Raw genomic sequence first — 120,359 nt, forward strand, 5'->3', positions numbered from 1 at the left:
CCATGCAACGCTGCAGGCTTGGGGAGGAGTGGCTGGAGAGCTGCCCAGCAGAAAAGGACCTGGGGGTGCTGGCTGACAGCCGGCTGAACATGAGCCGGCAGTGTGCCCAGGTGGCCAAGAAGGCCAACAGCGTCCTGGCCTGTATCAGCAATAGTGTGGCCAGCAGGAATAGGGGAGTGATTGTGCCCCTGTACTCGGCACTGGTGAGGCCGCACCTCGAATCCTGTGTTCAGTTTTGGGCCCCTCACTACAAGAAGGATGTTGAAGTGCTGGAGCGTGTCCAGAGAAGGGCAACGAAGCTGGTGAGGGGTCTGGAGCACAAGTCTTATGAGAAGCAGCTGAGGGAACTGGGATTGTTCATTCTGGAGAAGAGCAGGCTGAGGGGAGACCTTATCGCTCTCTACAACTACCTGAAAGGGGGTTGTGGTGAGGTGGGTGTTGGTCTCTTCTCCCAAGTAACTAGCGATAGGACGAGAGGAAATGGCCTCAAATTGTACCAGGGGAGGTTTAGATTGGATATTAGGAAAAATTTCTTTACTGAAAGAGGACAGGCTGCCCAGGGAAGTGGTGGAGTCACCATCACTGAAGGTGTTCAAAAAACGTGTAGACATGGCACTTCAGGTTATGGTTTAGTGGGCATGGTGGTGTTGGGTTGACGGTTGGACTTGATGATCTTAGAGGTCTTTTCCAACCTTAACGATTATGACTCTATGATTCTATATCCTACAGATACCCCCTTTAGAATCACTTTTAATGGGAGCAATTTAATGAGTGTTTCCTAGGTAAATGTCTGAAATAGCCATGCAAAAATAAACAAATGTTAATAGTTTAATTAAAATGTTAGAATTTTGTGTGACTCGGCTCCCTTAAAGACCACATTTTCTAGCTAGCCTAAGTAAAAACAGTTCCCAGACTTGTCTGTACACAGTCCATTTCCAGGCTTGGGCTACCTTGTCTTCCATTCCCTTGTCCAGGCTTGCAACTATGAGTTGGGAACCCTTGCTGTGTGGTGTCCAGCCGTAAAACCCTTCCAAATATGGTTGGCCTCTTCCTAGGACTCCCAAGGGTACGTCAAAACTGACTGGAGTTACTGTTTTATTCCACCGCTTCTTGATCCTGCTTACCTTTTTGCTATCAAGGCAGAAGTATTTGACTTGCCTTCCTTTCCTGATGAAAAAAACCACACAAAACCAAACAAAACGCCTGCACCTCACCTTTTCTTTCACCAGCGCTGAAACTCCATAAGCAATCACTGTTATTAAAAACCCAGCTACTTGGCTGAGCCTGCCAGGCCATCCTGGTGATAAACCTCTCTCAAGATGTGTGACTAGCACTAAACAAACCAGTCTAAGTCTGTCTAGACCGTCACTACGTTCTTGGGTGTGTGCCTGACCTTAAATCTAAATTCCTCAACACAGCAAGTCTGTGTTGCAACATCGAGTGGATTTGTTTGGAAGACGAAGCAATGTTCTTCGATGAAGGTAGGCTTCTTCCCCTTGTATGTAGAGACCTGCCGGTCCCGATTCACTGGGCGAGGAGCACTGGTCTGCCAGAAGCCCTGGGGGCTCTGTGAAGACCTCTTGAGGCACGTGGTATTCTTTCTCAGCACCCTTGACTGTCCATTTCTAGTTGCTTTGGGCTGCAATTCCCCAAGCGGCTGAACCACTGGTTTCTTAGCACCAAAGGTCCTGTTCCACTGGAGATGACTCCTAAGGACACAGATTCTGGCCTTTTGGGAATTGTTGTGAAGCCCCCCTGAGATCCTCTATTATTTCTATCTCTGAATACATTACTATAGCTCAAGCCAAAAATATGTAATTGCTATGAGAAAATATGGAGCATCATGAAAAGTGTAATTTTGCTGGAAATATTTCAGTCTTGCTCTTTCTTTTTTTAAATTAAGAAAATCAGGCACAATTTTATGATGGATTTAAATCAGAAAAATTCTGCTATTATTCCATTTTTGGCTTTGGATTTTTTTAAACAAAACACCTCGCTCTTCCTTCTTGCTTTTCAATTCTCTTCTTTTCCCCACAAAACCCCCAATAATTTTAAATAAGGAAAATGTTGTCTCATTTAGTTGGAACCTCCCCCCTCCCTACCGCCCCAAATATGTAATAGAGCAAAAGTTTGTCACAAATTATCCAATTTTCATAATGAAAATAGACTTTTAAACCCCAGCCTGTTCTGCTTTACAGTTAGAAATACAGGGAGCAAGTCAGGTACCTAAAGAAAGGTGCCCAGTGCCATGTTAAACATCTCAGGGTATTGGAGACATCTGCACAGAGTTGACAGATGAGAGCAGGAGCCATGGGACCTGCATCCTTCTGAAGCTGCTAGGAGCTGGAGGCCAGGCAGGATGCCTTTCCCCATCTAAATCGGCGATAGAGACCTGAATTGCATCCATAGAAAGTAACGGTGGGATTCACCTCTCTGCCCCATAGATGTCTATGCTGAGCTTGTGCTTTGTGTTTCATGGGGAGACGGAGGCTTAGACTCATCTCTCAGGCATGAGTTATCTCAGCTTAAAGCGTCTGGTATAAGGCAGAGGAGGAATATGACCCTGCTAATGCCATTTTTCTGCATTCACCACAATGGTCTGATTTAAACAGCTAAGGTTAGATGAGATGAATCCTATGCCAGGTGACATATTTTTGCCTTTTTAGATGATACCAGTGTATAAAGACAGCACAGGGTTGACACTATGCAGAACAGGAAATATGCACAGAAAATTGTTTTGCTGAATAGCATGGAAGATACTTTTATTTTCCTGCATCCCTTCTGCTTTTGCTGTCAGGAGAGGCTGAGCCCCCCCTGATTCAAATACAAATAAGGTCGTCCCGTAGCTTTTTATTAGCTAAATCTCACAGTAAGCACAGTGGTCATCTGTCTTTTTCACATAGCTGGAGAGATGGTCTCCTGGGAAGGCTGGAGGAGACATTTCTTATTTCTGTTGACCTTGCCACCGTCACCAGTACATGAACAACTTGCAGGGGCCAGAGTACCATAACCAAATATATTTCCCCACCCTGGTATGGTACCACCCTGAAAACAGCAGCAACACATTAGCCTAACAGTACCGGTGAAACTCCCAGCGGAGTGGGAGCATTGCTTCTGAGTTACAAATCACCACTTTTTGTGCAGGAACATTGTTTTCAGGTGAGCTACAAATGGCTGGTTTTTGAGCAAGAATGCTTTCAGTTGAGTTACAAGTAGTCATTTTTTTGGCTTGGGAAACAGAAATATTGGCCATTTTCATAACTTTTAAGTTAGTGAATTGGTCTGCGCTGCAGATACCTAAACAGCCAATTGTTTTTTTCTTCCCTTAACTCTCCTTCTTCAGTAGTCATTTATCTTTTACATTACTAGGAGAGTGTGAGGAATTGAGCTCAGTGGAGCCCTCCATATTGTGGATCTTGCTCTTTTCCAGTACCATAACCTCAGGCTTTTGGTCAGTTATGCTGTCTGAAGCGTGGCACGTGCAGGCAGCCCTCCTGCCCATCTCTGGCTCTTCACACAGTATTCCAGCAGTTGTCTTCTGCTGTCGTCTCTGAATCCCTGAAAGGAACATGCTCGGATCAGGTGTCCCTGTGTTAGGGCTTGCAGTGCTCCAGCATGTGCTTTGATTTCTGTTAACAGGCTAAGAGCAGAAGTCCTCTTCTGGACCTGAAGTCCTTTCCTGCATCCCGCTTTGTGGGCTGGAGGCTCCGGCTTTTCTCCACCGTGCACCAGCAAGGCTGGGACGAGCCCTACTGCCTTGCTGGCAGAGGGGATCGCGCATGAGCTTTGGGTTGAGCTGGCTGCGTCCGCGAGTTAGCTCGCCCACGCCTGCCCAGGGTCTGTGCAAGCTCAGCATGTCTGCATTGCTCCCAGGATCCTTGCCAGCAGCCTGGGCCAAGGCAGTGTGGGGTTAAATGAGCGTTTTGGAGGGTAGGTGTAGGAGGTAGTGGAAAACTGCTCAATCAGCAAAGTTGCTTGCAAGTGGAGGGTCTGACCAGATTTACTAGGAGCATTAGCAAATGTCCGGCGTTGTTAAGTTTTCCTTTTTTCTGTTTGTTTGCGTAAGGTGAGCGACTGCCATGGCTTCAGCCTGTGTTTTAATTCGGAGAACAGAGAGGAAGCCATGCCCCAATGTAGTTTCCCAGGTCTCCTAAGCATGCTGTTTGGTGCCTGGCCAAAAACCTCCGGTACTGCCCAACTCCTGTTGCTTCGGTGGGAAAAAGCTCGAGCATCCAATATCGCGTTCATATTGGAAGAGGCAAATAATTATTAAAATGAAATGTATGGTCATTATTAAAACCAAATATTTAAAATCAGGTATGAAAGGGTAGCTGAGTGTGTTTTTCTGTGTGGTGTAGCTGTAATTAGTTTTTTGTACCGGGAGAGGGAGGTATTTGCCCGGAAAAGGAAGGGCAGGGTGAGGGGCAGCTTGGCCTGCGCTTGGGGGCGTTGGGGTGCATGCCGCCAGCCCGGGGTTTGTCGCTTCATCTCGGATTGAAACCATTGTTTGACACAGCCTAAAAAATGCGGGATGTGTCAGAGCCATGCCAGTTCATTTAAAAACACCGGGAAAGGGGCTTCAAGACGTTTAAAATAGGCTCCACTTGATTTATTATTTTGAGTGAGTCACCTGCATATGCTATGAAACATGCTGAATAGTATTCATTCGGGCTTGGAAGAAAGTTTACTTGGTTTTTTACAGGGCTTTTTCATTAGTTCTTATCTCTTATTTTGAGAAATTAAACCATATTATCAGCTGAATAAAGGGCCATTCTAAATAAAGCATTTGGGATTATTCTAGCCCCCACCCCTTGCTGTATGGAAGAAAAACAGACAAAAGCTCTCTGAACACGCAAAAAAAAAGAAAACTTTTACAAAGGTAGTAGAAAGCCAATTATGAGTGTTCTAAGGAGATACTGACGAAGTAAATGGAGTCTTTTTTAGAATACAAACATTCCTTAAGCCAAGACTGATATTGTACCCGAACAGAGACAAGGACTGTCGGCATGCTGAAAAGCAGTACAACATATTTGTTAGTGAGTACAGCATAAATGAACACTTTTTTTCTCTTGGGGTAGAAAAAGATAAAGAAGAAGGAACATGTTACAGCTGTGATTTAATAGCATTTTATAGCCACCTCTTGCTTGATAATGATTTTTTCCTCTCTGTTTAAAACAGTGTTTGTTACTTTCTCATAGATCTCATGCAGAGGGAGGATCAACGCTGAGCTGTTAGTGCCCATGTTGGGTTATCGACAAATGAGCCTAGCAAGCTCGCTGCAGTGACTGAAGATGTTAGCACCCCGGCACTTGCTGTGCACCCGGGCAGAGATTACTATTCCCACAGCAATGTCAGCAGCATGTCACTTCTGCTTGCCACTTGGTGTTGCCACACTGCAAAATTTGACAACGTTGCTTAAAGCCATCTTCGTCAGCTATTTAACAGAGATGCCAAACCGTGCACTGGACTGGCAGACAAAATGGCTTTCTGTTCTGCGGATCAGAAACTCAGTCAGAGGTGTAGTGCTGCATATCTGTAAGATGGCAATAAATTAAAATGCCACAGCTGTTCTGGATGTGAAGAGGAGTCAGTGTCCTAAATTAGCTAGCAATATGTTAGAAAAGTACAGCATCAATTAGGCTATGCCTTCTAGTATGTGCTAGGTGGGAAGCTAAGGGGGGAACAAATGCATTAATATTACTTTCTTTAAAACTATTGTAAGCAAAATAAATTTTCAGCCCAGATTTAAATGCTATCACGAGCTGAAGGCCCAGATGGATGAAAGCAATTAACAACAACAATGTCTCAGAACGCCTCTGTACTCAGAGGTCAGTTGATAGAACAGAGATTGTATTACTTTATGTCAGGAGGTTGTGTAGTTTGAATTACAAAAAACTTCACCTAAACCAGATGCTATCTTTTGGAATAAAATTCTGTTCCAAGACCAAATTGAGTTTCCATTTTAACTTCTGCTATCATTCCTACAGAAGGATATACCTGGAGTCTCCGAAGCCTCCCATCTCTGGTGGCATGAGTGCTTGGTGCTTCATTGCCCTCCCTTGTGCGCAAGAGCTCTTCTTTTGAACCCATGTCCTCCCTGGACAATGTTGCACAACATTCACTGTAGGAGGACTGGCATGAAAGGTGGATAAATTGCCTTATTAGCCTAGTTTAAGTAGCTTACCTGTTATTTCCAAATCAGTCATGGGAAGTTGCACAAGATACTTTCATCTTTTAAACAATTATGAATACAAGCTGTACTACCTTTGGTACTTAATTTTTAGATGGCATCCAGCCAGCCACTTTAGTTTGTTACTGACTGTGAGATACAATTAATAATGTGTGGACTGATGAAGGAGAAACTAGATTAACACAAAAAATAGCCCCTCAGGAAAATTTAAATTACATTTTTAAAAAGTGTGTAACAGAGCTACCTTTTATTAATATATTACAGTTTTCACCAGAGCATACATGTAACTTTTATGTTTGTTAAATCTCATTATGATGTTCCGCTGCATTTAATACTTTCTGGGTTTCTTCTCAACTTCCTGCATAAATCGCTGGGGAATATATACCATATCACCCCATTCTGTCATGCTAGTTACCGCAGAAATATTTCACCAATATATTTTGGTGGCATTTGTCAAATAATTTGGTAAGGGTACCTAGAAAGGCTTCATTTACCTGGATTCACCTAGAAGACTATTTCACATGTGAATCAGAGAATGATTGATTTTTCTACTTCTCATCTTTCGTCTGGGACATGGGACTTACTAGCACAGTTGTCCTAGAGTACTGCCACTCTGCATATAGATGGAAATACGGTCACAAATGGCAATGGGTCTCACTCACTGATGACTTTAATGATCAGGACCAGGGTTTTGAGCTTAGAGTAGAATAAAAATGGAAGTCAGTGGAAGCTAGGGTCATGGAGTATGCTCTTGCAGCATGCTAAAGACACTTAGGGGCTCATTCTGCCCAAACTAGAATCCATTGTCTCCATCTACACTGAGACAAACAAACTGTCCTGTCTAACAGCTAGATACCAGCAATGGCCCAAAACCCAGGAGCTGAATGACTCCCTTTTGCGTCATTGATTCTACGTGGTGAGCTGGGAAAAAGGACTATGTTTTTGGCCCATGTCTAGGACTATTTCTATATGTTTTACTGTTGTCATCATAATTATCAACATACACAATTTTTGTACATAAATATTCCACAGAAATAAAAGTCCTTGAAATGTTTTCAAGAAGTATTATTTGCTACTCTTAAATGTATTTGTATTTGGCTAATTCGTCATCAAGATCTGGGTGTCTTGAGTATCAGTTTGTGAATATGGTTATCGTATATTGTTTGTTTTATCCCAATACAGAGAACATGCATCATTTTTGTTGCCAAAAAGAATTTACTAAAATTCATATCTCTGTGCCACTAATACTACAGAAATCTGGCTTTTTTCAAAAGCAAGGTGCCACACATCTGGCTGCTATTCACAGTAATCGTGCTATCAACAGCTCCTTCCCTCAGTCAGTAATATTTTTTGGATTATAACCTAATAACACTACTGTGAGTTCAGCAGAGAACTTGGATTAGTTAGCTAGAATTTCCTTGCAACATACCTCTCATTTTGAGCATACTCTGATATGGAACCCCTTTAATTTTATTCATGAATGCTTTATAATGTCAGGCTTAGTTATTAAAGAATGCAGGAAGGCATTTTCTGGACCTCATACCTATGTTTCTATACCACAAGTGCCTGGGGTTACTTCTTCACTTTCACGTCTGCCATTGGTATGAATTCTGAAGTATGCTGTTATTTGGTGATTATGCCGCTGAAAAATTATACCATTTTTGCAGGTTCAGTTCCTGTAGATTGCACTACTGAAGCTCATTCCTTCTTCCTTGTCATCCTCTTTTTGACATTCCTTGTCAATATTCAGGTAAAATACAGCTCTGCCCCAAAGAACTTGAAGTCTAGTTCAAACATACACATTAAAAAAATAAAAAAGCCAGTGGCAGAGGTAGGCAAGTAATGCCAATTGTAAGCTTTTGCAAATGAGCTTTTCTTTGAGGATGAATTCGAAGTGAGAGAACAAAGCTGCAAAGCACTCCAGGCTTGGGGTAGGATGAAAGATGACAGGAGAATGAGAATCCCAGGCAGAGACTGGCGAAGAGAGTGGGAGTTAGGAAGAGGTAAGAAGGAGGCACAGTTAGAGTCATGAACACCTGGAGGATGAGCTTGGCCTCAGTGGAGAGGGAGAGAAGAACCCTTGGAGGAATAAAAGAGAAGCTAAAGGCAGAGCGAGCCCATCTTAGCTCAAACATTCAGCCTGCTTTGTCCTGAAATGGAAGAAATCCACCATGCTGCAAATGTTTATCCTTTGGCTGCCCAATAGCTGGGCATGGCTTGGTGAATGAGGGAATGATCCCTAACCGGTGTTCAGTCCAGCTGAAATAACCTCTCACTGTCACACACATAGGCAAGAGGAAAAGAAGGAATCGACTCTTGTAGTTCAAGCTACAGAAATACAGTCTGGAAAAGCCCTGCTGAGGATGTGTAGCAGGAATGAATCCAAAAATCTCCCCAAAACAAGGCAAGTTTTATCTTGGGCACAGTCTTTAGATCATAAGTTACTGATCTGTCAGCTGCTGCTTCCCTCCTGTGCTTCAACACAGGACACAGGAGAGGGGACCCTCTAGCTTAGGTGCTGCATCATCATTATGTGCTGCTCTCGTGTTGGTTTTCCCCAGCAAAGAATGAAGAGAAGAAAGAATGGAAAAACATGATTTTAAAAACTGTAGTGGAATTCAGTTAAATATGTTACAATAGGTAAGGTCTACAGCCAACAATTTTATTAAGATACACAAAAAAACCCCTCACAGGGAGGGCCAGAAGGGGAATTAGCAAACCGTGTGTGACATCTCCTGGCTTACTTCACTAGGATGTCCCTTTTTACTTTATCTTTTTTTTTATATTGTAAAAAACATAAGGTTTCCATGCCCAAATGGAGGTTTGTAAAGTACCTTGCACTTTGTGGACCTGTGTTTCACCTCAGCCTGCTGCTTTCCAAATGCCATTTTAGATCGTCTGTGTGGGGAGATCTTGTGTCACCATCTCAGATGGATTGTGGCTGGAAACTGCCAGCTGATGGCAACTGATGACATTCTTTAAGAGCCAACTGAAGACAAAGTGGAAAAGCCAGCTGTGTCCATGTGTAAATTCTAACTAAGGCATGTGTCATTGATAAACTTTGCTATCGGGGCTCTCTCTTATACTTTATTTATATCAACTTAAAGCCTGAAAGAATGTCACTTTGGCTGCCTTTCAAAACATGAAAGCTGAGCATATGTGGAGTCATTGAAAGGGAAATTAGTCACTCCTATTTCTTTAGAGAATCCAATCACTTTAAAATTCCTGCAACGTCACTGTGCCTTCCCATGAAATAAATGCCCCAGAGGATTTCTTGTTTGGAACATTGTCTTAACGCAACTGTCTGTCTGAACTACTAAAGCACAGCTCACCTACTGAAGTATGGAAAAGTGTCTGGAAGTATAGCTTGTTCAATCAAAACATCTGAACAGACTTGGAATCAGCACTGTGTTTACATTTTTGTCAGTTATCTCCAAGTGCTCACTGCTAGTAGAACCGTCTTTTTCCAGGCAGCCTCACATGTCATACAGTATTGGAAAAAGCTGTGAAGAGACCCAGTGTCCTTCAACACTGCAATTAGCACCAAACCTAAAGCTGTTTACTCTCACTCTCACATGCACTGCATTCACACATCATTTCCTTAGCTTTGCCAAGGTGAGCTGTTTCTTTAGGTGTAAGAAGACAGTACAGGCCCAGAAGATCAAGTGTTATTGCCATGGTGCAACCCACTATGGTGATGCAACCCAACTCCTTTCCAAGGACTCCTCATATTCCATATGACCATGACACGTGGCGAGCCGGTTGTTGGGACTCTGTTATGCAAGGTCTTTCCCAGTTTCCCAGCAGGTGAATCAGGCTAAGTGACAACCAAAGACAATGCTAACACCCGCAATGGCAAAGTGGCTTTGGCTGATAGCAGAGCTCTCCCTGGCTCCGAGAATGCTCGAAAGATGTCCCTAGTTATCACTGTGGAGAGTGGCAAACAGGCTCTTTTCCTCTGGGGTCCCTCCTAGGTGAAGAGCCTTGAAGCTAACCTTGAGCATCACTCCTACAAAAGATGTGGCAATGGCAAGCTCAGACGCATTGAGAGAAGCGAAGGTGAGGGCTAAATGACCTACTAATTTGTATTCACTTGTTTGTTTCGTAGCTAGCTCTGTTCCTTCAGTAAGGCCCGGATCCCAGCCATCTCTAGAGCCGAGGTGAGAAGCAACAGCCTTCCTGAGCACCTCTTCTGATAAAACCAGGTGTGATTTGGGTTTTAGGTGGGATGAGTGATGCCGTGGTGGTGTGTTGTCCTTACAAAGAGCCTAGGGCAAGTAGGCTTCTCTCTTAGATACTCAGTTAAGTACCATAAATTAGGTGGGAATGATCTGCATGACAGAAATAACTATATATAATAGCGCTTATATAGGTTTTTATAGAGAGAGAGAGATATATGTATAATAATAATGATCTCCCCTAGCTAGCGGAGCACACCAGCATACTGGCAGGACAATTTTCATTCATTATGCACACCCACCCTTCCTTCAGGCTGCAGCCTAGGAATAACAGCTAAATTGACTTGCTGAAGATAATCACAGATCTGCTGCTTTTCCAGACAGTTGCTTGCTTTAGATGCTTCTTACAAAATGAAAGAAAAATCTGATCAGCCTATTCACTTTTTCTGGGACTTGGTCATGGTATTGAGAGAGAGAATTTCTCATGAAAACTGATAGCAACCTGCATGTGTCGAGAGATATATCTAGCATATATATATATAGCTAGATATATATAACACTAGATATATACTAGTAGTAGTACCTGGAGTGTCACCGTGATTCCTCTGCTTGGTTGGGTGGTTTCTCTCGCAAGTCTAGATTCTTTGTGTATTCATGATCATATTGTTCACAATTTCAGTTTCTTCACAACACTTGGTATTGGCTTCTTACTTTTCCTCATAATGAGACTTAAATTCTCTAGCTATTCTAGTATTTCGGCATAATTACTGGCTACTGGATTTTATTATCGTTCAGGAATTTCACAATCATGTAATTAAAATGAGAGTGTTTGTATGGCAGCATAAGAAGCTCTGAGCCACTAAGCTATGGTTTTGGATTTTAAACCAGTCATTTGAGCTTGTGCTCAGGGCTGTGATAGCAACAGATTTGTAAAAGCAATTCAGGAACAAGGTTTCCCTATGTCACTGTTAATAATACGGTCTGCTAAGGTTTTTGCCTTGCTCAGAAATAGGTTGAGGAAGCTGAAAAGTTAAAGCCTACAACTAAGAGTCAGAAAAAAACCAGCAAACATTTAAGTACCAAGAAATTATTTCTTCATTAAGAAAAATTCCAGTGCTTTGGTGGACCTGGTAGTTGGTAAGTAGCCGAAGGAGATCTTTCGCTACCACATGAAAGAGTTCCACTGGCTCCTGGGGGAAGAACAAGTTTGGGGGGGACTGGAAGTAGTTTCACTTTCCTTACTTGCCCTTGACTTCAACTGCCAATTTAAATGACTTTGTGGCACATTGTCTCCATGTTTTCAAGGTGTTTTTCTCCCACTTCAGAGGAGGTAGAAGAAAATGGGGAACTCATTACATGGAGAAATACATGGCAAAGGGCTGTCAAACACACCAAGTCAGTCCACTGAAAAAAAAGTGTGAAAAATATGTTTCCCCCTAATTTCTTTAAAATAGGATCAGTAATCTGAGGTGCCCCTGTGCTTCACAGCAGCAGGGATGCTCAGATAACTGTGGCTTCTAATATCCAAATGACAAGAATCAAAATCTCACTACAGCTTTCTATCAATCACATCTTTTCTTGTTATATACAACTTACCTACTTGAATTTCACATGCAAATCACTTCTCTAGGGTACCCAAGGGAACAGTAATAACTTGTCAAAGTCCTCATCTGAAAGTTCCTAAGATTATTCAGCTATCTATTAGACTCTAGATAGACTAAATATAGCCACAGGGAGCCTTTCTTTAAAATCCAGGGCTGGCAGAGTAATTTCTGTTTCAGCAGCAGCCAGCAGGGCCACCCTCTTTGCTACAGTTCTGGATCTAAAAATGTTTTAAAACCTCTGTGTTTCCTCCACATGAGAAAAGTGTAAGTCAGGGAGAGAGGCATTGCAGGAAAGGCCGCCTGAAGCAGAGCAAACAGCACGCACAAATCCTACCCCAGCTTTTTGAGCAGGGAGCATTTGGCACAGGGGAACTCAAGAGGTGCTGATGAGGAGATCATCCTTCCTGGAGCAGCAGTGATGCTGTTTGCAGCGAGTCAATGTTGTCATATCCCACTACTCGGTGCCCCTGTTTTCACAGGTAGAGGCTGGTAAACCCTGCCTTTGTTCTACAGTATACATGGCAAATAGCAAAGGTTCATTGTTTTCTCTATAGGTAGCATAACGTTTTTGCTGCTGTTGGAAAAGGGGGGATAGGGTCTATCTCAAATAGTCCTTCTCTTAAATTCAGCCCCATAACATCTGCCTACCTGCTGAGGATAGGCTCTTCATTCATTGCCTTATTTAAGGAGAAGCTGTGATTGATTTAATCAGCTGCTGTCTGTTTGGTAAGTGAGGCAAAAGGTAGTCGAGTTAGTTGATTACAGATATCTGCTGAACTAGTGGAATTTTCTGAGTGTTTATATTTCTAGTCCATTTTCCAGCCACCTTTCTCAAAGTATTTTGCAGGTGTTCCTGTGGGAATACTCACAAAACCTTTCTTTGGCTGGGAGATTTCATCAGCATCTATAGTGAATAGTGAGAGAAACTGGGGTGAAGAGTCATTTAGACATTGATCAATGGGACCACGGATCTGTTTAAAGCTAAGGACAAATTAAGAGATTTACTACATTGGGCCTTCAAATCTTTGCCAAATGTCATCCAGAAAATTGATGGTAATACCCATATCTCCTACAGGTCTGCCAGGCTTTAATTATTATAGCAAACCTCTGTTCAAGTTAGTAAAAAAAAAATCTGATAAGCTGGGAAGAAAATTGAACTGTTTTTGTGATAGGCTGCTGCACATGTCAGTCTTGTGTGGCAGTGGTCCAAGATGGGACTCAATCTGGTTGACTCCTCTGGAGAAAGGACCCTAGAGACGGAGTGTGTTTGCAGAGAACCTGTTAAGTAGAGGGATGGATGTCTTCTGGATAAATCCTCTGTTGTCAGGCTATAGAGTTTTTAAAACAGGCAAATTTCACCTAATTTCCTGAAAGGTGAAAAACATTAAGATGCCTCCAGCTTCTGTTGCGTAAACCACAATGGCATTCAGTAATTCCCCATTAGGCATGGTACAGCTTATTTTAAAATCAATACTTTGTTTCATTAAAGCATATGTTTTAATGGAAGGTTATTCTATACTAGTTTGGAAGAAAGTAAAAGGTAGATGTCAATGAGCAGGACAAAAGAAGCCAATATTCTGGCAAGTTTTGTTTCCTGTGGCAGCCAGGGCTGTCTGCCCTACAAAGTGCAAGGCAAACCTCTGAGTGACCATGCTGCCTTCAGCTAGCTCAACCTGAATTAACCCTAATGATGCCTTTAAATACCACAGTGCCTTTAGCTTTTTGATGTGACTCTTGCCTGTTCAGGAATAGCAGTCCTTGCTCTTAGGTTGGTTCATCAAGAAACGATGGCCTAGGGGTCGGTCTGTTGGGTGTAAGTCTGGGTGCCTTTCCTTCCACGTACGTCCCTCTAGTTACAAGGGTAACCCCATCTCTCAATTTGCTAGTGAAATTAATGTAAATCTGAACTGCACCCCTTTTCTCCATCCCAAAATGAAGAAAAGAGCTTTCCTTCCTCACCCCGTAGCATCTTTTAAGAGTCCTGGAGCACATTTTACGACTGTAGTTTTTCCTGCACTGCTGCATGGTGACACTCAGGAGTTGCTCACAGCCATGGTATGAGCACTGCTAAAAACAACTGCTGCTCCAGCAAATGTGCTGAAGTTAAGTGTTAGACTCATCACAATACTCTTCTCTGTTTAAGTTTTTTCTTCCCTCTCTGGTTAGCATGTAAATGACATAATTTGGGCTGCTATATTAATTGCAGGATTAGAAGCCAACTTGAAAATCCTTTAGCTGCTGTTTTAATTAATATTTTTTCAAGTGCACACTCTCCATGCTCTAGAATTTAATCTATTTATGCCATTATAATCTCATTATTGTATGAACAATGCTAAACCAGCCCAAGGTTGTCTATGGTGCTGCGTGTGTTTGCCGGGCACTCCCTGATGCCACCTAACCACAGGTACTGGATGCTGTGGGGTAGCTGAGATGTTCACACAAGGGTGGCACATATGATACTGCCTGAGACCATACCTTTGGTGGCAGGAGAAGGTGACTCTGAGCGCTACGCACCTATGAGTAAGTGCCTGAATAAATCCCTTGCTTTCTGGGTTTGTTTTCTCAGGCAGCTATCTCTTTTGAACAGAAGCAGTGGGTCTGATTCTGCCCTCCTACCGGTGTTACACTGTTGTGACCCCTCGGATGTCTCATCTCACGTGGAGGAGAGGCACATGGTGTGTGCTCCTTTCCAGTGCCTGCACAGCCCTGATCACACTGACCATAAATAAAAACAAATAATACATTTTCCTTAAGTTCTACTTGTCACGTATTTTGCCTAATGATCAAAGAAATAACCTGTTCCAGGGTTTGTTTTTCCAGCAGAAGTTCAGACTCTTCACCTGGTTTCTTCATCTTCCTTTTAATATGTTCAAAAATTAGGGCTGAACCTTACAAGCTGCCACATGCGCATTGGGAATTAGCTGACCCAGTGCTCGCTGGGGTCCATGGGCACGGAAACTCCTCTGGCTGCAGCGTCAGCCGTGGTGGGGGAACTCCCCACAACAGCTATGGTGCAAGACCCATGCACCACTTAGCCAGCAGTTAAACTGTCAAAGCAAGACTTGCTTGGGCTCCGGGAAGCTTGTTCTTGGCTCTCCATGTGGAAGGATTGTCATCCCTCATCCCTTACCCATGGCATGAGGAGCATGGGGCCCAGAGCGTGGCCAGAGTGCTGTGGGAGACGGCAGCCTGTTACATGATGTACGCTCTTTTTTGCTCACTCTCTGTGCTTCGAAAGAGAGCAATATTCCTGGCTTTTTTCCCTGGTTTCACAGCCATATATTCGTACGGAGTTTTTACCCTGGCTAGTGTGATTACAAAGGAAATGGTGCAGTAGCCCCTCAAACTGGGGGAAAAGAGCAAATCAAAGCACACCTCAGTCTCCTTACCCAGAGTGCCAACTACCACAGAGTTGGAGAAAATGCTGTGCACATGATTTTGCCGCATGTGAAAATGAAGGGAAGGGAAATGAAAAAGTATACCACCATGTCATTTTAAAATGTGTACCTACAGAGTTGAAGCAACCACGAGTGATGCTGTGCAGATGGTTTTTCTCTTGCCAGGGAGAAGTGTAGTGGGGCCAGAGTCTTTTAATCTGTCATATATATAATCTAAGATTTACAGTTGGAATCAGACTTGAAAATGTAAATGGATTTTCAATTGCAGAGTCTGCGCCATCATAATGGCTTTCATTCAGAGCTTTGTCTGGGTAGAACAACAGCTGTTCTGCCTGCGTTTTTTCTTGGTTTATTTCATTTTTAGACTTTTCTCATATGTTAAATGCCAGGAGATGGACGCAGACTGGGAGGCCTTGTGATGATGTCTGCTAAATAAATAAAGTGCTCTCAGTGATAGTTGAGTGAAACTTGTGTTTAAAATGTTTTCTTCCTTATCTAACATTGCGAAACACACAGAAGGAGAGAGTTGGTTTCAGCTAGTGAAGAGCCCTGACCCAGTCTTTTGACCACCTTCCCACTCCTAACATGGCTAACCTGGATAAAATGGGATGCAGACATCTGATCTGACTTTGAAATTAGCTTTATGCTTGAAATCACTAGCTGGTGACTGTTGAGAGTCTCCTGGAGGCTCCAGGTTTTGCCCCTTAAAGTTAAAAATTGGAGAAGGCTGGTGGTCATTCATTTTAAAATGCCACCTTTGAAATCCCTGTTCAAGAAAATCACTTGGGTATCTGAAGTTGAACTTACCCTGTTCAAATTCAACAATTGTCTATCTGTTTTTTAAAACCAAACTACCTCCTTTTCATTTCAATAATTCCTCTTTTTCAACAGCTGTACATTTCTGCTGCGGTTTATTGCTATTATTAAAGATGCATGTTTGACTGTTCATAAAGTGCACCTGTTCCAAGGCAGATACCAATGAGAGTTTAGTACGGAAATAGGAGTTACACATCCAAATACCACCGTGGACCTATTTCCCACTACACACATTGTTTTGCTGCTTGGAGACCTTCTGTATGTTCTTGCTTTAATCTTTTCCACAGTCAAGCTCTGTGCTTCTAATACAGCTGGAAAACTAGAAAATATTCTGTGTTTCAAAAGTTGTGTAGGAGGAAAAGGACGTGTAGGAAAAAACAACCAACCACCAAAACAAAAGCCCCAAACCAGCTCCCTAGAGACCTGGAGCCACCAGGAATTTTTGTTTGTGCTGGGAAAGTGGTACATGACTTCAGGCACCAACTGAATGACATGCTACTCTCGCAAGGCAAGGATGTATTCTTTTCACAACTGAGAATGGGAATTACAAGAACCACAGCATTGTTTCTGAGAAGAGAGGTCCTCTGTGGTTGATCTTACTAGAAACCACGATGAGAACATCAGGGTTCCTTTTCCTCCTCAATCATTCTCCATGTATTTCTCTTCTCCTCTATCTATCCCTTTCTCTTTTTCTCTGTTCCCTTTTTGTCCTCAACTCTCCTTTCTTTCCCTTTTTTCTCTCTTATTGCCCACAGTTTCTCCCAAATGCTGCAGGCATGCAGGGTTGCCCCGTCCATCAGATGGACCAGCGACAAGGTCGTACCTGCAGTTTGGTTTGCTTCCACAAGCAGATAGCACTAAGCTGTCTGCTGTTCAAACAGCAGTTCATGCTGTTCTCACAGGCATTAATCCAGGAACATTATTTGCCTGGTACAGTGGGATACTGCAATACCGAGGGATATGTTGTCTGATTTCCACCTCCAGGCTTTTATTTTGACATTAAAAAAAAGTGGACAAAAATACATCGTTACCATTCAGAAAAATAGTTCATCATCTGTTTTATATGAGTGTGGGTAATAGAGCTGGAATTAAGGAAATGTCATCTTTGCAATGTGCCCAGACTTCTGAATGAGAGGGATTCCCGAACAAACTTCTTCCAAAGTCACATTTCAGACTTGCAGCTTCCACCAGCAGGACCTCTGGCAGGGCTGGCAGGAGCACGACTGTGAACGCGGGGAGTTTGGAAGCAATTCTCAGAGCCTGGAACCACACTGGTGCCTGAGCGGCGTATTTGTGCCTTGGCAGGACAGATAGATCCAAAAAAGCAGACGTCACATGCTAATCTCTGAATTGGAGATTTTAATCTCTTGAAGATCAAGGGCCTGAGTCCAACCTGCAGTTGGATTCTGCCCTGGTGTAAAACCAGAATAAGTGTGCTTAAGCTCAGACCTACAGACTAATTTTTCAAATGCCTTATAAAACGTGGCACTACCTTATAAAAAGCCAAGCACTTGTAACCCACTCTAATTCAGCAAGAAACCGTCCTCTATACATACCCATTTTGTTGCTCCCTGTCCTCTAGCAGTACTAACAAAGGAAAGAGTATGGAAAATTCCACCATTCAGCCAGGAGCCCGGCGTGTCCTCAAATAATCCCTGGTGGGGCTGGACGGTGGGACCAGAGCCAGGCTCTGTCGTCAGGGCTCTGCGGCTGGTCAGAGGGATGTGTTTGTTCCCAGCCATCCCTTACTGCGTCCCAAGATGAATGGCTCCACACTGACCACTACAATTGCTTGACAGTCCCGGGAGAGATGCTATTTAAGCTAAAGGATGGCACTGGAACGAGAACAAATGTGTCTAAACTGGACATAATTGCATTCATGCTGGTTATTAAAAGAAGGTCCCTAATAAAGTTTTTGAAGAGCAGCCAAAATTACTAAAGGGGCAAAGAAACCTCTAATTATTTTTAAAGTAGAACTTGGTATGTTTTTTGGAAGATTTATTGAAGTTGGGCTGCCGAGGAGTCAATAGTCTCAGCAGTCCTTTAGCCTTCTTCCCTCTGATCAAGGCGTCTCTCGGTAATTTAGTGTCATTTAACTCTTATCCACACAAGACATTGCTCTCTGTCGGGCTGATGTTGCTGTGCTGTGATCACACTGAGCTCTGCTCTCCAAAACAGCAGCAGAAACGGCCACCTCCCATAGGCATGGTGATGTGAGAGACACCATTCTGGTTAATTTAGCATTGAAAAGTCCACTCCCTTCACTGAGGTGCATGAAAACTAATTAGTTCTATGACAATGTTGGTTTAAGTGGAAGAAATCACTTCTAAAAATTACCTCCCCAACATACAAAAACAAAATGCCCAAAACTGAGACATTAAAATGAATCATATTCTTGAAAATCTCCTTTTTCCTCCAGTCACAAAATGGGGCTGGCAATACTTATGTGCCTCTGGGAAGCCCTTTGAGTAAGAAAATCCTCATGGCATGCAAGATCTTCACTAAAAAGAGCATTATTTGCCTAGTGATTTGCTTTTATTGTTCTGGTATTAAAAAAACCCAAAACCTCTACACAAATTTTTGAGCATTACACTGAGTTTATTTTGAAATAGAAATCAAAGAATGTTTTTTATCTCTGAGCCAGATGGAAAGAAAAAACAAACGTATTCCATCCTAAGAAAGAAAACACATGAGAACTTTCAAAAATTTTTAGCCAAGTTTTTCTTTTTCTCCTTTTCCTTTTTCCTTTTTCCTTTTTCCTTTTTCTTTTCACTAAACAGCATGGAAGAAGTGAGGTGGTGGAGATGGTGAATGAACAAATAGGCTCTGGCTTTAGGAAGGCCTGGTTTCTGGGGAGCAAGGATTTTGTCCGTAAGGCACAGCCCTGTCCCATCCACAGATAACCGAACTACCCCTGAGTGAGCGTGGGTAAGCACCGGGAGCCCTCCAGCCGCCTCCTCCTCCCGCTCCTGCCCGGGCCTGGCAGCCGCGGCGTGTCCCCGCGGGGGCCGTGCCGGGCGCGGGCCGCTGTCCCACTGGGGCAGCCCCGACGCCCGCCCGCGGCAGCGCAGAGCCTGCTCCGGCGGCAGCTGGGCGGTCACGGAGGAGCAAACCTCTCCGGGGCGCACGGAGACGCCCGCGGAAGCGAGGGGGAAAAAAACGAAGCGAGTCTGGAGGCATTTTGTTCCCTTTGGATGCTGCGTCTGCGCGAGCTGCGGTGCTTTTAGCCGAGGGAGCTGCGCTGGGGAAAGGCGGTTTTGTTTTCTCACACAGGAGCCGACGCGGCCGCCTTTCCCCTACGTGCTGCGGGGCGGTTTCCTCCGGCAGCCAGCGGCCGCCCTCCGACCGGCTCCTCGCCTTGCCAGTGATCGGAGACCAGTTCCTGCTACTTGCTAAAAACAGAGGAGCCACTTGCCAGGAACAGAAAATTGGAAGAGGAGGTCAGCCATGTGAGAGAGAGAGAAACGGCAAGATCAGATTAGCCGTTATAAACAGCCGATTTAAGCTAGATGCAGCAATGGCTAACCTAAGGGACTGACCCTGCTCTACTCCAGTCAAGACATCCTTCACTCGGGAGCCCATCTGAGGTGCTTTCCATGCTAGGACAGTGAACTGCAAGAGGGAGTTCTTGCTTCTTCTTAAGACCTTCCTAAAGGTCTTGTTCAGCTCGGACCTTTAAAACCAAGTTTCTAGCACCCACGTGCTGCAAGAACAATGCACTAGAACTGCAATTAAGGGATAAAATAGCCACAGTCGTGCTTAGAACTAGGACGGTGTAAGTGAGAAGGAAGGCTTTAATGAAAATCGTTTTCATCAGTTTCATTTTTAATACCTACGAAAGCTTCTGGCTCCACATCTCTCTTGGTCTCCACATCTCTCTTGGTTACACAAGCACACACAAACAACATTCACTTCCATGTCTCCGCTTAGTGCTTCCTTTATTGGAACATTTGCAGGTATTATTGGTAGACATCAAAGGGGATGAGAGTTTGAGATTTATAAGGTCTAATCAGCTGAAAGTGTGTCCAAATAAATTAATGAAATTAGTCAGAAATGACGTTAAGAAATCCAGCAGTGGATGTAAATCACAATGACTTTGCACCCTCTCTGCCTTCCCCTCCCTGTTTTGCAACAGTCCCAGCGCTTGCCAGGGTATATGAACTCGCATTTAGTTTGATGTAAAACCAGAAAAAGGACAATGGAAATGTGTACTCAGGATGCCAAGTTACAGTATTTGTGCATAAGAAGGAAAGCCAGAACTCGAGCTGTGGCAAAATAATTCCCTATCACGGAAGACTTTCCATACAACCTGCGTTATCACTCAAAACATAGAGAAAGCAGATTTAATGGGGATGTTTTCCAGACCCTGTGTGGCAGCTCTGACTTTCATGACAATTCTCAGCCCTTTCCGGTGTCCTGCTTGCATCCCTGCCAATCTCTCCTATCTGTGACGGGTTCCTGAGCTGTCTTAACGCTCTCCCAGTCCTCCCAGTGATTTCAATCTCTGTTGCCTTTTGACACCTCTCCCTCCAGCAGGAATACTGTGTCAGAAGGATAGCCTGTCTCAGCCCACCTGGCTGCTCGGGCCGGATTTTAAGGGTGACTGAGCACACCAGGCACGCACCTGCAGCATCCCTCCCCAGCCAGTTTTGCCTAACAAACAGCTACACTCTTTGCTTCAAACGTGTGAACAGAGAGCTTGAGCCCCGGCACCTTTTGTTTCGCAGTTAAAGGTGGATAATTACACCATTATTATAGATAATTACAACCCAGCATTGAAATTCACTTTGAAATGAGTATTTAATTCATAAACGTGTTGCATCCTTAAACTGTCCTTGTTCAGCGGTTATTTCCATGCTAAGGCCACCCAGCTGCCCATAGTTTAGCATAGCTGCTGTCCTAGTTTTCAACGAGCCAGCTATTGCTGACAGACAGCCATTTCTGTAACCTTATGCAGGCCTAAGTGCAGCTATAGCTGTTGATGAAACCTCATTAGAGGGAGTGGAGGACACAAGATGATTCTTGGACCATCTCACGTCGCTACGTACCATCACTGCTGTTGCTGAAGGACGAGAAGGATGAAATCGGGGCGAGGAAACAGTACAGCTGGGGCTTACACAGAGGGTTCTCATGAACTTCTTTTGTGGACAGAAGTCTATCACATCAGTGAAAAGCGGGAAGAATATCGTTTAACATGGCAGATGCTCTGAATGGGTTTATTTCACCTGAATAAGCCAATGTCCAAAACAAAGGTAGCAGTTGCTTCTAATTCAGCGTGGCTCTGCAAAGCTCCATTCACCAGGGTTTGTGAGGTTCTCTGAGCGTGCAAAGTAATAGTTTTGTACCTCGTTATCCAAAAATAGCAGTTTGACATTATCTCCACAGACACTGTATAAATATATATGTAAACACTACAACATCTATCTACACACAACTCCTAGGTACGGCATGACAGGGTGTATGGCAGAATCATGTTGTATTCAAAACCTGATGAAAAAGCCAAAAGAAAAGTCTCAGGAAACCCAAAATGTCTGGAGAAAAGCCCTGCCTCCAAGGTGGCGACACGTGGTTTCTGCAGCTGTAATACACAGACCTTTCGCTTTTAATTAAATGTACACAATTTTCACATTGTTCCTGTCTCATATCGAATACATACCACAGGACAGATTCCAAAATGTAGCATTTAGTATATTTTCTTTTAAGCAAATTATAGTTAAAATTAAAAAATACACACCCCCCCCCAAATGAACACTGGAGGGAGTGTGGGATGTAAGAAAGCAGCAGGCTTTAACTGGTTGGTCTTAGGAACAATATTTGTAAATCTGAAGTACAAAGTCTTGTCTCTTTCCAACAGAGCTGGAGTATTTCAACAAATTTATCTGCATTCAGCCGAGGTAAATGGCAGGTCAGGAGGCAACGGGAAAACAACTCTCCTTCCCAAGGAGCCAAAACAACTTCCTTTGTGGTGTAACGTGTGGCTGCGCAAAGATTATAAAAACTGGGAACTGAAACCAGAATTTCTGCTAATGAACTTTAACTGGTTGCTAATATTTTTAATTCCTGATAAGCAACACTACTGCCTAGACAACGGCTCATGGGACCGTGGAGGAAACTGGCTGGGTGATGATATCATCTCATTAGCCACACTGCTTTCTGTTTTGCAGCATATTTTATTTTCTAGTTTGTTTGGGAGAGAAGTACTGGACCAAGAAAACAGAGAGATCAGTTTACAAAGCACTTTGGAGAAGTGCAAGTTGATTAGACTTTTCTGAGTATGGCATGTTTTTCTTACCAAATTTTGAAATCTGTCTTAAAAAGAAACATTCTTCAGTGTGTGCAGCTCCTTTGCTTCTGTTTTCATAAAATCCTTCATCTGGGCCTGACTTGCAATGTGGGTAGCACCTACTGGGGTAGAATCCCTCACAAGAAGGGAGAAGGAATGAAAACATTTCAAAATCATTCTAAAAACTCAAAGGTTTACTTCTGTGGCATTTCCTCATAAGCAGAAGGAAGGCAGGATGGCAGGCAGGCAGGCAGGTAGGCAGAAAAGAAGGAAGGAAAAGCTTTTATTAACATGGTCTTTGCATAGTACCCCAATGGAACACGGGCTGTGATGAGAGCTGTAATGAGTATCTAGTCCTCAGTCAACTTAATTGTTACACACGCAGACTAGACCGTGCATAATAAGGAAAAAACTATCTAAAATCTGCTTTAAAAGTTATTTAACCAGAACAAATCATCTGGGAAAGTACAAATATTTCTAACTGGAAAAATATTTCTCTATAGCTGAGCTAGGCCTGACAGCAAACCTTAATGAATTATTAGTACCTTTGTTGTTTTCTTTGGCCCCTGTGCACTATATTTGTAAAAAAAGTCAGTAAAAAAGAGAACAATTGTAAAAAGCAAATATTTTGTACAAAAATACAAAGTTTTAAAAGCTCTTAAAAGTATATTCCATATTATTGATAAGAGTTGGACTATATATATATATTTATATAAAATCTATATATTCGTGTATCTGTATAATTTTCCTACATTTGGGACTTTAGCAAATGAAACATACTGTTTAAACAGTTGCTTTATATGTTTTTCATATGTGTGACCAACAGTCTTACTCAGATTGACGGAATGTATTTTCTCAGAAGACACAAGTTGCTTATGTATGTGGTTACTGGTTGGGAAGAAAATCTATAACAGAATTAGTCCAACGGTATTTCCTGATGCTGTGGGTTGAAAGGCCTCGAATAACTGCAGGATGCTGGAGAAGAGCTGCTGCTGAATTCCTTTATGTATTTAAACCAGTTTCAGTGCTTGCTTTTGTTGGGTTTTTTTTTCAATTTTTGTAGGCAATGTTGCTCTCTCCCAGGATTTTCTTCTTTAAGTAAATTTCTGTAATGTGTAGGTATCTGTAAAGTCACAGCCTATTACACTCCAAATATTTGCCCTACAGTATGAGAGAAAAAGGAAAAACAAGGAGAAAAAAAAATGTAAAAAACCTGTGAAGATTAAATGCATTTCCAAAAAGAAAACTTACAGGGCTCAAGGTAAGTTAAACATTTAAGTGGACTCATATTCAGATCCTGTAAGTCCTGGAGGATAAATATTTGTAAACCATGAAGTTTTCCTAAAATAACAAATGTATGTCAGAAAATGAGGGCAAATGACATTGTTACTTACACACAGTCCTTCACTCTGGACACCCAAACAGAGTTATATACACACAAAGTTTATTCAGCACTTTGGTTTGCTTTGTTTTGTGTGTGGGGGGGTGGGCATTTTTTGTGGATGGGTTGTAATTTTGGCTTTAGCTGATCTTTCCTTCTGCCTTCACTGACATTCAGCCTACGTGCTTGCAACTGGAGCAGCCAGGCACCCTTGGCAAAGCAGTGTTCAAATAGGTTGTACGGAGGAGATAATGTTTCGGGCAGAGCCCCACCGTGAACACAAATACCAGCTAGCTCTGTGATGATGGGGCTGGGTTCTAAGCAGCCATGTGAACAACCTGCCCTCTGCCATTGCAGAAACACCTGTGTGACCAGGAATAGATGCCCTGTGGCAATCACCTGGGTGACTGCTTGGCCACATTGGCAGTTTATGAGTCCTTCACTCCAACTACAACAGATGAGTTGCTTATGGCCTGTGGACACAGCCTCAGCCCTATGGGACATCTCCTGGCAGCGGTGGGAATTTTAAGACCTCCTCAGCAGTCACCAAGTGCCTCCTGTTACACAAACTCTCAAAACAGAGTCCCTTTGGTTGTTGAAGGTTGGTCCCTGAGCCACCCTAAGGCCAGCTTTCCCTGCTGTGTGGCCACTGAGTCTATAAAAACAGCTTCCAGTGTGGCTAGGGTCTGGAGCACATGCCAAATCATTCCTGAAATTTTAGGCATGTTTTAAGTCTGCAGGAGATAGTCAGGACGCAGAGCACACGACGGCTACAGCCAGGTTGGAGGCTGCTCTTTCACAGCGCGATAAATCCAGCATCTCTATCACACAGAGTATTAGAAAAGCGCATGTTGGGCTGGATCTGAGGAGAAGTGCTCCACATGTGAGCCCCCCTCTTCCTCAACAAGGCACAGCTGTAGCACGTAGCCTGGAATCTTCTACCCTCTAGCTGTGAAAAATTTACCATGGGTAGGGTGAGACAATCAAACCAAGCACCTTGCTTACCCTTGTCCATGTCTTTTTCACAAATGAAATTGTTAACGTCTTCACAGTAGAAGTCATTCCAGAGCCCAGCATAGATCAGCCCGGCGCAATCTTCCCCTGGCCCGTGCCCATGGCTCCAGTTATCAGGTTGCCCGGTTTTCCAGTTTCTTTCAACCAAAAAACAAGAGAGATGATTGCACAACGCAGCACACATGACAGTTTTTCACCGCAAGAAATTAACAAAAACATCATGAGATCTGTTCCGAGTGGGAAATACACGCTGAAACAAACAATACACGACTCTGGCTGGAAATGGAAAACAGATGTATTACAGAGAAGGGAATCTATTCGGCCTCGGTTTGCCAAAACTCAGAGACCTAAAATTAGACAAATGAACTTTATTTTAGTTTCTGGACGTACACGCACACAGAGCGGGAGTGGTCCCTGCTCCGTGTGCATCGCTCCACGCCTGCAGAGCCGGCGCGCTGCGTTCCGGCCGGCAGATGGGACCGAGACGAGCCGGCAGGCTCACAAGAGCTGCCAAGATGGCAGCACCCTCGCTGCGAGGGCGCTCGGCCCTCTGAGCGCGGGCCTCTGGGCAGGAGCAGTAAAGATTCATCTGTTTTATGGAAGTGAATTTTTGGACTTAATAAGGAATGTACAAAGTATATATACACATATCTTTTGAGATTATTAGCTTTGATGGTGAAACTTAACGCAGCGCGTAAAAAACTTGCAGCAAGTGTTTCCTCATCCTGTTTTTGTTTAACAAGTGAGAAATGCTTCCAACCTCGGGACTTAAAAGCTCTATTTTCCTGAAGAAACAGGTTGTTGAAGGGAGTTTGTGATTGCTGGCTGATACGGTCCATTCTCAGCTAAAAAACACGCCTGCTTGAAAAAATACTCCTAAAAACCATGCGTCTGACCAGGCACCTGGGAGGACACACAGCTTTCCAGAAGAAATGAAATACTTTGAAAATCAGTAACTGACAGCTCTGAGGTTACGACAGGGCATCTAAAACCACGGTGTAGTGGAAACCTATTGAAAGCAGTGGCTGAAGTGGGAATCAGTCATGGTGCTGCCATAAAGAGAAAGAAAGATGAAAAAGGAGAGGGAGAAAAAGGGAAAAATATTATGGCTCATTTGAAATGCATGTGACTTTTTCCATGGTTCTCATCAAAATGAACACCAATGAGATCACAGCTAATAATTCCGTAACATCTGACTGACTGTAGCCTGTTTTTCTGGAGCACAGCATGCTCAGCTCTATAAACTCTTTAGTCCATTCCTCAGTATTAAAAATTTGGGTGGTTGCAATCTGTTCCATTTAGGACAAATTAGGTGTAGCCCTCGGATTCCTGGAGAGCTGCCAATTTAGTTCTCAGCTGGCCAGAGCTTAGACACCCTCATTTCATGCATTTTCCTTATGTTTAATGCTTTCCACTTGTATTTGGCCTTTATCTAAAGGCTGGTCATTTTTTATCAGAACGAGCACTCTATTTATAGCCAGTTGTAATGCAAATAAGGAAAATTCAAATCAAGACAGCAAAACTGTCCGTGCTTTCCATCTCAACTTTGTCATAAAAGTCAGGAGCAAATGTTTTGGCAAGAAACACTGTGCTATGTAGTTATGTGATTCTTTCATTCAGCATTCAGTTTTCTTCCTGGCAAGGAAAGAAAGCCTTGTGCATGGAGAGGGGAGAGAGAAAAAAAACAGTTCAACAGCACCCTCAGTAACTAATTATGTCATTGGCATCTACAACCCTCTGGATTCATTGGATAATTTCTAGATGCTGCTTTTAGAAGTGTCAGCAAAAGTGGTAGCATCTGCAGAAAATAAACACCATTGTTTTTTATTTACGTACGTGTAAACTGGTAAGGATCCATCCAGCCATCTCCATTCATTTTCCTTCTCTGAATCCGTTAGTCCAATCCAGAAGCTGCCTTTCCCAAAAATCTGCCTTTTTATCCATTGCTGTGGAAGGAAGATCTTAGTCCATAACAAAGAAAGACAACCATCTTCAGAGCCAATAAGCTACTCATGGTTTCATGAGCATCTTTGTTATCAGAATAGGAAGAGCCAGAGAAATTTTTCTGAGCTGAAAATATGTTTCAGGCGTTGCCCTTGTGACCCCTTGCCCACATTAGAATCCAACGCAGTGTTTGCATGTGAGGTAGAGAGAGCTAGGCATGAAAATTAGGTTAACATAAAGTCGCAGCCAACATCTTATAGATGCAAACTGAAAAAAACCCAAAGAGTAAGCAGTTGTGTCTTGATGTCCCCACTGCTATGTAGCCACCAAATAATTATGTTGAACAGTAGTAAAAGTATAGCTAGATTTATGGTTCCATTAAAAAAAATTTGGGTCACAGTAGTCTTAGGCTGTACGTATTAAATCAGAGAGTTTAAAACTAAATTAAATTCACCGCTGCAAAAAATACATTTTGGATAATATGCAAGGCATAATGGACTCCATCCTTAAAGGTACCAAACTCCTACAATTCTTTCCAGCCTTTCTGGGCTGCTCTGTGCCCACCACCTTCAGGGTCAGCACCAGCTCTGCTCACACTGCTCTTCCGCACGTGGAGAAGCTGCTGAGCAGGCAGAGGGTAGACAAAATGCTAACTGGAGTCAGTCACTGTGTCTGCTTCACTATATGAATTAACGATGCTCTCAGCTTCCCACTTGCCTTGTGGCTTCCACATGTTAAATAACTTCAAACTATCTCCTTGAAAAACAGAAAGAGAAGGTAATTACCTGCTCCTCTTTGTTGTTTATGATAACCAAGCGTGATGCCTTCTCTTCACAGAATAACTTTGCCTCTTCAAAAATTTCTCTTTCAATTGAAAAGTAGTAGCACTTTTCTGTATAGTTCTTCCAATGAGGAGAACAACCTGTCATATGAATTTTTTTAGTGTTAAACCAGTTACTGATAAATCAACAAGCCAGTGGCAACTTTCTGCGTAGGACCAGTAACAACTGGAGGATCCCATACCCATCTACAGCATGCTGCCATCTAACACACTTAAAAGGATTTACTTAGCAGGATCCTGACTCTGTGAAATCAAGACTGAACTGTGTGGTCAAGGAGATTTTTTATTACTCATGCTACTGCCACTGGAAACACGAACTTAATCAGTTTCAGGTCATCAGAAGAAAGACCAACAGGTATGTCTTCACTTAACAGGGCTCTTTGTGATACATCCCAGAGATTTAGTCTAAGGTAGCAGAGGTTATTTGGGCCAGTAGCTAAGTGGTGAGCACCCCCTGCTAGATGTACTCGTGTCTCAGTAAAAGATGCACGCGGTGTGTTGATAGCTTACCATTAGCCTCGGGCACTGATGTAGGTTCACTTTGTAGTGCCATTGGCATCCCTGGACCTGGCGGCCCTGGTGGGCCAGGTGGGCCCTTTGGACCAGGCAGCCCAGGGATTCCAGGTAGCCCGGGTAGTCCTCGAGGTCCTGGTACCCCTGGCTCTCCCACAGTTCCTTGCAGTCCTTGAAATCCTGGTGGGCCTTGTGGCCCAGGTGGACCATCTTTGCCTTGTGGACCTGGTGGCCCCGGGTCTCCACTTGGTCCAGGCAAACCCGTCTTGCCAGGCGAACCTCTCTGACCTTTGGAGCCAGGCGATCCTCTTGAACCTTTCCCTCCTTTTTCTCCTGGTGGCCCAGTTGGCCCAGGTGGGCCCTTCTCACCTGCAGGTCCTGGTGGTCCGGGCTCTCCTTTCTCTCCTTTTTGTCCTTTTAGGCCAGTGGGGCCAAGAGGACCTTGAGGACCTCTGTCACCTTTAGGTCCCCTTGGACCAGGAGGGCCTGAAACGATGTAAGCATGCAAAGTGGGGATACGGATGGAAAACAAAACAAAAACCCCACGTGGGGTCTTTGTTTAATATCTCTCAGACCAGCAACACTGGATATTCAGCACTGTGAAAACCGGGTTAACAGCTACTTCGAGCAGTGCTTGCAAAAGTAAGTCTGCTTCTCAGGCACTAGATACCATTGCTCTTTCCTCAGCCTCCATGAAATACAAGATACAGAAGAAAATAATCTGATGCACCTTGTCCTGTGAACTAGACAGTGACACTATGTGCCAGGTGACCAGCCGAGGTGCCAATCCCTGCAAGACACACTGCTGTTGATGCACAGAGTCCTGCGTGTTGATGCTCCCGTCTCCTCATTCTGCTACACTCCCTTTTCCTTCTAGCCCCAACTCTCTGCTCTTAGACTACAGGACTCTTTCTCCTGCAAGGGCCCTGTTTGCTGGTCTGTCAATAATGGGTTGTCAAAAAGAGACAAAATGATGGAAAGCGAGCAATAGGCCAATTGTGAGAAAGACCAGAAGTCCTAGGTGCAAACTGGCCGGCTATAACAGGAAAGAGGACAAATGGCAATGTTGTGACAGCAATAGACAACAACATCATTTTGAACTCTGATCATGGATGAGCAAATGCCTTGCCAATATCTGCCCCTACCACCAGCCAATCTTCATCATTTAAACTCCTCCAGAGATACATTCCTAAACCAGGGTCATTTAGGCTTGGTTGAAATGAGAAAGGTTAAGGTTACTGACATGTAATCTTGGCTCTACTTCAGCCTTAGTTTATTTGGAGCAATAGATTTATATTTGTGATTAGAGTTTTAGGCCTGACTGGTTCACATCAGGTTGGAAATATGAGTGTTCTTTTCATTTGGTATAATACTTGGCTTGGAGAAACCTCCTAAACCTGATGCTGTTTATTTCTGGAGAAAATAAAATATCCCAGGATTAAAAACTAAGCAAAGTAGGATGTTTTCTGGCAGACTAACAACTGGCTTAAAGTGAAATAGCAACTTGTTTTTCAGTAAGGGTGGACCTTTCTGGGAATAGTCCAACGTATATTTTTTAGCCATTTCCTCCTTAGCAGGGATTGGTTTCTTGAGGTTCCACACCTTCACTAGCTTATTTTAGGAACTAAATCAAAAGCAGATCCGGTCAGTCAGTCAGTCAGTCAGAACAAAATTTTGCTAAGTCAGAACCTTCTTTCATAACGTCTCCATTCTAGGTATGTAAAGAACACATAGGAAAATTAGTAAGGAAAATTCAAGCTACATTTACATTTCCACAGTTTAGGAATATATGATGAAAAACCCCAGGACTCTGTACCAGCATGCGCTAACTTCCACAGTACTAAAGAAGTAATGCAAGCAGGAATTCGGCATAGACCATTATAGGCATCACTAGGGAAGCTGCATACCTTGTAAGATAGTGAAGTTCTTGATGAGCTGGCCATGTTTGGAATCTACAAGTTTCATTTCTTCCATGATTACCGACAAATTGGCAACTTCAACATCTAACCTTGACCTCATCAAATCCTGTTGCACCTTGAGAGATGCGGAGTCTAAGCGAATATTGGCTAGTGTGCTGTTCATAAAAATCAGCTCATCTGAGTGTTTACCTAAGGTGTCTGTACAAGTTGTCCTGACCTCATTGAGATTGCTAGTCAGTGTCCGTAGATGATGAGCAGTGTAGCTGATGTTGCTAATGATGTTGACTATGTCAGTTTCAAAGACCTGGAACCTCTCTTCTAGCTGGTTGAATTTGGCAGAAGTTCTGTTTTCATACTCTTTATGCTGTTCCTGGAGATCCTTTAGATTTTGTTCGTTGGCTTGGGCAATCGTGGTGATGTTCTCCATTTGCCCACTGAAGGAGCTGAGCTGATTGTTCATGTCTTCAAGTGTATCATTGTTAGCTTTTGCCAATGCTGAGTTGTTGGCGGCCAAAGTCTGTAAATTTTGTACTTTCTCCTTAAGCCAGTCAGTGTCCTTCCGGGCTTGAAGGACAACCTGCTGCAGATTTTGAAAGTCATTCTTGATTCTTAGAATAGCCAAGCTTGTATCTTCCATTGACTTCTGAAGGACACTGATAAGATTTCTTTGCTGTATTTGTGTCAGGTTTAAGTTGTTCAGGTTCATGATAACCACATTATGAGAATGCACTTGGTTTTGCAAGTTTGTTTGGATATTACTTGTGTCTTGTTGAAGATTGTTGATGTAGCCAGTATATGCCTGAAGAGTCTTATTGACACTGATGATCATGAAAGAATTGCTATCTAAGGCACTTCTCATTTGGCTCTGTCTATCATCTAACACATTTCCAGACTCTTGCAGCTTCTCCAGTGTGTCTTTGTTTCTGGTAGTTTTCTCTGCAATGTCATGAAGCTGCTGACGAAGAGCCAGAATGTCAGACCTGAAGCTAGACAGTTCAGTGTTTGTATTCATGGCTTTTTGTCCAGCTTGGTCATCTGTTGTATAGGGAAAAAAATTGAAAGGCTTTAGGATGAGTTTTTTAAAACACACTGTAAAAAAACACGGTCTATTTTAAGTACAGTCAAGCTGTCAAAATGTTCTGTCAATAGAATTTCTATGCTATATATTCCAGAAAAAAGAAACCACTAAGGAAAGGTCTGTCACTAGACAGAGAAAAAATCAGAGATGAAGACCTTGTGTCTTGCTGAGGAGAAAATGGTGATCCTGTTGTCATATACAGGAAAAACTACCATTAGAAACTGATGAATATATGCAGTCAAGTACTGTTTGTATTCTCAATGAAAACTCAATGGAAAGCAGAATTCAAAATATTGAAGACGTATCAGTAAGTTTATGTTTTGAAATTACAACTGGCTATTGCTGAAAGCTCAGAGGTAAATTTTCTTCTGTTCACATTTTCTTCCTCCTTTTCCTGGCAGGTGGAATATCCTCATTGTGATTTAGTACATATAATTTGATTTTTTAAGATCTTGGGTTTAGTTTTAAAAAAGTTCTAATATCTATTTTAAAACAATCTTGGTTAGAGACAAAAGCTTTGCCAAGCCGGCTGCTCCAGATATGATGGGATATGATGTATTTCTGTTTTCTCTCTAATATGCTACTATTGCTTTTAATGACATTTATTTTGCTGTTATTGTTTCCTCATGTTCTCTGTTTTAGGAAGGCAAAACCTTTAATCTTAGAGGATCATCTCTGCTCTTGCTTAACACTGCCCTACAGTGTACTTCTGGGAGCTTGCCTGAATATGATTAAGCTTTTGAGGCTGCACAGCTCATCAGCCAGGACGTTGGAAACCAAGGAAATAAGCAGTCAACACTCACTTTCAGGGAAGATTCCCTTTCTTGACCTCAATCACTTCTCTCTCCTACACGCAGTGCATATATTTTTGTTCTCATCTAAGTGTAGCTACATTTATGAATTATGCAGTCTGAAGTCCATCATTTCAGATGACTCCAAGAGAGGGCAGAATGGTTTTCATAAACTACAGTGAATACAGCTGTGTGTGGAGCTTTCTTCTGGGGTGTTTGAATGAGTCATGATAGCAAACATCAAATGGTGGCTTCTGAGACTTCAGTCTGAAGTGTTTACAGTCTTTTGTGGATGGACATCTTCCCGAACACAGCTTCTCTCCCTGCCACTTGTCTCACTCCAGGATCTTCTCAGCCCTGCCTCTATGTTTACCTCTCCGCTATAGCTCAAATGATATTGTGTTCCTCACAGCTCTGACAACTGCCAGGTCCACATACAGCTAATCCCTGAAGGCCTGTTTTTCATTCACCACATGCTGTTATCCCTCTGGCCCTACAGCAGTTCTCTTACCTTTATGCCTCCCGCACAGGTTGCCCCATAACTTTTTTAACTTCCTCCATGGCAAGTCCACTTAAATGGGAACTGATGGTCCTGAGCATCTCACTGGCCATCCATTCAGCAGCGTGTAAAAATGTGTGGGTGTAAACTGAATCAAAGGTGCTTCAAGTCATGATAAATTTAATCAGCAGAATAACCCAAAAGGTTGCATGTGCTTTAGGGTGTAACATTTACTTCTGTATATGTATCAGCAAAAGTACATGCCACTGAATTATCCTATGTCTTTGAACTAAATGTAGTGTGCAAATACTTCAGAATCCGGCTATATTTTGAGGGGAAAAATTGTAAAAATTTATGATCATGACACAAGCAAGTAATTTTTCCTAGAAATATATATCACAATATATGGTTTATGAAGGTAAACAAGATTTATGAGTGTATGTGTATATTAATGTTTATATAAAACCTAATTATAAAAACTGTAAGTCTATGTATATATAAACTGATAATAACCAGCTCTGCTTTCTTTCCAAACAAGGAAGAAAGGTAGAAATGTACACTTAGTGAGTAGAACCCTTATCCATGATCTTTTTCCATCTTCCTGCAAGTTGAGAACTGTGATAGGACTCCGGAGACCTGAACTCACAACAACCTTGTGGCCTGTATTCCCTGAGATTATTAAGAAACATTTAATGGAAGTAATCAACTTGCCTCAGGTATAAGAGTTTTGAACAGCTGACTGTTTTTGTACCCCTTAAAATGGCCTTCAGTTTTGAATCTTAATTGCTAAAACAGCATCAAGATGACTGGTGACATTTTATGTAGAATCTCTTGTGCTGTGGAACAGCTTCTGCTATGTTTTATGTCTCCATCTCAGAGAAGACTCTCCTGAGGACAACCTTTAAGTGTCTGATTATTTTAGTATAATTGATTTCAGAGTGATTTCAATCAATCACTCTTCAATATTTACAGTAATTATTGTAAATATTGAAGTATGCTTAAAATGCTGTCCTAAGTAGAGCTGATCTTAACCATTTTTAAGTGCTTTCCCAAGTACTTGAGAAATTGGAATAGAAACGCTGTATCTTGTCATAGCCAGATATTTTTCAGGCAAATTTCCTGCCACTATCTGCCAGGGGACACCCCAAAGCCGTAATACAAAGGGGCTTCGCTTGTGTGTAGATTACCTAATTTCTTCAGACCACTCTCCACCTCTGTAAGCTTTTCTGTATATCTTCTGTGGGATGTTTCCAGGCCACCTGTCACATTGTCCATTTTTTCTACAACTAGAGGAAAGAGAACAGTATGTTATGAAAGAAGAAAAGTGAAATTATGAAAAAAGTCTTAAACAATAAAGCAAACCGAAAGAACACCACTAGCATCAAACATGAAAAAACCCACACCTTAAAACTGCCTTGCACGCTGGTAGACTCTGCTGTTGCTCTGTGAAATGTTGGAAGGATGAACTCCTATCTGCTGGTGGGACCCAGCATTCTTACACTTCTTCAGTCTGCCAACAGTCCCTAAACATTTCTTTGCTCATGAGCAATCTCTGTCCTGCATGAGGAAATCCCTCTTTGTGGGTTTTCCTCACGAACCAAGTCTTTTTAACACTATTTCCATGCTCCAAGCACACTGCTGTGTGGCAAAGGCAGACTAATTGCTAAAGGCTCAAATGTATGAGAGGAGACTTCCTTTTATTTTGCTATTAGCCATTTCTCCTTAAAAAGAACTTTTTTTTTTTTTTTCTGTGCCTTTTAATCATTAAAAATTGCCACCTGGCCAGCAAACCTTGGTCTGAGATAGCAGTTTGAAGATGCGATTGCTAAATGTTTTGGGGATCAACATTTAAATATCTTGATAATGGTACAGATCACTCAGAATGGTCTTGAAACCATTCTGCCTCATTAAGATTGAAAGGATAGTCACTCAGCAAGTGCAGATTTATGGCTGATGTGCTCTTTATTTTGTAATGCCACAGTCATTTTCTTGTCACTGAGACAATCTGATTTGATGAAATTGATATGGAAATGGAAAAAGCACAGCAACAAATAAAAAGCCTGGGGTGGCTTCCAGTGGCAAAAATGTGAAATGCTTGCAAGGTTAGAGGCAGCCTTCAGCTTCCACACCAAATCTTGTCTAATAGGCTTTTGCATTCAAGCCACAACGAGGCACAGAGATTTGTTCTCATCATGAGATTATTTAGCCCTTTTGCTACACTGGGAGCAGAATGGATCTGAACCAACCCTGGGGAGGCTACACAAGTTATTGTGCCAGCCTCCACTTCAAACAGAAGAAATAAGGTGCTTCCCATGTCTCGAGATAGTGAAGCCAATTCTGTAAACCTGTTTGGGTAGAGGGTACTGCTAACTCTTTCTGTCTGTGAGATAATCTGCAGCTAGGAAATAGCCTCATAGAAGTTGTTGCTATGTAAAGATTTGGAGTTTTTACTAGAAGTGGAAATTTAGCGGATCTTTTGCTGCTCATGAGCAACCACAAGAATCCCAGGCCTTTAAAGTGTAGTCCACCACATGCTCTTTCTTTACTAACTTTTGCCCTTGTTTTTCTGGGTACCACAGTTACACAGCAGGCTTTTATTCCTTCCCCAAAACCAACAGGAGAAAAAGCAGACCAAGATTATAGCTGGTGCAACTGCTCTGAGGTGAATGGGGTTATGACAGAGAAAAAATCTCAAAGTTTTCAGAGAGACCAGACACCCTTTGGTGAACTACCTGCTTGCTCCTTTCTGTACTGCTAACAAGACAGAGACTCTACTGGGTGTGCAAAGGTAAAGTCAGAGTGCAGCTTTCTGTATTTGAGATGATGGCACATGGCTTGCTCAACACCAGATCCTGGCTACAATAATGGCTTTGTTTTTTCAGGAGGACCATTGCTCAACACTCTTTACTTTTGAAGGCATTTTTTCCAACAATATAGCGCTAATGTTTCACTGGTTCTTCTGCCCCTTAAAGTTACTTGCCAAAAAGCTGTATACCATTTTTCCTAAATGAAGCCAGAGTTGCTTCTCTGCTTGTCCTGCACAACTGTCTTCTAGGCTGGAGCCCAGCTCAGCAAAGGACCTTCAGTTACTTCTCACACTCCACTCATGCATGTATACACCTATGTATCACATGCAGTGAGTGTGGGAAACATTCCTGGCTTTTCCTTCTGGCTAGTTCTAGGCAGCTCCTTGTTCAGGCTGTGGTGTTCTGCTGTGTTTATGGGTCGTCACTCTGAAGGACATGGCTTACTCCAGGCTTAGACAGTACCTTGTGAAAGCATCTGAATTTAAAAAGCAGGCCTCCTCCAAGTGTTTCTGCTGGACCTGTGCCTTGACCAGCAATGTCACATCACCTATGGGTCTTGTTAATTCAGTTTTAGTGCAATATTCACCTGTTTTCTCCAGTTATGCAACATACTTTGAGTTAGCAAATGGATATATATTATCAATAAAGAAAGGAAAATGTAGTTTCTTCCTTTTGCTGTTCAAATGAATGTCAGCTATTACTTCAGATCTGAAGTTTGTAAAACTGAGATTTTATACTGTCCTATATCAACAAGAATGTTTTCATGGTTGAATGAAATCTAACACTGGAAACTTGGGTTAAAATATTCCCCTGAAGAGTCCAAAGCAAATGAAAATAGTAGAAATCCTATCAATATATAGTAGCCTGTGCTGGCAGTTAGATGAGATGGGATGGAATTAAAGATACAACAGTGTATGGTATTTTCATTGCTGAAAGTAAAAAAAGAAACCCATTCCACACTAAAAAGACCAAAGCTGGTCTGTAGCTATGGACAGTCTTTGTGTGGAACAGTCCACAAATTTGTTGAAGCAGGACTTTAATCAGAAGCCTTACTGGTATTATTGACAACTGGCCATGATATGTAGGCACTGGACTGTGCCTGAAAGATCACTGATGAGTGCCGTTAAAAGGTCTTTTGGTCCCAGCTGCATGTCTCCTACAGAAAGTAATAGCTTTTAATTCTAGTGTGTAACTGGATGCCAGACAGCAGCCCTGGATCAGGAGGGCTGACATGACTTTTAGCTGGAAGATGCTGGTTTAGAGAGGCTGAAAGGAGAAGGCTACTTTCAAATACACAAGGTATTGATTTTTGTCTATTTGACACTAAACTGGTGATGACTTACTCAGAGTAACTGATGCAAAGTGCAGAATTAGCTAAATCAGGCAAACCATTTCCTTTATTTTAATTCTGTTTCCCCTCAGAGGGCAAGTTAGCACTGCTGTGTGAAGCATAGAGAGAAGTCAGAGCCAAGTTCAAACCACCCGGCTCCAGCAGCAGAAACAGTAGAAGTCTCTGCAAACGTGAACTGCAGGGTTAGCTCAAGGATTCCCAGTGATGCAAGCGAAGCTGAATTTTGTCATCCCATAAATAAACCAATGCATATATTTGCTTTGTACAGGGGCAGAATCTTATCCTCCATGGTCAAACAAATCATGGGCCTGGGGGACTTGATCTCCTGACCAGACTCCTTCCCCAAGCGAGTTGTAGCTTCTTTACTTTCTTGCTACTGCTCTGCAAGTGGAAAGGATGAACTCTGGGGAGAACAAGTAGAGCACTGTGGCCAAAGTAGGTTTTGTTGCTCTTGCTGTCAAAAGGGGTCATATGGGCAGATGTCCTATTATTGGGAATGCCTTTCCTCCCTAGCAGTAGCTCCCACTGCCATCTCTGGATGGAGCCTTCAGTGGTAGGTGAGCATGTGGAGCACTCTCAGGAGTGGAAGTCAACGTCTGGGAAGTACCCCGGGCTTGAACAGTCACTTCACACCTTCTCCAGAAAAAGGCAAAGGCAAACCAGGCAAACCAGCCGTAATATCCCTTATGAAGGCCACTCTGCTGCTCCCAAGAGTCTGCTGTTCTCAAAAATGCGAAGTCTGTCTATGCCATAAGCTTGCTTTTGGACAGCTTCACCTTAATTCTCATCTCGGTCATATCTCTCTACATTGTCATCTCACTTTCTGACAAGGTCACTGTGGAAAATGTGGTAAAGACCCTCCAAAAGAAGCCAAAATTTTGAGTAGTTGCTGACCAGAACAGCGAGGACTGTCTGCATCTGAGCCACTATTTCAAAAGCAGGGACAAAATGTACCATCTCACCAGGGCGTGTTTGCCATAGGTAATGGCAGGCAAATGCTGCCTGGGAGACAGATAAAAGAAGTAGATGAAAGTCACAGTGCGCATTAGTCAAGAAGCTTAAAAACAACAACTGACCAGACAGTGAGAACTTCCAGAAGTTCAAGCTCTGAGCATGCTAGCTTCCCTCACTGGAGTGAGTCACAGGAAGATCATTCACCCTCAACAGGCTAATGTGACAGTGGTTGGTGCCAGAAAAATCATAACTTTGTATTTTGCTTTTAATTTAAGAACGTATGCGTAAAAAATTACAGATTACTTTATTAATGTTTTTAACAATAATTTAATATGTCTTCTCAAAGTAAACAAATAGTAAACTTGGCTTGTTATTCCTTCATGACCGTGATGCTTAATTCATGTTTTGGTTTCAGGTTTCTCTAACCTACTATGCAATTTTTACCACTAGTTTGGAGGTTTATTCTATGTTGACTTTGCCTCCCATTGAGTTATTTTTTTGCCTGCCATATTTAATCCACTGATTAGTAGTTTTAACATTTTAAATCACAAAGGATATCTAAATACCACGTAGGAAATGAAAGTTTTAAAAGTAGTTTTGGGCTTTATAAACATAAGTGTGGGAGGCAAATTTAATGGAAACTTAGCTAGGAGAGTGAAATAACCCCTGATGCCAGCAGAATTCCTTCTTTCGGTGTAATATTGCAATAAAAAAGACAAGCCAAACTCTGATGCAGAGAGGAGAGTTCAAGAGCTCTATAAAATTTTATTTTGAGTTTTGTTCTTCCTTTAAGGCCTCATTCCTTCCCAACGAACAAAAATATTGCAATAATTTCTTTGAATATATACCGTCAGCTGGGGTTTTGTCTAACTCATGTTTTCCCTGCAAATTAGCGCTTAGGCACTGTGGAGGTGAAGCTCGTAAGCTGCAAGTACAAAGGGCAAGATTGACGCTTGACATATGACCATGTGCTGCTTGGCAGTACAGAAGGGATGCCTTGGACTAAACAGGATTTTTTTCCAGCATATGCTTGTTTCCCTTGGCAGTCTGGTGGAGCAGTCACCAAGTCAGTGAACGGTGGGGCAGTGGCCACCAAAATGTCTTAAGGTCTGTGAGCAAGATGTGCGTTATCCACCTTCCTATAATATTTTGCCTGTTTTTTTGTGGGAAAGGAAATTCTTTTGTCCTTGCCCCAGATAAATGTGCCTTGGTACTGCTATGACAGAAAGACTAGTCCTCGGTCAGGCCCCAATGACTACTCAGTACAAGAAGGAGGTTTAGAAATTAGTGTAGCAAAGACGGGGCCTCAAGATGAGAGCAAAGCCTGGGGAAAAGACAGTGCTAGAGGCCCCCGTGGAGAAAGACGCTTGAAAACTGTGGGTTGAAATGGGGAAGAGAAACTCCCTCTCCCAAAGAGATCATTTGGACAGTTTCCTTATTGCTATTGCTTCCTATACACACAAACTTTTGCCAAAGCAAGATATAGAGCAATGGTTCCTCCAACTTGATATGCTGTTTCTGATGCCAAGTGAGGTCTGAGTCTTCTGGTGAGCCCCAGAACTGATGGCCTCATATAAAACTCTCATGAGGAAAGTTCTGCTAAATCCCAGGCATTTAGTGGCTGGATTAGAGCCCTGAAGGATCCCATCCTCATCTGCTGTAAGCAGAACACTGCAGATATATATCTGCAAAAGGCATAAGTTTCTCCTCCCCTAGTCCATATAACCAAATGATCTTATCTTTATAGAACAAGTTTTTAAATTCTGGAAAGTTTTCTTTTCCCGTCAGAATCTGACTTGCAGAGACCAGTTACACATTCTTCAGGAGAATGTCTGACCTATTACATAGGTACTGCGTTTCTTTACATTTGATTTTAATTTGCCACATTCCATGTTTTTTAATGAAAAAGGAATACCTACGTGTCTCTATCTGTCCTTCACGTTCTCTCATCTCCCTGGCGAAATCTTCCCTCTAAACCAAGCAGTTTTAATTTTCTTCCCACTCAAAACTGTACCAAATCCTCTTAAATAAGTATTTATCCCTTTCTATTTCTACAATTTCCTTTTTGTTCACTGGCAAAGGACCAGAGATGATGTCAGCTCTGCTACGAGCACAGCTGTTGGCAGCACAGGACGCACTGCATGCTAATCACATGAATATTTACCCAGCTTCTTGGAGGGGTTTTGAAGCTGCTCTCAGAGCCATACTCAAGCAGCTAGTTTAAAGCTAGCTTCGTTTTCTCCGCAAAATGCTGCAGTGTCCTGTTATAATACTCACAATGATGTTATTCACTTCCTTTTTCTTACCAGAACCTCATGTCTTATTTATTTAACTTACTATAGCTGTGACTGCACAACCAGCAAACATCTACATCACTCGATTTGTAGGAATGCCTAAGTGGCTATAGTTAATAAGTGTGAGAATGTATGGGAATTTTAAGCCATGCTTTCCTGTATTGCTCTACCCGTGACTTGCACAAATGAAATTTTCTCCATTTCTGGGTTGCCCAACTACCAGAATTGCTGAAATTACTGTCAAAAACATCTAAGCATCTTTATGCTCTCAGTTCTTCACTGAGAGGGTGGTCAGGCATTGGAACAGGCTGCCCAGGGAGGTGGTGGAGTCGCCATCTCTGGAAGTGTTCAAAAAACGTGTGGATGTGGCGCTTCAGGACATGGTTTAGGGGACATGGTGGTGCTGGATTAATGGTTGGACTTGATGATCTTAAAGGTCCTTTCCAACCTAGTGATTCTGTGATTCTGTGATTATTAATCAAAATAATTGTAGATACCTCAATACACTGGCACCTCCTGGTTCAATCTTTCTTCCAGCTATTTCAAAGTAATATGGATCCTACACTGTTCCTGTGATAAACATTATATTAGTTAAGACTATTCCTGGCTCTCCCATTAAGAAGGACATTTATTCTGGAAAGGTGCGATGTGTGTAAAAGAGCTCAGTGAAATCAAGGTATAGTACGTCTTACAGAGCTTTGAGCCTTCCAGTTAGTACTCCTTTGTGGTGGAAAAATGATCATGTGTGTACAACAAACAACATTGCCAAGGTATTGATATTTAAGATAAAAATATGATAAATCCCCTGTCTAACACATGGAAATACGCTTGGATGCTTGGCTGAAAGTGAAGAGTTGCATTCGACGCATACATACCTTTGTATCCCAGAATGGCTACTGTGATTGTTAACAGAGCACATAAAATATACAATAAGATGATGGAAAACTTCAGTGCCCAGTTATTTTTACATTTGGTACATTGCGTGCCCTCTTGAATACCTGCAAAAGAAGATTTTAAGAATTTTAAAACAACGGCGAAGTACACATTGCTGGTTTTATCTCCCCATTTCCTCTCCTCCATTTTCTAAAGAACAAATTATTTATGTAAGCAGATGATATATGGGTCATATATATAGGCCTATCTGCCTATTCTGCTAGGATAGCCTCCACAGTTGTTAAAGCATCAGCTTAGTGATACGATGACTTTGGGATTTTAGCGTGTGGAAGAGAAGTAGGTTCTGCTTCACTGGAAAACCTGTGGCTTTCCTGAGAGACAGGACTGTTTTCCAACTGTGCTGACAAGACCATCGTGAGCGTTGGAAGTCAAATGTTTATTAGCATCTCCTTTGTCAGGCATCACGCTGCAGCGGCTCTTTCTTAGCATTCAGTCTCTCTACAGAGGCAACAGGAGACTGTAAAAGGAGAAGGAAAATACAGAAATAAAATAACATTGTGAAAACCTGGTAGGAGTACTGGTCCTGCTTTGTAACCATTACTACAAATGGTTACCATGTGAACACTTTCTTTCCATAAGACTTTTTTTCTTATTTTGGGGGGATTTTGGAGAATACTATTTCCACGGAGAAGAAGGGGTGCTATGCTGGTATCGCTAGTGGTACATCTATACCAACAGAAAAATGCTGGTGAATTTTCCCTTGTGGACAAGTTTAAGGAAAAAAGCCTCCAGCTGATGACAGAAAACAGGCCTTTACCATTTTATATTTGAGCTTTTTGCAGAATGGTTTGATATCTTTGAGTCTATAAGGGAAGCAATATTCCTCTTTTCTCTACGTGCTCCTTAGAAACAGCTTGGGAGTGTTGGAAGAGTTGATTACCAAGAAATTCATCAGAAACACAAACATGTAAAAACATGAAAACTGGACCACTGTGTCCGATGGGTATTAAGCAGGCCAGGATAAATGTAGCTTTCTGTGTCTGTCAGAAAATGCATCTTTGATATTTTACTCTATTTGTGTACTATTAGGGGAGTCCCACAGGAAAGCTTTAAGCTCTAATAAATTCTATGTACCAGATTACTTAACTAATCAAAACTTGCTCTGTAGCTCTTTATGAGTTACTTATATTTCTCCCGAGGCCTAACCCACAGCTGATTTTACTTTTGCCAACGCATGCCCTTCTGCAGAGTGGTTTTTTTATTTTTCATTTTTTAAGAGAAAAGCACAGGCCATTTCCCTGGGTTCATGGAGGACGGGCGACCAACATATCAAGTTAAGTCAACTGTATTTCTCTCCCAGAGAACAGCATTTTCCAGAGTCTTCCTTAAGCCCAGGGTACTTGAAGGAGGGCTTACTATACTGGAGACTCAGGAAGAGGATTTATACAAAGTTTATTTGACAAGGCATTTTTCTCACTTCCCTCTGCACATACATTAGCCGTGGCTAAGACAGAAATGCATGTCTCACAGGTCAGCCCACTTCCCACATTATGTCATCACACGTTTTTTCTAAACTTTTAATCTGTGATGTCATGTTCTGTTGCCATATGATGAAAGCAGTGTCATAGATTCAGCTTCCTTAGGGTTTAGGCATAAGATCAGTTGGGAGTCTAGTTCTTTTTTCAGGAACAAGAACATTAGGGGAAAATAAGACAAAGACTTGTAAGCATAAAGCCGGGACCAGAAACTTCAGATGGGAAGAGCTTCTTTCCTTCCTGTGCAGGTGGGAAGGAAGAGAGCTGGCACAGAGATGGGCAGTTGCACAGCCCATTTATTGGTGACTTGGACTTGGAAGGCTTGATGACTCCTACACCACAAAAGAAAAGGTGAAGGTCCATAATTCAATAGCCGAGTTTGCTTACGGATCCTGATGTGTGGGCTGGTTTTCTTCATTTAGTTGACAGTCTCAAGGAGTTCGCTAGTGGGGAAGCTCTGCTTGCTGAAAAAGTTGGAGAGGGAAAGTGGAGTTTTCCAAGGTTTGCAATAGATACTCAGAGACTGAAATTATTTCACAGTGGGAAATGGTCTGGAGCACCATTTTGCTGCTGTTAGTTGGTACTAATAGGCTTTTTGAGCCCCTGTGTGCTGAATGCAAGGTTCCTCCTCTGACCAATTTGAAGTTCAGATTCCAATCCTGTAAGTCTTTGAACATCCTCCCTATCAAAAACCACGAGAAGCTTGGGGCACAAAGCACATCACATTCACCTTCTAAATACACAGAGAACAAAAAGCTTGATCCTCCCTACTTTAATGTTAATGGAAGCAGGACCAGATCCGTAACTGTGAAGACTGATAGACTGCAGAGCTACAAAGCACAGAGAAAGACAGAAATAAAAACGAAACCTTTGACGGCAACGGCACATAGAAAAGTTTCACTTGATTACCATCTCATATTAAGATTACTTATTTTATGACGTGACCTGCTTTCTGTCACTGTACCCAGCTTGCTGTGTAGTGTAATGAGCTGAAACTTCGCTGATGTCACTGGATGTATTGCAGTTCAGCATCCAGCATCATGTCTGTTCCAGTGCTTCATAAGGATCTTGTTTCACTTGTCTCAGTCCTCTCTATCGCTGGTTCAATAAAAGAGCACTTTGGCTTTTCAGGACTTTTACTTTCAGCGTATTTCAAACTGACATCAGAGCAGCACCCCAACAAAAGCCAGACCTTTCCATCTTTTAAGAGTCCAGCGCCGTTGATATCAATAACATAAACACAGCATACTAAAGCGACCATACAGGCCAGAGAGATTCCATTAACTAAGCTGGGCTGGAAACTGTGTATTGCATTGCCTGCCGGCGCTTTCTGCCTGTCAGTGTAAAACTGCATCTGACTGCCATTGAACCCCCGACACGCTCACCTAACGTGCCCCAGGTCCAGGGCTGGAGTAAAAAGCCAGGGAGCTTTAACAGGTTCCTTTATTTTCCTTTGCCTAGAGATGGACACAGTAAAGTCTTTCAGAGCTATCAAATTTACTCTTTAGGGCAAATACATAGCTCTTAACTCTGCAGCTAGAAAGAGCTGACTTTCTAGTTTACTAAACATATAAAAATCACTATAGATAGAGGTACATTGAAGAAAGTTTTGGAAGAATCATTCTGATGTCTTTCCGTGCAGTTAAATAGTCCAGGCTGTGAGCAAAGGTAAAAGCCAGGAATGCAACCCTCTCTGTTACAGGGATGAATTTCAGTGTAATCAGGGCTCCACAATCTCCCCATGCATGGAGCCTGGCTTCAACTTGGCCTGTTGCCCTTCCCTACTACCCTGTTTAACGATCAAGCCCAAATAAGCTTGTTCTGATACAGAAGATGCATTTAGTCCACGCTATAAGGACACTTATTTTTATTGAAGGGTTGCTCTGAAAAGACGTGATGCCCAAGACATTAAGCAACAACAGATGGGAGACGATTTCAAACGCTCATTGTGATTGCACAAAACCCAGCAAGTTGGCATAAAATTATACAGGTTTATTACAAAAGCTGAGAGTCAAGGCTTGAAGGAGCCCATGCTTGGGCTTTAATTTGACAAAAATTCCCCACTTTTACCCACTTGACTGCTTGCTTTCATGGCTTACATAAAATGCTGCGTTCTTCCAGGAGATGTGTAACCTCTCATCTAGAAAGCTGTAGAATAAACATACAGGGAAAGTCCCTACACACCCGTTCTGGCGATAGAACGTATGTCAAACCTGCAAAAGGGGGTTCTTGGCTGAAGTCAGCTCTTCTCCGTTTGTTATTGTTGCTCCTAGTGCAGCACACTCCTCTCTGTGTCCTGTACACGTGTTTTCAAAGTTGGTCTGCTCCCAGACATTTGTCACTAACTTCCAAACCCAGGGAGCCAGGGTCACTTCCGCATGATGTGCATTTCTCACTGCTGATTTGAGCAACGTCTAATAAATATCAGATGGGACACAATGTGCCTCGTTTTGCTGGACACATGCTTTTTTCCATTCCTTTCCCCAACTTATTTTAATAAGAGCTCTGGTTTTTCTATCTCACTGTTGGGAAGACATCTGGCCAAACAGACAGCGACCTAGTACAAAGAGATCCTGCTGGCTCACATGCTTTGGGGACCCCCTTCTCTTCAAACCAAGTTGTCACAAAAAAATATGCAAGTGAGACATCCCCCTGTTACCAGGCTTTGTAGTATTTGTTTTTATAGCATTGCATTCCAGTGACTGAAGACTTTGTTCTCATGCAGGGGGTATACATCTGCAGATTCCTTTTGGGCTCCAGATAAGAAGAGGTTTTGCTGGGGGAGGAGCTGGGTTTTTTGGCTGGCTTTTGTTGTTGTTGTTGTTGTTCTGTGTTTTTTCGTGAGAGGCTAAATATCTTTGTTCTTTGACATGGAGTAACCACCTTACCTTACAAAATGCCTGACTCCTCAAGTATATTACACTTCAGGAGTACGTCTTTGAACACTCGAATGTGGTATGCACACATAGCTTTTTTGCTGAATAATTTCCTTTAAAAGCATTTGTCTCTGTGTCCTTTTCTTGGCTCTTGCTGCAGGATCTTAGGTGGCCTCATACTATTTCTGCTAGCAGATCAGTTTTGACAAGGATGCAAGGTTCCCTTTGTAACCCTGACAAAAAATGTACTGATAAGAGGATTGAAGAAATGTAGTGCAGGAAAGGAAAATACATGCATTAGTTGGGAGGGGTTTTCCACAGTTTGATTAATTGAAAAGAGGTAACATACCTAGAATTTTGGAAGGAAGACTGCAAGCCTAGTTTGCAGCCTTTGAATAATACATTTCTCAAAGCTGATGTTTTCAAAACTGATGAACAGTAGATCTAATATGTACATTTAAAGGGGCCTGAGCAAACTACGTCCATCTAGTTCCAACCCCGCTGCCGTGGGAAGGTATCCCTGCCCATGGCAGCAGGGTTGGAACTAAATGATCTCTAAGGCCCCTTCCAATCCAAACCATTCTATGATTCTGTGATTCAACATGTAGGTAGGAATCAGATACTGAGAGGTACTTAACCGTGCAGAGTTGCAACAAGCTCCCAGTAGGTGCCTATCTCACTAGCAAAAGTACATGATCCCATGAGGAACCCATCTCTAGGTTTAAATAACTACATGCCTTGAAAAACCTGGCTGTAAGTGCTTACATTGAGGCACTCAAGTGTAAAATGGTATTTTTTTTCTAATATGCATGACTAGCCATTAAGAAAGTAAGGCCAGAGAGGATTTTAAAATTCAGGCATAAAAGCGTGTACATATGTACATACATATACACACACATACATATTTATGTTCAAATATATAGAAAAATATATGTGTGTATGTTTTTTTACAGAAGGGCTTTTGTACTGACCCAAAACCAGCGTATCACATTAGCACACTCAAATCAAAAGCAGACACAGCTTTGCCAACAATAAACTTTGTATAGCTTTGAGATTACTGGATCTAGCCAGCCACAAAATTCAAAGTGAGTTTTCTGTCTTCTCTTCTGTGTGGTGTTACAGGTTATTAACCTACACTTCACCAAAACAATCCCTGTGATCCTCCATGAATGGTTTCGCTGCAGTCAGCAAAATGGATGATTCGACGGCTCCATATGACTAACCTACCTCAGAAAGCAATCATTCTTTATAATGGTTATAAATGGCAAAACCTGAGACTGGTTCATGCTTTTTTAAATTATTATTTTGAGAAATCTCCTTCCTTCAGTTTAGAGTATATTCTTACACTATAAAGGCTATAGCTTGAGCTATGTGTAAATAGATGCCCTACATTTTTCCTAGCTAATGCGTAAGGGTCCATGCCTGTCCCCAAGTTATTGGATGGGCATTTAGCATGGCTGCATGGTGTCCCAGCCCCTCTCTGGCTCTGCGACCTAAATGCTGCTGGACAACTCTTCCTGGGGGTAAGTGTGGCTAAAAGAGCAAATGCCACGCTTTTTGCATGACTGGTCTGCAGGAGAGCACCGAGCCCTTAGGTTGCAGTTGTGAAGTCCCTGGTTTGGGACAGCCACGCTGCTGCCTTCCTTCAAACTGAGCCGTGCCTCACGCCACAGCTGCCTCACGTGTGCACATCCATCCCCAGGGCTTTGTGCAGAAGAGCTGTTGATCAGGCAAACCAACACCCTTTATCATACGCCATGAAACAGGGGTGCTACTACTGAATCGTGCCCACTGCCACCCCCTTCTACACTCCTTGCTCAGTCTCTTGCCCTGATTTCCTTTCCGCTTGGTCCTGGGAGGGCCAGCCTTCCTCCCACATCCACAGTCTTTGCAAGCCCTGTCTCTGCAATGGGAAGCCCTGTCTCCTGCTCGCCCAGGTGGTGCAGGGCTGGCTTGTGGGCAGGTGGATTGCAACAGCCTGCTTAACTTCATGGTCAGAATTTTACAATGCTATTGGAAAAAATATTTAGCCCAAAAACGCTGTCATTTGTTCCGGAATTTGCTAGTTTTTGCTTCTGGTTTTCTAATCAAAAAGGGATAAATGCAAGCTATGCTTGTTTTGAACAGGTTTCTGGTTATTTACTAGGAAGCAATTAAAGCGGCGAAACTTGAAATCTAAGCGGTGGGTGTGTACTCACCTAACTTGTGCCAGTTTTCCTATGCCAGGTGGAAAATCACGAAACATGGCAGCAAGACAGAGGCCAAACCAGCCACTCTGTATTTCAAGTAAACATTGCAAGACACAGAGCTTCTTTCTTCATAAATTAATAAATAAATGGACCAACCCAAAACCACTCCATCCTCACAGGTTTCTACAGCATTCTGCATAACCCGATCGCCCTGTTACACAGCTGGCGGCTTGTACGAATAACCTCTGGAGAGGAAAAAACACACCTCAAAAGCCTGTTCTGAGAATTTACACCTCAAAAGAGCTGCACGACTCCTGCTGGGGCCAGTGGTACCAGTTCCTGTGATTTTACCTTGAGCTTCACACTGTGGGATTCCTTTTTCACCTTGGTGCCCCTTTCTTTCTTGGTGCAAGGTCCTGTGGCATAGAACCATAGAATCATAGAATAGTTTGGGTTGGAAGAGACCTTTAAGGGCCACCTAGTCCAACTCCCTCGACCTGCTGGCCACGCTGCTTTTGATGCAGCCCAGGGTACGGTTGACCTTCTGGGCTGCGAGTGCACATTGCCGGCTCATGTCCAGCTTTTCACCCACCAGTCCTCCCAAGTCCTTCTCGTCAGGGCTGCTCTCGATCCCTCCATCCCACAGCATGTGTTGATATGGGAGCCCTCAGCACAGGAAAGACATGGACCTGTGGGAGAGGGTCCAGAGGAGGGGCAGAAAAATGATCAGAGGGATGGAACACCTCTCCTATGAGGACAGGCTGAGAGAGTTGTGTTGTTCAGCCTGGAGAAGAAAAGGTTCCTGGGAGACCTTGTTGCAGCCTTCCAGTACTTAAAGGGAGTTTATAAGAAAGATGGGGGCAGACGCTTTAGAAGGGCCTGTTGCAATAGGACAAGGGGTAATGGTGTTAAACTAAAAGGGGACAGATTTAGATTGGACAGAAGGAAGAAATTTTTCACAATGAGGGTGATGAAACACTTGTTGCCAAGAGAGGTGGTAGATGCCCCATCCCTGTAAACATTCGAGGTCAGGTTGGACGGGGCTCTGAGCAACCAGATCTAGTTGGAGATGTCCCTGCTCATTGCAGGGGGGTTGGACTAGATGACCTTAAAAGCTCCCTTCCAACCCAAACTATTCTGTGATTCTATGATTCTTGCAGCTCTATAATTATGAGAGGCTTTCAGCTGCATTTTAGGAGAACAGCATATTCCTAGAGTGTTAAAAAAAGAAAAGTGGGGTGGAGTTGTTCCTTAAGGCTTAAGACAAGAGAAGAACCCACCATTTACAGGATTTTTCATAATCCTGCCCCTAAAGAGCTGGTCTGACCACTGAGGGGGCAATGCTGGGGCTGGGCCTGGCAGGGCTCACCATGTCCCTCATCCCCTGAAGCTGGAGGGGGGCACTTTGTCCCAAGAGCCCAGGGTATTTCAGTGGAAATGGTGGGTTCCCTTCTCTGGGACACCTTGGAAAAACCCCACCCTTGAAGATCCACAGGTTGCAGCCCGAAGCTGTGCACGCAGGGGAGGCCAGGCAAATTCTCCTCTGCCAAACTGAGTCTGTCGGAGGCAGCAGCCACTTCCCGTAAATCGAAATCCCACATCTGACATAATAAAGAGCCTCAGAGGGCCAACACTATTATCTCTGGAAAGCTTTCAGCCTAAGAAATACTTTATTCTATGTAATGTACACAAGCCCTTTCATTAAAGGAGGGGAGAACCCTCATTTTCAGCCTGACCATCATCTCTCACATATTTATATAACCCAGCCAGCATTTTCTCTCTGGCTTTGTTCTTCTTCACAGTAGACCAGAGATTCACAATGAATTGTCAGAAATCTTAATTATACACTTCAACAACCATCACCATTTAATTATATAGTATTACCAAACAATGTCCTACTGTGATTAAACACTAAATATCTTAATTGAAAGGATACAAAAAGCCCAACCACAACACAGGCTAAGCAAAGACTGCCGAGTATCTGAACTGTATGTTAGGCAAATATTATGAACAGAACTGAAGGACCAGCGTGATAAATTTTAAGAAACATAATGGATTTGCAACAGTTTAAGGTCCAGCCATAGCAATGCGGTAAGAATATCACACCACCAGAAGGTCCAACATCCCATAGACTATTAGATTTAAAGACATGTCTAGGACTTAACTCAAACCAGAATGAAAAAACAGTTAAGTGCGGTGATTTTAAATAACTGTCTGGAACAAGAGAGATGTCTCTATCCTCAGTTACCGAAAATCAAGCAAGGGATCACTCGGTGCACGTCTCTGGAACTAAACTCAAAAATCTAATTAGGCTCTTCAGAAGATGAGAGAAAAACTAGAACAGTTAAAAGAAGATAAAAATCATGTATGAATTAAAGATCTGTCCAATGACAGGCAAGACAGCCACGATACATCACAGGAAAGAGCCTCTCTCAAACTGCATCCCAAAGGAAGAATTTAGACTGACTGGCAAGAAGATATATAGCCAGAACTACAGGGAGATCAAAGCCAGTTCTTTGGTTTGTGCAACAGCCTCCTAAGACAACGTGAGGATATGCCATTCAGTAAGTTAATTAAAACTAGAGTGAACAAAACATTAGCAAACTCTCAAAGTCACACTCTGCCGTCCTTCAGAGTTACAGCATTTAGCCAGATGGCAAAGTAATGCCATTTCTAAGTCTGAGCCCTCCATTCTTAACTAAACAAGCTTCCTAATGAAACATTGCTCCTAATTAAGGTTATATAATTTGATTATTAACGTACACATTTTTTTGTCCTAATTCAAACTACATTTAACTGAAAGCAGGAAAAAAGCTAACACCCTCAACGTGTATATTTCCCGTGGGATTCTCTATTTTTACAGCACAGATTTAGGTGTAAGTGACCCTAGTAATGGTGTTACATTAACTGGTAGGTAGGAGAACTAACAACTCTGTGCTTTGTGGCTTTTGAGATACATTTCTTTAAGAGGTCAACATGATCTTCTCTGGGGCTGTGAGCACGACCACTTCCCTACTCCTGCTGGCCACACTATTTCTGATACAGGCCAGGACGCTGTTGGCCTTCTTGGCCACCTGGGCACACTGCCGGCTCATGTCCAGCCGGCTATCAACCAGCACCCCCAGGTCCCTTTCCGCCGGGCAGCTCTCCAGCCACTCCACCCCAAGCCTGTAGCTTTGCATGGGGTGGTTGTGGCCGAAGTGCAGGACCTGGCACTTGGTCTTATTAAACCTCATACAGCTGACCGTGGCCCATCGATCCAGCCTGTCCAGATCCCTCTGCAGAGCCCTCATGCCTCCATCAAACCAATACTCCCACCCAACTTCGTGTCATCTGAAACTTACTGAGGAAACACTCAATTCCCTCATCCAGATCATCAATAAAGATATTGAACAAGACCGGCCCCAGAACTGAGCCCTGGGGAACACTGCTTGTGACCGGCCGCCAACTGGACTTAACTCCATTCACCACAACTCTCTGGGCTCGGCCATCCAGCCAGTTCTTTACCCAGTGAAGAGTGCACCTGTCTAAGCCACAAGACACCAGTTTCTCCAGCAGAATGCTGTGGGAGACGCTGTCAAAGGCTTTACTAAAGTAAAGTAACACACAGCCTTTCCCTCATCCACTAGGTGGGTCACCTGGTCATAGAAAGAAATCAGGTTGGTCAAGCAGGACCTGCCTTTCATGAACCCATGCTGACTGGGCCTGATACCTTGGTTGTCCTGCACATGCCCTATGAGTACCCCTAAGATGAACTTCTCCATAATCTTCTCCGGTACCGAGGTCAGTCTGACAGGCCTGTAGTTCCCAGGATCCTCCTTCTGGCCCTTCTTGTAGATGGGTGTCACATTGGCGTAATTGACATTATGCTGAGGATGATGCTAAAAACATTGGATCACTGTTTTACAGACCAAAAAAAAGCTTGCCCTCGCCAAAGGAAGACTCCAGCCACCCACAATGAGACAACATTTCTGTATTCACCAACGCTGCCACAAATGCTATTCCAGCTATTTACAGAAATTAAACTTTTTTATGTGCCTGCACAAGTCAAACAGGAATACTTGGAGGCCATCTGTTCTGCGGATGTTTCTGTGCGGGTACATACATGCCCATGTGCACCTCTAACACGGTCAAGGCAGGTCATTCGTTTAAGGGCGTTATAAAGTCCCATGTGTCGCTGCATAGTGTGCTTTTAAACTCTAAACCAATTTTCTCTAGGTAGTTGGAAACACACTGGATGCCCTTCTCATTTGTAATTTTTTTTTCTCTCCTCCCCTACCTGCTGCAGTGGAACAAAATCAAGTTTCAACCATATTTTATGGCATAAAAACTGTATTTCTCTTTTTTCATTAGGGAAAAATACAGAGGTGCTTTTGATGAGGCTTTCAGCAGGAGAAAATAATTGCCTGCAGGCTATGAATAAGTATGCACAACTTCATGTGGAAAAGCAAAAGTTCGAGAAAGTTATAAAGATTGTGATTTGTTAGCACTAAAATGCAGATGTATCTGTATCTACAGGCTTTGATACATGTTCCAGCTGGAATGCTGCAATGCAAAGTTGACACTAACAGAACTGAAAAAAGATAATTGCAATTTAATACCTCAAATTAATATACAGACCTTTATCCACCCTTCACTGGACTTAATGGTAAAGCTTCTGTTGGCTTCATTAAGAAGAATCTAATATAAAAATTGCCTCTTTTCCAACTCTTTTCCAAGTCTACACAAGGACACTATTTGGAATTTAAAAGACTTACGTGCATGTAAAAGAAGGGGTGAAGGTGTTTCTTTTAGTGCTGGATACTTAACAACAGGCACCTTATTTGGAACGTGAACATGCAACTGGATTACACCCCAAAAATGAAGAGAGCCATGAGGAAAAACAGAGTAGGACCTCACAGAAGAAAGTGAGTGCAGCCTGCTCCTTAGGCTTTTGTAATTTAATTAATTAAATTTAAGTATTTAATTAAATAATAAGTAAATAGTATTATTTATTATATTAAATATATAAATAATATATATTATAAAATATATTTAATATACATAAAATATTTTAAATATAGTAAAACAACTAATTATTTTATATAATATAACATAACATACTATAACGTAATATAATATAACATAACATAATATACATAATGTGTAATGTATATAATAATATTAAAAATAATTAAAATAATTATAAATCTATATAAACATATATTCAATATTTAATATTTATTAAATAAATAACACATTTATTTAATTACGGCTGTGAGTGCGAACTGTCCCTTCTGACTAGCCTTTTCCATGATGATATCAAGACTGCCTGGCTGAGATACCATCGCTGAAGAGAGAAGAAAGGCTCCCTCCAGGCACTGCATCGAACGTAGCTCATGGTCACAAATCCACTGGCTGTAAATTCACTCCTAATCTCCTGAGGCTACATGTTCAACTACAGGAGAGAAATTATGGCCAGGTATAAACACCGCTCCTCTGGAAGCGTGCTGCCTTACTCCCCTCAGCCGAATCGAGACATGGCATTAAATCACCTCCAAAGGAGAGGGGCTGGCAGGGCTAGGATTTATTTTTCACCTCACTGCCCTTCTAAAACCACTTTCTAAAGCTTTTTCTTCAGAAATATTGCAGGCTTGATGGCAGAGACAATAAATCCTGTTTCCAGCCCCCAACCCACTGAGCCTCCCCCAACCTACCTCAGTCTCTGCCTCCTTTTCCTTAATCTTATCTTTTCAAAATACATGTTTTCCTCTGTGAAGCTGGATCCCTAGGCTGAGAGGAAGGACTGTGACCCAACGCAGCTACCATCTTTTAGTTTTCTTACTCTGTTCTCCCCTTTTCCCTCTCTCGTCTTCTCTGTGCCCTGCAGTATCTCCGTCTCCAGAGCTCTCGCCACATACTGGCTCATACGCACCTCACTAGCACCCAATTTCCTGAATAAAAAGCAGACTTAGAATGAATTCCTCAGGCAATCAGAACATTTTTCACACAGTTGTGCCAGCGTGCAATGGCTGTATAATGTAAGGAGCAAACAGCGCTGATAAATGGATTTTTTCCACCCAATACCATCACAATTTCTGTGATTTTTCCCTACTTAACATTCACCTGTACCCAGAGAGGAAATTTGTATTTCATAAATCACTACAAGATGTTCTCTGTACAGAGGTGGAAGTGTGGTTGATGAATGCAATTCCTGTTTTCCCTCCTAATAAAGGAGTATGCAAATTTACACTCTCTTGACAAACACTGGAAACTGCTGAATTAAAGCTGCTTATTACAAGTGAGGAAAAGCTGTGCAGAAGGGCATCCGCAGCACTGTAGTCACGGACAAGAAAAGCGACTAGCCAGCAGTACAACATCCTACCCACCTACATGGACCTACCTGCTGCCTTCCTAATGTCAATGCAATCACTAAGTAGGTGAAAACTCTACTGCAATCATGGAAATACAGAAGTTGACAAATCCATTAAAAGCATTAACCAACTAAATCTGTAGGGTGTACATATGCCTCGAAACAACTTGCCGTCTTTTTATATCTTGGGAAATTGATTAGACCACCCCCTAACAAAGCGTTAAATGTTGCTACAGTAACAATAATAATAGTAATAATACTACCTGCAACAATAATAATCTTCCTGAAAGATATACTCCTTGCTGATTGTGCTAAAAACAATATATATAATTCATTGCTTGATAGCTTATGAAATAATGGAAAACTAAATAGTTGTAAAATATTTTTTAATGGAGCCAGGGAGTTTTAGGGTCTCTGGCTGCAGAGCAGCGTGTAGGGGAGGAGGCTGCTGTGAGGCCAGGGTCTCCTCCGATTCCGCATCTGCAGTCGGAGGTCTCAAGACTTATCAGGCATTTCAGGCTCATTGCTACAAGTCATATCAGAGGAAGCAAATGCTTTTCTTATCCAGAAGACTAAATAAAAAAATTAGAAGTTTTCACTATAAAGTTTATGTGCTTTAATGGACAGAAAATCCCAGGTACTAAAGGACGTTTTAATTAAGAGGCAGAAGGCATAACATAAATCTGTAGCTACAAATGGGAATTTGGAAAGTTTTATTTTAGACTAGAAATTGTAAGGAAGACCTCTGGTTTTTGTTCCTTAATTGATGTGTAAATATATTATTAAAAGTTATTGAGAAAGGTACAATCCTATATAATAAAAAAAACCCAAACCCAAATCTTAGCTAGTGTTTCAGTGAAAGCAATCCCAAGGTAACTGAAAATAATGTTTACTTATTTGGAGGGCAACAGTTCAGGTAAGAGGGAAGAAGGAAACTGAGTGAAGTCAGATAGGCAAGATGTGGAGATTTTTTTAATTTTTGAAAAATTATTCTTCCTGAAGCTAATGCCAAAGACTTTCAGAGTGCATACCTAAATAGCTGATTATAACTTTTTCATTGGTTTCCAATGTTCTTCTAGACTCGTAACTTTATCATATCTTCAACTATTTGAAGAATGTTGAAGTCCTTAAATAATGGCTGTAACAACCAGGTTTCCCTATTTTGATGATATACCACTGAAAATACAACAAAATAATCTTTGTCTGGACTTATTGTAAAAGGTGGCAAACACTTAAAAAGTTAATAGAATTGCACACTTTTGTGTCAAGCCTGAATTTGTTTTTCAACTCTTACTTTCTCCCAAAACCCAAGATTTATTTTTCCTTGAAGCAAAAAAATGACTGAAGCAAATCTGGGGTCAATATTTAACTTCAGGGTCAATACATCTTGCTTTTTCACTCCCAAAGAAGTCAATATCAGCTGTTATTTATGGCATACTCTGCAGCTGCTCTTTTGAACTCCAACAGAGAAATACATCACACCCTTGACCCACAGTCTTTCAACCTAAGTGTGGAGACACTATAATTTATTTGCTCAATGCAAGTGTCAAATGTTTTCAGCACTAAGCTGCACTAAACACTCTCGTTCCTTATCACAATTTCAGTTACACAAGTGTAACCGCTCTGGCTTCCACAGAGTTACAAGCAATTTATATCAGTGCAGGTGTATCACTCAGCCAGGGAGCTGGAAAATGTCTTTTCTTCCACATCAAGCTAAAAGCATAGAACAGAAGACCAGGTGAAGCAGCCAAACTAGCAGCTCAGTGGAGACTCTGGATTAAAAAAATTAACACAAAGCACTATAACCTATTTAAGGAAAATCCAATAAACTTCAAAATAACTCTTCCGTGTGTCTTCAGATTCCACAGGCACCGAGTCCCTGTACTGCTATAAGACTTTTAAATAATAGGCTGACAAATAATTTTCATGTATTAACAGTAAAATTTTTTTTCTAAACATGTCTGTTTCTTAGCAGTTTTATTTGACTTAGAACATTTATTTCTTGGCTAGTTCCTCGTATGCCAAATTTCAGCCCAGTAAGAATTTTTCCATGGCTGAACTATATACTCCTGAAAAGCAGAGTTGGAAATGTTGAAAACCATAAACTATAGCTAAAGGCACATATCACAAACAGGACCATGAAATGCAGAGCTTTCAGTGAGAGCAGAACATCTTTAATGAAAGATGTATTTTGTTCGCTAAGCATACTTCATACATCACCTCCTGGTACTCTGACTGAATCTTACCCAAGCCTCCACAAGGAAGAAAGGTTTGGACACAAAAAAATGTAGCCTTTTCACATAAGAAACTAATGGTTTTCACTACTTTGCATGCTCTTTTTGTTCTGCACTTCTGGCCTGATCCACAAGAAAAGTGGCATCCGGTTTGCTCATTTGAATGATGCATTACTCAAATAGCTTAGATAAGACTTTAATGCTGCAAACCCAAAAACTTTCAAAAACATTTTTAAGGTGAATGAATGGATTCAGCTCCTTCATATCCTGTCACATGGATACTACTTTTTTACTGGAAAGATCTATGTCTGTGCAATTTTAGATGTTGTTGCACAGTTGTGCACATGATACTAATGCAATGCAACCCTAAAATATATTAAACTGCTTGATAAAAGTCCTGGTAGCTCTTTGTCAAAAGATGAGAGAGGATATGCCCACTGAAAGTGTTACACTCCGTAGAAATTGTGAGAGTAGTATAATTTGTTATGCAAGTTCTTCTCTCTTCCACTCCTCGTTTTGTTGAGAGCTTTGTTAATGAAAAGTTAAAAGCAGTTATGGAAATTTCCTCTGTGTTCTGCCAAGGTGCATGAGCAAACTCTGGTCAAAATTTTGCTGTCCATGGACAGAAGCCAGAGGATAAAAGAGAACTTCATTTTTAATCATTATTTCATTAGTTACTAAACTGCTTAGCTGCTGCACAATATTTATTTTGTACTGTCTGAAAATGGCATCCAGCTTTGTAGGAGATCCTTCTTTGGCCTCTCTCAGCCATGGACACAAGCTTTGTAAGGTTTCCAAAGGAACACAAAACTTAACGCGTAGCTAATGATGAGTGCAGGGCAGCCATTCAAGCAAGCTGAATTGGAGGATAAGCTGGGGCCACTTACAGAAAGTGAACATCAATGTAGCTAAGACCATAGTGGGAACAAAAAGCATAAACCCTGTGTGCTGTGCGTGGAGACCAGTGGCTCCCAAAAGAGTAATAGGGGTGAGATGACAAGAAAGCTACCAAAGAGTAGATGTTAGGACAAAAAGGGCAGATCCAGCTTCCCACCTTGCTGCAGTCAGCTAGCAGTTGGACAGGTCTTGGGCATTGCAGTGTTGATGGACACCCAGCTTGACACAGGGACTTCAAAAGCTCAACCCACTTCTGTGGCTCTCCAGTCTTCTCATGCTGGAGACAGCAGCTGGAAGCTGGACAACCTTGGACAAGCTTAGCGGCTCAGGGCCAGGCTGGTCGTGAAAAGGCCAAGAGAAAAGGTCTCCTGGGGCTGGTGACCATGAGCAGCTCCTGGTGGGGTCCTCAGCTTTAAGGGCCACTGGCTGCAAGGTAGCACATATGGGAGGGAGCTGCTGTTGAGCTCCTCACATCTGTAGCGGGGAGGCTGCATTTCCCCTGCTACGAGTCTTACCAGGGGACCGAGGTTTACAGTGACAGGCTTGGATTGAACCAAATGCTTTTCTTACTTGAAAGAAAACATAAAAAAAAAAAAAAAGAAAACCAGAAGACTTGGCTGCAGACCCTAGGTGCTTTAATGGACCACTGGCACTACAGGGCACCTTAATAAGAGGCAGAAGGGGTGACATACGCCCCTGGCTACAAATTGGATGTAGAAAGATGCCTCTTGGAAACAAAGCAAAAATTCAAGCAGTGGGGGTGATTACAACTGGAACGAATTACCATCACAGGGGATTCCCTTTATTTTAATGTCTTTAGATCAAGCCTGACTCCTCATTTAAAAGATATGCTTTAGCCAAAAACAAAGTCATTGGACTTCATACAGGAGTAATTGGATATAATTGTACAGCCTATCATACACAAGAGGTCAGAGTAGTTAAGTGTTTTGGCTCTAATCCCTACAAATGGAAATAGGTGTGTCTCTGCTCTGGCCTGCTGCACAGAAAATGTATGTCTTTAGGGGAAATTAATGGTGATGACAAGGCGTCTTACTGCCCTGAGGGGGACAGGCCTTTCGGATCCAGCTGAGCTCAGAATTAAGATGGGGAGTGAGCAGATAACCCTCCCAGATGTTTTATGGCACTGGACGGGGACAGCAGATGATAAGGGTCAGCGTAACTCTGTACACTGGAACACCAGAGATTTTTTTTTTTTTAATAAAGCATGTAGTAAGTCTGTTTTTTCAAGAAACAAAAGAGAGTAAATCAAAAGGAATAAAGGCTGGAGGCTAATTAAAAGCATTAAAAGCTTGTTTCTATTAATACAATGGGAGAAACTGCTCAGGGACAGTCCGTTACATTGAATCATGGCCCTGTAATACTGCCAGAAAATGCTAAGAGCTTTGGTGACTTATCTTCAGTCCGTTTGTTAAACACTAATGCTGAGAAATCATTCTGTTGCTTTCCTTGAGAGTGGGCACTATATCCAGTGTGTGACCTGGCTGTCCTCAGCCAGGGTCTCCTGTAATTTCGGTATCCATCTGGAGAGACAACCACCAAGGCAAGTATATGTCTCTTACCTAAGGGTGAAAGGACACATTTCTCATCTTGTCCCTTCTTTTTTCTTCATTCAATAAACATACTGAATCAAAGTCCTAAAGAAGGTCTGGCAGGACTGTCTTCAGAATGGCTCACCAAATTCTGGAGGTAAGCTCTTTTCATCAAAGTGCACCTTTTTCCTTGAAGTATAGTCAAAGCATATGGAAAAGTATAAGGAAAGAGCAATGTTTCAGTCTATTAAATCAGACTGGGAAAAGGTAATAGTACTAAACCTCGCGTATCATGACTACACAAATCAATGAACATTTGATGACAATGCTAGTGGCTACTAAAAGGCACAGTGTTGAAAGTAAAGATGTAGGACTAGGATGTGAAACAGGAGCATTCTCTAATTCTCTAGGACACTGGAAAGTGCTATCTTTGACAGGCTTGTAGAAGGTGTTTACTTTTTAAGACAGAGATCACTTGATATGCACAGAAAACTGCTGAGATCCAACCAGTCACCACAGTGCCTATTCTGAGCATAGAATTTCTGTTGTATTTGCACCCCTTACTTATGGCAATAAAATTAAATGCTGCATTTCAGGATGATTTCATTGCAACCAAAAATGTATAATGAATGATATAATAAATCAAATACTGGAAGATTGCTAGAAGTACTGGACTTCTAAGTGCATGAAGGCTTAAGCATTAAAACTTGTTTTCTTGCAAGCTTTCCTTTATCTGCATCTGTTGCGATGGTTCCTGCAACTTGCAAGAGAACAGAGACAAAAATGCTTTTTTTGTCAGCTTCTCGCAGCACAACGGGTAATCAACGCATCAGTCTTTTACAGCCGAGAAACCTGCCTCCCTGTGAGCTGTACCTTGAATCATTCACCACGTTAGTCACAGCCGGGGGCGGCTGTGCCCTGCTTCCAGCCACGGCTCTGCCGCACCGGGAGAAGGGGTAAGGGCGCCTTTGGGAACCTGCAGCGCGGCAGCGACTCCGTCATCGCGGCGGGATGGTCACTGCAGAGAGCGTGTGGCCACCTCCACTTCAGGGCGACGCGCTCAATGGACGTTCACGCTCGCGATGAGTTTTTCTGCAGCTTGTAGGTCTATTACTGGTTTTTTCACCTTCTTCATTTAGCAGGCAGCAAAATGTGGAAGGCCGAGTGCCCAGACGTACTATATTATCCAGTCTGACACCTATTAGCAGATAAAATGCCATTGTAGTACTGAGGGTGCCTCTTAAATTAACAGTGTTGCATTTCGGCAAGGGTGCTTAATGTGTTCCAAAAGGAAAGACTGAGGGCCTGTGTCTTCTTAACTCATCTGAATAGTACCTGGCAATCTTACAGTGAAAAACGTTGCCTTGGATTTTCATTAAGGCTCAGTGTTCGGATTCAGTGCCAGTTCCCATTGGCTCACTCTGTCTTCAAGATAAGTCACAGATTAATCTATTTTACTTTCTTACAGTAGCAAGGCCAAATTATCTTTGTATCCGCTCCAGTGGAGCCGTACAGAGTTAATGTCATCACACAGATAAAACTCAGACCAAAATTCGGTGTGCTGATTGCTGTTCATTCCCTGGTTTTCAGCTCTTTTTCAAAAAGAAAGGGGACAGCCCATCCTTCAGTTGTGTGGGACAGCTACCAAAGACACTTGTTCTAAAATTTGTATTTTTACTTTGCTTGATCAGGACTGTCTTTGGTGAATGTACATGTATTTAAACAGATTGAATTTGCTTAGCAGCTATTGCAGACTGAAACTCAGCTCTAAAAGTTTATTACCATGAATTAAGATAATTTTCTGTAGTGTAAATTCACCTCATAAATCAACTCTGGTATTTATATGGCCTTGCAGATGTGCCAACTCACTGGCAGCTGTAGGCACTAGGAAATCAGCAGAATTTGTCCCTAAATCTGCAATTGTTTGATGACATGACTAATGTATTATGACTTTCAAGTGAACAGATTATTTAGAGATGTTTTGTAACAGAGAGTTTCGGGATACCTAGCACAAAAGAGCACTGCTGGTAAAAATGAGGTGAAAGTGGAAATTAGTGGGGTTTTCTAGTTCTGCCCTCATTGCAGCTTTTCAAATGTATCTTCCTCTGCCTCTGATATGCCGGTCAGCAGAGCAAGGGTTTCTTCAGTATTGACACACTGTTCGTCCCTACGTGGAATATGAAGAAGAGATGCTCTCGTGCCACAAGTATGTAAAGCACTTCCAGGTTCAGGGGAGTTACTAAACAAACAGCCTGCGTTTCAAAATCACCTGGCAACTCCTATGGAAGTTGGGACCATTCATCAAAGAAACAGTTTAATATTAAATACATGAGTAGGAGGTTAACTGAAGTTGCTGGTGGTTCAGCTCTTTTGAAATTTGGTCTATTATTGCTATTTAGTAAGTGTCTTCATAGCCAGGGTCCCTGTTTTGAAGACTGTGGGCTAATCCCACTTCCTTACTTGTTTTTGTCAATCAAAAAGTGACTGGAGTTCCTGGTTTTGGCCAGGCAGAGAGAGTGAAACAAAAGTCCTAAAAAAGAAACCTACATGTTTGGGACAAACACTGAATTAATGAGAAAAAAATCTATGATTCAGCAACCACAGAACAGAAAACAGAAGAAATTATTATTTTCTATAACATTGACATTTGTCCAACAGAAAATTCTTCACTTTAGTCACAAAAACTTTGCCTCAAATTTAGATTTTTAGCATAATCCAATTTTCAACACTAAAATATTCCACATTCACCAGGTCTACAGTATTCTGTTACATTTGTTGGAGAAATTTTGACTATGCTTTTCTGTATTTACACCTTTGTCCTTTAAATACAGACTGCCAGTCATGCTGTCCACCTTAAATAGCACAGGAACAAAAGTTGACTCCCAGCAGGTAGTAGTTTGAAATATCTGGTCCCTCAACTGCTGAGATACACCAAGAAAAGTAATAATCGCAGGTTTTCCATGGAATTTGCTGCCTTCCTAAGCAAATTTTTTCTTCTGAACCAATTCTCAACTCTTACATCAATGCAAATCCAGGATACTCCAGGGTAGTGACTCTAGATCTAAACCAGTACAAGTGAAAACAGAACAGCACCTGAAGCATTTAAGATAATACTTGTTGAAATAAACTCTAGAAGCCATGTCCAAAAGCTCTGGCTTTATTGTTTTAAGATATTTTGTGGGATATCCAAAAAGGTCTTCAAAAGAGGGCTCATCAATTCAGAACAAAAATTACATTCGAAATCAGTTTGCATCTTCCCAGGATCGAATCTTTACGTAGTCCTTCCAGGAACATCCTCAGGGACTCTGAAAGCATGCAATGTAAAGCCTGGGCTTTACATAGGGAATAATATCATTAGGAGAAATTAATGCAAAGTAGCGTTTCTCTGCAAGATGACCATGCACGGCTGTAACGTCTCCTGTGCCTAAGCTATCTTCCTCCTTTATACATGTTGTATGTGAAAAAAATCTAAAGGTTAACTGAAGAGTTTTAGCGTTCAGAACACCTTGTAATTAAGAGCACATCATTTAGCCAAGTGAGGACTTATGAAAGTGAGAGGTTGAAGAATAATGTAATCCCAGCTCACATGCCTCCATCCTGACCCAGCTTTCCTGCTACTCCAGTCCCAGGCCTCTCTGCTAATTTAGTTAGTCCATTCAGTAGATACCAGGGACACAGGAACCAGGCTGGGATAAATTAGCCCTCTGAAACCAGACTCTGAATTTTAGCCCGATGAGGTAAAAATTGAGCGACTTGCATGTGGTGCAATAACTCACTATTCAGTTATCTTCAACCTTCTTCACACCGTCCCTTCTTCCCCCTCATGAACATCCCGAGAGCTCTGCAGGTCTCTGACACTTTACTGGCAGTCCCTGTCACACAGCTAATTTCCCCCGTACGAACATTTATACAGCTAGATATTACACACGCTTCTCCTGGTGTCCCGCCTGCCTGCGCAGGACGTTTCTCACCTGCTCAGCAATTCCCGCTCTCCCTGTGACAGCTAAAGCCTTCTGCAACGTGAGGTTAAAACCAACAGAAATCCTTCCTATAGGTGTTTACAACAACGTGTTAGTTTTCCATGTTGCTTCAAAAGAGAGCATGTCAGTGGTTCATTCCTTGCTGGTTTATGAATAAATATCAGATTTTTAACTCAGACAGAAGCTGACATTAAATCTCACAGGTTCTTTCTTTAGAATTTTCCACAATGAGCTTTCCCCACATTCTTTCTGCTAGAATTTTGGACCCTAGGTTGGCCACCTCTTGACTCAATGATTAAAATCCCCTTGCCACCGGATTCCTCGCATTTCTTTCTGATCTCCTCCAGAAGAGCTCCGAGGCGGCTGCTGCGTTCCTTCCCCCTGCTCCGGCTCCATCCTATTTCCTGCGTCCCCCCGCTACGTCCCCCTTCCCCACCTCCGAAACACACACGGGCCTGCCGGTCGCTGCTAAGGTCTGTTCCTTAGCCTTCCTCCCGCTCCTAATGTCTCTCTTCTCGCACCCCGGCCTTTCCCCCGCTCCTTTCCCTTGTAAAGCTTCTGACACGCAGCAGGGAGCTGGGTCTCCTCTCCGTCTCCCGTGGAGCATCACCCAGTCCTTGTGCACAGAGCCCCAGCCCCGCTCCACCACCTTCTCCTCCCCCCTACTCCTCCGCAGGGGTCCCTGGTGCCCTCGAGGTCCAGTGGTTGCATTGCACAGGGGTCTGCTGCCTGGCTGCCTTCTGGATTCGCCCACGTGGCATACGTCCCTCTCCTTAACCTGGAAGCAATTCTGGGCAGGGAGTCTACTGAACATGTGACAACTTGAACGGTGCAACCTAAAGACTTTATTATAAGTGACTTGGTGAATATAGTGTTATAGCTACTCTGCCTGGAGTCTTGACAGTGAGGGCTTTTGAAACACTACAGGACAAAATTTGTTAAAGACATCCCCTGAGCCCCCTAACATCCCCCTCCAGCCCCCGAAAGAGCAGACAAAGAAACCCACCCATTTCCATGTCAATACCACTTCAACAAAGGCTCAGAAGAATATCTGCTTTCCCCAAATCACATCATGTCACGTAGGGAGGCTGCGACAGAAACAGATGTTGACGGTGTATCAAAAGACAGTTGCCACCGCGCTGATAAACTTGTTATCTGAAAGCTGCAGTTGTCAGAAGGGCTTTTGTACTGACCTCAAGCCCACCTGGGTGCTGAAAGAGGACATATCAAAGAGGCACCCAGCCAGAAACAGCTGGATGTGAAACCTGTGTTCAGCACCGTATCCTTTCAAATGACAATATAATCTCCAACAGGATGCGTGAGGATATGGAGAATATGTTTGTACAGTATAAAATATTTGGCAGCTGCGGTGGGTACTTAGCAGGGTTCACCGTGGTTTGTGGGTCATGGCTGAAAACCCCACCAGAGGGCACGATCTTCAGAAAATACGAATGAGTCAGATCTACAAAGCAACTGGATTGTGGGGCAGTTGATTTCACTCAGCCAGTGTTTTCTTTTTTTAAATATTGCCCACTAAATATAAAACCCAAAAGCCCAGCCACACAGGAGGGATAGGTGACCATGTTTCAGCAAGCGGGTGAAGGCAGTGTGAGTACCCACCAGAGCCTGACAGTAGGAAACCCTGTAACTGAGGAGAGAGTAAATGCAATGGGTGGATGTATAAGCAAGATTAGAGACACGGTATAACTGTGTCTGGTGCTGCTACTGGAATAACATACGCCATTTTTGCATCCACTCATTGAAAAACTGAAATGCAGCAATGGCTTGGACAGTACAGATGAAAGGATGATAAAACCTGCCTTAAAATGAGGGGCTTAAAGAACCTCATTTTACTGACTTTATCAAAGACAAAGCTAAGCTGACTTATTCATGTTTTGTTCATAAATGAAACCCTTTCTGATAATATAGGACTTTTTAGTAAACAAAGCCATGATAAGAGCCAGTGTAGTTGACAGTGAAGTTGAACATATTACTAGAAGACACAAGCTGATGATTTTTATCAGAGAAGATGAATAACAATAGCAAACAGTGGAAAAGACATTTAATGGATTCTCTCCGTCACATGAAGTTTTAAAACTAAGACTGGATGTCTTTTTAAAAGGTATGCCTTAGCTCCAGAAAAAAAAATTTATGGGTATCATTCAGCAGCTACTCTGTCTTGTATTATGCAAAAGGTCAGGCTGTACGATCATAATGGTCCCCTCTAGTTGTAAAGTTATGTGCCTCTGCATTTTTAAAGCACTCTAAGCTCTTGGAACAGTTAATTGCACCAATCTATATGATTATAAAAATGAGGCACTGTCTAGAGGGGGAGGCAAAAGAGGGTATCTTGCAACAGCTAACACCCAGCTGCTATGCTTATAGGAAACGGACGCAACGGCAAAAGCAAACATACAGATACCACGTGGATGTCTGTGTAAAAGACTCCCTGAGGGCACAGAGGCCGCCTGAGCCATGTTGGGTTCTTCTTTGGGTTGAAGGAGATCAGAAAGGAAAATATTAATATATCATGCTTGTTCCCTGTGAGCATTTGAAGAGCTTTTTATCCGAACTCAGTTTTCCTGTTGCGCCAGTAGCCACCCTGGCTGCTTCTCTCTCACCTTTAGTAACTGCCCTTGAGGTGGGACTCGTGTTTGCAAAGCCAGGTGGATCAGGCCTGTCCTGTTCAGGCTGGCCAGCTGGGCAGGACTCAAATGTCGCCAGAGCCCCACGACGCTGGAGCCCACCAGCCTGAAGGCCTGTCTGGCTCCTTGCGCCCTCAAGCCAGGGGCGAGCTCCAGCGTGTACCACCAGGGCACTGGGAGGTTCAGCCTTCAAATGGGGAGGTAAGGTCACAGCCGAGACCGGCAGGCAGTGCTAGGGAGGAATCCGTGCGTTTCTGTTGGGAAACTGGGGGCAAAGCAGAAACTGAAGAGGCACCAGATGCATATGGCAACTGATGAGCCCCAGTACAGTTTGGTGGTGGCTTTTCATTTCTCTCCCCCTCTGGCCCCTCAAAAAACGGCAGGGAGAAACTTTTCCTCTTCCTTTGCTGTTTTAGGAGAAAGGTTTTTTAAAGTACTGTGAGGCATCAGAGTAAGCAATTTAGAAGGGGAACTCCTAAACAACACAGAGAAAAACTGCTTTTTGAAAAATCCATCCCCCTTCAACTATTCCAGCATGTTTCAGAGGAGTCACTGTGGATAAGTGATGTCTGCAGTCACTTTTCTTACTAAATAGTTCACTCTCTCCTTGAACTCTAAAACAGCTTTCACCTCACCTTTCAGTTTGCTGAGAACTCTTGTAATTGAGAACTCATGGACATGTTCTTTGGCTTTTTAAATAATTTATTTTACAGTATTAGTGAAACTCCAAACCTCCCTGAGAAAAAATGGGTGACCTGTGGTAAGAGCCTTTGACTTGGGAGACTAACAGATTTCCTTTAAGACCTCGCAAATGCATCATCCTACAGGACTGCTCGTGTATTCTGCCAACGTGAAACACAGTGCTGAGAGCCCCATGCTAACACTGAGCCCATCCCTGGGCTCTCAGCACCACAGCATTGCTGTACCTATACCACTGAGCAGCACTGCTACACCAGTATGGACACACGAGCTCAGCACCTCTGTTCTGTGTCTTGCTGTCTGGTATGATGAAATGCATCCTTCAACACTGAGGCACCATTGAAGAAAAAAAAAAAAAGGACTTACACATATGCAAGTTCTGAGAAAGCTTTTGGAAAGACACTGGCATAATGTAAAATGGATTTTGAAATTATACACTATTCCTAGTCTTGCAAAATAATGTTCCACTTTTGTCTTCAGGTTCAAACTCAAGAAAGCTTTGCCTACAGTACCTCCTAGCCCTCACAAGAACTGGTTTTAAACAGCATTACCTTCACCAGATACAAGTGAGTTCCTCCCCTGCAAAAAAAAGGAAGCTTTAATGATCTTCAAACATCAGGCTTTCTGAGAGGACCATAAGCCAAAATCTGCTTGACTTTACCCCTCAGCCTCCCTGTCTTGAAAAGCAAACTTCACATCTGCTTGTTATCAGTAGTTATCTCACAGCACGCCTCTGAATCATTTAGAAAACTCAAAGCACATGTTTATCCCTGCTGAGGAACCAGTCATTATGATGCTATTTACAGGCCCTTGGTGACCCAAGCTCACTACATGGTGTAGAAAACTGCCAAAGATTTTGTCTCAGGGGTTCTCACTGCTGCGAGGTTTAATTACTTACCATCAGCTTTTCAGCCATAAGGCTGCACTCCCTCCTTTCAAGCTGCATTGAGGCATGCCTGTGTGAGGACACGTGGGAAACCTAAGATAAATCGGTTAGACATATGAAGCACGTTGCATGTGAATGAAAGCAAGTTAAGTCCTCATGTGGTTACTCTTATTCGGGAGAATAAAAAGGCTTTCACTTTCCTGCATAGATAACTTCAAAGCTGCGCCATTTTACAATTGTAATGTGTCATGAAAAGCAATGAAGGGCCAGGAAGAGATGCCAATGGTCTTGGGCAAACGCCTTCGCATCTAAAAATGAAAAACACTGATGGATTAGTAAGTGGAAGGATGATATGTCCTCCTGAGACCAAAGTCTGCTTCTCACAAAACACTGTGCACAGAAAGTCCTCCAGGGCCTTTCTACTTAGATGACCAGACAAGCCTTGTATTCCTCTTAGCACAAGGATAAGTAACTACATCACTACAGATGCTCAAAGTAAGCCTACTTTTTGTGGGATGTGAAGTTTGATGAAGAACATCAGCTTCCACTGACGTTCAGAGCCTCAGATCCAGCTCAGGCCATGTGGTAACTGTGCTGAGACAGCAGCTTTGCTCAGTATTTTCAATGTCCAGAAAAGCCATTTAAAGGTCTGATCTTACAGCCAGTATCTAGCTTGCAAATGCTCCTTACTATAGCAAAGAGAAAATCCCCAGTATCAAATCCAGACCTTTGCCATTCTGGAGCAAAAGGCTAAGGATATTGGTTTCTCCTTGCGCAAAGAGGGGAAATCTCTTCATATTATACTTCTTGCCCTGCTTGAAAATCTGTGCAGGGCTAGCCCTACATTTAATATTTCATGATTTTGAGTCAAAAGAGAGCCCTATGTTTTTTGCTTTCCAATGAATACGTTCAGCAGTGATCCATCTCTAGCTTTTTTTTTTTTTTTTACCTCAAGGTGTTTCAACAAGTTAAAACATTCTTTTAAAGTTTCTGTGAGACTTCAAGAAACATGAAGAATCCCAAGACTGCCTCCTTGTCTTGTTTTGCTAAGGACTATTTTGAAAAGGTAACAGCATCAAATGGGGGTGTTGCAGCTCTCACTGCATTTCGAGAACGTCTCTGTGAGGGGACAGACAGAGAAGGGACCTACAATGCCAGACTCCAAGTCTTATAGTATGCATGTGAAAACTCATCTGAAGCTACTTACTGTAGCATATCTGTGTGATGTACTAATTACAGACAGAAACATCTACTATAAATTCTGTAGAGAAGCTATAAGGTGTCTGTCATCTTTTTAATTTAACCAAAACCCCAAAAGAATTAAAAAAAAAAAAACAAAAACACAAACCAAAATACTTCAGCAGATTGAAAACAGCTGAATGTCACAGAGATTTCCATTTCTTCATGTGGAGAAGTATCTGTAGCTGACAACTTCAACCACACGTTCTGCATGCTGCCTCGTTTCACACTGTGGGGGGGATGTTTATATAGCCACTCACAAGCATTATGTTCTTTAATAACATAATATAGAGGACTGGAAAAGCTTAAAGAGAAAGCACTTGGGTCCAGATAGGTCAAAACCAAAGCTAAGTCTAACTTAAGTATGCCTCAATTCTCATGTTCCCATTAACAAACTAGTATAAAAATTGACTACAGTTAACATTTCTGGCTTTATCTTGAGAAAACCATGGAAACTTGGGGTTGGATTAAAAAATACTTCAGCTGCATTGCAGTGTGACACTGGAAAAAAAGTCTAGAGGCAATAAGTATATAGAAAATATCTGTTCTGTCATGTAAATAGATATTAAAAGTTTAGTTCACATTCCGTGGTAGTTTGACAGAATAGACTTCGAAGAAATCAAGTAAGAAATTAAAAATGTGTATACAATTTATTTTGCACATCCTAGTGCCACTGGTCCAGTTCAGTAAGTGCTATGGGGCTGCCACATTACTCAGAGGCAAAATATGTATTTTAAGTCTGCCTTCACTGAAGCAATGCAGTACAGTTTTCTTTACTTCTCCAGTTTCTGGCTCTCACGGGGACTTGGACTGGACTGATTCTTTTTGTTGATGCTTGACCTGGGATGAAACACCAGAGGTGTAAATCACTAACATACAGGAGGGAAAGATAGCGATGGACTGGAAGGGGTTGTTTCTGCTGGTGTTGAGACCGTCATTCTCCTCCAACACAAGCAGCTCATGGTTTGGGAGTAGCACCACCCTCCTGGTTAGGTCCCCACACAGTATTTGCTTCACTGAAGGCTTTACTTCACAGAAAGCTTTACAGCCTTTACTTCAGGCCCAGGTCCTGCCATAGTTAACTGAAGCTTTCCACTTCCATTTAGTTTTTCTTCAAGAGGTAATCACTGCAATGCGCTCAAGCTTGGAGCTACCCCTGCAGATCCCTCAGAGGCAACAGCTGCCACACACTGTGGCTTCCCACTTGCTCGGAATTGCTCACCGCAGGCGACATGTCACAACAACTCTTTCAACACACTGTACAGATTTGCATCTCTCATGTTCAAAGCTGCATTAATCTACACTAGCTGAGACACAGGGAAGCTGGTGTCTTTACACTAGCTTGCTGAGGTTGGAAAACCAAGGGGTCGATCCACACAAAGCTTAGGCAGCATCTCACTTTTGGGTACAGTGGGTTCCCACGCCTTTTAGACCTGGGTCTCACGGCTTCTGCCCTCTCCTTTGCTGCTTCTTTACTCCAGGTTCATCCTGCTGCCTCCTTCTGCACGGATCTCACCCCTGCAGGGCTGGCTGCCTGCGCTGCGCTCTGCTCCCCGTTGTGCCTTGTTGGACTGAGCAGGAGCTGCTGATCCGTAAGTCAGGCTGCACGTACGATGCTCACCTCAGGAAATGAGGATACGACTTGGAGAAGGCACCGGGGCTGAGCAGGGACGCGGGTGCGGTTGTATTAAGTTACCACCGTCAAAGGTGGAAGGTCTGTACCAGGTGGTGGTTATCTGGGAGGTGTCGTGCTGGACATCAGAGAGCCAAAGCTGAGGCACAGCTTCTCACGGCTGTACTCCAACCTCCCGTTCACCTAACTGCAGCTCCTAAAAGTAAACACCGCAATGGAAAGCCTGGCGTAACTAAGCAGGGATAAGGTCTTTCAGACTACAACCAACCTCTTTTGCGTAAGAGTGCAACCAGAACTGTTTGAATTTAGCTAGCCCTTGTTTTGATCTGGACGCAACCTGTTTATATTGCCTGGTTGTAGTAATTCCTGTGGTTTTGTTTGTTTGTTTACAACAGTACTTGGGAGTTTGGGAAAATGTTGCAAAAGATTGAAATAACAAAAATGGTGGTTATTCTTTAACCTAATGTCTGTAATTTATAGGAGGGCTTTAACATGCATTACAATATTGCAAAACTCCAGAATGTCTTTGCATAGTTTGTCAGTATAAATCTGGGGACAATTTATGCAGTGTTGAGAAACAGCTATTTCTGCTACAGTTGTGAGGTCTTGCAGTATCAAGCACACAAGATAAATCACCTATTCAAAGATGATGGAAACACTACTAAGAGATTCAAACAAGTCCACGATTAATTAACTTCTACCATTGTGAAAAAACTGTATAAGAATTTCTGAGATCAAGAAAAAGAAAAGGAGGTGGAACCACCCTCGTGTTATGTCCCCACATAGTATTTGCATCACTGAAGGATTACAGCAGTATTACTTATTTCCTTTTTTTCCCAGACTCAAATGGGCTTTCTGAAGATGCCCTGAGCTGAGTTTTATTTCCCATACTTTAGTATATATATTCCAAAATTATCTCTTTTCCCAGGATTTGTCAATCTTACTGATATGTCAAGCTTAAGAGTCTCAACCTTCTCATAGTCTGGTTGGAGATAGTATGGTTCACCTGAAGAAGCAAAGGTCTGGCATCTTATTTAGCAAGAATCCATGGGACAGTTCAGGAAGGGGGAGTTTGAAGAGCTCTATGATAGTTAGGAGCCGCAGTCCAGCAGGCTTCTAAAGGGGATATTTTGCTTCTATGTTTATTAGATACATATACTTGGCAATTTTCCTTGCCTTCCAATGCAGGGCCTTAAAACCTACCTTCTAGTATCATGAGACTGAAAATTTTCTTGAAGTGGGACATCAACAGCCTTCTTTCTTTTAACAGCAGTTAAGTGCTCTGACGCATCCAAAACCACAGGAGCTTTCTAACTAGCCTCCTTGTGGGCACTTTCAGATGAAATGCTCTCTCCACACCCTTTGCCTAAATTACCAGATTTACACAGCCCAGTATAAATTCGTTGTGACACTGATGACATTCACTTATCGTGCACAATGTATTTTCTAGAAGGCGCAAATATTTAATTCAAGATGTCCGTTCTGTGTTGCCTGAGCCTAAAGTTTTTGCTCAGAATCGCCCAGGGTTTTGCTCTGCTTCCTTTCGTCCTTTATTTTGCCAAACGTCCCTGTGCTGAGATTTGCAACCTCGTGTTCCCCCTCAGTATTGAGGATTACTCTGGCTTGTGGTGAAATATCCATCTTACACTTTCTTCCCTCTTTGTTCACATCTGGAGCGAGGCATGATGTCATCAGTATGGTATGTCATCTGCCTCATCTCCCCTGGTAAAAATGAGGAAATTTGCTTGATGCTCAACATTCATTCAAGAGTCCTAACACAACATGAAGCTGCTCGGAGCGGCTTACCCGCTCTGGCCTGTCTGATTTATCTGTGCCATCACACAGCTCTCTGGGAGGATTTTAACAGCCATTGCCTCGCTCTCAGAAAGATGTAACTTGTCTCATTCACAAATTCTCATTCCTCTCGGCCTTCCCTTAGCCTCAAATCCCATTTCTGTGCTTTTAAAGGTGAATTATTTTTTCGTTTCCCTTTCATTCCAGCAGAGAGATGGCCCCTCTTCTGTTTCAATGGGATCCGGGCCTTCCTGCCGCAGCTGCTCCCTCCTGGCTGGCGGCCGACTCTCTCATCCGAGCTCGCTCTTAATGTAGTTTATTTTTCTCTGTCTTACTTGTTTCGTTCTTTGCCTTTTCTTCAGGCTGGATCTCTCTTAATCAATCTCAGTCTTAGCCCTTTTCCCTTTCAATTCAGCCTTTTCTGCTCTGCTGGGTTTGAGGGTAAGGGAAACAAGGCTTCCTTGAAGTGATTCGCTTACTCTCTTTTTTTTCCGATTTCTTTACTCTTCTCTTCCTCTGCCAGGGAGGTCAGGCGAGCTCTGACCTTGGGTAACAGTGCAAACTGGAACATTTGTGGTTGCAACAGAAACAATCCTTTAATTAATTAAACGATGCAGAAGTTGCAGAATGAAGCCAGCAGAGCTCTCCTGCCCGCTGTGACCTGCTACACTACACCTTACAGCACCTTCCGTGCTGAAGCTCATTCTCAGGGAATAAAGTCTTGACTCTGATACCATCCTTCCTTGTCAGTCAGCAGCAATACAAGTCAAATATATTTATTTATGTATACTTATTTTTACCTTTAAAATAAAAATTTTAAAAAATTACCCTTAAAACTCGTGTTGCTGTGAACCTTTATTTGGCTTCATGTATCTTTTGTTTATATGACTGAAGAGTTACAAACTTGATGATAGACTTGAAATATCTGAAGGTTTCTATAAGAAATGATGGTATGAAATTTTTATTGGGAAAAAATAGTGCTTATGTTCGCTCCTGTGGATGGCAGAAGGCACGTACCCCTGAATCTCATGGAAACAGAATGCAGCCCTACAGTTTCCATCTGAAATGTTTTAAAACCATATTGGCCTGAATGGGATCTGAGAATTTGTCCTCTATGTAAGAGAAAGAAATGGTCTTTATGAGACTTTTTTGTCTGCTTAACACGTGTTCATAGAGATCGAGCCACACTCTCTAGGGGAGTGCTGGGGTCACTGAACCAAGTAAATGATTTAGGGAAAATACAGGGCAATGTCAAAACACCATTTGCTTCCATGGTGGAAGGTTATCTCACCAGCTCTCAAGCATCTAAGCCAACTGTTTTAGCAATGTCAGATGGCATAAAATCTAGGGTTTACCATTCTGATATAAACCCATAGTGACTGGAAATCATTAATAAACCATGGAGAAACTGTCCTTAATTAATAATCACATTTCTTTAGAGCCCCAAGTTTGCCATGTAGGCTTCAGTAGCCTCCTTTTATAAGCAGCCACACTTTACCACGCCATCTGCAGAAGAAAATAACTGCATTTAACAGAAGCCTCTCTTTATTTAGAGCTGCAGGGGGAACTAATTAAAGGTAACTGAAACCACAGCTGCTAAAATAATTATATGGCATCTAAACTATTTTGGAAAGCTCTCATTGTTTCTCAGTGTGACATATGCAGAATATGATTGGAAACTTACCATCACCTTAAACAACATAATTGTGGCAAACGATATATCTAGAACTCTACAGGATACTACTTAATATAGACTGGTATAACATTCATGTGTGTTTTATGTGTATGTACACAAAAACACAAACAGGCTTTGTATATATGGACCTTTTCTAGTACTCTTACTAGCTGCATATAGTCTTCAAGACTTAGGAAAGAGAAAGATGTATTGGCATTATAAAACTGTAATAAAGAGATGACCACTTTTTTGCAAAGCAAAGCGTTTCATAATCACACATGGAACTGATTGTTTGGAATTAAATACATTAAACATTACTCAACCAGTCTTCAGTTAAGAAAAATTTTCTTTCAATCATTTTTATGTAACAAAAAGGCTTGCACTTCATATATATACAAAGAATGGCAGTCCTGAAGCTTGGAAAAAGAGTTTCAGATGAGGTTTGAATTATTTCAAACTCAGGGCTCAGTGGGGAGCTCAGATTTTACATTTGCACAGGGATGCAGCTGTCAAAAAGAGGTAAAATCAGTTGACAATAAGCACCAGAAAACTAATCTGATTTTGTCATTTGGACCTTATTCAAAATAAGTTTTTTAAAATGAAGAAGAAGACGGATGTGCATTTGAACTCCCTTCTACTTTAACTGTTTCTCTCCGAATTATGTTCATCATCATGGCGTTTCAGTCGTTTTTTAAATTGATTAATACAATCAGGTCTGCAAAAGGCAGGCATTATCATAGACTCATCTAAAGCTGGATCTGGTTTTAATTTTACAAGCACATTCTTCTCCTTACATCTGATCCAATGTTTGTTATTAATCATACTAAATGTTTTTGGGTAACAGTGTTTCCCCAATAAAGCCATGACAAACTTGTCCTGGAGCACAGGGCACTCCCCCGAGGGTGCACACCCTCTGTAGCCTTCCCAAGCCCAGCACCTTGGGCCTTTCCAGAGCAATATCTCCATATCCATCTGCATTAGTTGACTTGCACTTCATTTTTGGGGAGAGACAAGTGTGGTGGTCTATAATACAGTTATCACAAAGTTTATCAACAGTAAGCTTGGTTTTGCTGATAGTCCTGGTCTTTTGAGTGACAGGCCAGCCAACATGCAAATATCTAAGTAGCATTCAGCATCACAAAAACAAAGTATTAATAGTATGTTATAAAAAAAAATCTAATGAGAACCTTGGTGACATCTTAGTACAAATATTACTTGGAAATAAGAATGAATACCAGAAATTAAATAATTTCCATGCCTTGGAAACAACATACCATCCCCCTAGAGATGGAGAAAAGGAGATGAGGCCATAAATTGGCAGGACAACAGTTGCATTTACCACTTTAAGAAATATATGGTCAAAAAATATATATTGCTAAAAGACCAAAGTACAAATCTCCAACTCAGATATTACTTTTGTCATCATATGTGGATGTGAAAGATGGAAATATATCAAAGACATAGGCAGAGTCTGAATGCTTTTGAAAATAAACACGTCAGAAACACTAGGCACTAAATGGACTTCAGGGATAATATATACCAGGATATACCAGAACATCCAACAACTTCTTATGCCTAAAGTGAACTAGAAAAACACCCTAACGAACAATGACAGGCAAATGGTGAGGAAATATGTAAAGAACGAAGCTGATTTTTTTCCATAACAGGCATTGAATAGGGCAATGGGTAAACCCTCAGAAGGCCTGACTAAAAGAATTCCCTCCTTCAAGCCTGCTGGGAGGAGGAGAGGGACAGTACTTGCTAACATACTCAGATGAAAACAAGAGTTCCAGTTAGTCAGGGACTGCAATGACTCTGGAGTGCCCTAAGAAATGGCAGGTGGCCTAAGGAAGGATTCAGACCAGATGTGACAATTTTTACAAAGTCATTTGCCTCATTATTTTTTTTTGTAAATAGTTTAATTTAAATTTTCCCCATTGCCCCCTTGTACCTCACACATTTTCCTTGGTACAGCCAAGGAACACCAGCCGAGGTGGAATGGTAAATGGCTTGGAATGGTAAATGTCCTTCCATTGGCTTCTGCTGGGGCTCAGAGCAAGTCATGCAGGCACAGCCTCTTAAAAGCACTATATCATCTAAAGATACAGATGCAAACCTTCTATGACTTTAAAAAGTGTGTTAACAAATAAATCCTGCTGAAATCAAAGAATCATTAAAAGACAAGCAAAAAACATCACCTTGTGACATTGAAAGCAAGCATGCATTGAAAAATGCAAAATTTCTTCAGGATCATCTAGTCAAATAGTCTGTCAGAGCAAAATATATTCTGTAGAGTTTCTATTTTTTTTTTCAGTTGTTTCTCATTGCTGTTCTAATGGACCCTGTATGAAACCAGGAAGCACACAGGCCAAAAAGAGGTATATGGAAGCTATAGATAGACTGTATAACTGGTCTCAATTACAGCAGAGCTGGAAGGAGTGCAAATGAAAACCAGACTGACAGTCTGGGTATTTTATGTCTCAATGAGATCTGCAAATTTAGATAGTTTCAAGAATACCACATACAAAGTTTGATCAGTAAAGGGCTCAGAAACGGAATGGTCTCAACTTGTAGTCATCTTCATTTTGACTTGATTGAAAACGTCATTCACCGTCTAAGATGGCTGGAGCGGAAGGAGATTAAGTTCACCCTGTTGGTGCCCTTTCGGATCAAATGTGTTAAGAATGACCCTGACATGCCAGAAGTGTTGACTGACAATCTCTTTCCCTCAGATGCTGGAGAGGTTATGCAAATCACAGTGTTTATGAGCTGCTACACAAACCCGAGCCAAGTTTGGTAGAAACTACCCCTCCATTTCACTAGCTCATGAGCCCACCCAGAGGAGCTGGAAACCTCAGACAGTGTTCTTTTCTTATGGAATGAGAAAATGCCGCACTGAATTTGAGAAACTAAAAAATAGATTGACTTGGACTTCTGTGCCAAGATATTTATGTTTCAATTGCCTTTTTAAAGTAACAGCAGATAGTAGTTTCCATTTTCTTTGAAGCCATTTTCAAACAGGAGAAAGGGTCCAAAGAGTGAGTTACAGCCTGTGCCAGCAGAGAGGATTAAGGTTGTCAAGACACTATGATAAGAATTATGGTACTTTCACATAGGATTTGGGATTGGATGTATTGAAAGAGGGCCTTTACAGAGAAACTTGGAGGCTGTCCTCATTTTCCCTGCTACACACTGCTCATACGCCCCTTCATACTGCAATAATCATTAGAATAGAGAAGGTGTTGATTTTAATTTGGGAATCAGCTCTAAGGCAAGCAAATATCAATAAAATACCAAGATGTAGTTGAATACATTCTCCAAATTCCTAAGTGTGGAGAAAAATTTCCAATAGAGTGATGGCACTGAAATGAATGCATGTCCTCTTCTGTGGAGGTAAGAACTGGCACCACTCAGGAAATGGCTGGCAGAGGACTCACATTTGTTGTACAAAATAAAGCCATATATCATCACTCAGCTCTGCACTCTCTCCATCTCATCTCATCTCATCTCATCTCACCTCATCTCACCTCATCTTTTCCTGTATTTCAGCTACAGCCATACCAATGCAGATCAGTAAAGTTTTCAGGTGATAGAGTGATAGCCAACAGTCCTGTTTCTGTGTCCCCACGTGAGACTGAGGCAATTGACTACAACCCTGTGGAAAGGTCTGGGTAACCTCCATGCTACATTAGCCATGCACACAGGGAAGGATCAATCTCCATCAGGCTCAAGGCAGCATGCTATGAAGAGCAATGTTCTTATTCTGGAAGTTCTGACCCACAAGCTCCCATGCATCTGCCAACATGTTAAATCATAGAATCGTAGAATTGTAGAACAGTTTGAGTTGGAAGGGTCCTTTAAAGTTCATTTGGTCCACCCCCCCTGCAATCAGCAGGGACATCTTCAACTAGATTAGGTGGCTCAGAACCCCGTCCAACTTGTCCTTGGATGTTTCTAGGGATGGGGCATCTATCACCTCTCTGGGCAACCTGTGCCAGGGTTTCCCTGCCCTCATTGTGAAAAATTTCTTCCTTATGTCAGTTTAAATCTACTCTCTTTTGGTTTAAAACCATTGCCCCTTGCCCTTTGCAACAGGCCGTACTAAAAAGTCTGTCCTCATCTTTCTTCTAGGCACCCTTTAAGTATGGAAAGACTGAAATACAGTCTCCCCAAAGCCTTCTCTTGTCCAGGCTGAACAACCCCAACTGTGTCAGCCTCTCCTCACAGCAGAGCTGTTCCAGCCCTCTGAGCATTTTTGTGGCCCTCCTCTGGACCAGCTCCAGCACGTTCCTGTCTTTCCTATGATGAGGGCTCCAGAGCTGGACGTAGGACTCCAGGTGGGGTCTCACCAGAGTGGATTAGAGGGCCAGAATCGCCTCCCTCGACCTGCTGGCCACACTGCTTTGGATGCAGCCCAGGATATGGTTGGCTTTCTGTGCTGTGAGCGCACATTGCCAGCTTATGTCCAGCTTTTCACCCACCAGTTCCCTCAAGTCCTTCTCATCAGGGCTGCTCTCCATCCCTTCATGCCCAGCCTATATTGATACCGGGAGTTGCCCCGACTCAGGTGCAGGACCCTCCACTTGGCCTTGTTGAATCTCATGAAATTCACATGGGCCTATTCCTCCAGCTTGTCCAGGTCCCTCTGGATGCCATCCCATCCCTCAGGCATGTCAACAGCACCACTCATCTTGGTGTCTTCTGCAAACTTGCTGAGGGTGCACTCAGTCCCATTGTCTATGTCATTGATGAAGATATTAAACAGTACTGGTCCCCGTACAGACCCCTGAGGGACACCACTTGTCACTGATCTCCATCTGGACATTAAGCTGTTGACCACTACTCTCTGGATATGACCATCCAACCAGTTCCTCATCCACCCAACAGTCCACCCATCAAATCCATATCTCTCAAATTTAGAGAGAAAGGAGGTTGTGGGGGACGGTGTGAAAGGTCTTACAGAAGTTCAGATAGACGACATCGGTAGCTCTTCCCTTGTCCACTGTTGTAGACGTTCCATCATAGCAGGCCACTAGGTTGGTCAGGCAGGACTTGCCCTTGGTGAAGCCATGCTCGCTGTCTCTATATTTCTAAATGTTGAAACACATAACCACAAAGAAGAGGTAAGAGGAAGAAAAACGACACAGGTTATTCAAGGCTGCATCTTTACAGCAAAGAAAACCAGGCTTGAATAAGGCAGGATGAACTTGCCCCCACATGAGCAGTCTGTGGATTGCTTGTATGCTCAACCTGAAGAGTGTGTTGGTCAGCATCTAGCTGGCTCTGCAAACTGAGACACTGCAACAGACTCTGGTCTCAATCCAACTCAAACCCTATGAATTATTGTAGGCAAGTATGATGCTCCAAAACTGTCACCTACATGAAAAAAACAACATTCTAACTCTCCAGAAAATCATCTACAAACAAAAGATTGTTCTCCTGTTGAACTCCAACCCTGCATGTGTAAGTAAATTATCAAAACAATCAAAAGTATTGAACAGTTCAATTATGAAGTCAGTCATACAGCTGGTTGAGTAACAAATGTGTTTGGAGAGAAATATTTCTGAATAAAGAGTATAAATATTGCCAATATTTCTGAGTAAAGAATTTCTAATTACTAACTTGACCTGTAAATTAATTCTGTTAAAAAAGTTATTTGGATAATCTTGGAAGTCAAAGGAAGTAAAAGAAGCATGCCAAAGTCTGGCATTTAAACAGATTCATATATAGAAGACATGTGGTTGTAGGTGAACAACAAACTCCTTTAATATGTCGATTTTCTAAAGAGAAAATAGTTGCAGATATTTCAGATGTTTTCAGGACAATCTACTATGGTTAAGGTCTTCCTTTTTTCAAAGTAAAAGAAAAGCAAGACATTGTCTAGCATTATGCAGATAAAGAAGATTTAAGAGTGGAAATTCCTCTTGCTATTGAAATCATTGGTGTCTTGTGCACTGAAGAGAATATACTCTTGAAAAACATAACCTCCCTGCAAGGCACAGAGTGTAAAACAGCTGGCAGGATGTGCCAGGCTTATTTGCCCTGACCTGTCTCCCCACACCCTCACCCATGGGCTAGAAGCACCAATAAGCTAAATCCCAGGACTCAGGTCATGGTCAGGGCTATGGCATCGCCTCGCACCCAGCCTGCACTGATGACTTACAGCTGGTCCCCGTGCCTGGTCCATAGCTGTGGGCTAGCTTGAGGGCACAGAGTTGGTATATACACTCCCGTCATGCGTGCTGCACCTCATGGGCATGAGAGAGTGGGGTCTTGCCCACCCAGATGAGCAGTAGGGCTAGAAGGGGGCTCTTGAAAACTTGGTCTTTCCCAGCTTAAATAAGAAAGCTAATAAGGAAAGCAACAGAGACTCTAATATATGATAATAATAATTAAAACATATTCAGATGGTGACAAATGAAAAGGGATGTTGAAGGTTAGAGAAGGATCATAACTGTAAGGCAGTAGCTGAGCTTCCGCTTCTTAGAAAAACAAGAGAGACACTATGAAGGATGCCATATTGCAGTTGGCTCCTGTCCTAAAATAATTCCACATTATAAATATTTGACGCAGCACTTAAGACTATTGCCTCCACAGGATTTAATGTAGTATAATGTAATACATCTGTTTGCTACCCACATAGTATGAAGAGAGTGAATGGGTAAGATATGAACAAAAAACACAAAACCATACTGTATACTATTACTTCTGTGTTGATCATGCTGCAGTCTTCACCTATTGAATTAAGATGATGGATAATGTTTCATAATACCTGAACAGCATGATCTCACTTGTTGTTTTTTGATCTACGAGACTACATCAACCCTGTTCCTACCTTGACTTTCTGTACTCATGAAAAGTACCATAAGAAGTTGTGACTTGTATGAACATTGCGTTTAATGTGAAAAGTTGGAGTACCTGTATGAAAATGCAGCAGCATAAGACAGGTACAGTCAAGTAACTTAGGGAAATACACCTGCTTTTTATGTCTTCAACTTAAGTACTATCGTCACCAGCTTACACTGCCTGAAAAATTGTATATTGAAGATACATGTGTTAACCAAGTTAATAAACCTTTCCATCAACCACATTGCAGCTAAGTGACACTTTCTTACTCTACTTTGAAGAGTTGTGGGATTGCCCTACTTTGACAGTTATCATCTCCCGTGTGAGTCCCTCTGCTCAGCATCCTTCCCACTTACAGGGGAACCCTTCTTAAGGTTATCTTTCTTAAGAGAATCTTACAGTGTATCTTTCTTAAATCTTAAGTGTTATAGCCAAAGAAAAATGTTAAAAGTCACATTAACAAGTAAACAAATGTGCGGACAACACACGGGGATGACACACATTTTTATCACTGCAGGTCTGTCAGTCTCGTGATAACAACTCCCACGCTGGCTTTTTGTTCTTTTGATGGCAGCTTAGATTGGTTTGAAAAGAAAGCTACAGTGAGAAGGTAATTACAGCACAAACTTTTGGTTTCCACATGGTGCCATGATCAAAGTGTGCCAATCTGTGGTGCTTCCAAGCTTGACAGAGTTTAAAACAAAAAAAGAAAGAAATTCTTACTTTGGGACAGAATAAAACCTTTGCAGCTTCAGAAGATGGAGTCTCTCTTCATTCATGTTCTACTTTCATCAAAGCATTTTCGTGTGGTGGTAGACCCAACCAGGATTTTCAAAGCTGCAAAACAGCTTAGATGTCCTTTGTCCCTTTGGAAATATCAGCACTGAGCTCCAGAGAGACCATGCATGGTCTGGGAAGGGGCACAGCTCTACATGCCTGCGCTCCAGTGCTATCTGCCTGGGGCAGTCAGAAAGTGGGAGGTGGCCAGGAGACATGGTTCAGCCAGGAGCTACGGCTGTGCCAGACCAGGGGACATGGTTAAGCCAGGCGCTACAGCTGTGTCAGGCTCCCAGGTCCCACCAACACTGACTGACCCATTACTGAGGGTTCTGGGAATTCATTACAATGGGTGCACTTTGGTAAGTTCAGTATCTCTGTGACAATCTTTTCCTATGTCTAAACCACAACATTTTGTTTTCTCTGAAAGCTGCTGATGAAGCAAACACTAGTTTTTGGGGAAATTGCTTTGGCATCTCTCAGAATATCAAAACGAGTAAATAATGTAGCAGAGAAAAACAGATTTAGGCACAGTTTGGCATGCCATTATCTTGACTCCTTTACTATATAACTTTTCATAACTGTGCCTCATCTGGGAAAAGACACAAATCCGTTGCTTGTGGGAAGCTAGAAAATTAGTCACTCTAAATAACAACTTATGAACTACAGCTGAAAAATAACCAGACTGGCAAACAGGAATTGCAAGACTCTGATTTTTGCTTCTTTACCTAGAGTTTCACACAGATGAAATAAATGCTTAATTCAGCCCTTCTCTAGCAGCGGTTCACAAATAAGGGGTGGTTCATGAAACCACACAGCTTGCTCATGGAGTCATATTAAATCGTAACGTTTCTCAGTTCTGTTTGCTCGCACTGGTCCTCCCTGCTCAAATTTGGTATTTACTGGTTCATTCATCCACGGCTTGGAAATTTATAGGTTTCAACCTAATGACCAGAAACGTACCCAGTTGTTCATAAACAATTTTCCACTCAAATGCACAAGAGCCTGATTTGGCAGCCCCTTAAGCCAACAGCACTCCTCTTGCAAGAGCCAAGAACCCAAGGTAACAGCATCTTGAATAAAGTATTAATTTTTTTACACTGGACAATGTTTACATTTTGCCTTAGCAAATAACCCACCCATATGTACTTGGTTATGGATGAATTTCTGATTTCACACACACTGTGGGCAAACACTGTGGTCAGAGGTTGCTAGGAGCATATATGTGTATAGCTGTTAGTCATCATGTTCTCTTATCTTTGTAGAGGACATAATTAAGAGTATATCATTCACCTCTTTTGTTTGCATTATGGATGGACCTGGCTGAGAGCAGCAGGAATGAACTCAAAACCTGGGTCATGAATGTGGGTGATTACAAGAAGGATCTCAGCTAGCATATTTGATCTCTTGAGCTCGGAGGACAATTAGAGTAAAACTGAGCAGCTTAAGTTTTCTTTAATTAGCCTCCAGTCTGCAGTGTGTAGGGGTTCAGAGCTTAAATCAATTCTTACATAACTCATGGTCCTCTTCTTTTTCCATCAATATTACTATTTCCATTGAAAAATATTTAGTTTTTAGAAAGGAGGGAAATGTGATAGTCATTTATTGCCCCCACACTGCTAAGAAATTCCATGCTTTTATGTGCAGGAAGCATTGTGTTGATATTGGCTTCCCCATGAGTTAAAAATCTTGTTTAAATGTTGCAGAATCTAAATGCTTTTTGAGGTTTTTCTGTGTTGTTTTATGGAAAGGCTTCTGCCTGATTATTTACAGATGCTGTCTCTGAGAAAGCCAAAAATAGTCCTTTACTAATTCAAAATTTAAACTAGCATTTTTATTATTTTATTGTGTAACCAAGAAACTCTGCTCTGGAGTCCTCAGTTCAAAGAGGAAAACGGAGCCCTTTGGCTCGCTGTTGGCATCACAGGCAGCGAAATTCCCATTTAGCTAACGGCAGCACCAAGCCTTGGCAGACTGTAGGGTCCTCTCCAGCAGAAGTGCAGCCTCCAAAGCATCTTGCAGCACAAACTCCCCAGGTTACACAACCATGAAGGACTCACGTTGTTTCAACAGTTACTTCTACCACAGTAGCGCAGGGTGATTAAAACAATTTTAGGAATTAAATGGCCCTTCAAGCCGTGTTGCTTTTCTATGGCCACCTTGGCTGAGCATCAGTAAAGGATTTTTTTTAACAGTTCATAAAGTGCTAAGATATATCTTGAGCTCAACAAGCAATAAATGTTGCTCAGCCAGCTCAGCAAGCAAGCATTTCATCAGATGACACACTCCTCCAAAGTTTCTCTTCACTTCTCCAACGTTAAGGAGAGTGATAAGCACTAAAAAACAGGGGACTGCCCATGTCAAAGAGGAGCCAAAGAGCTTGGATCCATCCTTGCCAGTCTCAGGCAGGTTTTATATTCTCTCAGCAACCAATAGCAGAGGAGTTGCACTTTCCTTGCTGCCTCAAACAACTGCTTTTCTATCCGAGGTCCTGCATATACCTGGTCGGGGGGTTGTTCCACTGGTCTGGAGACCATGCGTTAGACTACTCCCATCCTATGGATATGGCAGGTCCAGCGATCCCAGGAAAGGGCTGGGGAACAGCACAAACTAGCAATATGGGAGGTTACCAGACATTATTTCTGCCTCACCCATAGCTACAGGCAGTGCATGGTTCAAAAAAGCTTTCCTGACCCAGGTGAACTCATCAGCCTCTCCAAATCCCTGCGATGTGCGATGGTTAGGAGAGAGAGAGATGCATCAAAAACTCAGAATTGCAGTAAACAAGAAGATACATTACTGTCATAATTACAAAAAGTTCTGCATAAAATATCGTTGATAAAACATCCACAAATGTAATTTTCTGCCTGTCAGCAGGTACTAATACCAGCTGAAAGCTGCTCCTAACTCAGTCTGCATTTGCCTACTACAGTGCGGCTTGGAAACAAAACAGGAGCTGTTTGTGAACCACCAGTTGTCTCAACCCACAGTGAAGCAACACACAGGTACACGACAAACTCTGTGAGCCTACATGGTAGACCAAATTGTCTTCTAACAGGTTGGCCTACAATCTGGATGATATCTTTCAAACACAGGGCCTGGGAGGTTTGTGCTTATTTTCTACAGTCTAACTTCTTATCTGAAAATAGCATTATTGATTTTCTGAAAATAACAGCAAACCTCTCTTAGGTGATTTCTTCATAGACTTTTTTAGTTGGTACAGAATGTGCAGTTTCATTAAAAAAAAACAAAACAAAACTGGGCTATGCTTACTTCCTGCAGTCAAAAATTTTCTTCACCTCAGATAGACACAGCTACCAGAGATGATCAGAGAAGTTGGTACACTGACAAATAAATTAGGTTCTTAACTGGATGCAACAAAGTATTATCACTTATTTCGAATGGCAGAAACCATTTACTGGGTTACAAATTACTTGTTCAGTGTGTTTTGTGGTTTATTTTCTTGCTGGGATCGTGGATCTGAGATATATTTAGGTCAAGTTAACTAGATGCTCTCCACCAGCCTTGCTTTATCTGAGCTCTGTGGTCTGCTGTTCTCAGAGGTGGAGAACCACAGAAATGCTGTAAAGTGTGTTTTATCCTCCTTAACTTTTCAGATGGACATCAAGTGAATTTCCCAACAAAACACAGGCATTCCCACTAGAGCCAGAAGACCATCAGGATGTCCTGACTCTCCTCCTGCTTCACATCAGAGCTCAAATTAAATGCTAATTGCTCCACAGGTTCCTCAGGAACACTGATCTGCCATGACTGCAAAGCAAATTCCTTGCTTCGGTTTCAGTCTCCTCTCTTGTACCAAAAGGATGATGACATGTATTTCCCTTGTTGAAAAGATCAATGATCACTACGAGAGGACCAGTGAATTCCTACTGTTGTTGAGGAAAAGATTTTCATAAAAACTCTTCATCTCTCCTCACCTTGTTGATGAATATGCAGTTTATCAATGACATAACACTTCAGAAACCGAAAGATTTGTGCTGAAGAGAGAGTGATTTCTCTTTTTCTAATAAAAAAGAAGAGTGGCTAGCAAAAGTTTTCCTTGGCTTCAGATGTATTTGATAAGTCAAATGGATATGCCAGATGTAACTGAACATCTTCCTCTGCAAGTATATGCTGTGAGAATGGCATTTTCTGAAATATGTCTGGGTAAAGAAAATCCTTTGATCAATTCTGAAATTCAGTTCTGAAAGAAAAATTGTAGGATAATGGGCTCTGATGAAACAAAAATAACAAAAAAAAAAATCAGGATATTTCCTTAATTCTACTGGTATTATTTTCATCAGCATTGCATTCAGTATTTGTGCCTGTTGGCCCTAACTCCTACGTTGTTTCACTGTGTTGGAACATGTGAGCTATAAACTAAACTCCACAGTTATTTTGTTTCTACCTTATTAAAAAATCAGGAAGCTTCTTTTAACAACCATATCGACGAGGAAAGCTTGCACAACTGACTGAAAATTGTATCCTTTTTATCATTTTTATGGTGGAATAAAACTGCTACAGTTGGCCTACAGTATTGCACTGATATCGAGAACATTAAGTGGCAAATCAAGTGCTTCATTTTTGAGGGATTTTCTCCCCTAGCCTTTCAACTTACACATTTATAGGTCTCCCAGTGCTAAGAGGAAACCTGTGCAAAATTAAGTAATTGACTACCGTTACGCTGGCAATATTCACATCTAGCCAGAGCCTAAAACTGATCCCTTGGAAGAGCACCTCAGTGGACTGAATTTATTAGCAATCTGAACCTGGGTGCAAACTGCACATGGGATGCAAATCAGTCAGCAAACGGGCTCGATGCTTGGTAGGGTTGAGGATTAACTGGCGCCTGCCTTGAACACTACTGCAGAAACCGAGCAGCACCGCCCCGGACGCTGTTGGTGCTAATTAGCACGTGCTTGGGCGTCCCTGTGCTGCCCCGCAGTTACACAAGCAGACCTGTGAGTGCAGTGCTAGCCACCTGCGTGATGAGGAATCCCAGTTGGGAACTGGGCTGGTAGTGGTCTGTTTTGTTACACAGGGCCAGAGGATTCCCCAGGACCTTCACACCCATTCCTGTGACAAAGCAGAGGTACCAGCCTGAAATATTTTCTGTCTTCTCTTATTTTGGGCATGTGCTCACTAGAGACTACAGAAGTCTCCTGTTCCCCTGTGCCAGGACAGGTTTTATTTATCATTCTTCAACTCCTGTGTAATCTCAGTGTGTGTCTCTCATACCTGGAGAGAACATTAAGACAAAATTAATGGCCCATGGCTAATATGCATCAGGGCTAATATGTCATCAGGACTGTATCTCTGCAAGCAGCTGAGTATCTGAGCATCTGAGTATCAACTCTCTGCTGAGTATCAGTCCTTGTCTTCCTGACTCTGCCATACTCCTCCATGTAGATTACTAACTAACTCGGATTACGTGTAACATCTTTTGTTGTTTAGCACTAATAGGATCCAGTTGAACTATGCATAATTACATCCAGGTCTCCTTCAACAAATGGCTTGTTCCCTCTGTCAATGATCTAATAAGTAAAGAGACATACCATAAAATGGAGAATGCGTAATGCACGCTGAGGTGATTATTATGCTGTGGTGCTCATGCTAACAGCTGGAAGAGATCATGGATTACTAAAGCTACATGGGCTTTGGGATGGCCCCTGCAAAACATTTTTGAGAATCCAGAGCTTCTTTCAGTGCCTAGGTTAACATCTTTCTAGCCTGCTTTATCCTTCTTCCAAATCATTGTTTCCTTCACCCCATTTCCCACATCCTGAGGAAGGTTGTTTAATCTCATCATGGAGATACCCTTGTGAAAACTGGGGAAAAGTGGAAAAGTTTGAAGTTCACAGTCATCCTTAAATAACAGTTAATGGAGGATCCAAGACACAAAATTCTCTCTCATCATCAACACCTCCTTAGCCATGATAGAAGTCATCAATAGGCATAAGAGCCTGATGCTTGACAAGTGAGATCGGTGAGATGGATCAAGTGAAAATCCCCCAGTTTGACAGGGTTAGGGGTCAAACGCAGGGCCAGACCCAGAAGTGTGGCTCCAAGACCCCTGCTGCCCATCGCAGACATGGGGAGGGGGTGAGCTGGAGGTGGTCAATCTGCCACCCACCCTGTCAGCATATTGGAGTTGGAGACGGCGGACCGAAGGAGAGGTCCACGCACAGAACACTGCCTGGGGTATACACTGTGCAAGTTTCAGAAGTGCTCTGACCACCCCAGAAGTGCTCTGAATAGAAAAGGAAATGGTGTGTGCCAACCCCTCCCTGACCCCATGGGAAGGGTTTCATTTACATGGAATTGGCCTGTGGGCTAAATAACTTGGTGTTACCCCTCCAAAAAAAGACGGAGCCATCAGAGGAACAGGGTCACCCAAGGGGCCTTCTGCCAGCCACAGGATCCAGAAACAGAGTTTCGATGAAAAAGCCCATTGCGGCTTGGGGAGGAGATGGAAGGGAGCAAGAGGAGCCAGCCCCAAGGCATGTTGCGAGTGCTCATGCTAGGTAGGGAGGTTTCCTACCCGCTGGCACAAGCCTGCAGCACGTTTGCTGGCAGAAACCAGGATGCAAAGGCTCGAGCAGCCTGGTCAACCCACAGTAGGTCTTATTCCCTGAAAAGATGCATCCCCCCAAGTTATCCAAGGGTGAATCAGCCCTTCCTTTACTACCACATGCTTAGCCAAGGACAGCTACACTTCACTAGCCCTCAGCAGTGAGCACACCCTAAACTGACTCTCTAAACCTTCCTCGCAATTTAATCCCTGACCCCCCTGGCCACTCCCTTGCTCCTTTAAGTTGTCCAAAAGCTTTTGGAGAGAAACATAACAGGTCAGCCAGACTTCTTCCAGACTTCACCAGGAAAAGCAAAATACTCATCCTGTTCATGTTACATGTTTTGGGAGGTGGGGTGCACAACACCTCAGCGATAACGCTGCAGCTCACCAAAGATTTACAGCTGATTCCTGGACCACTCTAACGTGCCATGGGAGCCCTCGATGCTGACCTCCCTCTGCGGAGCTGAAGCTCTCACAGCATCCTCTCCAAGAAAGCAAATGCAGTCAGAATCCACCTACAAACATCCAGCAGGATGGGTTGCAAGTCTCCAAAAACCTGTTGACTATCAGTATAATAAATGATGCATCATATGGAAGGACAATCTGTCCAGCTTGCTTTACTATACCAGGCTATATCACATTCAATGCAATTCAGACGAAAAAACAGGCAGATCTGATGGACTCAGCTGAATAATCCAAGGGAAGACTTTCATTAGGTTCAGCAGGTACCTTGCCTGTTTCTATAGTCGTAGAACAAAGATGTAATTGAATATCATGGATTTCTGTCAGGAAGAACTGCATGACGGTCAGATCTCACTTGCTGCACTCTTCATTCATAATAAAATTCAGTTTGTTTATTTCTGATGAAAATGGCCTAACCACATGAAACTTGGTTCTTTGGTGTGAACACATGTTACAGTAATAAAAGGTGGCCCATGTCATCATTTCAGATGATGAACAGAATAAGTTAAGCATCAGAAAATGCAATAACTTCATGGTTGTTTTTTCATCAGAGTAAAAATGTGTTTTCAGCAGGTTCCATCTTCTCTGCTTTTAGAGCCTTTCATGAAAAACACTATCCCTCTGTTCTGGGCAGGTCACAGCCCTGCTTTGCCACAGCTGTGAGCGCTGGTACCACCCCTGAAATTTGTACAACCTGAACTGGTTTGTTTATATTTGCTTATAAAGAGCCGAGCTTGCTCTCACAAACGCTAATGTGGAAGTACAGTGATACCACAGAAGCCTCAAACTTGCCTAACCCTGGCCAGAGACACGCTGAATTAGCTGTAATACCTTCCGTGATGCTGCTGCAGCAAGCAGTCTGTCAACAAGTTCTCTTGCAGCACACAGTGCTCGGGGCAAATACAGCCCCGCTCTGTGTAGGAAGCTGAACGGTTTTGTAGCCACAACTACATCACTTGATGCTAAACCTTTGCTGAACTGATCAGAAGAAATGGGAATGCTACATCCCTTCCCATCCTCCGTCCCTGTGCCCTGTTCTTCAAGTTTTAGAGAGGCTATTATTCTCCAAGGCATATTTTGGATGCTGCTAGAAACCATACTTTGAGCTCTACTACATATTCCCCTGGTGATTTTTTGACTGCACATGATAAACTCACATTCTATTCTGATACTCAAACTGAAAAAAAGAAAAAAGTAACCAGAAGCCTCTTAGTAAAATGTCCCTGTGTGGTTCCAGATTATGAAGTTTATATGAAATGAAGATGATCCACACAAAAAGATTGTCTTTGGCCTGTACCAACAGACTTAGATGCGTTAGATGAAACAACCCAAACAAGTAGGAAAAGTCTTCATGAATTTGCTTGGATAATACTTTGACCTCCTGTTTATGAGCCATTTACAAACAGATCTAGAAGCAAGTGCTTGTTCACAATAATCCTTGTGGAAAGCAATATAGATGAAAACACATTTTTATATGACAGCTAACAGAAGAACTAATGTATTTATTGCTCATAAAGGCTCATAAACGCTTGAAGACCTAGTCATTCAGTGGGGAGGCTCTCCTGCAATCATGGATGTTCTCAAAATGTTACCTCAACATTCACTGAACTCTACTATCCTTTCTTTCTAGACTGTTTAGGTCTCCAGTCTAGAAGCCAGCAGAGCGGACGTGCTGATTGCCGCTATCACACCATTCCCTTGGCTTGCTGGTTATTACTGTCTCTTTCCTTATCTCAACTCCCGAGACCACAAGCTCTTTGGTACCTGCACGGTTCTTAGCATGAATTTTGGTTAACAGCAGATGCTACTGAAATAAGCACCGTGAGTAACAGCAACAGCCAGTCATTTAGACACTGGAAAGGGAACAGTTGTTCACTGCAAGCATGAAACATTTTAGTCACTTTTGAGATTTTCTGCACATATGAAATATATAGTTTCTGTAAATGGAGGGCCAGTCTGTAATATTTTGTAGAGCATGTAATATTTTGTAGAGCAGGGTGCTGCTTATTAAACCATAGTGAAGAATGTGACACTTGTTTTTGGAAATTAAACCCAGTGGATGTTTTCACTAGAATATTGTGTCTATGGAATAAGGCAGCTCCATTTGGGAGATTTAATTTTACAAACATTTTCAGATTTTAAGGAAAGCTAAAATAAGCTGTGGATAATATTTAGATTTTGGACAAATTGTAATGAACAAGCATCAAAACATTCTGTAAAACTGAAAAATTGCATTACTCAATTGAAATGTGTTTATTTTGAGGTAACAAAAAGAAGAAACAAGAAGACAGTATATCTAAATAAATCACACTGATACCCCATGCATCTCTGGCTAGGGAGCCCAGCCTCCTGGTGAAAACTGAGACATAATTTATCTAATCTGTTTTTCCCATGAAAAAAAGAAACAAAATTTAAAATCAAACCAGAATAAAGTGGAATAGCTCAGTTGTTCAGGAACTCTGAAATTGCACTTCAACTGAAGACCTCAAAATAAAGCAGTCTAGGCTTTTCCAAGACAAGCCTTTCTACAACTGCCCCTTGTTGGTTAGGGCAGTGGGGGGCAAATCATATGTTGTCTTTATTCAGGGCAACAAAAGAAAATGGTTTTGTTGCCCTGAGTTTTCTCTGGGACAAAGCAATCAAAAGTTTTTTACAAGCTCTAATACTAGAGCAATTTATCAGCATTGCATTCTCTTTGAACAGAGGTACTTCCATATAAAAACAAACCAATATACTTGGAATTTAAGATGAAATTCAGCACTGTGCAATGCAGTCATATTTGCAGTAGTCCCGCAAATGAGATCTAAATGATAGAATTTAGATAGACTATTACCCATTACTGCTCTTCCATGTGGGTGGCGATGAAGCCACAACGTGTAGTCCATGAGATATCAAAAGAGAGTTCAGAGCCTTGAGACGCTTGGTAAGGGAATCTGGAGCACAGGTTATTTTTTCCTCTCTCCTTCCATTTGTGGGCAGCGACACTGGAAGAAAGAGATGGGCCCAGTCTATTAATACATGGCTCTGTGACTGGTGTCACTGCCACGATTTTGGGGTTTTCCATAATGGGGTGGCCTACGCGGCACCCAGATTGCTGGTGTCAGATGGGATTCACCTTTCTCAAAGAGGGAAGAGGGTCTTTTCTCACAAGCTAGTGGCGCTCATTGGCAGGGCTTTAAACTCGACTTGAAGGGGGAGGGAGATAATAGCAGGCTCACCCACAACAAGCTCTGGGATAACATGCCAAGGTTAGAGGGATGGGGTGCTAGCGAGGGCACTCAGCCTGTTGCTCTGAGACCTTCTGGGTACACTGCAGCACACTTGAAGTCTTAAAAAGGAGAGCCAGGGACTCTTGAGGTAATAGGATTCAGCAAGGAAACACCAGTGCAATACCTTAAAGGAATTAAGGGGTGCTCCTCTAAGAAGGTGACATGGCCAACAGCCCAGCTGAAGTGCCTCGACACCAATGCGCGCAGCATCAGCAACGAACAGGAGGAGCTGGAAGCCACCATGCTTCTAGGAAGCTATGACCTGGTTGCCATTACTGAAACTTGGTGGGACAAATCCCATGACTGGAGTGTGGCTGTCAATGGCTACAGGCTGTTCAGAAGGCAGAGGCGTTGCCCTCTATGTTAAGAAATGGGTAGAGTCTGAAGAGCTGTCTCTGAAGAATAGCCACAAGCAGGCTGAAAGCTTATGGGTAAGAATCTGAGACCGAGGCAGCAGAGGGAATCTTGTGGTTGGTGTCTACTACAGGCCGCCTGATCAAGGGGACTCTATTGACGAAGACTTCTCACTCCAGCTGCACGAGCATCGTGCTTGCAGGATCTTGTCCTGCTGGGGGACTTGAACCACCATGACATCTCCTGGAAAAGTAGCACAGCGAGCTGTAGGCAATCCAGGAGACTCTAGAATGCATTGAGAATAACTTCTTAAGCCAGGTAATAGACAGCCCTACCAGAGGGGATGTCACACTGGACCTGTTGTTCACCAATGCGAGTGAGATACTTGGTGACATCAAGATCAGAGGCAGCCTGGGCTGCAGTGGTGGAGTTTGCAGTCCTGAGGGATAAGGGTCAGCTGAAGAGTAAAGCTACTGAATTTTAGGAAAGCTTCCTGAAGTTTAGGAAAGTAAAATTTCAGCTCTTCAAGTAGTTAGTCAATAGGACCCCCTGGGAAACTGGCCTCAGGGACAAGGGAGCAGAAAGAGCCGGTAGATCTTTAAGGATGCTTTCCGTAGAGCTCAAGAGCTCTTGATCCCCAGGTGTAAGAAATCAGGAAAGCAAGGCAAGAGATCAGCATGGCTGAGTTGAGACCTCCTGGGCAAACTAAAGGGCAAGAAAGAAATGCACAGGCTGTGGAAGCAGGGATGAGTACAGGGACGCTGACCGGTTGTGTAGGGATGGGGTCAGGAAGGCCAAGGCGTGGCTGGACCTGAACTTGGCAAAGGATGCAAAGAATGCTAAGAAGGGATTCTACAGGTATGTCAGCCAGAAAAGGAAGGTCAAAGAAAGCGTACCCCCCTTGATGAGCAAGACTGACAGACTGGTAACAATGGAACAGGAGAATGCTGAGGTATTCAACAACTTCTTTGCCTCAGTCTTCACTGTCATTCTCTCTTCCCACACCTCTTGAGTGAATGGACCGCAAGACAGGGTCTGGAGGAGCAAAGTCCCTCCCACTGTAAGAGAAGATCAGATTCGTGACCACATGAGAAACCTGAACATACATCTATGGGATCTGACGAGATGCATCCCAGAGTCCCTGACTGGAAAAAGGGAAACATTGCGCCCATTTTTAAAGAGAGTAGAAAGGAGGATCGTGGGAACTACTGACCTGTCAGTCTCACCTGTGTGACTGGGAAGATCATGGTACAGATCCTCCTAGAAGCTATGCTAAGACACATGGAGGATAGGAAGGTAATTCAAGACAGCCAGCATGGCTTCACCAAGGGCAAGTCCTGCCTGACCAACCTAGTGGCCTTCTATGATGGAGTGACTACAACAGTGGACAAGGGAAGAGCTACCGATGTCATCTATCTGAACTTCTGTAAGGCCTTTGACACGATCCCCCACAACATCCTTCTCTCTAAACTGGGGAGAAATAGATTTGATGGGTGGACTGTTGGGTGGATGGGAATTGGTTGGGTGGTTGCACCCAGAGGGTAGTGGTCAAAGGCTTAATGTCCAGATGGAGATCAGTGACAAGTGGTGTCCCTCAGGGGTCTGTACTGGGACCAGTACTGTTTAATATCTTCATCAACGACACAGACAGGGGGATCAAGTGAACCCTCAGCAAGTTTGCACCAATGACACCAAGCTGAGTGGTGCAGTTGACATGCCTGAGGGATGGGATGGCATCCAGAGGGACCTGGACAAGCTCGAGGAATAGGCCCATGTGCAACTCATGAGGTTCAACAAGGTCAAGTGCAGAATCCTGTACTTGGGTTGGGGCAACCAGTACCAGTACAGGCTGGGGATGAAGGGGTGGAGAGCAGCCCTGCCGAGAAGGACTTGGGGGGACTGGTGGGTGAAAAGCTGGATGTGAGCCGGCAATGTGCGCTCGCAGCCCAGAAGGCCAACCGTATCCTGGGCTGCATTGAAAGAAGCGTGGCCAGCAGGTCAAAGGAGGTGATTCTGCCCCTCTGCTCTGGTGACACCCCACCTGGAGTCCTGCGTCCAGCTCTGGAGCCCTCAGCATAGGAACAACAGGGACCTGTTGGAGTGGGTCCAGAAGAGGCTACAAAAATGCTCAGAGGGCTGGAACAGCTCTGCTGTGAGGAGAGGCTGAGAGAGTTGGGGTTGTTGAGCCTGGAGAAGAGAAGGCTCCAGGGAGACCTGATTGCAGCCTTCCAGTACTTAAAGGGGGCTTATAAGAAAGATGGACAGACTTTTTAGCAGGGCCTGTAGTGACAGGACAAGGGACAACCGTTTTAAACTAAAAGAGGGTAGATTTAGATTGGACATAAGAAAGAAATTTTTTATGATGAGGGTGGTGAGACACTGGGACAGGTTGCCCAGAGAAGTTGTGGTTTTCCCATTATTGGAAGTGTTCAAAGTCAGGTTGGATGGGTCATTGAGCAACCTGATTAGTGATAAGATATCCCTGCCTGTGGGAGAGGGGTTGTACTAGATGACCTTTGAAGGTCCCTTCCAAACCAAACCATTCTGTGATTCTGTGTTTCTATGGTTTTAGATAACCAAAAAGGTACCCAAGCACTGAGAGAGTGGGGAACTAGTGGGGTTCCTGTTACTTGGATGGTCCGTGCAATCATTGTTACAGGTTTAGCTTTTTGGGCACAGAATTGCTTTAAACCATCAATTACTGTCCAGTTAAAGCTTTCCTCAAGTATTTGATATGTCAGCCAAGGAGAATCTCTGATTTCTCATTTTACAGGGAGCCACAGGGCTGATTTAATCAGGCTTTGGAAAATCAAACTCAGACCATGTAATGAAGATGTACACAAAGATGAGGGTTACTACACAGATGACAGGAATAATGCACATCAACATCTGGGTGAGGCAGGTGGTGCCTAAGAAGGAAGAACATGACATGAAAACTGCATTTTGAGAAAGTATTAGCTAATCAGAGGTGAAGACCTTTGATTCTATTTGCTATCTCTAGGAGATTGATAAATACATATACATTTTCTTTACAGGTAGACTGAGAATATACGGACCCTCAAAAACAATACCTGAGTTGCCTGATGGGTATCTGATGATGATACCAGCCTATAAGCCTTTATTTGTGAAGCCTTGATGTCAAGAAAGTGAAAAATGCAAATCTTCTAGGAGAAACTGCGGTAAACTAGAAGAATTTATCAACAGCTGCCGCCTCCTTTTATCTGACAATCTTACACATTTACTAGTACAAAAAATTTCACCTTTGTTACATTACTGTCTGCCACAGCTCATCACTGACCCCAAGTTATGCTAGAATGGCTTGATTGTAAAAAATCTTTGGTGTTTAAGAGCAGAACTTGTTAGAGGATTCACCGTTTTAGTTGTGCTTTATGAAGAGAGGCTAATTGAGAACCCCAATTCGTACATATGCATGAATATGAACATCTGCCCACAGGTATGGTGTGGCAAGGGTATCCTCTGACCGGAGGGCATGAGGAGCTCCATGCTGCGTAAGCAGAAGGATGAGCACTTGACATGGATCCTTCTTTGCCCCCTCTACCAACCATTTGCAATCTTTGCTCTGGTGTCCTGAATTTAGGCCAAAATAAATTGGGAGAAAAAAAAAAAAAAGATCCACTTTTTGGGAGAGGGGAATAGGAGAGAAACATTTCTCTGGACATTTTTTCTTTTCATTGGCAGCCACCGGACACTGCTCACAGGTTTGGTATGTCAGACGTGGTCCCAGCAGGGACTGCCCAGCACACAGGCTGCAGGTGAGGCAGCTGTTCAGCCAGGGCTGCCACCACCACCAACACACTTCACCTCTGCAATCTATCTGGTATTTATTGTCCTCATTATGCTAAACAATATTATAAAACAAACAAACAAACAAAATCATATTATTAATATGTTTTCCAAAGCCAGTGATTTATTGTGACCAGAAGTCTGTGACATGGACCCTGTTTGGCCAGTCCTGCCTCCGTAGTTCCTTTAACTGCAGTAGCACGAGAGGAAAGTACATCACAATTCCTATTATCTTGACTTCTTACATAATAGAGGAAAACAAACTCAGGCTCAAAATAACCCAAGAACCCTGTACCAAGACAAAAAAAAAATTACTGAAAAATTAACATTCCACATGTTTAAAGAATGTAAACAAAAATGTCATCACACAGACATGCAGAAAACTGGTGTTACTCAAACCGAACGCTGCCAACTCTCCATCTAATGAGTTGTTGAATCCCGAGACAATCAGAAATGTCTCATGAGAGCTCAGTGAACAACAGTATTTGTTTTCCTTCTGATTTCTCCTTATTAAAATCTACAGGGAAATCACTGAGCTAGAAAGACTACCTCAATTACTCTTAATTGCTGTCGGTTCCGATTAGCCCAGACCACGCCGATCCTGCAACGGGCGGCACAGGGGACAAAGCAGGGGCTCTGTCTCCTCACGGCGCGCTCCCGCTGCTTGCAACGGGGACGCCGTCGAGGGAAACGGATATGAGCCCGCGATTCACAGAGGCTGGTGACGCTCGTGACGGCACTGCGTGTGAAAAGCAAGGCTTGGCCTTCCTGTTTCGCTCACCTCTCCTTTTTTTATTTTTTTGGTCCATGTATTTTGGGCAGCGCTCCAAGCAATCTTTCAAGCCAAACCCCACCTCGGCTGCGCGGTGCTCCGCAGCGCCCCCCCCAGGGAGCCGGAGGGTGCTGCTGCTCCGACGGGAGCGCGGCCGCGGCTGCGGCAGCAGCTCCTCTGCTGAGCAGGGACGTGCCCATGGCCCGGCGGGCCAGCTACGTGAAAGCGGCAACAAGCGTTTTTCTAAAATCAGGATGAGGACGGAGGACTGCCTCAAGGGAGCTGAGTGAATATTGATGCTTTTTTGAGCAAAATGGAGGATGTAAGATTAAGCCTGGTCCTTGCTGTTTCCCCTTTGGTGTATATTTGCAGGTCAGTTGGGGCATAACAAGAAGTAACTAACATGGTTCCTCGACACGCAGCAAGAAATAAAGATTGTTGGAGAATAAAGCCACAAGGCGTTGAACTCTGAGTTATCCAGCTGGTTTCTTATAACATTTTCCCCAATAAAGGAAACATACAGAGTGAGACAAAATATATTATCAAATGGAGATGAAGATGGATATAGTTTTGAAACATAAAATATAAAACCAAGTTTATCTGTTAGCCCTTTTATCATCCAGTCATCTAGGACTACATTCAACATCACTTTTATTCATTAAAAATAATTATAATACAACACTGAGAATGTAGAAATGTCCATCTCAAATCAGCTTGCGGTAAATACCAAATTATTAGGTAACTAACGGGAAACAGACTCTCTTAATACAATTGCTCAGCAAGAAGACCCCGTACTGGATTTTAAAAAAACATTATCTATTTTTATAATTCCATACCAACCAGATGCAAAACTCCACAACAGGGTTGACACTACTATTGCAAAATTTTAAAACATTCACAGCGAGATGCAATAAATACTATACTCAGGTCTTAGCAAATTCTTGTTTATGCATTTACATCATGTTCTTGAACCAGGGGGTGGGAAAAGAGGACCCTATGTGACTTACTAGATATAATGTAAACTATCCTCATTTTTACAATATGTAGAACAAAATACAAGGGTGCAAAACTACAATGCCCAGCTACTCAAAGGTATTTGGGTTCTTAAAACACACTTTGATGCCTTAGTTTCTGCAGGAGGCACCCCAAGCTTCTCTGACAGGTGTTAATGAACGGCACGGCGCATGCAGTTACAGAGGAAACTGGTCCCGTTCACCAAGAGCCTGGGTCTAATTCACTAAATACAATGAAAATAGATGATGGGTCTTCCCGTGATTTAAAGCAACGTACTTATTTAGGCCTTTCAGCTGGCTGCACAAGTATCGTTTAACTCCCTGTCTTCCAATAGTGGGATGACACAAATCTAGTCAAGCTGTTTCATGCTTCAACACCAGCAGGGACAACACTGCTTTCATCAGTGGAGTTGTACCTATTTCCAGGAGCTTTGTCTGTGACCTAGGAATGTAATTTGTTAGAAATAGTCAGAAAATTCTCTGCTCTCCTCAGATTTCTAAAAGCCATTTAAAATTATTACGAGAAAATGATATTACAGACAGCTGCCATGAATTTCAAAAAGAGCCTGAAGCAATAACCCCCCCCAAAAAACATTTTTTTGCCTACTGTACTACGGCTGAAATGAATAATCAGTATTTTAAGGCCTGGGAAATCAGCATAGAAAATCCCAAATCCTCATAACAAGCCATAACCTGTAGAGAACGATGGGCTGCTGTGGGTGTCTCAGCTGCATCAGGCAGAGCTGCAGATAAATTACAGATTGTCCTCCCCTCTGCCCCACCATTCACCAAAACCTTCCCCATGCCACTGCTCAAATATTTCAAGGAAGCCACTTTGACTTAAATGTCTAGTTTACTGGAAATCTGCTGGCAACATCCTTACGAGTTGGTTGAAAAACAAGCAATGTAATCTGCAAAGCTTTAAACTAGCGCATTTTTATGGGGAAGTTTGCTGACTGCTTTCTCTCTCCCATAGTGGTGGTCAGCTCTGGCAGCGAAACACTTGATAAAACACACAGGCGTGCTAGAAAAAGATCAGAAGCGGATCAGATGACAGGGCCAGCTCACATCAGTCTCGCAAGAAAGAGGAGAAAACAAACAAAATGAGAAGATGAGTTTTTCTTGCCGTGCAGCACTGCGCGCTACCCACCTGCACGCGAGGGCTCCCAGGCACAACATAGCATCTCCGCCACGGGGCCCAGACCCACAGAGCGAGGGGGACCACGCCATCCACCTCTGCCCCATCCCTCCCCCCAGATCCATTCATCGGGCTTTATTCTGGCAGCAGCTGGGCTTTTCCTCGCAGCGCTCCTCCTCGCTGGGCTGCTGCTCCTGGGGGAGGGAAGCAAGCCTGGGCGCTGGTTTAACTCGACTATCGAACAGGGTTCAGGGTGATGGTGGCCCTTCTTGGAGGCAGGTAACTGATGTACACGGAGGGCCCGGCTGCCTCTGAGGGTGGGAGGTGACACACCGCAGGGCAGCGTCGAGTGCGAGCCGCGGCCACTCGTGGCACGGCTCTCCCTCCCCGCTCTCACTGCGCCACGTGCCATTTTATTCGTTCACGTTTGCAAGACTACACAGACTGCGCTGTGTTAAAAACGTGCAAAAGCGTGCAGATGTTGAGGTGCTGGAGCGTGTCCAGAGAAGGGCAACGAAGCTGGTGAGGGGTCTGGAGCACAAGTCTTATGAGGAGCGGCTGAGGGAACTGGGGGTGTTCAGTCTGGAGAAGAGCAGGCTGAGGGGAGACCTCATCGCTCTCTACAACCACCTGAAAGGGGGTTGTGGTGAGGTGGGTGTTGGTCTCTTCTCCCAAGTAACTAGTGATAGGATGAGAGGAAATGGCCTCATGTTGTGCCAGGGGAGGTTTAGACTAGCTATTAGGAAAAATTTCTTCACCGAGAGGGTGGTCAAACATTGGAACAGGCTGCCCAGGGAGGTGGTGGAGTCACCATCACTGGAGGTGTTCAAAAAACACGTGGACGTGGCACTTTGGGACATGGGTTAGTGGGCATGGTGGTGGTGGGTTAACGGCTGGACTTGATGATCTTAGGGGTCTTTTCCAACCTTAATGATTCTGTGATTCTGTGAGATAATGCTCTTTTTTCTTTAAGAACATGAAGCCTTCTAAAAGCTGTGGAGGTGAACATGGAAAACTAGACCCCACCGAGAGTCTTAAACGCCATACACTTTTTCTATAGGATTTTTCCTAAAGGGCCATGTGGGGGCCCATATAAAAAAAGCAACGAGTTACGTTTACAGCCCTGTATATCCCTTCTAGATAGGCACAGAACTGCAGCAGAGCGGTAAGCACCCCCTTCACCACCCGCTCTCCTCCTTTCCTCGGCACGCAGAGAAGCCGGCGAGTGCCCACTGATTTTGGGGCAGACCCGGCGCGGCTTAACCTGCCAATTCCTAAACATGGAGGCTGGCGGCACCGACGCGAGCGGCAGCGGCGGCCTGCAGTGCCCTGCTGACTCATCTGGGCCGGGCTCGGCCTGGTTGGCGGCTTACAGGGCAGAAATCATAACAAAGGCAGGAAACAGGTCAGCACTCCCCGGGTTTAACACCCTCTCTGGGGACCCTGCCGGGTTTCCAAACTGCAGACGGGTTTAACCCTGTGCTGAAACGCACCCGCGTCGCACGCGCCGCTCTGATGAAGTCGAGCCTGGTATATAAAATAAAAGCAGTTCAAGGCAGCGCAGGAACGGGCCCCGACGGGCTCCGCTCGGACCGTTCCCAAGGGTTTTACATCGCTTTCTACGAAAGGGCTCAGGAACAGGAGCTCTGCTGAACAGCGTCCGAATAATAGCAGCCAAACTCTCACCAGGGAGTCCCTCAGCTGAGTTTTGGGACCACCCTGTTGCTCCCTGCCGGCTCTGCGTGGCTTTGCCCGAGCCCCCCCGCAGCCGCAGGGCGTCTCCGTCGCCTCGCGGCCTGGCTCTCCATTTTTTGCTGCTCTCAGCACTGCGCGTGCAGCACAGGGCAGGAGGAAAACCCCGGCTGACCTCATGCTGCTTTATTGACTCCAGCGGCAAAAAAACAGTTGTGCCCTCGACTGCTTAATTTTTGGCGGCTGAGTTAATGCGATGTGTCTATCGGAGGGGGGATGTCTTTCACAGAACAGATCGGCTCTGCAGGACTGTGAGTATTTCGTCTGAAATAGCTCAAAGGAAGTTGTGTGAACACAGCGCCTATTCCCCCAAGTGCTGGTTTGCTTTTAGGTGTTGGTTTTTCACTTTGCAGCAGAATGCTTTAGGAACAAGTCCTACCTGTGACGTGAAGCGTGGCTCAGTGCGAGGGAGAGGGGCAAGCTACACCATCTCCCAACTGAGGCTGTTTGGGGAGAAGAGGACATCCCTCACGAGACTGTGATGAGCACGGCACTATCCTCAGTCCTCGCTCTGGGAACTCTGGCATGCTGGAAATAGCAATCTCACAAGGTGAAACGCGGTCACTTAGAGGTCACGAATCCATTTCATACGCGAATCCGTTAGCAAAAGGAGAAATGAGTGCCTGCCAGAAAAATCCGTGCTGTGAATTTGCCCAAGTAAAGGCTGCAGAACTAGGGTGGGATCACCGCTCCCTGCCAGCAGAACTGTCCGAAGGGCGCATCTGCAACGGTGGTGAGGGCCCTATAACACATCACCCTGCAACGTTCCCGTAACTGCTGGAATACAGAGGCGTTTCTTAATTCAGTTTCCACTCTATTAAAAGCATATGAAGAACTATTTTTTTAAAAAATAAGGCATAGCAGTAGAGTATTGTAAAAACCCAAACAAACCTCAAAACACACCCACCCTGGAAATGTCTCCCATTCACAACTACACTGAGTGTTTTCTTTTAACTCACCACAAATCTTCCCAGAAGAACAACTGAAAAGACATTAGACATTATTTTTCTTTCTAAAATACTGTTTTAGAAACCTCCCAGAAGGGAGAAAAATAAAATAAAATTATTAGAGTGCCACATCAGTGCAATCAGCAAACTCAAAATGAAGAGGACTACAGTGATGTAAGTATTCCTTTGATGCAAGATGCCTTTTTAATTTCACAGTCAGCTCTTCTGCTTCCTTTTACAGACACTTCCACTTAATCTCTTCTAGGCCACCTTGAACACCCCCTGGACAAATACATATTCTTGGTAGCTCTTACGGTTATTTTGTGGGGTTTTTTGGTAAACTGGTTTCATGCATGTGAATATTCATTCTCTGCAGTAAATGAAAGGCTTCACAAGGAGTCTTCTTTCCGTTGGTGACATGATTTGAGGCTCAACTGCTATTCACACCAAATGTAATACAGAAGGGCTTGTTGTGGAGAATACAGACCCATTTCTCTGCACTAAAGCACAGAACTACTCACAGTAACCTCTTGCATAGATGACTGAGAGTAAGACCAGCCCCACAGTGCCGTATTGCGCAAAGCAGCTTGCCAAGAATATGCAAGAGTCGGGATGCAGAGCTGCAGCGGAGGAGCAGAGGTGTCTACTCCTCCTCCTGCAGTATTTCAGGTGATTCAGATCCTCACACACACTACTCATTACTTTGACACCCCAAAATTTTCTCCTCATTTTAGATACCCTTGACCAACTATTTAAAAAGGCACCAGTTTTAAGGTTTTCAGTATTTTGGAAAGCTTTTTCAGCTCCTCTGCAATGAGCAGAAGAACCACATGTTGGTTTGTTTGCTTCCCCTTAAAAGTGAGCCACGCTGTGTATTCTCCAGTCCTCACCTCTGCTGCTTTCTCCAAGGCACTTAGTAAAGAAATTTTGCCTAACACTGAAATATGCATAAGGTCAGTTTTACAAATTTGCAAAAGAGGTTAAACGTGTAGTATCATTAATCAAGCAGAAACCTGTTTTCCTAAGGAGACAAATAAGTTATGGAGCAATGATTAGTTGGCCTGTTTTAGGAAAGTGTCACTGTTTGAGGTAGCAAGATGACTTGTGTCAGGGGACTTGGAACAGGGTGAAGACAAGAACCACTTCTCAGATTTTTCGCTTTCCAGACCTGGGGGACAATACACCCAGGAATATGTTTGGAGCACAAATTTCCAGATGGAACTGGAAATCTAAATATCCACAGGTCTGGTTTTTGTATATTTAAAGTTGTGTGGTTAGGTACTCCAATACACTGACCCAAATCCAATTTGGATGCATTCATATGAAACCGAGCACGTAGGTTTAAATATAAGCATCTGGGCACACAAGCAGTAATGTGCAATAACTTCTGGGGACAAGTGAATTTAGCTGTGCACAGATGCTATGTTGAAACCTTGACAGCGGGTGTGCAGGTTATTCTGGCTTTAGAGCGTTCAAAATGTTAATAAAGGACAAGAGCCGTCCCACTCCAAACTTGAGCCTTACAGATCAGATTTAAAATTAAATCATCGGTTATGTGGGGTATTATATGCCGTATTTCCACCTGAAGCAATTAACTTCTAGGGAGAAGGAAGGCAGTAAGAAAAATACCCCTTGGCTTTATGTGTTATTATTTTTTATAACCAGATTGTCATCCACTAGATGATAAAGCAGAAATGTATGTAAGGAATCTTTCAGTTACCAGTTGTCACTACATACACAGATGGTCTGAAATCATACCTTAACCTCTTAGCAAAACATAAAAGACAAGTATTTTTTCTGCCGTTCAGCACCACCGAATGTAGGGTATATTGACCTTAAGAAGCCTGGCAAGTAAAAGCATCCATGCCCATTCCTGGGCTAATTCAAAATATAAAACTTGGTGGAATTTTCCATGTTCCTGGCCAAGACCAAGCACACAGGTACATGTTACATAAAGCAAATCAATAAGCATTTTTCAAACTTTTAAAATTTCAGGTTTTGAAAGACACGCAGCGCAACCCTGTTAAGCAGACCCTAGTACCCAGGCATTCTTAAAAGAAAACCTGTCATCTGCTCCACATTTTTGTAATATTATGAAATAGCTGTCAGAAAAAACACCATGAAGTCGTGTTACACTAGGTCTGAATGTCTGCACAAGACTTTTAACACAAAATCTCCTTATGAGCCTTAGATAGGTTGAAGAGGAGTGGATCCCTGTCTCCTTGTACTCTGTCTCCTACAAAGCCTCCAGCTGCCTCCATTAAGAGTCACAAGCTAAAACATGAAAAAGCACATTCACATTTTATTTATTTGAGGCATCAATCTCTCTCTCTGGCTGAGTGGATTTTCCAGATTCATTCCTGACCGAGCTGAAGAGTATCTGCAGGACACAAACCGCTCCGCGCACCTATTGCGCAACACTTGTCCGTGCTGGCTCTGGGCACCGAGCAAGAATCCTTCGCGCTCTCACCTCCCTCCCGACCCCCCCTCTGCTTTCCAGAATCTCAGCTCACTCACTTAACTCAGGCTGATACAGGACAAATGGAAATTTCTTGGCTCTCCGACTGCTTCACTTAGGTTTGCCCCTATGCAGAAGGCTAGTCAAGACTGGGTAAAATTTTATTCCAGCTTTTCTCTGGCTAATCTGTTGTACTGCAGCACAGTGGAATTTGAATTGGTTTTGACTTAGCAAAACATACCGTTCCTTGTTAGTGTCTGCAACAGGCAAAACCAGCCTAAAATACTTACAGATTTTTATTTGCACTATCCCCATTATCATTCTCTCTCTCAGGCTTCTTTAGGCATCTGCATGCTTTCCACAGCATTTATAATACAGAGACTTAATAGAGAGATCCGGAGTTGAAGATCTCTATGTAGTAACTCAAAATGACCAGGAACGTGACACTCTTGCTCAGCGTGGAAGTTCCTTCACGCAGCATTAGCCTCTGCTTGCTACTGCCATTTTAAGGACAGGTGTCTTTAAAGAGGTAGATGCCTAGGCTCCTTAAAAGTGGGTGAAATGACTCCCACCCTAAGCCCTATATCCAGATTTCATACGGAAGTCAATCTTCACATGTAGAATTTTCTCTCTGAAAATCATCAAGAGATTTGCCAAGTGCAGCAACGTGATGTACTGCATTCGTGATGTCACCTGTCCCAGGGCACTGGCCGGGCTCAGAGCGGCTAGGGGTGGGGGGGAGACAGCAGAGACCGCTGGGTCTGGGTCTGGGTCTGGGTCCAGGTCCGGGTTCAGATCTGGGCCAAGCCAGCAAGGTTTCTCACCTCCCTCGCAGCAGCTCCCCCCAGAGCATGGGAAATCAAGCACAAGCCACGCAGAGGCAGGGAAACGATGTAATACTAAACAACACCTTATGTCAAAACATCGTGGCACTTTCATTCTAACACTTCTGAGAGTTCAGCGGACAAAATGCCATGCCACCAATTTAATCTGATCTTTCCCCTTCCCTGTGATGGGCCTGAAGTGGGCAGCAGGAGACACAACTGCTCCTTTAGCGCTAGCAAGCAGGAGCGACTACAGAGGCTTCTGAGCAAGGTGGCCAGAGGCAACGAGGCCTCCTGACCTGACAGCTGGCGACTTACTGCAAGAGGCAGTGCATGCGTCTATCAACACGCCTGTCAAGCTAACTTGTGTCAACTATTTGTCTTGGTAATTAAAGGACGCAGCTCTCCCCTGTTAGCATACTGGTTGTTCATAAATTGCTGACAAGGTAAGGGCAGCAGCGCCGTGTGGCACAGGCTGCACGTTCGGGGGTCGGACTCGATGGGATGCAGAGCAGCGTTTGCAAAGAGCTCGGTGTCCCGCAGGCTAAGGTGCGGGGACGTCACCCCTGCCGCGTCACTTGACGTTGGTGTTAGAGCTCCAGGACATTTTGAGGAAATTCCCAAGAAATAAAAGGAATCTAGGATACCGATGTAAGCAGCACCCAACAGGTATGTGTTTTAATTTTGAGTGTTGTTAAGATATATCCAGCAACACATCCCCAAGGGAAAACAGCAGCCCCTTGCTCGCAAGACACCAGTAAAAAACCTCTTTCAAAACTGTGCCACCAGCACAGCACGGCAGCCTTCTGACGGGGAATGACTCCAAAGTAGGTACAGAAAAACCGAGGATCAGTTAGACACATTTGAGCACTTGCAACCTTATGCTTAAAAGCATGCGGTAAAGAGCGGAGTATAGTGGCAGTGGGGTACAAATACAGACATATTTTGAATAAAGCTTAAGGGGACCTCAGGAGTAATGCTAGTGTGTGCTACAATCCCACAGCAGTGCTGGGAGAGTCTACTAACAGGTATTTCCAACTATTTTTTCTTCCTTCTTGTGATGGCTTCTTATCTGAAATTTTCATTTCACCCACAGCTTTCCTGTGTTATTCCTTTGCATGGAAACGTAATTGTACCAAGTGCTGAAAATACAATACTTCGTGTCCTTCCAAGGCATTAATTTCACAGGTAATTTTGTTATGAAATTGAACAGTCCATAATGCAGCCCAGGTGTTTTGGCAGCAAGCTGATGTTACCAAACATAATTATTTGTCCAGCTAGTTTACAGAGAAATAAATACAAAATTCCCAGGTGTTGCTTACCGCGTAGCCCATGTTTTTCATTCCATTTGTAAACACAACCTGCTGTTCAGCCCACATACCTATTTTATAGCTCTAATGAAAAATAGAGAGGAAAATTCACACACAACGGTGACCACACCGCCTTTCGACGCACCTCTGTAAAAGACAAGAGACTGACCAAACAGCTATTGCTCTGAGCATGCAAAGGCACTATGTGAAGAAACATGTCAAGAATTTTAATTGTACTAGATAGGAAAAACCCGTAACTAAGAGAAAATAGATTGCCTACATAGAGCACACAGCTGGAATGACTTTAGTCCCCACGGCACTCCTAAGAGGCCTCTTTATGGGTTTGGATTAGAAGGAGAAGGGCTTTTAGCCAGGCACAGCAGGACAGGTTGGAGAGGGGCAGCTCCAAACCCATAGACCTGAATGGCTCTCACAGCTCCTGAGGAAGTTAGCACAGGACACACAGACCTGAAAACTTTTTGGATCTCTGTTACTGCCTGACGTTGATGGATTTATCAGGGTGCACCCGCTATTTTCCATCTTTAGGAAGACTGATGGTTTTAAATGTGTGGTTTGGATATATCAGCAATAATCCCTTTATCACCCAGGCCTTTTATATGGCAAGAGACAGAAGCTACTGGCAGAGGAGGGACACGCTGGTGGCACGCAGGTGCCTGACTGCTCGTCAGCACCTTGACATTCCTCTGCGAGGGCAATACCGCACAGACATCAGCGTTTATTTATTTATCGAGACTTCGATTCCCTGCCAACTGCCCCAGTAGTCTGAGTATGTACTGGAAAAGAAGGGGAAGGGGAAGGGGAAAGGAGAAGGGGAAGGGGAAGGGGAAAGGAGAAGGGGAAGGGGAAGGGGAACGGGAAGGGGAAGGGGAACAGGAAGGGGAAGGGAAAGGGGAAGGAAAGGGAAGGAAAGACAAAGAAACCCTTATGCAGGTGTTGGTGCATGGGACTGAAGCCCCAACACAGACCCTGGCGGGCGCTGGGCTCTCTCTGGTGCGCAGGGCTCACCCCGGGAGAGGGCAGGCTCTGCTGCCTTCCACGTTACCGGCCATTGCAATTAAAAGGGTCACTCCAAATCAGATTTCTCGGCCTAAAATGAACAGCCACACTGGCACCGCCATTCAGTGTGGATTTAATTACCCCAGGATGCAGGCAGACAAAATCCTCATCTGATAAATACGGCCAAATCGATGAACTGGAAGCAACAAGCTGGACTTTCCTCTGGCTTTGTGAGTTTTGGTGACCCCATGACTTTTTATTAAGCCATATGATTACATGCTGCAGGCGTACATGTGAAAGAATGCCCAGGGAGGGATGTGGCTTGTGGCACCTGAAATCCCTCACTGGTTGTTTACAAACCATAAAGAAAAGTTGACAAATTCCTAAAGCTTGGAATTTTTTTTTTTGTTAGGGGCTTAAGGTTTGTGTGGATATAGCACACCACCAGACTGATGCCAGACTTTTTTTTTTTTGTGTATGTTATTATAGATGTGAACAATGGCCTTGGTTTATCCAGAGATAAGGACTAAAATTATTGTCTGTGCAGTGTTAATGAATAAATGCTATTCTTGAACTATCACAAAATTCTAAGCCGTGAGTTTTGCTTACTGTGATCATGTTAGAACTGTTATTTATAGGCAGGAAAAAAAAAAAATTAAGATCCTTTTCTGAAAAAGTTTTCTATCTCAAAGTTTTCATTTTTCACTGTAAACCATTCAGAAGGCTTTTATCCGTTGTTATACTCCTAAAACCCCCAGTTGTATCCTATCAAAGGTGGAGAAATAATATATAACTTCTCACCATATAAAATATTATGAACAATATATAGTAAGAAAACAGTCTTTAAATGCATCTAGTTCAGCTGCTCTCAAGCCACTCCTCAGGGAAAAAAAATCATATTTTCCAAACATGTTTTTAAACCAGGGGGTTTTTTCCCCTCACATCTTTTTAGTATAGCAGATTTCATTACTGCATGGCAGGATGATTCATCATTTCTGGCCCAGAAATTCCTCGATTTAATTCTTACACCTGGAATGATGCTCAGGAGCTAGATTGTCATAACTGCACAGAAGGGACATCCTGACCAGTCACCTCTTGCATGCCCTATGGAAGGTACCTAAAAAAGTACCTAGCTTACTTAAGGGGGCCCCCAAGTAATTTTTACCCCTCCTTTCCAGTCAGCTGTTGACCTACAGGGTGTGGGGAAGACTGGAGGACCAGAGCATTGGCACGCACTGGAGATACCCGGGGACATGAGGGACTGTCCCCCAGCTGATGGCTCAGTCGTGGAAGGGGAGTGGGAAGGTGAAGGCGGGGAGGATCCTGAATCATGATCTAGAGCATGGGGGTGACCAAGATGGGTCTGACTACGGAGGACAGGCTTACAGCCTCCAATTCTGGCTGTGTTTGCCAAGGGCAAAGGGCAATTATCGTACACAAGCTGTTTAGTCTTCTACTTATCTATAGTGTACTGGCCCTATCTTTTGATTCCTTGGGAGGTTTGTCTTCATCAGCAGGGCTTTCAGCTCATTTCTTCAAAGCCTGTTTTCTAAAACATTACAAATGTGCTTTGCAACAGTTCAAAGACCATCCCCTTTGACAGCTCAAAGACCTTTGCTTTTAGCTCTTCCCTATTGTGCTTTAGTTTCAAACTATGCGATGAATAACTTCACATTGAAATTTCTGCATTAAATACTCTATTCAGTAAAGTGCAGGTTCTAAGTTCTAAAACATTAAAATAAAGAAACAAAATTCACAATGATCTCTATATCTGTTACCTGGGAATGCCACAAGTTAGGGAGATGAGATCTGCCACCTTGCTGCCCATTACTTCCCTTCAATTCCCTTGCCCGCAGCTGTACCTTCAGCACAAATCTCAGAGGAAAGGGTCAAAACCCTGCCGTAAAGAGATCTCATCCTGATATCTACTATCTAGAAGCTAGTCTGAATTCTCAAGCCTGAGATTTAGCATACCAAAAATGTGTAATATTGAAAAGCATATTTTGCCCCTTCCTCATTCATTCTTTCCCAAAGCAGGGTGACGGGGGGGCAGGGAGGGGTGCAAGCCAATAACGATTGATGAAAGAGTTGACATTGGTGGCAATCCAGTAGAGGAAAACCAGTGGAGAGGCATAGCTTGTTATCTGGAGCAGATAACTTCAAAGCAGCCTGAGCAGTTACTGATGATGAAGTAACGGTAATAAGAAACATGCTTCCTCACGTGCTTTCTCACTGCAGCAATCTGGAGGCATTGCAGCTGAGCATCGCACTTCTGGCAGCGTCCCTGCACATCTGTAGCATCCATTGAGAAGAAGTAAACAGCATCAGTCAGCTGGAAAGAGCCCTTTCCTCAACCTCCCTGACTCCCTGCAGCAAATTTGTCCCAAGCTGGAAAGGGAAAATGTTGGTGTGTATTTTCCTAGCATCTTGGAGTTGTCTGCATCTGTATTCATTGTTATTTAGTAAGTTAGTGTGTTATGCTTAGTATGTTTGGCTTAATATGACCAGTTAATGTTCTGCTGACCAAAAAATGAAGTAGCATGATAAATTCTCTGAAATTAGCTTATCTGAGGAGGAGGGACAGAAACAGTCAGAAAAAGGGGAAGCAGTGCAGGACAGTGTGTATGCAGTCCTCTTTTCAAAAGCTTCTTCCCCAAAATGAGAATTGTTGAGAATGCCTCCCTCCCTCCGCAGATCTTTTCCTTCCTTGAACCAAACTACAGGCTCCAGCAACAAGACAGCTAATAATAAACTCTTCAGCTGAACTCTAGGAAAGCAGTTTGGTCAAGGCTTTGCCTGCCAAGTGCTGACCAACACATGTTCCCAGCTGCCAGCAGTGACTCACTACAAGCCATGTTTTTCATGATCAAGTCGTGCTTTAGCCATCTCCCCCTCAGAGCGTGTTTTTCTCCAAACAAGGCCTCCCATTTGCAAATGATGGAGTCAAAGGCACTTGAATCATGGTTCTCCTGCCATGTCTCATGTCAACAGGACGTACAGGGCCTACTCCGGTCACAATATATTAACACAACTGCTCTTACACACATGGTTCCTGAAACAAAAAACCCACTGCTGATGTTATTGCTGCCCACTCCAGCAGGCTGTACATGAACAGCGCTGGGATTTCGACAGCGCCAGCCAGCAGACAGGACAGGACTCCTTTTGGAACGACCTTTGATCAAGGGTTTGTATAATAAAACTTGGTTCTTGCTTTGGTCTTCCCTCACATTGCCTTCTCTTACCAGTGGGGACACAGGGCAAAGAGGGACAACCAGCTGGGTCAGCAGTCATAACGTTTCCTACGGGTCAGGCAGGAACTTGAACTACTCAGCTGCATTTTGGCCCCAAAAGCAATGTATCACCAACGCCGACCCAGCTGGCCAGTGAACTTGTGGTTTTTAAAAGACGTGCATGTCACCCTCCTGAGCGGAGGAGCCTGGTGCCAGGTGAAGCAGCCAGCGCTGCTGAAAGCACATGGCTCCTGCTCCCTCCAGAGGTTGCTCAGAGGCTGTCTGGAAATGCACTGGGGGCTGTGGAAATGGGAAGGCACCGAGTCGGGTTTTTGTGGGAGGGGAAATAATCCCTTTAGGGGCCACAAAAGCATGAGCACTTGCAGGCAGACAGCACGCATGCTGGTGCAGGGATGTATGGAAATCAGATCAGCCTAGCTCCTCCCTGTGCTGCCCCAAAGATGAGGAAAGGGGTATGGGAGGAAGTTTGGGCTCAAAAATGGTGTGAATAAAGGCGAATTCTTGGATCAGGACACTACTGAATTACACAACTCTCACCAGTGCTAAAGCTATGGTTTCATGGCCCTACTCCCCCTTTTTGATGAGGCTCTTGTAAAGCAAGGAAGGGTTTGGGATGATTTGGACTTTAACTCTCAAGTGCTATAGACATCTGGGACAGCCCCTGACCACAGTGATCTTTTCATGGAGGAGAAGGGGTTATGGTTGTTTCCTAAGGGTGGAACTACCCTGTCTCCTCCTTTTGTGGTGAAATGTCCTCCTCCTGCTACCATCAGACTGCTGGCCCCCTCCTCCCTCCCCACCACCCCACCAAGCACAAGCATTTCTGCAAACGCTCAGATAAACCTTGCATTTCTAAGAGGAGAAATGACTCACATGGGTAGCACCACATTACCAGGGAGAAAGAAAGAAATGAAAGCAAGTTAACATGCAAAAATCCCATCATGTCACAACAGTGCACTTACTGTTGGGATAGTAAGGTAGTGGGGTACCCGCTCCCTGCTAAAACATTTCGCAGTTCACTGCCAGAGCATGCTGACCAGGGATAGCTTGGTAGTGGGCAACATGGAGGGAAGCTATTTTCATAGATGTTAATGAATCCTAATATTTTTTACTCTCCTCAGCTGGAGGTGACAGAAATGAACAGTTAAAATTTCTTCCCATTTCTCAAGATTTATTATTTTTGCTATTCCAGGGCCTAATCCAGAAAAAAAAAAAAAGGTAGGGAAAAAACCCCTACGTGCAGCCTTATGGCAGGACTTTCCAAGCCACAGATGCTGGCTCTGTGGTTGGCTGACCTATCCAAAATAAAGCTCAACAGCAGGGAGCAGTGGAGTAGTTCAGGGGGTAGAAGAGGTCATGCGAATGTGATTCCCACCTCCCAAATGCTACATCTCCTTACGCTGCCTCCCCCTGCTCCTTTTGGGATGGAGGGAATTTTTAACTTATTTTATATTTTCAGCCTGCTTTTCCTATCCGTTTGCCAAGTGGGGCTGCTGAAAGCGACTCCTGTTGCAGCCACTTTCCCAGGAGAGAAAAAACAAGGTGAACTTTTATCCTGACGGCTTACAGTTGAACAGGCAGCTAGCAGCTTGGATGATGAGCCCCTTTGGCTGCTCCAAGACAGAGTTGGCACTGTGGGAGCTCAGAGGCCGCCACGTCACCTCGCCGTGGCCGGAGGGACAGGAGTCATCCTGCCCCAGGCGAAGCTGTTGGCTGCAGGGGATTAAATGCTTCCCCAGGGAAAAGAGAGCACAAGAGCCTCAAAAAGAGCCTCAAAAAGAGCCTCGAAGACTGCTGACCCCTGTGCAGAGGTGCGTGGCATCACCTTCTTTACACGGGAAGGCCATTTTCAGTGAAGAAACATCGAAAAAAGTAAGGAAAGTGGAAAAAAGGAAAGAAAGAGACCGAATGTTTTACAGGTTTTTGACATCAGAACACATTCATACCATATACTTCTACTTATTTTTTGAGAGGATTGCACCGCATATGTCCTGGCTCAGCTGCCGACACAACTTCCACGAGTCTGCAGGAGGTCCCACGCCACCGCTCTCGGGAATACCTACAAACCTCGCTGCACATCCGTCTGTGGGCCGAAGGAAAACCCCGCTGGGCAGAGGACATTGAAGAGGCATTGGACCCTTTTTTACAGCCAGCACATTCATTTTCTGTTGCAGTGTGGGCTTCATTTTCATAACGTGAATAAACCTTGCTAATAAGCCATCAAATAATGAAACCAACCACTTCTTGTTTCTGACCAGGGCTATTTCTGAAGCGTTACGTTTGCCAAGAAAATAAACCAAGTCTAAAAATCAGACCTTCCCCTGGCCAGATATTAGACTGACGTGGATAACAGGACGGTACCTGTATGTTTTGATGCTGCCAGCAAGGGAGGTTTCCATAGCAAGCGTTTGACTTACCCTAAGCACTACGCAATAGTGAGCTGAAAGACCTGCTGGCACTTACCAAACCTCTTGTAGCCAAAGGACTGCACCTCCTCCTCCTCTGCAAAATCGTCTGGAGAAAGAAAGAAAGACACAGCAACAGATTACTATTACCACTGGAAAAAGATGGGAAGAATTTTTTACAGGTGCACGTTTATAAATTGATTTACTTGAAAGTTTAATCAATTTTTAAGTCATGTTGCTGATCTTCCTCTCCGTTGCTCATATCCCAGCTCTGTCCCTGGGTAGAAAAGGCAGTTTGGAGCTTTTCCCCCAAACCAGTATCAGCAGAAATCCAGACTACAAGTGGTTTATCACCTGGCAGCTATCCTGGGGCCTGCTTGGCCACCTAAGTACACACCAGAGCAGACATGTCCATCATCACGATGACAGCCACAACTGTCACCAGCGTGCTGTTTGGGCAGGCTCGCCCGGACCACGGCACTTGCTCCAGCCCACTGCCTGCACCGTCCAGGCGGTCGGGCTGAGGCTATACGCGCACCAGCTGGGCCCTTAGCACAAAGTGCTACGCGCAGCTATGCCGGGTCACGAGAGAGGTGGCAGAGGGGGCGGCTGTTTGTCCATCCACCGCTTCCCAGGGACGCTAGCTTGGCCTGAAGAGGTAAGATCCGATAAAAAATGGGAAACAGAACTGACAAACTCAAACAGATGAGAAAAATAAAAACCATTTAAGCCGTTTTGTTCTCATCTTCGCCAGCTAGCAAATAGTAAAATGCTAATAATCCCAGTTTTATTTTGTCAGAAGCTTAATTTCTCTCCACTTCCTTCCAGCAGCAGAGGAAAAGGCTGGCATCAGCAGAAGAAATACACCCACGACTTCTTTAAAAAAAAAAAATAAGATGTTTGTCTCCCTGCGTTCAGCCTCGTTCTACCAGCACAACCCCTCTTTCTGCCGAGTCAGGAAGGCGAAAGCCCTGCCCTTTGCACCAGGCGACCCACTGCCAGGGAGGGCAACACAGCCCAGGCTGCTCACCCCCGCTTCCCTATTTCCCAGGGGGAGCAAAGAAGACCCATTCCCGCTCCCACAAGCACCGTTTCACGTGGGGGGAAGCCTCCGCAGGGCTTTCTTTAAGCAGGACCTAGGACACAGCTTCTCGAGCAGCGGCCGGCGGTTCGCAGCCCACCGCTGTGCTGGGGAACCGCGCCGCCTTCGCCGCGCTTCTGAGCAGGAGCACACCGGCGAGCCGGCCTCCACGCTGCGAAAAACGCCGCTGGGGACCGACAGCAATCCCCGCTCGCTGAAGCCTGGGTACCTCTGGCCTTGCGGTTGCATCGCAGCGGCAGGGAGGCAGAGCCGGCACCCCGGCGAGCTTCAGCAGTTGCTCGCCGTCTTGTGCCACCCTTCCAGCACGGGATGCCGAGGAAGCTCACTCACTTGCAACCGCTCCCTCCAGACCCTTCCCTGACACAAGGGGAGAAGGAAGCAGAAGCTCGAAGGCCAGTCAAGGAATTCACCAGAAGGCAACATTTAATGAGTGGCGGTGGAAAAGCAGGCTCAAAGTAGATAAGCAGATGTGATGGAGCGAGAGGTCTGTCCTCGGTTAGACCTTTGTTGTCCACAGACTACTGCATATGAACAGGCTGCTCTGCACCATGAGACTGGGCTAGCTGGTGCCGCAGCTAACTCGGGCCACAACAGAGCCTTAGGGGGATGAATTCAACGGTGGAGTAAAGATATGGTCCTCACCCAGGCTCAACAAAAAATAAATCATTTGAGCGTACGTCCGGCAACACATCTGACCTGCACCTCCCTCTGGCCTGCAAGATGCCATGCACCGAGGTCTGAAGGAGACGCTGCCTGAAGCGGCAAAGGAGTCCTTGAAATGTGTCATTTTGCAGAACTGCACCTCTTACTCAGACAGTGCTCCTGATAAAACAGCTCAAAACTCCTATTCTTCACCGGATAACACACTTTTTGCTCACTGCCAGAGGTGCTCCTGTCCATACCTTAAGCTAGACCGCCCTCCCAGCTCAGAGGTGCATTTAAGAAATGGAGGAACCAGTGGGCACTCCTTGGGCAAAACAAACACATTCTGGTTTTGAAGGCAGAAAGAGTCCTTCCAAAAAACAAACCCAACAAATCCTTACAATTGTACCAAAAGTTATCTGAAGACAAGGTCATTCGGCGAAGCATGAGAAATACCGATAAGCCATAAACAGTTGACAACCGAGCTTCTCATCCCAGCAGTGAACTCGGGAAAAATCTTCCCCTCTCGCACAAAAGATAAAACACTGGACAAAAACCGGTATCAGCTCCAGAGCCCTTAGCTTCCTGCCCTCTCCTGATATCGGGCCGAAACACAATGGCCTCCTTTGTTTCGTAGGAGCGTAACCTGGCGTATCCGATCCGTATCTGATCTACGCAGCCAGGCTGTGTTGAAATCCTGTGGCTTCATCCTACGCCACATCTCCAAGACCTTCCTCCCGGGCTGCCAGCCTCTTCCCTAGTGGTTTGGTGTTTCACGCTTAGCCCCACGGCATATATGTTTCATATACACATATTGTATATATTATATATATTATATATATTTATATATACATGTATATACTTCAAATATATATATCCTTTTAAATATTTGCAACACTGCATGCTGTGCTTGCTAGGGATGAATTATTTTTTTAAGGCTTTCAATACTTTACAATTATTTGTTAGTCTCCTAATTTTGAAGAGCGTTTGTGGCATTTGAAACAAAGAACTGGAGACGGGCAAGGACAGTTTTGTCCACAAGTGTCCTAGCTCTCTGCTCACTAAAATCTAAAACATCAGATAAAACCTTTTTTAATCCCTGTGAGTTCATCTGCAGCAATGTGTTTTGCGGGAAGTCTATTAAAATTATTTAACAGACTAAGCTCAGAGGTCTTTCAGTCACAAGTGCCACTAAGTACTTTGCACAAATTGTGTGGAAGTCCAATATTAACTGTAATGTAACAGGTTTAAGGAAAATAAAGATGGAAGGAAGAAATTAATAAAACGAGGTTAGACTAAAGATTCGGAAATGAACAGCACTGCGTCCTTTAGAAATAAGAGACTAGGATGGGTTGAGAGTGCTATGTTTGAAATATTAAAAATCAAGTTAACAAGCCTATAAATTTAAGTCCCGAGGCAAAGCCATGGGCCTCACCCTGCTCCCCCCCGGCATTTCGGGCAGTGTTGCGCTCACTGGAGGTGGCAGAAACTTGGCCCTCAGCTGCCTGCTACAAGTGTCAGTGCTGAAAATACTAAAGTTTTGTCACAAGTTTTACAAAAATCTCAAAGCTTCTTGATATCTTTGAATCAGGGAAATATGAGAGAACCCAAGTTTTCAATGAAAAGAGAACAGCTTTTCTAAAGAAAACTATGAAAATGTGGTCTGTGATGAATTACAGAGGTTAAGAAAATACATACCAAGTAGGAAAGCAAATAGTAAGAAAACCTCCAGCATGTTTTTGTGCCTTATGTTTTTCAAGGCAGTATCAGAAATCAGAGTAGAAGAAACTTGGGAGTTTTGAGCACTGGTGGCTGATATTACAAAAGGAAATTTTGCGGGTTGACATCAGTGGTTCCCATACCTTTGAGTGGGGCTGCAACTGGTGTAAGGGTTTTGTTTGAAATCGTGAAAGCTGTAAGTTAGAAATATTTTGCTTTAGTTTAAATCCAACCCTTCTCTGTTACAAAGAGGACTGGAGTGATAGGCGAGGCTTATTTTCCTGGGTGAAAAACATGAATGGCATACTTTTCCTTGAAGCAGACAATAAGCAGAATCTGTTGTTATGTCCCAGCCGGAAGAATTAACTCTTTAGTGCTGGAAAGACCAGACATAATTTAGCTCTAAACTGGTCTACGGAGCTCTCAGCTTGTCAGCCGAAAGAGAGGGAATCTACAATAAGAAAGACAAAGAAACATGAAAAGCTGGTTAAAATGTGATTTCTTATTCCACTGACTTCTACTGAGCTCTGGCAGAAGGAAGGTCCATAAAAAAAACGTGAACTTTGGGCGAACAGAAACACATGTGAGCAACCAATTGTATTTAACTGTGTAGGGGAAGGACCACCGGAGATCTCCTCTTTCATCAAGTTTACAAGAGTCTTCTTGGGGGCTGCAACAGGTCGTCACTCGGGGCTTACAACAAACCGCTAAAAATGAGTGGCTAGCTGCAGCTGAGCAGCCGTACATCAAATATTTTAGGGAGTGAATACAAAGCAAGAGCTCTGGTCAGGAAAAAAAAAAAAGGCTTTGAGACATTTTGGCAATATCCACACCCCACCAAGTACCGACGCCAAATTCTACTTGCCTTCCAGTTATAAATTATTACTGCAACACCTCTAATAAATACAGTTGTAGAGTTAAATAAGTTACAGTAAAATGCTTCAAGGGAGTGGAAATTATAAAAAGGCATTTCAACTGGGGATTAACACAGCGAACAGAGGGAATTCATTTAATCGAAAACAAATTAGACTCTCATTTGATTAATTTGCTAGAGGCAAAGCAAAAATCTGTGGAGTAGAACTGTGTAATTTCTAGTTCTTTTTCCTAAATCTTAAATAAATTAATCATGGACCACTTATGAGTCACTCTGAGGTCAAATAAGAAAGAGCTGGCCTGGAGCCAAAAAAAGGATGCCAAATCTGCCCCAGGACTATATAGGGCCTATAACCACTGCACCACTCGGTCCCTTCGCTGAAACAGCACCAGATCTGAGACGCCTTCGGTGCAAGGTGAAATTTTAGGGATATTGTTCAATTTTCTCCCCTTCCTTTTGTGGGTTGTCATTGTTGGCATACGGACAGTGTCCCAGAAAGCTGCCAACGTACACGTCCAGCTCTCACCTTTTCACAGTATACCCCATTTAGGCGTTTAAACATAATGAACTAATGAAGCAAATTAGACCTCAGAACTGTAGAGAAGCTGGGTCGTTTGGTGGCTGCAGAAAAGTAGTATCCAAGTGTGCTGTAAACACAGACTTAAAATCTTTGTTTAAAGACGTTGTTTCTTGAGTTAAGAAAAGACACCAATATTCTACACTGCATTTCAAAATCTGGGGAAATCTGTTTCAGGAGAGGCATCAGGGCTGAAAATTGTCCTTCTGAGTTCCAACTCATATTTTAGAAGTTCCTTTATAACCTCCCTGAAAACTCAATTTACATTACATTAGAACTTACCCCTAAGTACCACACTGGGAACTCAGGACTATAAGATTAATTTGTAGTAACAATGACATCCAGTGTAAGAGTTTCCTTTAAAATAAACCTCTCTTCGAAAGGGCTTTAAAAGTTAGGGCCCTGCCTTTCCCACTGAATTAATGGGAACTACATAGCTATATTCCAGTGCAACTCTGTAAAATTCATTTTAATATCATCAAGAACAGATTTCTTCGGTACCATTTGGAAAGATGCTGTGCCAATCAGTTGAAAATGATGATATTCCTCTCTCTAACCCATAAACCAGCAGGGATGCTCAGTTCTCAGTTCTCAGATCTCTGCTCAGAACCGTGTAACAAGTGCATCTCCATCACGAGGGACCGCTTGCAGTGTGGAAAAGCTACTTCTGCCCGCTCTCTCCATCTCAGCCCTCTCAGAGAAAGGCAAAACTTGTCCACTTGTGAGGTTTCTGTAATATTAACAACTGCTCAGACAAATGAGAACAGTGAACACAAATATCTTTCTCATATCACATTTCAAAAGCTTTTTGAGCAGCCACCAGATTTATATGCATTTCTGGTCACTATTAACCGAGTCTACATTCAAAGTGCTGACCTAGAGGTGAAACTGAGCCAGCAGAAGCACGGCAAGCAGCTGCGGCCCTCAGATGTTGATGACTTCATCAGCCTAATTGGTGTGCACTGGTTTTCATAGCTTTTATTCTGGACAGTCTCCTGCTTGTGCTAACCGGCTGCACATTCCCCTCTCTCTTCACAGATGCTTCGTTTCACTTTTCTTCTTCTTCTGCCTTTCTCCAGTAGTTTCTCCTTCCAGCCCCTTGTCATATCCCAGTCTTTCTCTATTTGCTTCTATTTTGGTAAGCCCTCCCTCATAAAAACCTACCCCGTACTTAAAATCCTTCCCTGTCGATGAGGTCCCAAGCTGACACGTCATGCTCAGAACGTCACTGTCGTTGGCTCCGTATCGTGCCCATCTTTTCCACGCGGTCCTTTTGTCTGGCTTGTCACGCAGTAAGCTCCTTCGGACGGGGATTACAGGGGTTCTGCATCTGCAGAGTACCTTGTTTTTAGGGGAGCCCTGGCAGAGGCTCAGCTGAGGCAGTCCTGGAGGTGAGCCCGCTGCCCCAAGCATCCTTTGGGATGCTGTTTGAGGCTGGATTCTGGCAATGAGACCGAGGCTTTTCCCCACCTCTGTCCTTCAGGCTGCTGATCTGGGGATTTATCTGCTCTCAGTATCGCAAGAAACCAAGAGGCAAGGTGCCAGGCCATAGATCCTCTCTTGACACTTACAATCTAAGACGAGGATTGTGTCTCTCATCACCTAACACATACATAAACCAAAACAAAACGGACAATCATGACAAATGGGTGCATTTTAACATTCCGGTCTTGATCTACCCCGACACTGCTTTGCCCGAAACATGTGAGAACTCACCTTAAGAATGCAGAAAAAGACAGCAGATTAAGAAATTCAGAACTATAAGAGTGATAGCTCTAGTTTTGCTTTTTAGGCACAGTAATAGGGGTGTTTCTTGAACAAAACTTGTTAGCCCATAAGTGCTGCAGAGCACAGTGCTGGGGTCAGGACCAGCTGCATGGTGCGGAGGGTCAACCTCAGCAGTTAAAAGTTTAAATCATATCATATTTCAGTGTAATGATTTAAGAGCAAACAGATCTGTTCTCATTAGTGCACTGAAAAATCGTGCCTCCCTGTCTGTATGTTAGAGGAGGCAATTAACAACAGCATTAAAATGGCATACACATTCCTGAACAACACACGTCTCTATTACCTCCCATAACTCATCCACTTTGCTCCCCAGCGACATCCCAGTCTTCACCTCAAATTTATGCACTGAAAAGGATTGCAGTTTTCGGTGGAAGCAGTCAAACTCCAAAGACAATTCATCTTAGGTTGATCCCTCACTCGTACAGACCGTGCTCACATTATTAGGAGGATCAGGTTGACTTTCAGTGCCTGGTAAAAAGCGTCTTTATTTTGCTTTCCATCGGGGAGGGCTGGAAGGGGGGAATCTCTGTTCTGACACACAGAACCTCAGGATAAGGAACTTTTTGTGAAGCTGAAGATAACTGGGCACGCATCCTTCGCAGCACTGAATTGCTTTCATCCTTGACATTTCTTCCAGCGCTCTTTTTTTTACTCTGGTTTTGCCGTGCAAGGCGTGATCAGCTCGCTCTCTCTGCAAGATTACCTTTCCCTCCTCATCCTAGCAGGCAAAGGTGTTTGAACCTCTGGGCACAATGGTCTTTGAGTGTGGATCTCAGCAAACTGTTCAGCGGTTGTGGTAAAAAAGGGCTCTGTTCAGCTTTCAGCTGTAGCGAAATCAGCCTAGAATAAATTTATGTTATCCAAAGTAGGAGAAGAAAGAGCCACAAGAGATTCTGAACAACTCCCTTCTTCACAGGGATAGGCTCACCAGTGCTATTCTTAGTCCTATGTGGCTGGGAAAAGTAGAATATTGAAAGCAAAGATGAACACAACTTCTTGCTGAAAATACTCCTGTCATAAATTGCTTATATGCTAATTCTGCTCAATTCTCTCTTGACACTTATAATCTAAGATGAGGTTTGTGTCTCTCATCACCTAACACATATATAAAACAAAACGGACAATAATAGGAATTGTACAATTACTATTGTAAATAGTAAATATAAAAATAAAGTATATAAAAATAAAGTACAACAAGTAGTACAGTAGTTTTTCTATCTGTGCAGTAACAGATTTATGTTGTCTTTTCACAGCTTTTAACACTCTGCTTTCCTCTATATCGTTAATAAGAATATCCTTCGACACATGCAGGCATGATCATCTTTCTCATCCATATGTTTAAAATCCTCTGAGCTACCAACCAAGTCAGGATATGCACTGACTGTATAGTAGCATTGCTCGGGATTTGTTCTGCGTTGTATCACACATTTATTATAACTGCTCATGCCTTTGAACTTCTGCGGAAGGGTCCTGTGACATGTCCAACACACGCCACTCAGAGCTCCTGCATATGTTTCATGTTTATGTCACTATATTCATATAAGCTCTGTTATAACTGGACTAAGTAAAGGTTACTGGATCACTCCACTTCTAATCCTTGGTTTTCAGATGCTTTCTGGCTTCTGCAAAATGCTCTGGACTGGATTTCTTTGAAATTTGCAGATTGAAGTTTCTATCCAGGAAAGACCTATTTGCAGATGGCTGTTCATTTGATTTTGCGTACAAGGAACTTAAAGAGAGAGAGATACACT

At 43.2% G+C, this 120,359-nt stretch overlaps 1 protein-coding gene across 1 annotated transcript; it reads right to left on the reverse strand.

Annotated features, from left to right (window-relative positions):
* Positions 1–24,633: 24,633 nt before the first annotated feature.
* COLEC12 (collectin subfamily member 12) lies at positions 24,634–114,085 on the reverse strand (the record flags this gene model as incomplete). The annotated part of the gene is made up of 9 exons (XM_081996433.1): positions 24,634–25,001; positions 26,701–26,810; positions 27,594–27,730; positions 28,160–28,648; positions 30,070–31,116; positions 33,637–33,735; positions 40,731–40,853; positions 111,965–112,015; positions 114,052–114,085. The coding sequence occupies 9 exons, from the start codon at positions 114,083–114,085 to the stop codon at positions 24,647–24,649; spliced, it is 2,445 nt and encodes an 814-aa protein (XP_081852559.1). The 3' UTR covers positions 24,634–24,646.
* Positions 114,086–120,359: the final 6,274 nt, after the last annotated feature.

Source organism: Phaethon aethereus (genome assembly GCF_964289735.1).
Source record: "Phaethon aethereus genome assembly, chromosome: 2".
Lineage (NCBI taxonomy): Eukaryota > Metazoa > Chordata > Aves > Phaethontiformes > Phaethontidae > Phaethon > Phaethon aethereus.